Source organism: Electrona antarctica (genome assembly GCF_951216825.1).
Source record: "Electrona antarctica genome assembly, chromosome: 10".
In the NCBI taxonomy this organism is placed as follows: domain Eukaryota; kingdom Metazoa; phylum Chordata; class Actinopteri; order Myctophiformes; family Myctophidae; genus Electrona; species Electrona antarctica.
This window is the reverse complement of record NC_136791.1, coordinates 31,830,990-31,975,168: the sequence shown is the minus strand read 5'-3', so window position 1 is coordinate 31,975,168 and position 144,179 is coordinate 31,830,990. Positions and strand designations below refer to the sequence as shown.

Genomic DNA, 144,179 nt, shown 5'->3' with positions numbered 1-144,179 from the left:
TATGGCCTACTTGTGTGCAACAAGCAAGTAGGCACTCGACAGAGTGCAGTTCTAGTTTTTACTCAGTCTACTTACCACACAAATCATTATGCTGTAATTTCGTTAAGACGGAGGTTAAGTTCAAAATCAGAATCACTTTAATTGTCACTTCCATAACACAGCCTCGGGCATACATGGGGGCAAAACGTTCTCCGCAACTGCAGGTCACATTTAAAAACATCAGACATTAGAAAGAGGAGTTATTTCATGAATGAGTAAGATCATTGTAGAACAGGTTCACTTAAACCCCACTGGATTGGGAAGGGTAAGCTCAATCAGTGGTCGAGTCCCTTAAAAGGACCATAAGCTCTGAAATGCGCCAAAAGTCACCTGACGGCATACCCTCTGCAATATGTTATTGCTATAGCTCAGTATGTCGTCGCTCCCTACGTGTCTCCACTCAATCCATCAAATCATCCTCTATTTCTGCCATGCCAGCCTCCCAGGGAAGATTCGATCCCAATCTGAGGGAGTTTTAGAAGAGACCAAATGATTTATACAACCAATATGTAACTACTGGCGTTTAAATGTGTTGCATTAAGAATGTCAGTTGTTGTAGAACATGTTTGTCTGTGTTGAGATTCAGTCCCGTTGTACTGATGTTTGGGTGATTGTTGCCGCCTTACCCCTGCAGGCCTGCACCATCTGAAGCCTCTGATTGTCCTACGACAAAAATAGCAGATCTACAAGCTCACAACAAGGCGTTGCAAGATCTGCCATTTTTGCCAGATGATTCACACAAGATGTCATCTCTCCATTGTGCAAATTGCAAACAATCTGGAACCATTATGGAACATATACTATATACACCGGTAATTTTTTCTATATAGAGTACAGATGTCCTGACCTCCTCGTTCATCCCCTGGTTCACGGAAGTAATTTTTCTATGGAGAATAACATTGGGTCGTCCTAGAATCGTCTCATAAGAATCATGGTCCAACAAGCAAACTGTCCGAGCGATATTGTCAGGGAGGTAGCTGTGTATCGTTTGCGATAGTCAGTCACTCGTATTTGATATGGTCTGTTTCTGGTGAAATTTGTACTAATTCGGCGTTAACTAACATTAGCGTGTTCTCACCACCAGTTGTTGCTTCATATCCATATGAGTCAAACCCCCGGGATCATTTGATCATTTTTGGAACACAGTTCTTAGTTGACACAATATTAAACGAGTCAAAAAACACCCTAGCCCCCTACTACTGTATTGTGCATTTGAAACTTAAGTACTGCACCCATTTGATGCAGTTGTTGCTATATACAGTATAATTCCACTGCCTTTCCCTCCCCTTTCCTTGCCTGGACCCAATCACATTCAAGCTACTGAGATGAGCAGGTGATCATAATCAATCAAGCCGTGGGCAGCATCAGCCAACGCATCAGCCAACTCACTTGTGTCACTATTGTGGCGTTGAAGACTGTTTCATCCAATCATGTTCCAGCTGTTCTAAGTCTTCAGGAACATCGCAAAGCCCCCCATTTTGCATACTTTATTTTTTCTTCTTTTTGAGTTTTTTGCTGTGTGGCATTTATTTGTATATATAGCTTGATGCTGCCTTCTTGTGGTTTGGTTTCCGGAATCTTGTGTGTGGCCCCTGTGGGCGTTTTACAACACGTCCCGTATGTTACCGAGCCGGATCCCTAACTGGCAGGCTATGTTTCCTTTTCCTCCACTCCTGGAAGCAGCAGAGAGACGTGCCATCGCCAGTAGAGAGCGCTGTGTCCAAGAGCTCCGTCTACACATCCAGGACCTCCACCTGCTACAGTGAGGGGGAGAGCCCTTATCTGCCCCGAGACATGGAAGGCTCCCTGGGCATCGCACGAGAAGAGGTGACCCGTCCACTACCACTTTAACCCATTAAAACCAAAGTTAGGTGCCGGTATGTAACTACGGTTCTATGAATCACAAATGACCGCCAGAGCACTCTTGTCACTCAAGAGTGACAAGATCCCCGTGGTCTCGCAAGAACATTCTGTAGGGACTGAGCCCCTGGTGACCTCCGGAAGATATAGGCTCTTCTGGGTCATCATGGGGTCAAAGTTGACATTGTTGATATAAAATACTCGACTGGCGGTCAGCAGGGATGAAATAGAACCGGGAAAGCATCTGTGTCCTTTTTATTTCATTTATAGTATTATATACTGTATATATATATATAGCACATTGGTTGGCTATTCAAAATAGCACATCTACAAGCTCGAGCTTGTAGATCTGATATTCTTTTAAAGTCGTGAAAATGTATGCAAATCTTTGAATATTATGTCTTTTTAAGCGAACATTTTTAGCTAAAATCTTTGCTGCTGGGGTTCCCTGGAACCCCAGCCCAAGTATTTTGAGATAGGAGTCTGCTGCCAAATTGATATAATTGTGGGGGTCCTTAACATGAAAATGTTGTGAGCAGCACTGATATAGCAACATCAGATTTTCAAAAAACATTTTTTAGAAGATTTGTAAGACTCTTCTAAAGACTAGAATCGACCTCAGGTCTTCCAAATAATGGCCCGGTGCAGGCCAGTGCAAAAATAAATAACCGCAAATAATCGCCCGGTTCCTTTTAAATGCCCGGGGTCCAAATCGATTTTGCGTATTAAATGCCCAGGCTACTATTTGGAAGTATACAATGGGTTAAATACTACAACCACTGTGTTCTGTGTGCTTATGACACAACTTTAATATACCATATAATATGTCCAGGTGAATTAATCACATAAATAACATTTCTGGACTTTTATTTAAGACTATTAATCCTTCACTCTTGCATTGGTTTTCCATTCTCGTCAGATTGTGAGCAAAGAGAAAGAGGTCCTGGAATGGCAGAGGAAGTACGAAGATAGTCGACAGGAAGTTGTGGAGATGAGGTAAGTGAGCTGTACCAGTGTTTTGTACCGGTTCCAGTTAAAGCCTGCCGACCACGCCCGCTTGCCGTTACAATGTTGCGTGCGTGCTTGTTTGGATACACGCACCCTCCCTCATGTGCAGGCGCGTAGCTCATCCAAGCGAGAGCGCCTGTGTCATTCGCTCCCCGTCTGAAACGGCCTTTACACATGTGTGGTAGCTGTGTAGACCATGGAACTATACACGGAATTGATTGTTGTTGTTTGCAATCCTTCTTGGAAAAACTACTAAGAAGGCCTGTGTTAAAATGTTGAAATTGTGGTCATCTGGCATTCATTAAATCAGAAGCCTCCTCCATATTTTCTGTGTCAACGAGCGGGGGTGGGTGAGGGTCCAGCTGGTGTAAATAAGACACAGATTACTTCACTGGACTGATTGGACACAGGATAAGTAGGGGTTAATAAGCTAATCGGGAGACGTGGCTAATCAATCCGCTTAGCTCCCTTCAGCAATCCTGTTGGATCCCTATGTCAGTATATGGTTGGAACCCCAAATAATTGATAGAAGAGATTTTTCAATGGATTCTGTTACCATTGGGTGTGCTAAATAACATACTAATTTTTTACGGAAAACGAACAACTTTTTCAAGATGGCCATCCACGATGGCTGTCGGGAGCTTAAAACGCCTGTTTCATTCCAAAGTTGCAAACCGACCACTAGGGGGCGAGCCAAATTAGTTTGCAATGTTTTTTGAAAACCTTATGACCATAACAGCATGCCAAAATGAAAAGAGCAGTTACCAATTGTTACAATATTTTACATTAATCTCAGTTTATAGGCATTTTAGCTCCCGGCAGCGTCACAGAAACAAATCATAACAATTATGCACTTGGTAACTGCTTTTTGAATTTTGGCATGCTGTTAGGTATTGTCATAAGGGTTTCAAAAACCATTGCAAATTCATTTTGCTCGCCCCCTAGTGGTCGGTTTGCAATGAAACCATAGGTATTTTAAGCTCCCGGCAGCTCCATCGTGGACGGCCGCCATCTTGAAAACGATACCTTTCTAGATCTAATTTGGGGTTTCAACTAATAGTGGTTTCATTGCAAACCGACCACTAGGGGGCGAGCCAAATTAGTTTGCAAGGGTTTTTGAAAACCTTATGACCATACCTAACACCATGCCAAAATTCAAAAAGTAGTTACCAAGTGCATAATTGTTAGGATTTTTTACAGGCATTTTAGCTCATTTTAGCCACCGTGGACGCCATCTTGAAAACTAAGATGTTATTTAGCACACCCAATAGTAACAGAATCCATAGTAAAATCTCTTCAACCATACCTATAAGTGTCTAATATTTGAGTCTGTGTAAACAGACCACTAGGGGGCACTCCCAATACGTTTGCACAGCTTTTTGAAATCATTATACCCATACCTAACACCACGCCAAAATTCAAAAACTAGTCACCAAAAGCCGAATCTTTCCAAGTGCGACCCCAGCTATAGATAAAATGTACGTATGTTTTCACAGTATGCCAAAATCGTATTTATTTTCATCCGTAGGAGAATTGTTGCAGAGTATGAGAAGACGATAGCACAGATGATTGGTGAGTTTAAGATTATAACCAGCTTTACAGAACAATTATCAAAGATAAGTCAAGGTCAAGTCATGGCTTACCTGACCACTGTTGCACTTCAGTGCCCTTTAATTTAGTTAAAACCAATTGATTTTGTCCACCCCCACACTGCTTTATATGTTGTTCACGCTTTTTTCAAATTACAACAATGCATACAGTGTTTGTTTTCCCATGCTACTGATTTAAAAATTCGAATCTACCTGTATGTATTGATTCACTGACACACTGGCATTCAGTCCCCTACCACTTAAACCCTAACCCTATGTGTCACTGGTGAAAATAGCCTATCTACAAGCTCGCAATGTGTCATGCTGTGAACTTGTAGATTGGCTATTTTCGCTATTTGGGAAAATATTAGCCTATAAGATGCCCAAGGACATGCCCAACATAGGGATGCCAGGTTGAAAGTGGTTAATGTTTGATTGATCTGCACTGAATCATGATGCTAACAGAGGAAGAACTGCCCATTTTTCATCACACTTGTCCATTCTCTGTGGCCTCATTGATCAAAACCACCTCAGATCCACTGCATCCAACTCTCACTCACGTCTTCCACCACCACCACCACAGTTCTCCTTCTGACGCTCTCTGATTCCATGCCATGTTTCTCTGGGTTTTGGGCGATTGTCTTAACACTCTGCTGTCTCACCTGTCCTGCCCTCACAGCTTGACTTAACACAGTCCCTTCTTTTCTGTTCTGCTCCCATATTTGCCCCTAACTGTTTGATAACCCTGTCACAGGCATGCCAGGTGAGTAAAGGGGAATGTTCTTTTAGTCGTTTTGTGTCAGCTCCCATCTGTCCATGTGTCTGTTAGAGAGGGGTCACGTCCTTTCATCATGTCTAGTGACATCTGTGTGACTCCATTATTTTGACCTCCATGTCGAGACCTTGTCCTTTTTTCAAGTCAAATGTGTCAAAAGTGTGGGCGGGCGCTCCGGTGGGGCAGGGGTGACGCTCCTTGTGTTGCAACAAGCCATATGTACGTCAGTACTTTTTGTTTTGTGTTTATGGCCTCGTTCACCTCCTGTCATGAAGTGTTGCAGAGCTGAACCCTAAGTCACTTAGGCAGAAGTAGTGACTTAATCAGGTCGGGTCATCTAAGCCTACAATGAGAAAGCAAGAGAAAGGGAGAGCTTGGCAGAGGGTTTTTGTCTTTCAATTCCTAAGGTTCTAGAAGACAGTCCGATGCTAACTCTTTATCTACACGTCTCTATTGTTTTACCATTGTTTGATCTGTTTTGTCTGCATGCTCCATGTGAACCTACTTTCCATGTGAAAGAAGGTTGATGAAGCAACACCCTCATAAAACAAACAATGTAGTTCAGTAGTATACTAACGACACACTAATCCATTCTAATTTAATGATGTGTGTGTGTGTGTGTGTGTGTGTGTGCGTGTGCGTGAGAGAGTAGAGTATCGCTTGTTGTTTTTACGCCATGCCTGTGTAGTAGCCTGTGTCCGTTACCTGCAGCGCATATTTCTAGCATTTTTAGATTCACATAAATGTTGAAATATTCACCGTTTTTGCAGGCACTCAATACAATGCTTTCTAACCAAGAGCCCCAAGTACAGCAGTAGTTCAAAAAAATATTTTTTTATGTATTTTTTGAATCTGTCAACCTATTTGCCAAGATGTTTCTAAACTGTCCACGCCTGTTCAGACTCATCTCGGTGTGGTCACCCCTAAGCCACTCCCTCTATCACACATCATCACAATGTTTCGGTGTGCGTGTGCGCGTGCCCACTGGATGTTTTAACCCATTTTGGACTGAGGTCGACAAAAAAAAGGCTTCAAAATCCTCTGAAAAACCCATGTTTCTGTGTCAGTGGTGCTCAACCTTTTTCATGTCAAGGACCTCCAGAATTATCTCTATTGGGCCACGGACACCCACCTCAAAATATGTTGTTCCAGGGACCCCCCAGAAGCAAATATTTTAGTTAAAAAATGTTCGCTCTGAAATATATATTCAATGATTTCCGTCACATTTTCACGACTTTTCAAAAATAGCAGACCTACAAGCTCGTAGCGCGCCACCGAGTGGCGCGCTACGAGCTAGCGCGCCACTCGGGCTACGAGCTAAAGTAGAACAGAATGCTTAAAACACCAAAAGGGTTTTCCCGCCCAGAATGGGTTAATGGCGTCCAGCCACTTGATGTCACGTGCATGTGTGTGTGTGTGACTCCCGTCAGACGACGAGCAGAGAGAGAAGTCTCTGTCCCACCACACCATCCAACAGCTCATCATAGAGAAGGACCAGGCTCTGTCCGACCTCAACTCAGTGGAGAAGTCCCTGGCGGACCTCTTCCGCCGCTACGAGAAGATGAAGGATGTTCTGGAGGGGTTCCGGAAGGTAAATAATGCAGTATTACCTGTACAGTACAGCCTTGGATAGGGCCCTCCTCCTGGTTGTTTACTTGTTTCTAGAACTGGCCTCATTACCTGGGGTGATGGGGCTTTGGAATGCCCCGCCTGAGCATCTAAGGATATAGCTAAATTAGTCTTCATTAAAATCACGTCTGATTCTCTTATGTCTGTTACATCTGTCTTGTTTCTATTTTAATTTGAAATGTTTTATTTAACATTACTTTATCTTCTCATTTTAATCTTTTAATTTGCTGTTTTATCTTTTATCTATTTTACTACTTTCTTCTTTTTTTTTTGCTCTTTTCGTTTCTTTATTTGACCTTGTTTTGTGAAATACTTGGTTGTTTTGAAAAGCACTTCACAAATAAAGTCCTCTGAGCGCACACACGCACGCACACACACACACACACACACACACACACACACACACCACTCCAATGACATGAACACGCCATTCAGTCAACCTCTCCTTTCTGATGGCTTCCTGTTGTTTTTCCAGAACGAAGAGGTCCTGAAGAAGTGTGCTCAGGAGTATCTGTCCAGGGTCCGCAAGGAGGAGCAGCGCTATCAGGCCCTGAAGATCCACGCCGAGGAAAAGCTAGACAAGTGAGCACTTCACTGTTATGCTGTTCTAATCTGCCCATTTATTTACAAAAAGATTTACAAATATTTTAGGCCGTGATGGTGTCGTAAAGCCTGACTTATTTACTTATATACAATACTAAGTATTGTGCCGAAAATAGCCAATCGACAAGCTCAGTGACACAGCTTAACATGACTTGTCTAAGTTCTACTGGATCTCTTCTCCACTAGTCCCTCCATAATATATTTGTCTAGTTTGTATTTAGTTGACGAAAGTGTCAATACATTTAGTCATATTTTTTGCTCAGTTTTTATTTAGTTTTCAGTGAAAAAGTTGACAAACTTTTTTTTTTGGTCTGCTGACCTCATTATTTCTTTCAAATGAACTCCTGACACGCTGCGGCTGCATGCTTCCAGGGCCAACGCAGACATTGCTCATGTGCGGAGCAAGGCCATGCAGGAGCAGGCCGCCCACCAGGCCAGCCTGAGGAAGGAACAGATGAAAGTGGACTCCTTGGAGCGAACCCTGGAGCAGAAGGTCAGTGGAATGTCTTGTAGTTATTATTGACATACAAGCTTTGGACCGGAAAGTTCTGCACTCGTGGAAGATTGTGTGTGTGTGTGTGTGTGTGTGTGTGTGTGTGTGTGTGTGTGTGTGTGTGTGTGTGTGTGTGTGTGTGTGTGTGTGTGTGTGTGTGTGTGTGTGTGTGTGTGTGTGTGTGTGTGTGTGTGTGTGTGTGTGTGTGTGTGTGTGTGTGTGTGTGCGCGTGTGTGTGTGCGCTGTAGCTTGTCAAGTCAGAACTAGCAAGGAAACATAATGAGGTCAAGACACTGTTCTCTCCCGCAGAACAAAGAAATCGAAGAGCTCACGAAGATCTGCGACGAGCTGATCGCCAAGATGGGGAGGAGTTAGCAGCGCGGCCCCATCCACCATCACGCCAGACCTCACGGAGAGAGGTGGCGGCTGGTGGGGCGCAAGAACCTGGAGGAGGAGGTACCGCTCTTCACTGGACTGTTGGACAACCAGTAAGAACCTGGAGGAGGAGGTACCCCTCTTCACTGGACTGTTGGACAACCAGGGGACAATCTGACCCTGGCAGTTCTCTTTCTCTGCTGACTTTGCCCCCACACAGTTTCCACGGGAAGCGAGGCGTCCACTTTTATCACCCTGTATATTTTGATGTGCTTATGTTTCCTGCGTCAGGGTTCATGGTCTAAACACAAAACACATGAAAAAATGTGTGCACACCATGTTATTGTTTGCGTGTGATTGTGCGAGAGGATGAAGACTAGTGTGATGGTGAGTGTGGGATCATTTTGAATGAATGAGTGAGTGAGTGGGTGTGAGAGAAAGAGTGCATGTAATCGTAAGAGTGAGATGCGCAAATAGCCGATCTGCAAGCTCACGACATGTTGAGTCGTGAGCTTGCAGATCGGTTGTTTTCGTGTGAACGGTGAGAGAATTGTTTGTGGGTTAAATGATCTGATTTGATGATGATGTTGCCATGACGGCCACTGATGGAGAAGACTGTTTACCCACTCCTGTTGTAGTCTTTTATAAATACAAGAGAAAAAGAAGAGTTAACAGATATATTACCTAGATGAATCAATAAACTGTCAACTTGCACCACCAAGGAGCGCACAAAACACAACTAGCTTACTGCATGTGAACGGGGAATGATATATAGTAACTATGTTTGTAAATAGAGAATCCCCAAACTGCACCTGCATTTTTGATACAGTTATTCTGACAGTCGAAACCTGCTTACCCCCCTGTGTAACCTTGTAGATACTATGTGCGTATTTTGTGTCATAGCTTTCTTGATGAAATTGTGGGATTTTATTTTTTTGATATAAAGGAAAACTTATTGTGACTGTAATCAGTTGTGACCGGGGTAATTTAATTTTGGATGGATAAATTATGTCCTTGTCCTGCGATGTTGTTTTTGTCACACTGAAGAGCAGCTCATAGCGCTTTGGCACAGCTACTGTACAGCATCTGCTTACAACGTGCAATAAAAGATGGCAATACAATACACGGCGGTTGTTTACTTTCACTCACGTACCATATCGTCACGCTGGAAACCACAAAAGACGTTCTTGCGCTTTAGTGTTTTGCTCACAATTGTACCACAGCGGGACGTCTGGTCGATGCATTTCAATGAGAATGCGACTTTTTTCCCCCGCCCAGAGCAAAAAAAATCTCATTTCTGTGCACAGCCAGTGTGAACAGCCCGCATTCATTAACTTGTGCGCTTCTTATGCGCGTGCGCAGTCTGCGCATCTTTTGGGTTTCAATCGTTGCTATAATCATGTAAGACGAACTGTATAACCCTGTGAAAGCTAGAGTCGTTGCACTCGCATTAAGACAGGACCTGAGACCGTGTCTGTGTTGGTGTTCCTGTGCAATCAGCTGTGGAGATGGCTCAGGCCATCTTAACAGGGTTTCAAAGCTGATCTATAAGTGGATATCCAGATGGGAGGGAGATTTTCCCTTGGTGTGCCACGTTCAATCAGTTAGGTGATGTGTGTGTGTGTGTGTGTGTGTGTGTGTGTGTGTGTGTGTGTGTGTGTGTGTGTGTGTGTGTGTGTGTGTGTGTGTGTGTGTGTGTGTGTGTGTGTGTGTGTGTGTGTGTGTGTGTGTGTGTGTGTGTGTGTGTGTGTGTGTGCGCGAGAGATCTTTTCTCAACTGTTCAACAATATCCGTTGTTTCCTATGTAATGACCTCCCTAATCAACCAAAAAGTGGAAGAAAAATAATCACAAAATTATTAAATAGTACAAGTATGCAAGTTTTCTTTCTCGACGATATGTCATTGAGGTCTTAAAAGTGTATTGTGCAAGATTAATACTAATAGTAAAATACTATACTGCTAAATAAATCCCCAAATCAAAATGGTACATAAACAAAACACCCTACTGTGTAAATGTTCCGGTGTGCTTGTATAGTCAACAAAGACATAATTAAGCCTATACAGCTAGCTGCATGCTAGTGTCGTGCACCCAAAATAGCTGATCCACAAACTCACACGGTGGCGCGGCGTGGCGTGTTGTGCACTTGCATGTCGGCTATTTTTAGCATGCAACACCGCATGCAAACCAAGTGCGAGTCGAGCCCCGGCCTGCCATGACATAAGAGCCAGGGGTAACGCCAGGATAGGGGAGGGATTTGTTGGGGAGGGGTCAGAGGGCGTGGCAGGGGAGGGGTCAGGGGTGGTTGTCGGGGCAAATGATGAGGATTCTCACTACCTCTCTCTCTCTCTTCGCTGCTCGTTCTGCCCGAGAGAAAACGCCTTCTGGATGTGGAGACCCGGGGCGGCGGTATAAGGGCCCAGTGGAGTAGCTGCTAATCTCCCAGGATATTAAGTCTGTTGTCCGATAGCTCAGATTAAGATCAGCGGGCTTTAGCAGGAAAACGGCCTGCTTTTCCAGAGCCAAGCTTCAAGAAGACCCAAAGAAGGAGCACCGGCCGGCAGCATGAGAGCTGTCCAGTTCTGCCCGCTCGTCCTGTCCTCCCTGGTCCTCCTCGCTGCCCACAGTAAGGACTTTTATCTTCTCTCTTCCCTTCTCCCCTCATCGCTCCCATCATCCCTCCATCCATCCTCGCTCCTTCCGTTATCTGATCTCAGAGACCTTGTGGGTCCCTCCTTGCCACTGGCCTAGCCTGTAGATTTAACCTCTATGCAGGTGATGACCCTTATCTCAGTTGAGGACTTAACCCTTGATCCCTATAGTATATACCTTTCCGTATGATGAATAGCGGAAATACAGTTAAGGCAGTCTATAAGCTCACATGTATAGCAACTGTGAGCTTGTACGTAGATCAGCTATATTTGCTAATAAAGTGTTAAAATTCTTTGGAAATTGTCTAAAATGGGATGCACAGAGTAGGGACGCTTGGTTGAAAGTGGTTAACGCTTCTTTTTTCCTTTGCTTTTTTGTTTTGTTTGTTTGCTTGAAACTCCTTTTTTGGATTTTAAGACCTGATCTCTTATGTCTGGCATAGTGATTAATTATGGGGTAAAAATATAGTTTTTCTTTCCCTCATCCGCCTGTCATCTCCTTCTGTAACTAGCAGGCAATCCCTGCAGTTAATCCCCTAATAGGCCTGGAGGCTAATTCTTCTAGCATGTGTGGAGAGTTGCTGTGAGGCTGGGAGGATGGATTGGGGTCAGATCCAGAGTTTCAGACAGCGGGGGACAGAAAACAGTGTTAGGAAGAGAGAGGAAGAAGGCAGTTCATTGTTGTTGGACACCACAGTCGATGCACTGAAGTATAGGCTTCATTTCAAAAACAGCAGCACAACAGACAGAAGATTAAGTGTCATGTTGATTACTTGCTGGTAAGTGAGTCATCATTGCTGTTTCATCTGAAAAGTAAGTTCGCTAATTTATGCTCTATCGTTCGGCAGTGATGCCCACTGAAAATAGAACTTGTAGATGGGCTATTTTCGGCACGCAGCACGACAAAGCGTAAACTAGAAAAGGTGCTCCTGGCCCAGGCGGTGGCGTAACCGTCTGGGCACCCGACTGGTAATCCAGTCGCAGTGTGCCGCGGGTTCGACTCCCGAGCCCGACACGGCCTTTACTGCATGTCTTCCCCCATCTCTCTCCCGTTTCCTGTCAGCCTACTGTCTGTCCCTTCAAAAACCAATAAAAGGCGTAAGCCGCAAAAAATATCTTAAAAAAAAAAAAAAAAAGGTGCTCCTCAGTCAGAGCACGCATTCCGAACAGAAATGTTCGGAATGCGTCGTCCTCCTGGTGGCGCTAAAACAGGCATGATTTCGGTTCATGATTTGAAGCATTTCTTTGACTCTTTACAGGGGCCAGTTCCCAATTGCAGTAAGTGCTCTTTTAGAGCGGTTTTGAAAGAGTAGGGATTCACACTTCTTTATGACTGTTAGTAGGGAATTCCACATTTTGGTGACATAGCAGGAGAACGAATTAAACCTTTGTTCATGCCAAATCTGGGTTGAGCGTGATTTGTGGAGCTCCCTCTGGTGTTGTGATTTTGAACTTGATTGACGTTTTTGAACAGGTACATGGGTATCAATGAGGTGCAGTGTATCTTGTAGACCAGGCCCATTGCAAGTTGCTGAACTCCACCTGTCTTCTACCTGAACACAGTCTCTGCCGCCTGGCGGAGACAATCAGACTTTGTGGAGTCCAGTTGTAGCAGCTGTCATGTTGGTGGCCTTTCCTTCATCATTTGACTTCACTTGGCTGACTTTGATTTGAAAAGTTCAGTGGCGCTGTCAAGACACTGTAAAGAGTGTACACAGCGGTCCATCTCTCCCTCTGAACAGAACAGCGCCTTTCGCTCTGCTGCCATCCCTGACAGGCTGATGAAAGAAAAGGCTCCCCGGTGATAAAAGGGGTTAGTTTTGCCGGTCAGAACAGGAGATGAGCTCTGGCAGGGGATGTTTGTAGCTGTCAAAGGTTCTTTGCGGGTCATTCTCTGCTTGATCCTCTCCGTAAAGAGTAGGCTACTGAAAGGCTGCTCGTCAATGAGATTCTTTTTTTCTTTTTCTTTAGCTGCGTGGAGATTTTCAAAAGGACCTTTTAAAAGGATATTTCATAGGTCAACAGTAATTCTCAAATAGCGTTTCTCCCCCCAGAGAGGCTTAGAAAGATATTGGAAACTGGGATGGCGGCCAAGGCTGAGAACAGAGCTTGTGACGGCGGGTGGGATGTTGCTAGTTTGACTCTCCGATTGGCTGATGGCCAGGGATGGGGAGGTAACCGTAACAGTAGTAGTCTCCTCTAATTCGTGATTGATGTCGATGTACCTTTGAAAAGTCCACTTCCCCAACCTACTGTATGTCAACAGGTGTGAATGTACAGTACTACTCTATACCTGTAGATGCAAGAAACCTACGTTGTGTGAATACACTGGTCAAAGTTAAATGGGTCCGGTGTTTCATAATAACCACACACACACACACACACACACAGGATCCATCTATTCTATCTATAAATGATAACTAGAGACTTACTTTATCGACTGTGGCCCTGAAAGATGAATGTAATATTTAGCTACCATGTGCTTGTTGAATATGCTATGATGGCTACAGTCAAGGTACAGTGTGTGGTATGAGGTCAAACCCCTCCCTGACCTTAATTCCCATGACAGATGCAGGTCTGTCACAGCACACGTACTCTGTAGGATGTATTCCATTCCAAAGTAGGCTTCCTGTATGCAAATAGTTTTCAATTAGGAAAACGTTGTGGATGTTCCAGGTATTAAAGCTATGTTTTTTTTCCGATACACAGGAAGTCAATGGTATAAAAGGACCACTTTTCAACCTATCTTCATATAGGCTACCTGTAGTCCTGTACTGTAATTGGTCCTCACTAATACCACCGTTTTTATTCCAGCGGATTCGTGTGAAAATCAACCGATAATTCCCAGTAGGTTACTTATCAACAGTGGTGTAAAGTAACACCACCGTAAAAGTACTTTTACTACTGTACTTAAGTACAATTTTGAGGTATTTGTACTTGAGTATTTCCAATTTCCAGTACTTTTACTTCTACACCACTACATCTCAGAGCCAAAATGTGTACTTTTACTCCACTACAATTATGTGAAAACTTAATTAATACTAAAAAACCACTTCAACCCTATACATTTCTTCCATTTGAAAATAGCAGATCTACAAGCTCACAATGCATCGCAACGCGACGCATTGTGAGCTTGTAGATCGGCTATTTTCAATAGATTTTGTACACATTTTGAACTTGTGAAATGGGACCTTCTGCAATATGAATACTTTCACTTTTAGTACTTTAAGTACATTTTGATGCCGATACTTTTACTCAAGTACATTTTGAATTCCGTACGTTTACTTGTAACAAAGTAGTTCTAAATTGCAGTATTTGTACTTTTACTTAAGCAAAACAATTGAGTACTTTTTCCACCACTGCTTATCAAGCCGATCTTATCGACCTACTGCATGTAGTCTGGGAGCCTACTGGCTGCGATTGGCATTGATAAAACGTTAACCGATCTTATCGGTCTATACTGCACATGCTGGGAGCCTACTGAAAACGACAAGCCACCTCTTAGGGGCGACTCACATGGTCGCAAAAGATTGATGTATGCTTGTTGTATGAGATGTATAGCTGATGCAAGCTCGCAATGCATTTCCAATGGGAGTCACATGGTTTGACACAACATTTGTGTTGTATGAGGGGGAGGGGGGCAGTCGAAACACAGCCGAAAGCCATACAACAGCTTGTAGTCCAAAATGTTGTATCAAACCATGTGACTTCCATTGGAAATGCATTGGGGCGGCCATGACACTTACATCTTGCTTACATCTAGCATGCATCAATGTTGTATGCTAGATCGAAAGGTGTGAGTGAGGCCATACCCTCACCTAAACATAACCGCAAGCACGTCGCAGCGCGGTCTCAACCTTAACGCATGCTCGCCAAACCTTAATCCGGTCGTTTTGTTCTACTGCCTACTGAGAAACGACAAGCCTCCTCATACCCTCAACTAAACATAACCGTAAGCACGTAGCAGCGCGGTCCCAACCTTAACGCATGTTCGCCAACCTTCGTTCGTTTTATCATTGCCAATCGCAGCCAGTAGGCTCCCAGACTGCATGCAGTAGGTCGATAAGATCGGCTTGATAAGTAACCTACTGGGAATTATCAGTTGTTAACATTCGAAGCGGGTGTTTTTTTCCAACTCAGTCTGTGTCTCATAGGAGGGCTGTGGGCAGTTCAGGAACCCGTCCACCAGTGACATTGTTGTTTTTGGCAGATTTCTTTTTAAAACAATATATATTTAGATTTGTATTAGCGTGAGAACGATGGCTTCCATTATCGCATTGCAACTTTTCAGGAATAGAAAGCCTGCAGTTTCCATTAGCTTGGATTCTCCATTGATGATGTCACTGGTGGACGGGCTTCTGAACTGCCCACAGCCCTCCTATGAGACACAGACCGAGTAGGAAAGAATTGTGGCATTTTATCATGAACATTAGTGAGGACCAATTATATGAAGATAGGTTGAAAAGTGGTGAGGTGCTCCTTTAATGATTCAGTAATCAGTAGCATAGTATAAGATTTCAGTCAGATAATTAAGCTGCTATCAACAATCTGCTTTAAGAACACTGATTGCACTCTAGGTTTGATCTGAGTATTTGTTACAAATACTGTATTTATTGTGACTGTCCTGGATCTGACTGTTTTCAATAAATATTGAGTCTCGTCAATTAAGAATAAACAAATGAGCCAGGAGGACTCGTATGAATATGAAGCATCAGAAACAGACTGTGTCAAATATGAGTGACTGATTATGGTAAACGATACAGAGCCACCTCCCTGACAATATCGCCGGGACAATTTGTTTATTTTTGGACTACAATTCTTATATGAGACGATGCTAAGATGATCCAATGTTATTCTCCATAGAACAAATACTACTTTCGTGACCAAGTAGCACCAAATCAGTTGGCCTGTTGTAAGACCACTGTACATAAGAACCCAAATACAATGAGAAAGCCTGATTGTTCCAAATTGGGTATTTGTGGGGATAGAAGACTCGAGGGGAGCCCAAAAAACAAAAAAGAAAGGTTGAATTTCATGTTGTAGGACCATTAAAGTACCACATGATCATATTGGCATGGTGTTGTTTCTTCTCCTTCAGGTCAGGCACTGCAGTGCTACACCTGCATGGCCTCCAACAACAAGGATTGCAACCGCCAGGGTTCCAGGAACTGTCCCAGCTTTTCTGATGCCTGTGCTGTGGTGGTGGGCCATGACAGTGAGTCCAACAGTCACACTGTACATCTGCTATGTTCCCAAATTATGTATCTGCAGAACAGAGTCAGACAAAACTGAATGCCATAGGCCTGTAACTCCTACGTGTCATGTGCTTATCAGGGTGGTGGTGCAGGGGGGGTCCCCAGTTCAAATATGATTATTTAGGGGGGTTCACGGTCTGAAATGCTTTGAGAGCGAGTACCTTAGAACGATCCTCATGGAACATGAAAGCCAGTCGAGACTAAAGGCCAGTCCACACCAATGCAACTCCTTGCAACCATTCTGCCCAAATGGCACCAGTCTGCAACTGGTCAGTCCGCACCGCTGCAACTGTCTCTAAAACTGTTTGTTGCAACAAGTTGCGTTGGTTTGGTGTGGACTGGCCTTTACTTACTGTAGCTCTGGGATAGCCTGGCTAATAAGCCAGACTCAAATCACACTATCGTGTGGTATTTGAGTCTGGAGATGCTGTGTATGGATCTTGTTTCCCGGGGGGCGGGTTCAAACATTTTCTCTTTGACGCAATTGGTCAGAGCTACTGTCAGTCAAAGGTCTCAAGCATTGAACGTCACTGTACCAAAGCCCGCCCATATTGCATACCGTGTCCCGATTGGCCACATGTAGGAAATGGGAGTACAATTGAGCCTCTCCAGACCGTAATCCGCCGGCAGGCAATTTTTTTTTTGCCAACGGCTGATTCGGTCTGGCTTATTAGCCAGGCTAGCTCTGGGACACCATGCAATGAACTACCTTGCAACTAACTGAAACTGTTTCCTGGGTCCTAGCTGTGCTGAGTACCACCGCTGTACAGAATATACAAGGTCTGGTCCAAATATAGATTTAAATAGTTCTCACAATGTGTGTGTGTGTGTGTGTGTGTGTGTGTGTGTGTGTGTGTGTGTGTGTGTGTGTGTGTGTGTGTGTGTGTGTGTGTGTGTGTGTGTGTGTGTGTGTGTGTGTGTGTGTGTGTGTGTGTGTGTGTGTGTGTGTGTGTGTGTGTGTGTGTGTGTGTGTGTGTGTGTGTGTGTGTGTCACTCGGACAGCAGGGTTTCCGGCACTTTTCAGTGGAAACTAACAGATTAGTGTATACTGTATGTCTTTCATTCATATCTGTGTGTTTATGCCAGACAGGAAAATCTATCTTCACAAAGTTACTCCAAAATGCAGAGATTCTTAATTCACACATGAATTGAACAGAATTTAATTTGAATGTGTTAATTTGTCCATTTGTAACGTATGTGTACACTTAGTACACTTCCTTAGAGTTAAATAAACATTCAGGATTTCGCAGTGTTAATGCGAAACTTCTTCTTTGGGTCTCCTCCCCCCTCAGGTGGCGTGATGAAGTCGTGTTCCTACAAGTCATTCTGCAGCCAGGCCAACAGCCAGGGCTACAGGTCGCCGGGCGTCCGAGTCAACTGCTGCTACAGTGACAACTGCAACGTGAGCCATGCCTCCGCGCTGCCACGACTCGGCTACCTGCTACTTCTCCCACTTCTGCTGTTACACCTGTTTTCATACTAGCCATGAATCTCCATCCTAGTTACCGTATGCCTGCTTACACCTGGACCCTATAATGTTGCACCCACCCGCCCCAGAAATGTCAGTGGCAAACACCTATATACGTACACAGTACACACACCTGCCTCTGTAATGCCAACATCTTCGCATAACTTCACTTACCGGTGCTTTACTTTTACGCTCCGGCCTGTTGTATCCAAGACTTTGAGGAGTTCCGTAGAGGAGTTTGCGCAGTTGGCTGGAACATTGTGGACACTACTGGACCCATGTCCCATTGGATTTATGCCATTAATATGCAGTAGAGGATTTTGTGACAATAAGCCACAAAGGATTCTATGGACAATACAAGCCCTATTATATTATGTAGTAATGCATGCTATCAGTGTTGCTATGGAAATGTACAGTATGTACATGTACATATGCCGACCAGAAACTGCCTGCTACCTGACCAAACTGCTTGTCTGCCGACCCCGTCTACTCCCTGTTCAGTGTGAAAACCACGTACACAACTCCTGTTATACATTACTTACAAACATACTTGCCTTTCAAGTCAATTAAAGTCATGTCAATTTTGTGTATACTGTATAGCGCCAAATTAGAACAAACATTATGTCATGTACCCGGGGACCTATACTATATTAATTTACACACACCCAACAACTCCCCCATGAGCTAGCGCTTGGCGATGGTGCCAAGGAAAACCTCCACTTTAATGTGAAGAGACCTCGTTTAGAACCAGACTCTAGGTGGGCGGCCATCTGCCTTGCGTGGTTCGTTTGAGAGAGAGAGAGAGAGAGAGAGAGAGAGGGGGAGAGAGAAATACACAGATGCACAGCAACAAGTATAGTAATGGTCTGGAGCCACATCTGCAGCTCTGGGTCCGTAATCACAATCCATGGAAGGCTGTGAGAGGAGAACGTACAAAAAGCGTTGATGGGTCATGAGTGCATGTGGAGAGAGAGTGAGGGAAAGCTCAGTTATGAGTTATGGGAAGTCCTCCAGCAGTCAAAACAAAGGGCTAGTGCCAGGCAAGCATAAGCCTACTCTTCAGCATAGAGAAGGTGTACTACACCTCCTGGAGCAAAACTGGAAAATGGATCCACAGGAAAAGAGCCTGATATTTGAAGACTGGGAGCAGACTGTTCTAGTGGGGTAATTGGGGCGCAATGAGCCCTTGAAGCTGTGATGTTGATTGACCATTAAGGGCGGTGTGAGGAGAAATATTTGAAATTATTTTTTTCTTTTTTTTTCTTATCCAGTGCAGAGAGGCTAATATGGGATCAATATTTCCTGCTGTAGTTCTTGTCAATACATTCACAGCAGCATTCTGGACCAACTGGAGAGTCTTTAGTAACTTATTGATAATAATAATAAGGAATTGCAATATTCCAGGCTGGTGTTAACAAAATGTGTGGACTAGTTCTTCTGCATGTTTTTGAGAGGGGATGTGCCTCATTTTTGCAATGTTGTGTAGGTTTAACAAGTTAAATGTTTGTGATATTATATTTTTGTTTGTGACCGCTTACTGCTGGTCCTTCAATTAAAGGTTCTAGTCTCAGTAATAAGATGCGATGGTCAATGGTATGAAGTGCCGTGCTAGAGTAACAAAACGACTACAGACAGAAGTCATATATATTACATATAGTCCGTGAGCCAGGGGGGTTGGTCTGTACCATCTGGCTGAATAAGGCTCATAGTGATTTTTGTGAAGGTATACATGTCTAGAGTTAGAAAATATGTGATAGCATTGCACCCGTGGTAGCTTTATGAGTGCTATCATGCATTTTATTTTATAACACTAGGCGAAAATGGCATGGATCAATATGAAAAAAAATAGTAATACACCCCCCAAAAATGATAGAAAAGGTTTTTCCAATTGGTTCTGGTACCTCTAGGCATGCTTAAGAATATACTGAAAATATAGGAAAATATATGTTCTGGAAAGGTGTCATTTTCAAGATGGCGTCCAATATGGCTGCCAGGAGCTTAAAATGGCTATAACTAATACTAATTCATCATTATGGCCGATATCGATATCCGATATAATTAATTGCTGTTATGGCCGATAACCAATATTACCAATGTCGATCTCATTCTGTATTGAAAGATTATAATTTTGTCTATTCTGAAAAATACATGTAACAGGGTGTCTGCACTGCAGGCTTAGGCAAGTCACATCTAACTTAAATACCTTTATAATATGGTGAGCTTGTAGATCTCTTCAAACTGTTACTTTGGGCTTGTTTATCTGTAAAGACAGACCGATTCATTAATTTCATTTCATTTTTTTATTTATTCCAAACATGTTAAAATATAAATGAGAAAAGACAAAGGAAATAAACGTCCAAAAATAATAATAATGAGCTTTCATAATCCTTAACTTATGTTTATGTTCGAAAGTCGGGCAGATACTGGCACTGAGGAGGATATTGGAAGGGGTATGGGAGCGCAACCTGTCAGCGGTGATCACATTCATTGACTTCCAAAAGGCTTTCGACACCATCCACCGGGGGAAACTCATGAGTATTCTACGTGCCTACGGAGTTCCAGAAAAGTTGGTCCAGAATCCAGATGATAGAGTCAAGCTACAGCCAGACTCGAGCCAAGGTCCAAGTTCGGCCTCAAGCTCAATACCAAGAAAACAAAGGTAATGACAGAGGACAAAACCATTGCCACTGCAGACGGGACGGTGCTCGAGCGAGTCGAGGACTTCAAGTACCTCGGGGCCTGTACTGCCTCAACTGAAAAGGATCTGAAGGTTCGGCGAGCACTTGCCTGGAAAGCCTTGCACGGGATGAGGAGAGTGTGGAAATCAGACATGGGAGAAGACCTTAAGAGGCGGCTGTTCATAGATACTGTCGAGACATGGACCTCACAGTACAACAGGAAAAATCCCTGGATGGAGTCTACACAAGAATGCTACGAATGGCACTAGGTGTCACATCAGAAATGTGGACCTCTTCTATGGGGACCTACCACGGGTCACGGACAAAGTCAGAGAGAGAAGGATGAGGCTGGCAGGGCACTGCGTCAGGTACCCAGAACTTGAGGCAAGTAAATTGACTATGGGAGCCAAACCCAGGGCAAAGCCAAGGGGGGGAAAGAAGCGTACCACCTATGTAGACGTGCTGCGGCGCGACAGCTTGGCTAACAACACTGCAGAGCTCAATAACCTGATGTTGGATAGGACATTGTGGAGGGCAGCGATCCAGGAATCCCGAGTTGGTGTTGGCTAGACCTCACTCTCGCAGTTACTATGTTCGAAAAAGGAGTAGGGAAAAGTTTATTGAAAAACGTAATCGGTCTGATTAATCAAACCGATGCCGATTAATCTAAAAACAACTCAAATCGTCCGATACCGATGTGTTTGCCGATTAATCTCCCATCACTAGTTAATTATGTATTGCCAAATCCAAAATGGTGTCCATACCACACCCAAAGTGATGTTCTATTGTACTGCATTATGTAAAAACAATACAATTACAAAATGAACAGAATAACTGTCACATAAAATCAATTTCTTATAAGTAGGTCAATCTTATGTGCTAAAGGTCAGGTCAATGTCTGTCTCATAAGCAGGTGTGTCCAAGCATGCAGCAGATACAGTATGGTCACTGGTTGACATGCACAGTATTCACCTTACCATTGATATGCAGCTGTTTGTTGTTGTAACCTACAGCAGGGGTATTCAACTAGATTGAACTGTAGAATGATGGTGTGTGGGGGCCGCACAGCGTGCACGCTTTACTGAAAATGTGGGGGTTCTCAAAATGCATTTGTGCTCAAACACAAAGATGTATACATTTGTGCACAGTAATGAGCAGGATAATATGACTATACAGCTATATGTTACCATAGAATAGATGTAGACCTATTTGACAGTGCATAAACATAATTGCCTTGACATTAACGACCTTCAATGGGACAGTCCTGTGCAACCTCATATCCATGTGCAAAGGCAAGATCAGAGCACAAAATACTTTGCTGGCAGGGAACTTCCCAGACTACCCTGATGTGCTGGGTGAGTTGGGTGTCACAATGTAACAATCTGTTGCTGCTGTTGTACCACGACAGTTGTACTCATATAGAAGTGGAATGTGGCAGACCACCAAGCTCAATTTGAAAGTTCAGGTGATGTCACACAATTTGGATGGGAGATCCACATTTTGCTAAGGGTGACCTGACACCTGATGAGATGTTGAAGCTACAAATGAGAAGTGATGTTGATAATAAAGAGGATATACTTTTGACGATGAGGTAGATCAGGATTTGGGTAAGATATTGCTGCCAATCAGGAGGGCTAGGGGGGATGTGGTGGGTTGATTTTATGTTCCTGATTATGAGTTGAAGCTTACATATATTGAATGTAGTTGCAAAAGATAAATATTATCATATTTTCTTATGCTATTATTACAAATGTATAAGTATAAGTTGTTATAGAAATAGAAATAGTTGTTTCTGTTTCATTGACCAGACCTTTAACATGTGAGATTGACCTGATATAAAGGCCTTTTTTGATTATGCCAATTACCAAAGTTTGGGCAACCAAGCTAAAATTGTCCCCAAATACAAATCAACAACAAAAACGTAATATGAAACAGCATTATTAGGTTTGGTATTGAACAGATAGAAGTGTCAAATGGACTAAAAGGTGATGTAATGGTGGAAGGAAAGTTATCTTATGCATTACTTACACTGTACACTTACACTATATTTAGTTTATTGAATTTCATAAAACATTTGATTAGAATTTATGTTCTAAGATGGTTTTAAATATTTACAGTTATTTACAGAGGGAGCCTTTGTGCTGCATCTTTCATGAAAACAGAAGTACGTCTCATGTAATATATAGTCCCTATATGTTGTCTCTCCTGTAATAGATAACATTTCTAGATGTGCTAATTTTAACAACTTTTCAGAGAAATATATAGTCTGAGCTGTATCCCAACCATTCTTCAAAGATGTATGATCAATAATAGGAGAGAACCATCAGTTTGAAGTAGAATGCTCCATTCGGATTTTGAAAATTGAGTTTTGGCATGTGGTTATAAATGGAGTGATAACACACAGAAAGCTACCACAGATGCAATGCTATCACATTTTTCCTAGCACTAGGGATGTATACCTTCCAAAAAATCACTATGAGACTTATTCACCCCATCGGTACAGATGACCCCAGATTTGGGGTCCTGGCTCACGGCCTAATATACAGAATATCTATGTCTACCACTACAATATGGCACGTCAGACATTTGTATTTATTATATTGGCTTCAGCATCCCTATCTATCACCCACCCAACCAACCCTATCTAAATATCCTACTTGGAAGCTTAACATTGTTTACTTCCCCAACTCACTTTGTTTTACCAGCCATAACCCTCTCATCTGAATGACTATTTCATTAACTTTAACCTAACTCTGCATTCAACAGCTTTGTTGCATGCTATCCTAGATGGCCTCATTCATACTTTCTTTGTCATACGATGAGTAAATGCAATGACGGAGAGAAAAAGCTATCACCAGTAGCAACAAAATATGCAACATTAGTCTACAATGCGAGGTGAGCTACATCATAGGCCACTAGTTACAAACACATGCTTTTCCAAGGTTTCTCATCTGTCAGAGTGAGGGAATAGAGGGTATGCGTGTGACATCATCATACCCGGAAGTTATATGGGAACGCCTACTGAGTGACTACCGTACTTTCTGGCCTTGACAGCCCATACATCCAAAGAAAGGTCCTATCTGATTGCATTAAACGAGGTTAAACTCACTTTGCCACTCGATTTGCCACTCACTTTATGCATGCGCATACCCTCTAAGCAGCAGATGCTACAGTAGCTAAACATGCTACAGTTAAATCCAGAAGCTGGCGTATGTTCGGTACAATTAACCTTTCAGATGTCAGCCATGCATCTGACTGCATTTAATTAAGACCTGACTTAACCCATTAAGACCTGAGGCCGATACTACAAATCCCATCTAAATCATATCCTTTCTCAAACTTTTTTGTGCCGCGGACGCCAAAAATGATATATATTTATACCCCCATCTGAAAATATTTTTCGGAAGAGAAGATTTGTGTTAGAAATGCAATATTATTCAACACTTTTGAGATTTTTCAAAAATAGCAGCTTGTAGATTGGAGATTTTTGAACAGCCAACACTAAAATGTAAGTATTTTCACACACACTCGCGGCACTCCAAATCCATACCCTTTTAGCAGTGGTGGAAAAAGTACTCCAATTATTTACTTAAGTGAAAGTATCAATACTGCAATATAGAAATACAACTTAAGTAAAAGTCCAGTTCACATTCAAAATGTACTTGAGTGAAAGTAGGCCTATAAAGGAAGGTATTGGAATCGAAATGTACTTCTAGTCCAAAAGTAGAAAGTACTCGTTATGCAGAATGTCCTGTTTACAAAATGTACAAAATGTATAAAAATCCTTTGAAAATAGCCGATCTAAAAGCTCATCGTCGCATCGTGACATTGTGAGCTTGATCTGCTATTTTCAAATGGCCGAAATGTATATCGGGCTGAAGTGGGTAATGTATGTTTTGTAATAATAATCTAAATCTACAAAGCAACTATAACTAAAGTTGTCAGTTTGTAAATACATCGAAGATGCGAATATAATCCATTTCTAATGGATGCCTTGGCCTGGAAGAGAGGTCATCAGGTGGTCTCCAACCTTCCCAGAGTGTTTCAACCCTCAACCACTACACTCTCCAGTTGGCGGGTCAGCAGTGATTGGCCAAGTCACTGCTCCTCTCAGTCTCACCCAGGCTTCCAGCTATAGACAAGTCCACAGAGGGGCGCCCCGCGCACAGTCATCACCGAGGCGCAACCAGCACCGGGAGGGAAGGCCACACCGGGTGTGGAGGGAAGGCCACACCCGTCAAATAATTGTAGTGGATTAAAAGTACAATATATTTGCCTCTGAAATGTGGTGGAGTAGAAGTAAAAGTACCGAAAATTTAACATACTCAGGTAAAGTACAAATACCTCAAAACTGTACAGTACCTATAAGTAAATGTACCGAGTTACTTTCCACCAGTGTCTTTTAGGTGCTGGTCAGGTGCGTTTCCATGCAGCACTAAACCCACTGCAGCTGAAGCCATTTAAATACTTACATGGTGGTTAGCTCGAGTTCTTAATGCTCTTCAGTTGAGGGTGGAAGACGTGGCAATGTGTAAGTGTGAGATAGATTGAGATCATGAAAGGAGACATTCTCAAAATGTAAATTAAGGTTGAAAAAACAACCTGTAGGCTACATTATAGGATATAATGAGAGCTAGGGTTCATGCGCATGTGTGTGTGTGTGTGTGTGTGTGTGTGTGTGTGTGTGTGTGTGTGTGTGTGTGTGTGTGTGTGTGTGTGTGTGTGTGTGTGTGTGTGTGTGTGTGTGTGTGTGTGTGTGTGTGTGTGTGTGTGTGTGTGTGTGTGTGTGTGTGTGTGTGTGTGTGTGTGTGTGTGTGTGTGTGTGTGTGTGTGTGTGTGTGTGTGTCTGTGTGTCCACTCCATACCAACATTTCTGTTAACATATTTTCAGGTCTTGTACTTCACATGGTCTCCACTAGAAGGCAGTCCAAGCATACCTTTAGATTTCTTACCAGCATACCGGTAGTCAATCATAGCCTACACGCCCTACAGCACAGGAGAGGTTGGATTCATACTGGCCAACCACAACCATATTATAGACACTGTGCATATGATGCATTATAGACCCAACCTTAAACTGTTCTTTGTCTATATAGAAGTGTCTATTTGTACGTCTCTAAATGTTTTGATGAATTGAACATGGTGGACCCTATTGTAAACAAGTGTAATGCTTAATTGGGTCGTCCACTCACAGTTAACAGCCTTTGTATTGAGTTTGTGCTTGAAATGTACTGTAATTCTGCAAACTGTTAATAAATATTTCAATCAATCAATCAATCACATACACTAGATGCTGAATTTTGTGTTTTAGAATGCTTGTTTATTGTGTGTGTGTGTGTGTGTGTGTGTGTGTGTGTGTGTGTGTGTGTGTGTGTGTGTGTGTGTGTGTGTGTGTGTGTGTGTGTGTGTGTGTGTGTGTGTGTGTGTGTGTGTGTGTACAGCTAATCTCTGGCACTGTTGTTTTCATTTTGGTTTTCTTTCGAACAGAACCTATTCTTTAACGAATAAGATGTATGTGTTTCTCTCTCTCTCTCTCTCTCTCTCTCTGCATTATAAATTATAATTATAATGCATTATAGACACAACCTAAAGTAAAGTGTCACATGGTAGTTATAATAGTTATAGTAGTTATATTATAATATAACTACCATGCTGTTCACTGAGTTTACGATGCATTATGACCAGCACAAATTAAAGTGTTATAAGTTATAATACTTCATAAACCTTCTTATAAGTTGTATAAGTGCATAATTATAAACATTGTTGTAGCCTGGCCCAGCCACCGTGATAGTATAGACTAGAGGAGCGGGTGCCGCCAGGAGCAATGCGCTGGCTCATATTGGTTCACCGCCCGCCCCCTCCGCCCCTCCCCTCCTTGGTAGAAAACAGGCTTTCATTTTTTGAGCCAAATGCGAACAAAACTAAAAGCCTTATACCGAGGCTAGTCTGTCTGTGTCTCTCAATTCAAATCAAAGGAGCTTTATTGGCATGAGAAAACAGCTACATTGCCAAGGAAAAACAAAACAATACTGAATACAATAAAAGTGTAAACAGAGCTGTGTTACATTGCAACTTTGAGGGAAGACTATATCTTAAACTATCAAAATTTTGTTTTTTTTCCCTGCCAGAAATAGTTATACAGTACATCCATATTGGAGAGTTTAGCCTGGTATAAACTTCTCTTTCTCTCTCTGTCTGAATGTCTCCTTCTCCCTCAGCGCCTCTTCCTCTCCCCGCTCCCCCGGCGAGGCCCCACAGGTCTCTCCTTTGACAGGCAGGTGTGAGAGTGTGAACAGTCTGCCCCGGAGAGGGAGAGACACTGACCCCAAACCGTGAGGCTCCACCAGCCCTGCTCTGATGGAGCCTGCGCCGGGCCGCTCACATCCACAGACTGGGCTGGAGGGGGGCAACGTGTCAGCTCTCATCAGCTTTATTTTGGAAGTCTTTCTTTCGCCTTAATTAGGGTGGGGGAGGGGCAGTGTAAGCTTAAAAGAGAGCGGAGAGAGTTAAGGGGAGAGGGGGGCGGGGGCTTAGGTGGGTCAAGGTGATGCTGAGGTGTAGAAAGTTTGTCTTGTTGTGCGCGTAGTTCACTCCAGAATGTTCAACAGTGTTACAGTGGAGTGACGCGGTTGACGACAGACTGTCTGAGGCTATCAGGAGGATTATGCTTTCCTCGAGTTGACTCACAGTACCGTAGCGTTCGTCATTCTGATGGAGGGTTTTAACCACTTCATTAAGCCCACTTTGTCATATACAAAAATGTTCTTCAAAATGTTTTTGAAACCTTGCCCATACCACATACATACAGTAACACATATAAATGAATAGGCTAAATAGTAAATGATAATACATGATAAATAAATACATTGTCAGGGTGTCCAAATGCATCTGGCCCAGCAGCAATGGGGTGTATCTTTTATTATTATTATTATTACCAGCCCTAAAGGGCGAGGTTGCGTGCACGCATCCGCCTGGGTGCCGGCAGACGGCAGACTGCTGGGCGAGCGCTGGCGCTTTGGCATGGGGGGGGGGTCAGATCAACATATGGAATGAATTCTGTACTGGCCATTATGTGGAGCGTGTCTTGAGTGTACAGGGTTTGAGCTGCTGGCCTTCATATATGCAGATCTAGGTGATGATCCAGTCTTCTCCACGTATGGTTATCCAGGGTTAGATGAGGTGTGTCATGATCTTATATGGAGATGGCCATATATGGTGGCGTGCCGTGTCACGAGGCGTGATGTCATGAGGCGTGACCATATACGGAGGTGTGATGTCACGAGGCATGACCATATATGGAGGCGTGACTAACTAACAGACAGACGGTAGATGCAGGTTTTCATAGTAAATGCGACCTACAGTCGCAATTATTAGGGGTCAAGATTGATGGGCGTAGACCCCTTATTGTTTTTGTATACGGATTCCGCCATTTTCTGCAGTTTTGTCATGCAGTTCTCGTCGTTTTCCACCAAATTCAGCATTATGGTAGAGGGTCGTGAGAATCGCTCAAGAACTGAAGCTCACAGTCATTCGTCAAAGGACCTCTAACGTCTCCAATGAGTCAATTATATGATTTGCTCGATCCACTTTTTTTACGTCAAAAAAGCGACGTCAAGGAATTTCGTAGCCTGGTTAACCACTCCCCCTTGAAATCGCTTTTCCATTAATTTGTGTGGAGTCTTGACCCTGTTAATGCGTGGTTGGTTGCGGGAGTACAGCGTTGACAGCCAATCAGCAGAACAAAAAAAACTGACGTCATCTCCAGTCTCCAACCTGATTTTTAAAGAGGACTTTTGTGGCATGACCCTGTCTTATCACTGCTTGCAGCTATATTTATTATTATTATTATTATTACTACTAGTGCGGCTACAGTTGCAAAGCAACCAGAACAAATTATGTTGCTCTCATGTACCCCTATACGCAAGATGTGACAATAAAGAAACCCTCTTGTACATTGATCTGGACAATGACAAGCACCCCCCCCCCCCACACACCCCACACACACACACACACACACACACACACACACACACACACACACACACACACACACACACACACACACTCCATCTGAGCTTAAAATGAAGGTCATCTCCATGGCAACTTTTTTGCTGCTTAAAGTCGGGAGTACATTTAATCCCCTGGCATCTGAAGACATTATTACCACCAATCCTGCTGTCGCTCATCAAAGACATGAAGCTGGCTGCCCTTTAGCAACGCATGGGTGATGTGACAGTGAGGGACTCCGGAAGGCACCTGTCAGCTTCCTCATGTCCAATCCTCCAAAAGGAGGGCCCAATAAAACCTGCCCTGACTGGTTTCACTTTGATGTTGTGTATAAACACTGTACAAATCCTCCTTGTGCATTTGACTGAGTTACACGTTGCTGTCGTGGGTGGAAATCTTTGTACGTACAAAAATAATCAGTGGTCACCCAGCGGTGCTTTTTCACTCTAAACATACATAGGGACATAGGGACACACACAGCCAGGCATTGGAGCGCTGTGCACCGCTTAAAAATGAAATAAGCAAAAAAAGATCACTGTGTTTCTGTACACTGCTGTTAGCCAGGTCGGCTGGGAATAGAATACACTTCAAAAGGATTCATAATCTTTTGCCCCCTTTTGCTCTGCTCTAGTATATCTAAAGGTATTTAAGGACTTTGACGTCTATTATAAAGTTGGTGTTTGAATTGTTATGTTTGCACTTTTGGTACAAGTTGGCTGTGAACTCATTGATGTCTGCATGGGTCAGAGGTACTGTCTCTCCTAGGGAGACTATATAATGTGGCACTTCCGGTGTCTCCAGCAGATAGACAACGCTGATGAAGGCTTGAACGCCGAAACGCATTCGTTGTACTGCTGCTCTGCGGCATACTATGTCAACTGATTAAAAGAATCATTAAAAGTGCCTTAAAACGAGAGTTCCGTGAGTGCTGGTTTTCTCTTTGAGAAATGTTCTTGTAAAGCTCTGCTCTAGTATGCCAGGAGACGTACTATTGTATTAACAGTCACCATGATGGGCAATTTGACAAAGAAAGTCTCGTGTTTACTTCTGATGGTGTAACGCAAACGGCCATATATATAACTGATTTACAAACTTCCGCTATTACATCGTGTGAGATGTGACATGTGAACTATCTGCAAAACTGTTCTGTACGAAAATGCGAACTATATTTTGCTGCACTGTAGGAATGGAAGTTTTGTGTTCATATTGAGTACTATACTAGCAGTAACATTTTTAGGTACTTTTGAGTATTAACATTATTTTATACTTTAAACTTCTACTCCCTGGGGCGCCCGCTGGCCAAGCGGTCCAGGCGCATGCCACATATAGGCTCTGGCCTGGCTGACAGCGCGTCGCGTGTTCGAGTCCCGTTCATGACAACCTTTGCTGCGTGTCTCTCCCCTTCTCTCTCTCTCTCCCTCTTTCCTGTCTATCTACACTTGGTACTATCAATAAAAGCAGAAAAAATAAAAAAATAAAAAATAAACTTCTACTCCATCATAGGCCTACATCACAGAGACAAATATTGTAATTTTACTCCACTACAATTATTTGTCAGTTTTAGTTAGCCTATACAGTTAACTTGTAGATTTAGATTATTATTATAAAACATCTGTTAACCAATTAAGCCCTATATTTGATACTTCTGCTGTTTAAAAAAATACCGGCAGATGATCATTAAGAGCTTATAGATTGCCTATTTGCAAAAAAGAGTTTAGAAAAATGTAGTACTTTTACTTTGGTAGCCTACTATGAGCATATCGGTGGTCATAACTGAACGGGTAAAAACTAAGGCCGCCTGCATGGGAAACAGGCTCTATTCGTGAGCAAGCAGGCCAGACTCTATTAGCTCAATGGTAAAAAAAAAAAAAAGGTTCAAATCCAGGGTAGAAGAGGAAAGTTACACACAGTGCAGCTTTAACCCATTCAAAACATTTGTGTCATTTTAGATTTGAGCTAAAAAGCATTACTTTATACTTTGGCTATTTGAAAATCTATTCTAAAGCTATTCGAAAATCTATTCTTTTAAAGCGAACATCTTTAACTAAATCTTTGCTTCTGGGGATCAGGAGGACCAAAGTATTTGGAGATGGGAGTCGGCGGCCAAATACATATCATTTTGGGGGTCCTAGAGATGGGGTGCCGTGATTTCTCCCCCGCCCCCCCCTAAATGATCTTTAAAGGGATAGTTCACCCCTAAAATGACTTTTTCTATCGATCACTCCATAGGGAACCACTGCTAGTCATCAAATTGGCTTTAATAGAAAAAAAAGGGAAAACAAATTAATTCAAGTCTCCACTTGATAGAAAAAAAGTTATTTATTAGGTGAACTATCACTTTAACATGAAAGCGAAGAGAGAAGAACCATACGTTTTTCTGATCTCTTCTAAATCCAAAGAAATGTTGTAGAATCAGCCGGGGTCATCCCTATGTTCCCCAGGTTCTATGTTCAAGTACTTCAGTGTTTTGTACTATACAATTGTATGTATAAGTACAGAACAAAGAATGTTTGTTTTTGCCATCTTTTTGAAGAGTCTGAGCAATTATGTTTTATTTTATTTTATTCCAGTGTTAATTTTTAGTTGGATAAGACTAGATAGTTTAAGTTCAATGGATTGTTCAAAGACTGAGCTTAAATCAGAATTTGCTACTAAAAGTAACACTAAGACTAAGTTGCTAAAATACTTTTAGTCTTACTAGAATTACAAAAATTACTAGGTTAGGTTTCTGGTTTAGGTTTATTCTAAGTGGGGAACAAAGAACCTTTTTTGCATGGTGGGGAACATAGAACCTGGGGAACATAGAACCTGGGGAACATAGGTACGCTCCCAATCAGCCTCTGGTCTTAAATGGGTTAAGTAAAAGTACTTCTCCCAGGCCAGGACTGTTCATAATGGTTGCCTTCCAAATGGAGACTCCTCTGTGGGGATGATGCCAGCAGAGTGCCAGGCCCCTCCCCCATGGGGACACATGAACTTATGAACCATCAGAGGAATCCATGCAGGCCAACCTCCGCTCATCTAGGACACTGGCTCTCACCCATGGGCCCGGGCACCACCAGGGGTCCCTTAACAGGGTCTGTAACTCTAAGACATTGTACACAATTGGAACCAAATGCACCCAGACTTTGGGTCTGTAACTCTGAGTGTGCACAAATGGAACCTCACAGTACTGCATTTTGGTTCCATTTGCACACTCTTAAATGAACAGGATTTTAAAGTGTAGGGTTCCCAGAGATTAAATATAAAGTAGGCTATCAAATGGGGTTGTCTAATGCAGTGGTTCCCAAACCTTTTAGCCCATGACCCAAAAGAGTTGTGAGCTTGTAGATTGGCTATTTTTAAACATTTGATGTGTAATTTATGGAATTTCTTAGATTTGTCTTTGATTTATTTATGGAATTACTTTGAAAAGATCATTGAATTTGTTTTTAATTCATGATTTGTTTTTTACTTATGAGAATGTTTTTTGATTGAAAAAAAATAAAGGGACCCATGTATTTGACCCACAAATGGGTCCCGACCCATTTGAGGTCTAATGCAATGCATATCAAACCGGGGGTCCCTGAAGCACTTGGTATTTGATTTCGTTTTTAAGTTACAGACCTGTAAAGGGTCCATTTGGACCCCCATGGTAGTCTCCCGACCAGACGCTGAGAACCAGTGATCTAGGACAGCGATGTTCTGCAGAGGTCAGAGTTCAGCGAGGGGCGATCGAGGCGAGGTCTTCTACTAACGCTGACCTGGTTCTGTGCAGGTATTTGGGGGGAGGGGGGGGGGATGAACAATGGGATGAACTTTGGTTTTCGCCCTCGTTAAAAAGACAAGTCTCTCAAGTCAGGCTACCTCTTCCACAATCTTTGAATGTAACTGACAGACAGTGGTTCTCAAAGTTTTAGAATTTAACTCTCAAGAGTTACAGGTCTGCAAGGGTTTGTTTTGAAACCCCCTTAAAGAACCGGAGGGTTCCTGGACCCCACTTTGAGAACCACATCCATCTGCTCCTATCACTTCGAAAGGGTATTCGACCAATCGCGACGCAATTAGGTGTTCATGGAAATGTAGCCTACTTTAGAATATCTTTTTTTAATGTCCATCTATGCGAAGCAGCTACCCAGCTACTGTAGGCTTTGATTCATATGTTTCCCAGCGGGACATATTTACGCGGCCGGCTGTAAAGACGAAACAGCGTTGAAATCATGGGGCGTCCGCTTTATGCATCTACTCATGTTCAGAGCAGTGCTTCGGCGGAAGCATTAAATTGAAGACTGTGGGAGCCAACACGTCTGTCTTGAGAGACTAAAAGATAAGCCACTGCAATACGGCAACTTAATTACATGTCTGTTCAGAGCAGCACTTTGCCTTTACATCATCGATCGGATTGTTATTGCTCCGGAGAAAGACAATATCAGTGACTTGGGCCGCCAAGCCGGCCATGACCGATGGATACAACAACAAACAAACAGCCTAGTTAAAGATCACACAATGCCCAACATCAAATGCTTGTGCCATTGTGGGGCGGAAACAAAAGCACACGGGGGGAATGAGAGCATGTGAGATGATGGCTGTGTTTACAAGCACGCGGGCCCTGGCTGGTCGGCCCGGGTTCATTCAACGGTCACCGGTTCTGAGGTCTCCGGGTCTCGGGTCTTTTTTGAAAAAGATCTGTGAAGCAGAATTAAAGTGATCTACCTCCGGACTCTGGACAGAGACGACCAGGGGCTTTGGCTCTTTGAAACAGCCAAAAGGGGGAGAAGTGGGCTATAGAGAGAGAGAGAGAGAGAGAGGCCTAAGAGGCGAAGCAGAATTGTGTTTAATGAGTGTGTTCCCCGGCCTGAGCCACTTTGAAATGTGTCTAAATGGCCCACCTTCTGTGAGGGCTGTGGGGGTATATGCACCTTCTGTGAGGGCTGTGGGGGTATATGTGAGGGCTGTGGGGGTATATGTGAGGGCTGTGGGGGTATATGTGAGGGCTGTGGGGGTATATGCACCTTCTGTGAGGGCTGTGGGGGTATATGCACCTTCTGTGAGGGCTGTGGGGGTATATGTGAGGGCTGTGGGGGTATATGCACCTTCTGTGAGGGCTGTGGGGGTATATGTGAGGGCTGTGGGGGTATATGTGAGGGCTGTGGGGGTATATGCACCTTCTGTGAGGGCTGTGGGGGTATATGTGAGGGCTGTGGGGGTATATGCACCTTCTGTGAGGGCTGTGGGGGTATATGTGAGGGCTGTGGGGGTATATGCACCTTCTGTGAGGGCTGTGGGGGTATATGTGAGGGCTGTGGGGGTATATGTGAGGGCTGTGGGGGTATATGCACCTTCTGTGAGGGCTGTGGGGGTATATGCACCTTCTGTGAGGGCTGTGGGGGTGTATGTGAGGGCTGTGGGGGTATATGTGAGGGCTGTGGGGGTATATGCACCTTCTGTGAGGGCTGTGGGGGTGTATGTGAGGGCTGTGGGGGTATATGTGAGGGCTGTGGGGGTATATGCACCTTCTGTGAGGGCTGTGGGGGTATATGCACCTTCTGTGAGGGCTGTGGGGGTGTATGCACCTTCTGTGAGGGCTGTGGGGGTATATGCACCTTCTGTGAGGGCTGTGGGGGTGTATGCACCTTCTGTGAGGGCTGTGGGGGTGTATGCACCTTCTGTGAGGGCTGTGGGGGTATATGCACCTTCTGTGAGGGCTGTGGGGGTGTATGCACCTTCTGTGAGGGCTGTGGGGGTGTATGCACCTTCTGTGAGGGCTGTGGGGGTGTATGCACCTTCTGTGAGGGCTGTGGGGGTATATGCACCTTCTGTGAGGGCTGTGGGGGTGTATTCACCTTCTGTGAGGGCTGTGGGGGTGTATGCACCTTCTGTGAGGGCTGTGGGGGTGTATGCACCTTCTGTGAGGGCTGTGGGGGTATATGCACCTTCTGTGAGGGCTGTGGGGGTGTATTCACCTTCTGTGAGGGCTGTGGGGGTGTATGCACCTTCTGTGAGGGCTGTGGGGGTATATGTGAGGGCTGTGGGGGTATATGTGAGGGCTGTGGGGGTGTATGCACCTTCTGTGAGGGCTGTGGGGGTATATGTGAGGGCTGTGGGGGTATATGTGAGGGCTGTGGGGGTATATGTGAGGGCTGTGGGGGTATATGTGACAGCAAATGGTGAACATGGCGACTCTTAAGTCCAGCCCATCCTGAACCTCCTCGTAATGTATAACGTATTAAATTAGAGAAAATGTTATATAAACAGCCTTGGAAAATATATAGCGATATATTCTTTCTTTACCGCTTAAACCCCATAAACTTTGTAAGTTTAGTACTGTACATCAAATAGCAAAAATAGTGATAGACAAGCTAGCTCTTATGACGTGCCCAGAATAGGGATGCTAGGGGTTCATTGTGTTTAAAAACAGTAGGTCATTTGTAAATGAAATAAATAAAATTAAGTCAGAATTTAGAAAATGATGTAATTTACGTCATTTAGTTTCTAAATAAGAGATGATTTCTTATTTTAAGAGATGGTTGGCAACCCTAGTTACTTCCCAGTCACCTCTCAAGATTAGAACCATTTGTGCCATTTATGTAACGGCTGTAGCAGTGCCGGTGGGCTGTCTATTTTTGCTATCCTTCCCCCAGATGAATAGAAAGAGAAGAATTATTGGGAGCGGCTCCAATTAATAGCCTTTTGTACACAATACTAATGTCTAACGACTAACGCTCATGCTGTCTCATCAACCAAGAAGAAGGACCAGTCCAAGTTTTCCAACTCTGAAAATGGCGAATATCTTTTCCCCTTGTGGCAATAAACCAGGGGAAACCGAGCTGTCAGTCCAGGTTCTACAGCCACTAGGTACATAAGGCCCCATTTACACTGGGAGACAAATCTAGCCTGAATCAGATCTGAGCCACATCAAGATTGAAATCCGATTGGTTTAAATGGTCACATGACTCATTTAGACAAATCAGATTCCAATCTGGATGTGGCTCAGATCTGATTCAGGCTGGATTTGGCTGCCAGTGTAAATGGGGCCTAAGTGGCATTGGTCACACCTGGAGCCTATCCACTAATCAACCAACTGAACCCTTTATAACCAGCTAACACCCGTCGCGGTCAGTTGATGCCAGACAGCAAGGAGGCAAGAGTAAGACCTCTCTTGCTTCCAGGAAGAGGCGGGCAACAGTGTTGCCCTAACCTGTATTAAGACCCCAGCCGGGAAGAACCTCAGTTACCATTTTGATCCACCCCCCTTTCGGGGCGGCCGTGGCTCAGGGGGTAGAGTGGCTGGTAGAACAGCCAGATGGGAACCGTGAGGTTCCGAGTTCGATCCCGGGCTCCCCCAGAGTCAGTGTCGAAGTGTCCTTGAGCAAGACTCTGAACCCCAAATTGCTCCTGCAGTTGGTGCCTTGCATTGTTTCCTCCGCCATCAGTGTATGAATGTGTGTGAAATCTGAATCAGTGTAAAGCACTTTTGATAAAAGTGCTATATAAATGTACCATAAACCATTTTTCCATCAACGTTATTTAATAAAGAAAAACAAAGGCAAACTGTCTCAGAGCCTCCTGTTTTATGGTGAAACTTACCTCCGCCACCTCTGGGTTGCCACACCCTGTAGTTTAGGACATTAAAGCCAGATTTCTACTTAGTCACACACATATTGTGCGTTGTTGTCATGTGCGACACCGTCTGGCGTGCAACAGTAAGTCGACTATAATTGAAACATTACCTGCCAAGGAACAGCTGAGGGTATGCCAAGTTCCTCACAAACACCTGTACACGCATGCCAAGTAAACAATCGGCACATCGATGAGGAACCGAAAACAAAGAGTCAGTTAAAGCCTAATTTACAAAGAAATGTTTCCAAAACTCGACAGTTAGGGCTGACAGTTTGTACGAGCTTGGGGGGGGGGGGGGGGGGGGGGGGGGGGGGGGTGTGAGGGGAATAACAAAAGAGGAAAAAAGCAGAGCCTGGAGCCAAAACCAAATCACGCCAGTAACCGGCGCACCCTAGGGAGAGCGGCAGGCTTGTGCCCCCCAACATAGCATATCTTCAAGCTCACGACGTGGCGCGTCGCAAACTTGCAGGTCTGCTATTTTTGACGCGCAACGCTGTCGTACGGCGAAGCATAAATTAGGCTTCAATCAGCCGTACCGTACAAGTGGGATAATTAGTGTTGGAAAGGAATATCAACTGATATAATTGAGCATTCTCCTCTAATGAAGATCCTCAGTGTTGTCACTAGTGAGGCGCTAATTGAAGGGAGACGGGAGAGCGGGGTGGGATGGGGGGGGGGGGGGGGGGAATTGGGGAGGCGAGGACGGAGCAGGATATGATGGTGGAAGTGCTGCTGCCCAAACTGGCAACCAATCAGTGTCTGAGAAGCTGTTCAAGCCCGTCAGTCTCCATAAACTTGTTTTCATGTTATTTCTACCAGTCCCTGTGGGTGTGCAAGCGTGCGTGCGTGCATTGAGTTCCCTCTGAAGACAGGGGAATGGAAAAACAAAGTAGGGTGAGAAAAACTAGTGAGAGTGGTGGTACAGGGGAGAGCGATGTCTAATAAAAGGAATACTTGTGGGGTGTCTGTGAGTGTGTGTGAGTGTGTGTGTGTGTGTGTGTGTGGGGGGGGTATAGAGTTTAGGGGGAGCACAGGTCGTGTTGGGGGTTTTGATTGAGGGAAGCGGAGGGTCGCGGATTTGAGGAAGGGGGGGCTGTGAGGTGGGGGTCACGATGAAATCAGTAGAGGGGGATAATAGGAAAGCTAATTGGTTTTGACAAGTTAGGGGAGGTGGAAGTAATGCAGTCCTTTTAAAGAGGAGAGGAGGGAATATACAGCAAGGCCATGAGATAATCATTGGGTCCATTCAGGAGTGGGGTGAGGGGAACGATCCTATAGCCAGATCCCTCCCACCTCCCTTTTTTCTGTTTAATCTTTCGCCTCAATTTAGTCATCTGCAATTCCCCCAATTGTGTATACTCTATAGTCCTCGTCTACCTTTCTATGTGTCTATGGAGTCGACTCCACCATAATAGATATTTATACAAAAAATAATAATGTGTCCAGCGTAAGGAGGAAGTCAAGTGGAAGTGCGGAAGGCACACTGCACACTTGCCACTCAAGTACTACTGGCCAATCACAGCGCATATTTTCCAAAAGAGCTATTGGCATGAGAAAACAAACGTTTACGTTGCCTCTGATTGGCCTACCGAACGTCCCCTTGCCTCTGATTGGCCTACCGAACGTCCCCTTCCGTGATGCACCAAGCAGAGTAATCTAGTAAGAGAGTGGCGACACTAGCGTCGACTCCAACTGTAACAATGGAATGAGGAAGTGCTCATTCTATCTCAATGGGATAGTTCCAATGTTTGGAACTAAAGCCCATAGGCGCCCGCTTTGCAGCGAGATCAAAGTCTCTTACTAGATTACTCTGGCACCAAGGAAGCTAATTGGCAAGCTTAGACCCGCCCCCACCTACCTCCGATTGGTCTACTCTACTCCGCTCTGTGGCGCATGCGGAAGCTTGGCAAGCTTCTGCTTCCAGCAAAAGCTCGCTGCCATGTTGCCTCCTCTCGAGATACACACACCCCATGCAGAGCCGAAGGAGGCGTCTACCTTTCTACTGTATGTCTATGGACTCGACAGCCCAATTCTTTTCACCTGACAGTGATGAGTTTCACTGAGAGAACTTGACACATGCGTAGGAACACGCTGTGCCTCCCAACCATATCATCCCTCCTCTACTGGCTTCCCATTATTGTACAAGGCTTTGTTTGTTAAATCGAATCCGCAGTTTCCGTGGTGGTGGTCAGGCAGGTATACCCCTGCGTCGCCCGCACGACCCCCCTACATCCCGAGTTAAACTATGCAACACATTGCTGTGCAAAGGTACAAAATATGAAGAGAGAAGCGAAAAATTCCCTTTACAGGATTTAAACTCATACATGGAAGGTGACATTGAGTTTAAATTAAATCGTCTGGGGGACCTTCTATTTACTGAACCTACTAGAAGTATTCATGCGTTGGATGAATCATGCATGGAGCGAGCGGGCTATCCATACCGACACATTATTTTCCAGCTAGACAGACCTCTGAGTCTGACTGACAGGAGCCAGGCCCCCAGACAGACACACTGACTGGCAGGAGCTAGGCCCCCAGACAGACACACTGACTGGCAGGAGCTAGGCCCCCAGACAGACACACTGACTGGCAGGAGCTAGGCCCCCAGACAGACACACTGACTGGCAGGAGCTAGGCCCCCAGACAGACACACTGACTGGCAGGAGCTAGGCCCCCAGACAGACACACTGACTGACAGGAGCTAGGCCCCCAGACAGACACACTGACTGGCAGGAGCTAGGCCCCCAGACAGACACACTGACTGGCAGGAGCTAGGCCCCCAGACAGACACACTGACTGGCAGGAGCTAGGCCCCCAGACAGACACACTGACTGGCAGGAGCTAGGCCCCCAGACAGACACACTGACTGGCAGGAGCTAGGCCCCCAGACAGACACACTGACTGGCAGGAGCTAGGCCCCCAGACAGACACACTGACTGGCAGGAGCTAGGCCCCCAGACAGACACACTGACTGGCAGGAGCTAGGCCCCCAGACAGACACACTGACTGGCAGGAGCTAGGCCCCCAGACAGACACACTGACTGGCAGGAGCCAGGCCCCCAGACAGACACACTGACTGGCAGGAGCTAGGCCCCCAGACAGACACACTGACTGGCAGGAGCCAGGCCCCCAGACAGACACACTGACTGGCAGGAGCTAGGCCCCCAGACAGACACACTGACTGGCAGGAGCTAGGCCCCCAGACAGACACACTGACTGGCAGGAGCTAGGCCCCCAGACAGACACACTGACTGACAGGAGCTAGGCCCCCAGACAGACACACTGACTGGCAGGAGCTAGGCCCCCAGACAGACACACTGACTGGCAGGAGCTAGGCCCCCAGACAGACACACTGACTGGCAGGAGCTAGGCCCCCAGACAGACACACTGACTGGCAGGAGCTAGGCCCCCAGACAGACACACTGACTGGCAGGAGCTAGGCCCCCAGACAGACACACTGACTGGCAGGAGCTAGGCCCCCAGACAGACACACTGACTGACAGGAGCTAGGCCCCCAGACAGACACACTGACTGACAGGAGCCAGGCCCCCAGACAGACACACTGACTGGCAGGAGCTAGGCCCCCAGACAGACACACTGACTGACAGGAGCTAGGCCCCCAGACAGACACACTGACTGACAGGAGCTAGGCCCCCAGACAGACACACTGACTGGCAGGAGCCAGGCCCCCAGACAGACACACTGACTGGCAGGAGCCAGGCCCCCAGACAGACACACTGACTGGCAGGAGCCAGGCCCCCAGACAGACACACTGACTGACAGGAGCCAGGCCCCCAGACAGACACACTGACTGACAGGAGCCAGGCCCCCAGACAGACACACTGACTGACGGATGCAGAGCAACATGTCGAGCTGTTTGACCACAGAGTTCAATGCCGGTGACGGTAAATAAAAAACAGTCAATATAGACAGACTGACTCAGGGCCGTTGGGTTGGCATGAGGTAGCAGTTGTTTCAATTTCACACTAATTTCAAATGAATGTTGTTGGGTAACGGAGCCACAGTCCAGCTTATTGCTGTCGGATGTGCTAGAGCTGACTTAATACGGGGAGTAGGAATAAATCTGAGCCATTATGCTGTCTGCTATCTTTTTTTTCTTTTTTTAAGAATTACGGTTAATTCTCCCCTGCCGACTGGAACAGGAAGCGGGGAGGATATTGTAATTCTCAATTTATGCTCCGTCATATGAATCTACAAGCTCACAACAACGCATCACAGTGCAATGTGCACAGTGAGATGTAGAATAACGCATCACAGTGCAATGTGCACAGTGAGATGTAGAATAACGCATCACAGTGCAATGTGCACAGTGAGATGTAGAGGCATCACAGTGCAATGTGCACAGTGAGATGTAGAATAACGCATCACAGTGCAATGTGCACAGTGAGATGTAGAGGCATCACAGTGCAATGTGCACAGTGAGATGTAGAATAACGCATCACAGTGCAATGTGCACAGTGAGATGTAGAGGCATCACAGTGCAATGTGCACAGTGAGATGTAGAGGCATCACAGTGCAATGTGCACAGTGAGATGTAGAATAACGCATCACAGTGCAATGTGCACAGTGAGATGTAGAGGCATCACAGTGCAATGTGCACAGTGAGATGTAGAATAACGCATCACAGTGCAATGTGCACAGTGAGATGTAGAATAACGCATCACAGTGCAATGTGCACAGTGAGATGTAGAATAACGCATCACAGTGCAATGTGCACAGTGAGATGTAGAATAACGCATCACAGTGCAATGTGCACAGTGAGATGTAGAATAACGCATCACAGTGCAATGTGCACATTGAGATGTAGAATAACGCATCACAGTGCAATGTGCACAGTGAGATGTAGAATAACGCATCACAGTGCAATGTGCACAGTGAGATGTAGAATAACGCATCACAGTGCAATGTGCACAGTGAGATGTAGAATAACGCATCACAGTGCAATGTGCACAGTGAGATGTAGATCGACTATATTTTCAGCACGTGACACTATCATGTATCACAAGTATAAATGGGATTTAAAGCAGGCAGTGGATGATCTTTTTTTGGAGTCCTGCTGGAGGTGTCTGCATACTGTAGAGTAGACAGAGTCCTGCTGGAGGTGTCTGCATACTGTAGAGTAGACAGAGTCCTGCTGGAGGTGTCTGCATACTGTAGAGTAGACAGAGTCCTGCTGGAGGTGTCTGCATACTGTAGAGAGTAGACAGAGTCCTGCTGGAGGTGTCTGCATACTGTAGAGAGTAGACAGAGTCCTGCTGGAGGTGTCTGCATACTGTAGAGAGTAGACAGAGTCCTGCTGGAGGTGTCTGCATACTGTAGAGTAGACAGAGTCCTGCTGGAGGTGTCTGCATACTGTAAAGTAGACAGAGTCCTGCTGGAGGTGTCTGCATACTGTAGAGTAGACAGAGTCCTGCTGGAGGTGTCTGCATACTGTAAAGTAGACAGAGTCCTGCTGGAGGTGTCTGCATACTGTAAAGTAGACAGAGTCCTGCTGGAGGTGTCTGCATACTGTAAAGTAGACAGAGTCCTGCTGGAGGTGTCTGCATACTGTAGAGTAGACAGAGTCCTGCTGGAGGTGTCTGCATACTGTAGAGTAGACAGAGTCCTGCTGGAGGTGTCTGCATACTGTAAAGTAGACAGAGTCCTGCTGGAGGTGTCTGCATACTGTAGAGTAGACAGAGTCCTGCTGGAGGTGTCTGCATACTGTAGAGTAGACAGAGTCCTGCTGGAGGTGTCTGCATACTGTAGAGTAGACAGAGTCCTGCTGGAGGTGTCTGCATACTGTAGAGTAGACAGAGTCCTGCTGGAGGTGTCTGCATACTGTAGAGTAGACAGAGTCCTGCTGGAGGTGTCTGCATACTGTAAAGTAGACAGAGTCCTGCTGGAGGTGTCTGCATACTGTAAAGTAGACAGAGTCCTGCTGGAGGTGTCTGCATACTGTAAAGTAGACAGAGTCCTGCTGGAGGTGTCTGCATACTGTAGAGTAGACAGAGTCCTGCTGGAGGTGTCTGCATACTGTAGAGTAGACAGAGTCCTGCTGGAGGTGTCTGCATACTGTAAAGTAGACAGAGTCCTGCTGGAGGTGTCTGCATACTGTAGAGTAGACAGAGTCCTGCTGGAGGTGTCTGCATACTGTAGAGTAGACAGAGTCCTGCTGGAGGTGTCTGCATACTGTAGAGTAGACAGAGTCCTGCTGGAGGTGTCTGCATACTGTAGAGAGTAGACAGAGTCCTGCTGGAGGTGTCTGCATACTGTAGAGAGTAGACAGAGTCCTGCTGGAGGTGTCTGCATACTGTAGAGTAGACAGAGTCCTGCTGGAGGTGTCTGCATACTGTAGAGTAGACAGAGTCCTGCTGGAGGTGTCTGCATACTGTAGAGAGTAGACAGCGACAGAGGGAAACGGAAGAGATAAAGTCATACAGTAATATTCCTACCATGTGTTCACTGACACATGCATACATGGCTGATAAAGCAAGCATGCGCACGTGCACACACGCACACACACTTTGTGCAGCTCCTGGTGTCTGATTCAGAATGCAATTTGCTGCAGCTGTCAAGGGTATATGCGCGCACACACACACGCACACGCACACGCACACGCTCTCTTATTCCTTCTCTCTCAGCATTTCAGATAAGTCTAATATCACAGACAGCACCTATGCTTATCAGTATGTACTGTAGCTCTCCACATCATTGCGCTGTCTCTGCCCCGGCTGTCAGCCAGGCTGACTTATTTTAATATAATAACTTATATCGTCCTGATGCTGCTTGCTACAATGTAAATACCAGACCGACAGAATAATATGGTGGCCTAGAGTGCAAAACACAAGGAAATTGAACCAAAACACAGTTTGGGGAAATAGAATAATTTGAGCTTTTACACTTTGAATCATTGTATCATAATAAGGAAGTGGGAAATGTTCTTGAAAGCAAAAACAGTGTGTATATGTGCATTCCTGATTAAACTGCCCAGCAAGCCAAATGACGTCATGATGGCATGATGACGTCCTCCGGTGATATTCAGGTCTAGGACAGATCACAGTTCATATGGGGATGATCTTTATGTCATTTCCAGGTCGTCTTCACCAGTTGAAATAATCTACCTTATTCTGGGCCAGATCAACTTAAGTCATATCATAACTACTACTAGAATCGTTCGGACTCTCTCTGATTCATCCAGGGACGTCCATCTTAGTGGGCAGAATTTATGTTGGTTGAAATCAGGTCATATTCTGGGCCAGATCTGATGGTCTTGGTTGGACTTGATCTGGCCCCAATCCAGAAGCTGGGTGTGTCATTGTGTTAAGCTACATTTAAAAAGCTTAACACACCAACTGGAAATCATTTGCAACAAAGATATGTGGTAAAATGTGTTACATACTATTCTGTATGTCTGATTTGAGCGAATGTATGTAAACATTACCAATCCAAGGCGTAACATAAACCTGATTCCAGACGACATTGTTAAGAATGCACAGGGACTAAGCCAGGACTATATATATCTTTATAAAGATACCGTACACAATGTTATATCATGTCAGTATCATTCTCAGTATCTTGTCAGTATCATGTCTGTATCATGTCTGTATCATGTCAGTATCATGGTCAGTATCATCTCAGTATCATCATGGTCAGTATCATCTCAGTATCATGTCAGTATCATGTCAGTATCATCTCAGTATCATCTCAGTATCATGTCTGTATCATTTCTGTATCATGTCAGTATCATGGTCAGTATCATCTCAGTATCATCTCAGTATCATGTCAGTATCATCTCAGTATCATGGTCAGTATCATTCATGACAGTATCATGGTCAGTATCATCTCAGTATCATGCAGTATCATCTCAGTATCATGACAGTATCATGGTCAGTATCATGGTCATTAGCATGGTCAGTATCATGTCACTATAATTCAAAACAAAACATACTGAACACAGACAATATTAACAAATAAATGTGTGAATGGGTTAAATTAAGCCTTCTTACTGCACAGTACGTACATTACACAGCAAAATCCTTTGTGTTCACTGTGATATATTGTATAAATGGAACCAAATGGACCAGTGTAAAGGAGGACTCACAGCACTTGACTAAAGTGCTGAACTATGCTGAACAGGTTACTATACTGTATATCCAAGTATACCCCATAAGGCTGGGCTAGAAACGATATGCAGTATTGTGTGTCAAATAAATGTAACGTACCCAACATTGTTTCTGTTGTCATTAACTAGTGAAATATTGAGAAAAAAATGTATGCTCAGGTAAGATTTACAGTGTCATGGGATCTCTGTTGGCCCCAAATTATGCAAATTTATGTATTGGCAAATTTGAAACTGATTTAATTTTTAATAACAATCCTTACTCTAAGGACATCGAATGTAAGCATACTGGAGATGTATTGATTATATCACAAACTTGCAGGAGTTCCAGAAATATATGACTCGCAAAGAGACATTTTCTTTTGAGTTATGATGAAAATGTATTTATTTTTTGAATGTTTTAGTCAAGAAAGAGGGCAATGTACGTGCTCACCGAAGATGTAGAAAGGAATACCTTTCTATGATTTTGTAGCTATAATGTCTATATATTTTTAAGGGTTAGATGTATGTGAGTCCGATGAGGACATTTAGATTTTTATGATAATATACAAATATACACTATATATTAAACTGTATTGTATGTATATTTTTTTCTTTAAAACCTTTAAACATTCGTTTTCATGGTGATATACTGATTAACAGCAACTGAAAACACACACGGCCCATCCACCATGTTATGTGGTCAGATGGGTGGGCCGTGAACGCTATTGAGATTTTCAAGTGGGACCTGATCCCTGTACAATGTACATGATCTACCTAAATGTATTAACAAAGTAGAGGCTCTACAAGTTCACCAAATACTTGCCCCAGAATAGAATGGTATGAGATGTGATAATTAACGCATGTGACTCAGACAAAGTGCTTTGAAAACAAAGCTAGGCCTACTTGATATCATCACTTCTTTCCAACTGCTGTTCATTATTCATATTTTTGTCTATAGGTACCACATGACCAGATCTGGTGGCATTTATTTCCAGTCAGTCACGAGACTTGACATTCCTTGTAAAGGTCTTTTCTCCACATAGCTTTGACCCGTGTCACGTCCAGTGAAGTCCCACACACCACAGGCACTGGGATGCATGCGCCCCTGATTGCTGTGTGCATGTATGTATGCAGGTGCATCTAAAAAAAAATCAATATCGTGGAAAAGTTCATTTTCTTCCGTAATATAATTCAAAAGTAATTCAAAAATCACACCCGTGTGAACTGAGTGGTGCAGTGACGTCACACACTAACCATAGCAACCATGCTCACCTGTACGTGGCCCCACGTACAGGTACACACATACATAGACACATAGACACATATGTGTCTACCGTATGTGTCTATATGGAAAATATGGAAAAGGAAATCTGTATATTCTTAAAGCTTGTCAACATACGGAAGCACACAGTGCTGTAAAATATCCTATGTTTGTGTTGACTTTACAATTGATAAAACACAGTGATGATTTGGGTCCATGTTATCTGGATGGTGTTGTTCCACTGTCTGTGAAAACTTCACACTGGAGTCAACACAGCCAACTATACCAGGATATTTTAGAGCACTTTGTGCTTCAGTATGTTGACAAGCTTTATGGAGATGCTGATATTCCTTTTACTATTACTATTACTATTACTAGTAATTGGTGTACTGACCATGGTATTACTGTGCTTAATTCACCAGCCAACTGGCCTGACTTGAACCCCACAGATAATCTATTTTTTATTGTCACGAGGAAGGTGTGAGACACTAGATTCAACAATACAAATTAGTTTAAAACTGCTAACAAATCTGGGCTTCCATAACACCTCAACAGTGCCACAGGCTAATCACCTCCATGCCATGCCCCATTGATGAAATAATTTATTTAAAAGTAGCCCAGACCACGTATTGAGTGCATAAATTAACATACTTTTCAGATTGTCGACATTTCTGTATTATAAATGCTTTTTTAGTGGTCTCATAAAATATTCTAATATTTTGAGATAGGATTTTTTTTTATTTCATGAGCTGTATATGCCATAATCATAAAGATTAAAACAAAAAGGTTTTAAATATTTCACTTTATGCGCAATTAATCTAGAATAGAATCTGAATATTATGGAACAAAATGAACTTTTCCACGATATTCAAATGTTTTGAGATGCACCCATGTATATGCGACTATGCGTGCATGTGCACATGTGTCTGTGGTTCATGTTTTCAAAGCAAAAACGGTGTTCTATTGTAACTGTAGACTACACTGTATAGTATATACTTATACAATGTAGTCAATAAAGCCCCTTTGAATTGAACTGACTTGATTTGAATTGTACATGATATTTTTGAACCGGGCAGTCAGTCGAGTCCATGCTTAAAATCCCTGATCCCACCGCGAGACCATTGTCCGTGTTTTCCATGTGACCCCCATCTCCCCGCGCATTAGTGCAGTCCACTGCAAAGTAGCTGCAAGAATCAGCACGCGGTCAACTGTGGCAGGGTAAAAAAAAAAAAGAACAAAAAAAAAAGAGAAGTAGAGGGAGGCAAATATTTAAGGCCTTGCTCCCTCTGTCAGCTTTCACCTCCTGTCCCTCCTTGTTCTGGGTTTGTCAGCTCCTAATCCTGGCGGCTCCAACGCGGACCAGTCACAGGTTTTGACAGCAAGCTGTAATGACCTAAGCTGTGCCCTGTGGGGGGTGAGGGGGCTGTGTGTGTGTGTGTGTAGGGGGGTGAAACGAAAAGGAAGGGAAAGAGAGGGAGTCTTTAACCACATTAACCCTGGTGTCCCTGTTTTGGGCAAGTACGTCTTTAAACCTTTTGTTTTTCTGTTCTGTTCAGATTTTTTTTGTAAATGTTGCCTTTTATTTTATTTAAGACAATAGCAGATCTATACGCTCTCAATGTGTTGTGTTGGTTGGTTATTTTCGAACTATCAACGTATAAATCAGGGTTTAAGTGGTTAATAAAGGAGTTACTTGGCATTATAATGCGCTTCAGGTGCAGTTTCACATCTAGTCCTCCAGGGGCAATGCACCTTCACAATCTGTTTGAAGTTGGGACTGCCAGACAGCACAAGTTCGGAATTCTTATTGCTTCCCAGTGTTTCCCAAACACTGGCTGGTGACCAGTGTGGGTCCCTTTAGCTTTTGTTTCCTACGTTTTGTTTTTAATTATTATTTCAAAACATGTACCTGAAGGGGCTTTGGAATAGCGGCGGTGGTATTACATACTGTATAAGACACACTCGGAATGGAAAATAGACGGGGAAATGGAATTAGTACTGTTTTGAATAATGCTATACTGATGTTTGTTTGTGTGCAACACTCTTGAAAACAAAAACAAATTGAATTGTGGGTTTGAGCTGACAGGCCCTATATCGGCGCAGGCACACACGTCACGAAGATGCCAAAAGCCGCGAGCGGCAGGCGTCTCTTTTGGGTTTTTAGACAGCTGGTGGATGGAAATGAAGCTCCACCCACGCTGCCACGCAGCAGAATGCCGCGGGGGCAAGCTTTTCCGGGAATCTGGCCGACGCGGCATTCTGCCGCGTGGGTGGAGCTTAATTTCCATCCACCAGCTGTCTAAAAACCAGGAAGAGACGCCTGCTATGAGCGGCTTTTGGCCGCGCATGGAAGCCCAAGTGTGCTTACACCCAGTGTCAATCAATGAAGTCACCTTAATTAAAGTGGCAGATACTTTTATTATATTTTTTTAGGGCATGTCATGTGGTCTACCTTTTGGACACCCCTGATCTACAAGCTCGACAATGGAGCGCGAACCGCCACATTGCAAGCTTGTAGATCTGCCATTTTCACTCATTTGGGTCCCGGAGACTAGAGACATCGAATTTAGGATAGGATAAAAGGATGAAGTGAAGATTTATAATTTCATTACATTAGGAACCAGCAACATATTTTTATTTTTATTATATTTTTAGGGCATGTCATGTGGTCTACCTGCACAGCCTTTGTGATCTACTGGTAGATCACAATCTACCTTTTGGACACTCCTGATCTACAAGCTCGACAATGGAGCGCGAACTGCCACATTGCAAGCTTGTAGATCTGCCATTTTCACTCATCCCGGAGAGACATCGAATTTCTCTTTTGTTTGGGAACCACTGATCTAGAACAGCATGCTATGTTTTTTTTTCCTCACAAAAAAAGATTCCAGAAGGCTGCCGTGGACCTTTAACGTGTTATGTGATGATGTTCAGTTACTTGTTCTGAACCAAACGATTCATCGCAACTCCTGTATCCTGACGCAAGTTGATATGTCTATGTGTGGTCCAGCCCTATGGAATATATGGAATGCACATGCTAATAAAAAGTATTTAAAATATTGCTTTGATGCTCATATTATCCTAGTATTATTAGGCCTATATTATTAGCATATATAGGCCTATGCATTCCAGAATCCATACATTCCATAGGGCTAGACCATATGGACATACATCATCAACTTAATTAAAATGGAACAGTTCCATTGTTAAGCCTGGGTCTCGCTACTCTTTTATTGAGAGCTTTTAGTGATTGGATAGGACCACTACTGGTTCCCAAGAGGCTTTGCATGAAGCTAAAAAGCACAATATCTCCCCTACCCACCCCTCGTATTGGTCAGCAGTGGAAATTACAGCACTCACACATTGTTGTATGTTCTTGGGGTTTGTGTCACGGCACAACCGCGTGTAAATTGTCAAATGTCTGTCTCACAGAACACGTTTTTGGCTTTAGCTTACAAACTTTAAATGCTACTTAAGGTATGCCTAAATACCACAGAAATCTGTAATAGGATAAAATGATGAAGTGAAGATTTGTGTCCAAATGTCAAGGTGACCTCATATCCGTCCCATTCTCGTGTATGCGAGGCATTTCATTACATTAGGAACCAGCAACACCCACGTGAACTCCAGGGAGAACTGATTAGAATCTGTCGGTCAAAGGTCAAGGTCATGCAGTGACCTCACAAACAACGTGTCATATTTGTCAATACAGACATGACTTGCATTTTGACCCCAAAAAGCACATACTGGAACACCTTTTATTAAATATCTCCAAAGTCCTCACTGCTGTAGGCTACCTGTATTCCCTTTTAATTTAATTGATTAAAACTAAAGATGAAAAAGAGAAGTAGGCCTAGAACTATAAGGCAAATTTTAAATACAGTGCAAGCTAAATAAATCACCTCTGACATGTATTGATTAGAGAAAAGTGAAAAGAAATTAAACATATTGTTTGACATGCTGAATGAGTTTCACTGTCCTCAAATTGAAACAAATGTGCTATAAAGAAGAATGCACATTTGACATTCATTTAAAACAATGAATTGAATACGCTTAACTATAGCCTACTCCAGTAAGGGGGAATGTGGGATTCCATTCATCTGACCATGAACATGTTATAATAAAGATGACTATGCCATAGGTTTTAGTGATATCATACCATGTTCAGTTAGTCTAAAAGTGAATAGATATAATATTTCACTGGAAGAAGAGTAATCGAACCCAAACACTCACATGCACAAAAATAAAAATCACAATACTAATTAGTAACTGCTAACTGCTCCTAAATGTTTTTCTTCTGTTTCACCAGTGGGTTTTATGTACAGTGCAAGATACTGTGGAAAAACTCAAAACATCATGGATTACATGCCCCATGTTGAGAGCCATCTTTTTAAGTATCCATAAACCATAATCATGAAATATCTACATTCACATTCTGCATTTGCATAATAATCACACACATAACCCACATGCAATGAAAATCTACAGACAAACACAATTATATAAGTCTAAGTGACCTACCATGTGCCTTCTGCCCAGAATATTCAGGAGTTCTTACATTATGTTTTTATCTTATGTTTCTGATTTAATCGAAACTCTTTTTGACTCCTTGGCTTTCACCTCTGAAAATCTGTTCTGATTACCTGCACCTTATAGCTCATACAGGTGAACTCAATGTTGCCGTGATTAGTGTGACAGACTGACAATGTCACGTAAAACCTGCCATAATGAACTGAGCAGTAGATGGCACTATATTACCCAAAATAAAAATATATTCACAATTATTACATTTTCAGAAGAATAAGCAATAAAATAAAATGCAACAAAATGCTACTAATAATAATTTATTTCACTTTGTTTATTATAAACTAAAACAACTGGGGCCATCATCCAAAAAGGCAATATGTCAGATACTGTGAAGAAGGTTATTGGTAGACACTCCCTAATATAAGCAGCTTCTCGCGGCGCCGCCTCTCGCACACACACACACACACACACACACACACACACCCGATGGAAGTTGAGTTGTGCTATGTCCATGTTGTCTGGAGACACAAGACTCGTCGTGACAAACAAACTGCATTTCTGCGTCAAGCGGATATGAAATAGCTGGGCCCATGTAAGTAAAGTATCTAAGTAGCCTACGAACTGAGTTCTACAGTAGGCCTACAACTTACTGCCGCTGCAATTAGGCCTACTCACTGAGGTAGCCTACACAGGAAGGCACATAATTATTATGTGTGTAGTGTAGAGGCTATGCAAGTCGACGTTTATATGGAACACAGATATAAGCCATTCTAGGTCCTTTAGTATCCTAGCCTATCCTAAAATAAATAAAATACACAATGTTTTGTTGGGGTGTTACACCACCAAATATCCTGTAGGCAGTAGGCCTATAGAAACGTCATACTAAATGCTTACTATTACCATATCAGATGTGGTAGGCTACCTATAGCCATTTTATAATGTGTGCATGTTTAAAAATGCAACCAGAGTGAAGACAAAATAAACATATGTTTACTATTTGTGATGAATGAAAGCATGAATTACTTTTTCAAGGTCAGGACAACCCTTGTCAGCCTGCCCTAAATGTATCCATATCTATTGTACTCTTCTTATTGCTTAATCTAGCAGGCATTATCATTTTCTGTGCAGTTCTACCATTAGGCCTGTGGCAGTAATTATTCAACTTTTTATAGTAATACAAATATAAAAATACCTTATTCATGTCAAATATTATATTTTATGAAAAATCTTAAGGGTGCGCTCAAATACACTTAGAATTGCAACATCGACCATTGACAGCCCATATTAACTGTAGGCCTACATCCAAACAGAATCCTATCTGATTGTACAAATTCCAACACTTCACCTGCACAGCATTTCTTGACATAAAGTAGCTTATGACTACATGGACTGGATTCTTATGAAACAAACACTTTGCAGATAGAGGATAATTCAAGCAAATGAAGGGCAAAGTACTTATTCCACAATAAGAAAGTGGAAATGTGAGTACTTTGTCCTCCATTTAATTTAAATTTTATATGTGCTACCTTTTTTGGGATTTTTTCAATTCCTACTTTTTGATGTATGCTGGAGGAGTTTGGGAACACTGAAAACCATTGCTGATGTGCAACCTCTTTTTCTCATTTAGGATAATTCAAGCTGTTCATACAGCTGCAATGTTGATGAGTTTAACATTGTCTAATACAATCAGGACTTTTCTGTTTGGATGTATTGGTCGGTGTTGCAACTCTAGTGTATGTTGTGACAAGATACAGTATAATATATAGGCTATATATGTATGTGTTGTGACTATTTGCGTATAGTGAGTTGTTGTGACAGGGTCCATTATGTGACTCTAGTTCTTTCTTTCTTTCAGACCACACAATATGGTGTTCCTCCCAACCTACTCCGTCCGGACACTATGATCCATGTACAATCTCCACGGAAGCCCTGGTCTTTCGCTGCTGCGGAATACTGTGCCCCAGCCTGGTGTAGAAGCCCACATGCCAAAAACCCTCTCCGGATCATAACTGGTTATAATAATAATAATAATAATAATAATAACTTTATTTATATAGCACATTAGTTAAGGTCACAAAGTGCTGCACAGCAAATCTACACACTAAAACAAAGCAAGGGAAACAAAACACAATTAAAATGGATACAATACAATTACAATTAAAAAGAGAAAATCATCAACAAAAACAGACAATTGATACTGTACAACAGTATATTGTACTGTAATTCAACAGACAAACGGGACAGGAGGGCGAATGCTTTTCTGAACAATTATGTTTTAAGATGAGATTTAAATGGTGAAATAGTATCCACTTGACGGATGCTCTTGGGAAGGGCATTCCAAATTTTGGGGGGCATGGACAGATAATCTCCCTTGTTTACGTGGTGGAGACTGCTCTTCCTGGGGTCCAGGCAAAAAATGTCGCAATACAAATCATAAAATGCAGTACACTACAGCCTAACACAGGCCTAACCCAGCATGTACAATGTTAGTGAACAAAAACACAAACTTAAGAAGAAGGCCTGCCACGTCAAAGGTCCTGCCATGCCAGCAATGGACCCTGCTGAACCGACCGCATAGTGTGTGAGTGAGAAGATGGCAGCTAAGGAGAATGGGGCTATTTCGACACTGCCATTGACACTGGGAGCTCGCACCAGGGAAGGAAAGTACAGGCGAGCTAGCCAGATGTATGGAGGGCCGACGTGACTGGAGATGCAGCTGTAGGGCTCATCCGAGGATGAACTACAGATCTCTCTATCCATGGGTTCCAATGTTTGACCTGCATGGCCATCACTTATACAATAGAAGTACAAGACGGCTCAAGGTAGGAATCCTTTTTTTTTTTTTTTTTTGCTGCAGCTTGTGTTGAATGCTGTGTGTAACTATATTAATATGATTCAAGCTTTTGTACTATTGCTGTCATTTTGGGACCCAATTACTGGGTGTCCTATATTATCCTATAATAATAGTGAGTTTGCTATGTCCTTAAAGTTCATGATGACTGGCTTGGTGGCAATACCTCTGTCTGTGGCCATTAATTAAGAGGTGGGAACTTTGTTTCTTATTTCTTTGCTGTGTCATGTATTGACCAATGTTTCAGTGAAACAAGTGGGGTAAATTGAGTTTTTCAAACCTGTTGCTGTCATAGCTATATAAAATGGTTGCTGTGTTGACTGTGTTGTTGCGTTGTTTGCAGTGCGTATTAACGGTGACATGATGTCACTGGGAAATCCTTGGCAGTGCAGCATAGGCACATATCATTTTGGCCATTGCTAAAAATGCACGTTCACACCAACCCGGACCAAAGGAGTAAGCGGACCATGGTCCAAACAGTCCTGGTGTGTGAACACGCCCTTAGTAACATTAGAGTCCATAAGTGAAAGATGGACCGTAGCAGCCAGACATCCAGATCACATAAGCAGTGTTAGGAATGGTTGCATCCACATTTTTGGAAACTAAGCTTGTGTATTCTCTCCATCATGATGGATTTGCTCCATCTTAGCAATGGACATCATCTCGTTGAACCATCTCTTGAAACATGGAGAAGTTAGAGACTTCCAGTTTAACAGTATTAATTGCAGTTGTGTAAAGTAGCTAAGTACATTTTCTCATGTACTGTACTGAAGCATACAACTTTGAAGTATTTTTTAATACAATTTACAATTTACAATTTAGGCATTTAGCAGACGCTCTTAATCCAGAGCGACTTACATTAGGCAAGAACAAAAGTATGGGAATACATCACATATATAAAATGCATTTATCAAGAAACATGCGTAAGCTAAGAACGTAACTAGAACATATCTATATAATGACACTATACATATTAAATATACATATATACTATACTATGCTATACATATGTACTATGATGTGCTATGACTACATACAATGCAATTATTGTGCTGTCTACATGACATGCTATAAGTCTGTTTCAAATGCTATCTAAGTCTAAAAAGTGCTATCTAAGGTGGTAGGATAAGTGCTATGGGCCATGATGGAGTCTGAAAAGGTGGGTCTTCAGACTACGGCGGAAGATTGGGAGTGATGCTGCAGTTCTGATTGCAACGGGGAGTGCATTCCACAGTTTTGGGGCCAGAAGGGAGAAGAGTTTGGGACGTGTGGAGCGTTGTCCCGGCGTTTTTAGTGAGGGTACTTCCAGCTTTCCTGCGTTGGCTGATCTGAGTGCGCGGGAGGGTTTGTAGGGTTCAATCATGCTTGCAAGATATGGGGGAGCCATACCTTTGGTTGCTTTGAATGCCAGCATCAGAGTTTTGTATTCTGTGCGGGCAGCGACTGGGAGCCAGTGCAGGGAGCGGAGCAGGGGGGAGACATGTGAGAATTTTGGCTGGTTGAAGACCAGACGAGCTGCGGCGTTTTGGATCAGTTGGAGAGGCTTAAGTGCACATGCCGGTAGGCCAGTAAGGAGCGAATTACAATAGTCAAGTTTTGACAAGACTGTTGTCTGGATTAGGAGCTGGGCTGATTCCTGGGTGAGGAACGGTCTAATTCGTCGTATGTTATAGAGTGTGAACCTACAGGATCGAGTGACAGCTGTGATGTGAGTTTTAAACGAGAGCTGACTGTCCAGGACAACACCAAGGTTCCTGGCTGTTGGGACAGACGTTACCAGGGCGTTGTCTACGGAAATAGTTAGCTCCCGCATAGGGCAGGACTTAGCTGGGAAGAAGAGAAGCTCAGTCTTGTCTGGGTTCAGCTTGAGGTGGTTGGAGGACATCCACTGTGAGATGTCAGCCAGGCATGCAGTGATGCGCTCTTCCACCTGAGTGGCAGAGGGGGGGAAGGATAGATGTGGTGGTGCAACCACTTCATTCTTAAGGAGCTTTGTGTGTCTGTGGGTGGGTGGCTGGCTGGCTGGCTGGGTCTGTCCGAGCACGAAAATACCCCCCCCCCCCCCCCCACACACACACACACACATTAACTGTATATATGATGATTTTGGGTGTGATAGTACAGTTCAGTGACAGTACAGTACAGTAGAGCCACCCCTGGGGACCCCCACACAGTAACTCTGTCATTTCTCGACCGTTTCGGACGCGGGGCGTTTAAGACGAATCCGCAGAGCTCTGCCCTGGGCACAACCATAAACTGCAGTGTCAATCACCACTTGACACCGCAGTTATGGTTGCCGCTCGGCGGATTCGTCTACACTATACATTTTGGCCATTTGAAAATAGCCGATCTACATAAAGCTCACAATGCGTCGCATCAGCTTGTAGATCTGCTATTTTCAAATGATTTTATGAGGAAGGAACGGCAATGTCCGTCCCTGGCTGTGTCCCTGCTGTGTCCCTATGTTTAGGGTACCAACAGGGGGCGCTGTTGCACCACTCACTTCAGACTGGTCTGATTTTTTTATGTGTAGTGAAATGGCTTTTTGGGCATTTTATTTTGAAGTTTCAGCCTCAGATGGCAGGATCTTAGTTTCTTAGGTCATATGATGACCACGGATATGGTCTAAAAGTGTGAATAACGTATTTTTCATTCAATCAACAGCCTTAATGAAGGTCCCCCCAGGAGCACTTTTCAGAGCCTCAGACCCAGTACCGTGAAGTCCAGTTTCCTTGAAGGGCCCCTGGTCCGTGGCCCCACCGGCCCAATGGTTAATTTGGCCCTGGACACACAGTAAAGTTTGTCGGGATCGGGACTCGAACCCGCAACACACTGTCATGCTGGTATTACCAGCCAAGGTGCCTGGACCGCTAAGCCGGCCCAGGCCGGGGTTCACATCAACACAGCACTAGCATTTATTGACATATTATGATATTATTCACGCCAGCATTTTCCCCAGTTCAGCTCTTATTTTGAAAAAACACATTTCCAGACTTCCGGTAGAACAGATAGAATGGGTGTTCATGGTGACGACGATCCAAGATGGCGCGACCCAGTGTTATGACAACAACAGCTAGCAATCCTATGCTAACGGGAGTAGCATTATGACTCGATCAATCGAAAGCGCTATAAAAGCGCAATTGCCATTGATCTACGGCAATGGCGTTGAGGGTAGCATTGATTAATTGGCTTTAATTGACGTACATTAATGGCAATGGCGCGGTAAGTGTTAATGGCTGTTGGTAGGGCGTTCCACATTTTGGTGGCATAAGAGTGAAATGAATTTAGTCCCTTGTTTGAGCCGAATCTGGCTTGCACATGGTTTGTTGAACTCCCTCTGGTGTTGTGGGTTAACATTGAGGAAGTATTTAGACAGGTATATGGATGTGTATCGAATCTTGTAGACCAGTCACCACTCCCAGACCCATTGCAAGATGCTGTACTCTGTCGTCAACCCTAAGCAATTCCAGCCTGTCAAAATGTGCAGGGGTGAGGTGGGATCGGGGTCCGGAGTGAGTCCAAGTAGTAGCCCATGACCAGTTTTTGATTTGCATAATGAGTACTTGCTACTTTAGGAACTTTAAGTACATTATGAATTCCGGACTTCTACTTGTGACAGAGTATATCTTCATTGCAGTATTGATACTTTTACTTAAGTAAAGAATGTGTGTACTGGTACTTTTTCCACCACGGAATAATTGGTATGCAACCTACCTTAAGCGTCTGTCGTCATGATTGGGATTTGAACCCACGACACGCTGCCACGAGGGGAAATTTGTCTTGGGCAAAAGTGCAGTAGGGCCTAGTACTGTACATCAACGTTTTAAAACACAGACAGACAATACACAATAGCAGCATTATACAAGGTATATAGCATCACAAGAGTATCACAACAGTGCACATTTGCAATCAGAGAAGGTATAGCAGCTTATAGGTCCTCGGAAGGTTACGCCAGCCGTCCGCGGGCCAACTACATTTTCTTATTTTTTTTCGATTTTAGCTTTGGTTGGTTATTTCATTAGTTCTAGTTAACTATAATATTATGAACCTTGCTCCACATCAGCCCACTGCAGTGTCTGCGTTCACATCATAAAGAGCCAGTCCCTTGGGGACACCACCCAGCCCAGTCCCTATATTAGATAGTGAATCTTTGCCCCCCCCCCCCCCCCCCCCCCCCCCCCCACCCCTATACCAATCAAGCAGATAAATGAAGGTTTAATTAAGAAACACTCCTCACTGGGGTTATAAAGGTTGTGTGTGTGCGTGCGTGCGTGCGTGCGGCACTTGAATGCTGCACCTATGGAATAAACCCCAATAAAGGCATATTTATTAAGTACTCATCTTTGGCCTGAGGCTATAGTGAACATCAAATACAACAATGTGCACTCATAATGGAAAGAAGAAAATCCATTAAAACTGAACTACATTAAAAAGAATATATATATATATATATATATATACATACACACACATGGTTTGTTGATATATATATATATATATATATATATATATATATAATATTATAATTTTTTCAATTACATTGTGTTTTATCATCTCTGCAAAATGCATCTTAACACGAGGTACTGGCATTCTAGTAATTGGTGTGGAATTAATTTTGAGAGCAATTTGGTTTATAAACAAATTTACATTATTGCACAAAGTTAATCAGAGTGTCTCAGGACAGGACAGGACAGGACAGGAGGGACGCTGAGGTTTCGGGTGGAAACCTTGTATGTCCAAAACTGTTATTTTCTGGAAATGAGGAAAAGAGAACCTGTGTTCCATTCATGGTTCCAGTCACATTTCATTGCTTTATAAAACACACAGATGGACTACTTTAAAACCATTTTTTTTTAATAGAAAAAAATTGCAGATATACACACTCTACCCAGGGGTGCCCACACATTTTTGATGTGAGAGCTACTTTCAAAATGACCAGCTCAACAAGATCTACCCACCGGAAAACAAAATTATACCATTGCTGAAAAAAGTTTGTACCTACCTGAGGGGGCTTTGGAATATAGCGGAGCTGTCGTTACATATAAGACAAATGCACTTGGAATGGGAAATAGAGGGGGAAGAAATGGAATAAGTAGTTTTTTTGTATTTCATTTGTAATGCTACCAACGTTTTTGTGCACAGCAACACTCTTTAAGACTGTCCAATACATACTTAGATGGGGACGGGGGTGAAATTATCCCCGTCAAAAAACACTTGACAAATTGGGGAGGCACTGGGGAGGACACTGGGGAGGTACTGGGGGGACACTGGGCAGACAGAATTGGGACAGAGATGTTTTGTTTTGTTTGTTTTGAAAAAGTTGTGCTCCTCACTTTGGGGGCTGCCTCTGTACAAATAAACTTCTCGAAATGTACAGAAAGGAAGCGTGACAGGCTTGAGCGTTACAGGCTTCCTGCACGTTTGCATAGTAACTGCGACTTGCGGTCGCAATAATATTTTAACTCAACTCAAATGTAATGAAAAACGGTCTAAAACACGTCCGTTTAAAAACGAGAGCCAGAACCAAGCAAAAGTAGCCTATTTAAAGTAGCACTTCACACATTTCCAACATTATGTTCATAATCACAATCGTGATCTTGCTTTGTATGAGACGACACAAGATTTCTGTCTACTCACTGTCTCAGAGGTGGGCTGTGAATAGTTCAGAAACCTGTCGGAAAGCAAGCTAACCAGGGAGAGAAGGGCACTTGTTCCCATCACCTTTGAATCCCCATCCATGATGTCAACTGGTAGGTAGGTTTCTGAGATAGAGTGAGTAGACAGAAATGGTGTCATCTTATAATGAGCACAAGTGAGGCCCAATTATATTATGAACATAAGGTTGTAATTGGGTGAGGCGCAACGCAACCCCAAAACACCCAGAAGATCCTTCAGTGTCATCACTTCCAGGGTCGTGAGAGGAAAATAAATGTGCAGGCTGTCAGACATAAGCCACAAATAGTCTACAGACATGAGACATGCTATATGGCTGACACCGTGACAAAATCTGTTGACATTTCCTAACCCCAATAGTCAGGTTCCTTATACTTTGATTTAAACTTTTGTCAGAGTTGCAAAACTATATTTTTTTTGGAAAGGGTATTGTGTAAGGTATCATAAAATCAATGTTGCCATTTGCCCGGATATCTGGCGGCCATATTGGAATTTACAACATTTTACTTTGTCATTAATATACCTTAGAGCTGTTGTGTGGAAATAATAAAAAGTCCCCCCATTCTGTGTTTCCTAGAACTGTAAGTATGAAAAAAATCATTAACATGGTGAAACACATCAAGATGTGATTCACCATGTTAATGATTTTTTTCAGACCTCCAGTTCTAGGAAACACAGAATCCCCTGCAAAATGGGTACTTCAAACACTTGGATGGCATGCTGAAACCAACGACCACAGAGGTCCTCCCAGCCCAAAGGCCATCTTTGAGATGGTCCAAATTCCAATGCAAGTGTAAATCTGACTGTTCTTCTGGCAGATGATCCTGCAAAGCTAAGGACTTAGCCTGTACTGACATGTGTCAGTTTTAAAGTTAAGCTTCTAAAACGGTTAGTCTTAATACTTGGCTGAAGCAATCGTTTGAAAATGAAAACTTTGAACAAGCATAATCTCTGCTGGTCTTCTTTTTCTCAACTTCAGTGATTTATGTTTCTATGGCTTATTGTGTCTATTGCATATAGTTTTTTGAGTGGTGCCTAACCGCTGAATCCGGCTGAGTGTCTGTCTGTCTGTCTGTCTGTCTGTCTGCCTGCCTGCCTGCCTGCCTGCCTGCCTGTCTGTCTGTCTGTCTGTCTGTCTGTCTGTCGTACAAGCAGCTGCAATACAGCATGGTGACCTAAAGTGCCACTGTAGAGCAGCCTAAAAGGGCCATTCACACTGAGCAATATAACTGCAGCCAGCCAGCGGTGTTGTTGAGAAGCCTGCACCGCTCAGTTCACACACGTGTGATTGTTCTTATTGCTTGGCCCCGTCTTATCGCTGCCTGCAGCTATATTTGGATTTTGTTTTTGTTTTTTTACTTTTGAAATAATAATAAGGAAACTAGGTCGTCTACATTGCATGAGCTGTGTTTAACCAGCAGCTAAAACAAATAGTGATTTACTCGCAACTTGGTCCAACATTGGGTCCCACCCGAGACTAACCGACTGTTTGGGAACCAGTAGGCTGCAGTAGCCTACTAGAGCCTTTCTACTAACGGCAGGTTCTGAGAACATTGTGTTCTGTGATTACAAGGGCTGTTGAGTGGCATCCCATTGAGAAGACCTTCTGATATTACTGACTACAGCTCCAGATAGAAGAGGTTATAAGGTTTGGCTGTTTTCTTGCAGTGTCTCTTCAGAATACGGCAGCTTGTTGCTCGTGGCTGTGAGACGCTGATCCCTTACGGGTCTGACTTTGTTTCCAAGGTGAGAACATTTTATCTCTGCATCATCACGCAGCGTGTGCTCAGTCCTTTGGCTACTGGAAGATTCACATGGAATGTTTATTTTTACCCTCTCTCCCTTGTTTCTCTGCATGTTGCTCTGTCTCCAGTCTCTCTCTCTCTCTCTCTCTCTCTCTCTCTCTCTCTCTCTCTCTCTCTCTCTCTCTCTCTCTCTCTCTCTCTCTCTCTCTCTCACCAGTCTTTTCAACAATGTATTTATTTTCCTTTTTTACACACAAATGACAATACAAATATACAAAAAAACAACAATGAACATTACAAGACAATTACTGATATAAAGAAAGCAAAACAACAATAACCCAAAAAAACAACAACAACAGCACTACTCCTTCAGCTCCATCCATTAAATGTGACAAATTATTGTTCTTTATGTTGATTGATTGATTGAAGAATTTATTAACAGTTTGCAGAATTACAGTACATTTCAAGCACAAACTCAATACAAAGGCTGTTAACTGTGAGTGGACGACCCAATTAAGCATTACACTTGTTTCCAATAGGGTCCACCATGTTCAAATCATCAAAACATTTAGAGACGTACAAATAGACACTTCTATAGACAGAACAGGAATTCATCATAAAGGAGGTAAAAAGGGAAAAGAAATATATACAGTGAGGGGAAAAAGGGGGGGGGCGGTGGGGGGGGATTCAGATTTTACGGGGGCCAGTTTCGAATTGCAGCCATCCGTAGGTGCCCTTTGAGAGCGGTTTTGAAGGAGTCAAGGGATTCGCATGTCTTAATGACAGTTGGTAGGGCGTTCCACATTTTGGTGGCATAGGAGCGAAAATAATTTAGTCCCTTGTTTGTGCCGAATCTGGGTTGTACATGGTTCGTTGCACTCCCTCTGGTGTTGTGGGTGTGGACTTCGTTAACATTAAGGAAGTATCTAGACAGGTACATGGGTATCTTGGTGGTGTATCGAATCTTGTGGACCAGACCCATTGCAAGATGCTGTACTCTGTCGTCGACCCTAAGCCATTCCAGCCTGTCGAAGTGGGCAGGGGTGAGGTGGGTTCGGGGGGCTAGGTCAAGTAGGAGCCTGACCAGTTTGTTTTGGGAAGTCTGGAGCCTGGTTTTAAGGGCCTTTGAGGTGCTGTGGTACCAGGAAGTGCATGCATAGTCAAAGAAACCCTGTACAAGGGCTCCTGTTAAGGTCTTCAAGGTGTTTTTGTTGACCAGTGAGGAGATCCTGTAGAGGAATCTTGTTCTATGGTTGACTTTTTTTACGTTGGTGGCCATTTTATCACCGGAAAGATTAGCCTCCAGGATGGAACCTAGGTAGGTAATTTCATCTTTATGTATCTTATAAAACGGCCCCACACCTCCTGAAACATTTCTTGTTTGTCCTTAATGTATGCAATCTTTTCCAAAGGTAAACATAAAGACAACACCATTTAGTTTTAGTCCCATTTTAGTCATCTGAAATTGTTTAGTCTTAGTCGACTATATCCATTATTTTTAGTCAACAAAATGAACACTGACGGGAACGAACGCACGCACACATTTTGCATGGATCTCAGCAGAGCAGAGGTGATGGACCACCATGGAGTGTCACACTTGGAGTTTATGGCCCTGCTTGTTTTTAAGTGGCCTTTTCGGATGCACTACTGAGCCATTAGGATGCACTTTCCCCATAAACCTGCATCATTTGGACTAGAGAGCTGAAATACAGAGCTGTGTGCCTGTGCCCTAAAAGACCACAGGTCACCGGTACAACCCAAAGTAGGTGTAGGTGTGTGTGTGTGTGTGTGTGTGTGTGTGTGTGTGTGTGTGTGTGTGTGTGTGTGTGTGTGTGTGTGTGTGTGTGTGTGTGTGTGTGTGTGTGTGTGTGTGTGTGTGTGTGTGTGTGTGTGTGTGTGTGTGTGTGTGTGTGTGTGTGTGTGTGTGTGTGTGTGTGTGTGTGTGTGTGTGTGCTCTCTCATGTTTGCACGCACACGTTTGTGCACACGCGTGAACCATGTGTTTATGCATTTGTGTAGAAGTAGTTCACCCCTCTGCAAGTCCGCGAGCGTGTGTGCGGCAAGAACAGAGGGTGGAACGCGTTGGCCCTGGCCAGCCTGTTGCCTGCGGTGGCTATGGTCCTCCATGTGTGCATGTGTGGCAAGCCTGTCTCGCGGCCCTTCAGGTCCCCGCGTCCGTCCGTCGTCTCCACTCCACCGGGGGCCCCAGAGAGACGTTAGGGTCTTGGTGACCCACCTCCATCCCGCTGTCCCTCCATCCACAGCCACGCTACACATAGCACACCACCACCACCAGCGCTCGGGGCCATGACTGACTTTCTCCGCATGTTGGCAGCGATGTAGCGCGCCAGCGCTTAGACAAGCTCTCTCCTCCTATCCTCTCCCCTCCGTCCCCTCAGAGAGAGAGAGAGGGAGGTAGAGGGAGAGAAAGAGAGAGATGAAGAGAGCGGCCAGGGTTGACCGATTTAACAGCTGCTGGGTAATGCACTTAGAAAGTCATTTGTTAAAATCTAATTGATCGCTCCATTTCCACCTCCGCACTCGGCATGGCAGCTCTATTCGCTGTGTGAGCTGCCGCTGAACGCCCGGCAGATGCTGGCTGTCCTGCGGAAAGAGGGGATGGAGGGTGGAGTGGGGGACTGAGGTGGGGTGGCTGGGTGAGTAAAGGGATGTGGGACGGTGTATTGCTTATACTCCGTCGAGTATAGTGCTTGTAGATTGGCCAAGTATAAATCATGCAGGCATTACAGTATGTGAGCCGTGAAGCTTCTTCGTGACATCCAAAAGCCTGGTGTTTGTATTCATCTCTTTTTTTTGTAGCATCCTGCAGTATTGAAGCCAAATCAAGCATCAAGGTTTTTCTTATCACATCACACAAACAGTGGACAAAAAATGAAAAACACAATATATGAGAAGATCAATTAATAGCCTGGTTCCAGACGAATTCATCGCCACTTCGGCCGTGAAGTCCTCCCACAATTGAGGGGGTCCTGTGTTATTATGCATTGCAAAGACAGATGAGGGCTGGCTATATGCGAGGCTACCTGCACCATTTGAGCTTGCCTTGCCTCTGTTCCCTGACAGACCAAGAGGGCTGTTCTTTCTGATTCCCTTCCACATCTTCTCTAGTCCTGTTATTTTGCGTTTCCCTCTGTTCCTTGACATTGAGAGGACCTTTTAGCCTCCCCCCGCAGGGACCCAGAGATGTGGCCTCGTTGTCCCTCTGCAACCCCCTGTCACACAGACACCTCCTCCCCCTGTTTCATTTTCACCTCTCTGCCAAGACGAGACCTTCTTTTTTCCCCCTCTCGTCGTCTGGGGCTTTACCTGGAGATGCAGCGAACAGCTGAGCTCTCACTTCTTTTACCAACGCGTGCCATCGGCAGTCACCTCTGCCCGCCCAGCAGCCCCCACCCCACAAGCCCCGGGCAGCAGCCCCCACCCCACTGCCCCGGGCAGTGGTGGAAAATAACCATTACCAAATATACACATGCACTCAAGTACTGTACTGTACTGTACTTTTACTTCTATTCCACTGCATCTCAAAGGGAAAAGTTACAATTACTAGAAAGCTTTAGTTACTTCACTTTTTTTAGATTTAGATTAGATTTTTTATACATTTTATACATTTGAAGACTTGTGAAATCCGACCTTCTGCATAAGGAGTACTTTTACTATGGTACTTTAAGTATATTTTGAATACCGGACTTGTACTTGTAACATGCTATTTCTACAATATAGGGTATAGCCTACTTTTACTTTTATAAGTACAATATGTGAGCACTTCTTCCATCACTGGCCCCGGGGGGACTTATGGCCTGGCTAACCCAAAGCTTGCCTAGTGATGTGACACAGAACCGAGACAGTCCAGCCGTGCCTGTGGTCTGCTGCGCACCCCAGAGGACCCTTAAAACGCAATCATTTCACATCAAAGCAATCAGCCAGCGGGCCTCGGGCACAATTCTCACCCGCTGAGCTGTGAGACGGCGGAATGCTGCCCGCGCGGACACAATCACACAACCCCACTCCCACTCGTCACACCTCCCCACGCGCCTGTCAGCCGCGACTGCAGTCAACACTACAGTATGTGCACACCCACGTATTATCATCATCATCATCACCACCGGTGCCTTTGCATTGCACATCGCCTGGCATTGGCGCTCACAAAGAGCATTCTCCATGCATGGACTTTATGGCAGTGGTCCGGGCACCACCAGTGGTCCTTGAAGGGGTTCCGGGTGGTCTCCAGCTAAATGATGGAGAGTTTGTTAAATTTTACACTCTCAAGAGTTAAATTATTGTTAAACATCTGCATTACTTAATTTACAAGAAGGCTACACAATTAGAGAAAGAAGAATTTATATTTTTGTTCAACGTTTGCCTGTTATCTCTCCAACAAACAACATATTCTAAATCTTGGGTCCAAGAGGCCAAATCCCATAAAATGGTGGTCCAAATGCTCAAATGCAGAATAATTGATATAAAAAGGGTTTAAAAACACTACATTAGACTAGAGAGCAAGTAGGCTAATTACAAAAGCTCTCTGGGTAGCCTGGCTGTTCCTGGACATGGCTGCCGCTCCACGCAGAGAGCAGGGGAGCGATCTGTCAGCCTCCGTCTGTCTTTTGGAGCCTTCTGGGGAGCTCCATGAGGAGGCCGTGTAAGTAAACACACATAGACTGATGGGTCTGATCAGCCAAAATGGGTCAAACAAAAGGGGGGGTCAAACCAGAGGGACCCACACGCAGCATGATGGACCTGACAGCTCTGTGTGGCCGCTGCTGGGACTCGGTTAGAACAACAAACACAATATACCAGTGGAAGACCAAACTGTGGCTTTCAGCTCCGGGGAATCGTTGTTCACTATGTGCATCTTGTTAACACGTGGCAATCGACATCCCCAACTAGTCTCTGCAGCGGGGACGGAAATGTGACAGAATAACTGCTTAAGAGACTGAAGTCTCTAAGCAGTGATTGTCTACTAAGGGCCGATTTATATTTATATATTTTGCCGCTGTAGTGCCGAAATTATTTCGGCTCGTCAGAAATTTTCTGTAGCACCGAAGAGCAGACTGTACCCGCCCCCCCCGAACCTCAAGTGACGTCACATTGTATGCTCTACAGAGCCGAACCGACTTTTATTCGGCTCTAAAATAGTATGAATCACGCCTTAATTTAAAGGACCTCCAATTTGACACGCATTAGGTCACAGACGTCATTTTGATAAGATTATCTTATATATCTGGGACCCCCCGATTAAAGATACTGTTATTAAAGACATGATTTTGTCCGATATTATGTCATTTCGTCCACAATTTGTTTACTGTCTATACTGCAAGTATAGAGATAATAGGGCATAACATTGGGCATGGTTTTCTGGTTCCACTGACAAATCTCCAATTCACTTTTAATTTAATCTCATCAATTATTTTAAGCCTAGAATCAAGCCATCCATGATTCTGTGGAGAAATAGATGGCTTGATTCAAAATGATTCTTTTGACTGTAGATTTAGTCCTATGATATTTAGTCGACTAAAACTAGACTGAAACTAAAACATTCCAGATAACTAAAACATGTCTAAAAGACTAAAAACTAAATTAAATGTTATTCAAAAGACTAACTAAAACTAAATCAAGGTTTGCTGTTAAAATGAACACTGATGGTAATGCGCCACTGAAGAGGACTTGAGGTGGTGGAGCCTTCGACGCCACCGCCACATCGCTCCCTGTCATTAACCCATGTCAGTGTCTGCTTCACACGCAGCACTGTCCCACTGGCTGGGTTTTAGTTTACTTAAGTTAAAGTATCAATATGACTATAATGGAGAAATAAATAAAATGCCTGTATTCAAAGTTTAAAAGTAGCAAAATAAAAATCTTTGGAAAATAGCAAATTTACAAGCAATCTACCTTTTATAAAATAGGTTTTAAGTGGTTAATGTATGTTTTGTATTGAGTACTTTGAGTAAAATGTACAATATTTGCCTCTGAGGTGTAGTCAAGTAGAAGTAAAAGTATGGAAAGTTGCACTTAAGTACAGTACTTGAACTTGGTTACTTACTTCCGCCAGTGCCTGCCACCATCGCATGTATGCACGCACACACGCCCACAAGCATATTTGTGATTATACTTTGTACAGTAAACATTGTAGATCAAGCTATTTTCGGTACGCATCACTGACACACAACTAAGTTGGTATAAATCAGCCTTTTGAAACCATGCTGCTTTAATTTCCCCTCCCTCTCTCTCGCTCTCTCTCTCTCTCCATATACTCCCCCTCCCCTCCTCTGACCAAGTACCATTAGCAGCCGTACAGAAATCTTTACTTCATTTCAGTGATTGACAGCCAAGGTTATGCACCCCCCCCCCCCCACCTTCATTTGCATATCCTACCGTTTGCTCAATACCTTGCCGCTAATGGTGGGCGATTCCCAGTCTGCCGCTTCCTGAATTAGCAATGCTTCAGTCTGGGAGTCGGGGGGGTTCTGCTAATCAGAGGGGGAGAGGAGGGGAGAGGGAGGCGCCTCAAATTACATCCTTCAGAGTCAACAGGAGGTAGCACATGAAAGCGGCGACGTCCCGCCGCTTTTCCTCGGAGCCGAGGAAGCCGGTGGATCGACAGTGACAGCACCCCGCTTACCTCGGAGACACCGCCAGAGCATCTCCAATTAAAAGCCTCCCATGATTTCCTCTATTAATAATAAATGCCTCTGAGCTTCGGTGGAGATGTGATTGGTACATGTCTGAAAGGCTTTTTAAGGTCCAGTGTGTGTGTGTGTGCATGCACACGTGTGTGTGTGTTTCATGTGTAATGTTTGTGTCTGGTCTGCATGTTGTGCGCACGCCTCTCCCTTTGAGCATCCATGTACCATACGTGTCATGTGTGTGGTGTTTGGTTTCCTGTGGTCTGTGCCTCCTGTCTGAGGCGGCGCTCACCTCGCGATCAGAGGGACTAAAAAGCCGAGGTCGACCCCCTCGAAACTGAAGACGCCACATTGGATGGATTTCAGCTGGAAATCCGAAGAGGTGCCTCTCTCTCTCTCTCTCTCTCTCTCTCTCCCCCCGCTGAGGTGGATGCCAGGAAGCCAGAGACACTTTTCCCGGAAAAAAGAATGTGTTGCTGCAAACACCACGGTCTGTCCTCGTGACCTCTCTGCAAAACATTGATCATCAGGGCTGTAGAACACCTGGAGAGGCTATAGATGTCTCTAGAGCCATGGTTGTGCCGTTATTCTAACATCATTAGACATGAAAAACAAACCACCTCAGTCTTACATGAAGAGGGAATCTTAGGCAGAGAGAGTGGAAACGATGAGTGCAAAGACGAGCACATTTCAATGCAATTTGCGAGAACAAAGTGGGCCTATACATGTGGATAGAGCTAGTGACATGGTAACAGAGCGAGCATGATATATAGTGGTGTGGGCATGACTTCAATGAGATGAGTCCACCTGGTCCTACTGCCTCTCGGGGTTGGTTACACGACAGTCCGACAGGCATTAGTCCGACAACACCGTCACTCCCGACATGCGTGGCCGGATAAAACTCACCCGTGGCTCCCGACATGTGGCTCCCGACCTCTCGTGCTTTATTTACTGTTTCCCTTGAAATGCTGGAGATCTTTCCTATGTTTCTTTTTTTTTTTTTTTCAAATAGGTTTTTATTGAGAACAGATTATAAATTGTTGTAGATTAAACATTGTGATATGAATTACATTTTTCTTTTATAGAAAACAAAAAATGAATTTTTTTTTCTTATGTTTCAAATCAAGCCAATACTGTGCTTTTATACCCTACTAGATTTAGGGTTTGGGTTTTGGGTAAGGGTGTTGGAGGACTAATGCTTGGCACACCAAACACCTGCACCCCTGCCTCTCACCTATAGTATTGTTTTCCCCCTGGTCCCAGGCGACGGGGAGGGGAAATAGCTTTTACATCTTCACCCAGCTGATGGATACGCAGATGGCTATGATGAGTGCACAGGGTGGGGAGTGGCGTAGGCTGCGAGCGGGGAGTAAAGTGTCTCTTCTCTGGGTCAAAACTGCTACCTTTCCGATGCCTCTCTACGGAGGATTTTCCCCACCGACATACACCATGAGTACACAAACACAAAGAGTTGCTCTAAATGACCATTACACGTGTGCAACTCGGAGTGTACAGATGGAACCAAATGGACCCATTTCTACAGTTATTATATGGGCGTCCTTGAAAATAAAGTGTTTGAGAACCACTGTCCTAGTTGACTCCTAGTGTTGGGGTCTGATGACCCCTGGAGTCTCTACCCACTCAGCCACGGCCTCTGATGACCCCTGGAGTCGCTACCCACTCAGCTACGGCCTCCCCGACAGAAAACAGTCGTGGAGACACCTGACCTCATGGCTGCCGCCTGCGAGACAGCAGGTTGATCTTGTGTTTACTTTGATGCTTTGACTGCTTTGGTCTCACTCACGCACGCGCGCGCGCGCGCGCGCGCGCGTGCGTGAGTGCGCGCGCACACACACACACACACACACACACACACACACACACACACACACACACACACACACACACACACACACACACACACACATCATTAGCATTGCATTTAATTTGAGTTCCCCTATCACTGCAGCACAGCCCCTTTAAATAGACTGTCCGCTATGGCTCTCATCCTGCAGATTCCAGTGATTCCAGCGACGCTTCCATCAACAACATGCATGATGAGGAGTGTCACTTATCAACACACATTATCCTGTCCTGGCAGCTGATTTATACGGCCGGAAATGTACTTTACTTCTGCAGACTTCATGGAAAATAAATGATTAGGGGATGCTCCGTTGAAGCCGCCATGCCGTCCACATTTTTCAAATATTTAAAGAAAAAAGAATCACCGGGGGAAATGGCAGATCTATAATCTCACATCACTTAATTGGTGTAGGGTTAGGGTGTAAGGAATATCAGACATTCGTGACTATGTCGCGTCGCGTCAGTGCATGGAGAGACCACTGTCCTGTGCTGTTCAGTGCTACAGGAGGTGATACATGGAGAGACCACTGTCCTGTGCTGTTCAGTGCTACATGAGGTGATACATGGAGAGGTTACGACCTTGGACAACGTTCTACTCAGACCCTACGGTCACTGTTGTTCTGATGGCCCGCCTCCTCCCTTTTGACTGCATGTCTGTCCAACATGTCACCTTTCTCTGTAATGATTTTGTGCCGCATTTTTACGATTTTTCAAAAATAGCAGACCTACAAGCTCGTAGCGCGCCACTCGGTGGCGTGCTATGAGCTTGTAGATCTGCTATTTTTCAATAGCTAAAGTATAACAATGCTTAGTTAAAACACCAAAAGCGGTTCCCGTCCAGAATGGGTTAATTACTGTTTCCCTTGATATGCTGGAGATCTTTCCTACGTTTCAAATCAAGCCAATACTGTGCTTTTATACTCCTGTGTTAAGTACTTTGTTGCTAAGACTGCTAAAAAAAGATAAAGATTGCGTCCAATAATAGCATTGCTTCAATATGGATCTCATAGTTCATGATGACAGTCGTTTATTACATCAGCGTTGTGATGTAAGGCTGGCTTCTCAATATTAGACCGTGAGCCAGGGGGGTTGGTCGGTACCATCGGGCCGACTAAGGCTCATAGTGATTTTTGTGAAGGTATACATGTCTAGAGTTAGAAAATATGTGATAGCATTGCACCAGTGGTAGCTTTATCAGTGCTATCATGCGTTTTATTTTATAACACTAGGCGAAAATTACATGGTCAATATGAAAAACATATAGTAATACACAGCCAAAAAAAATTATAGAAAAGGTTTTTCCAATTGGTTCTGGTACCTCTAGGCATGCTTAAGAATATACTGAAAATCTAGGAATATATACATATGTTCCGGAAAGGCGCCATTTTCGAGATGAAATCCAATATGGCTGCCAGGAGCTTAAAAGGGCTATATAAAACTAGTACTAATTAATCATTATTTGGGGTTTTAGGGCTAAAGGAATGTGGCTGAATCAGTGAAAGTGAAATTATCATCAGGTAATTATGTATTGCCAAATCCAAGATGGTGTCCATACCAAACCCAAAGTGATGTTCTATTGTTGAATAGAGGAAAGAAGCACTGTCGTGGTCCTTGTAATGATGATGATGATGGATACTGCATTTGGTCATGATGAGGCAGGCATCATTATGTCCCTGATGCAGGGTGATACGCATGCTCAGTGAATAAACTGATGTGCTTGTCTTGTTGGTGTATTGGGGTGTATCGGGTGGACCTATAGTATAAAGTACAGAGCATTAGAATGGGACAGTCCTGTGCAACCTCATATACAAGTGGAATGTGGCAGACCACCAAGCTCAACTTGAAAGTTCATTTGGCTGATGTCACACAATTTGGATGGGACATCCACATTTTGCTAAGGGTGATCTGACACCTGATGAAATGTTCAAGCTACAAATGAGAAATGTTGATGAAGAGGATTTTAACGATGAGGTAGACCAGGATTTGGGAAAGATAATGCTGCCAGTCAGGAGGGCTAGGGCCATGTGGTGGGTTGATTTTATGATCCTGATTATGAGTTGAAGCTTACAGATATTGAATGTAGTTGCAAAAGATAAATATTATCATAGTGTGTTAAGGCTCATTCATAGTCTGGATTTCCAGTGGTGGGGTGACCACCGCTCCGGTGGTGAGGTGACCACCGGAGCTGAAATAATGTTGAGCGGTGGTGAGTAAAAACAGAGAGAAGGGCTGGGGCGGTGGCGGTGGTTTGCTCTTCACCGCGGCTTGTGACATTATGTTGTAGTTTGGTGGTCACCTCACCACCGAAAATCCAGACTATGAATGAGCCTTTATACTATTATTACAAATACCAGTTCTTGTGATGTTTTTGACAGTTTTTTTTAAGTGAATCATGAACGCTCATCAAGTTGTTTCTATTTGTTGTTCTCCCATAGGTCAAATTTAGCCTTGACCTGACCTCAACATGTGAAATTGACCTGATATTTAAAAAAATAGCTTCAGGAATGCATCTTACTTATACAACAGAAAAGTGGCATTAACCCTTTCGGGAGCGTTCCTCCGTTAACATCCTCGGTGTTATACACACCGACACTCTACACTCTTTGCGCAGTGAAATCCTTACAAAAAAAACACTGCAACTCGCTTACAGTACAGTACAGTACAGTACAGTACAGTACAGTACAGTACAGTACAGTACAGTACAGTACAGTACAGTACAGTACAGTACAGTACCGTACAGTAGAGTACAGATGAGCACAGTACTGTACAGTACATTACAGTACAGTACAGTAGAGTACCATACCGTACAGTACAGTACAGTACAGTACAGTACAGTACAGTACAGAGGAGCACAGTACAGTACAGTAGAGTACCATACCGTAGAGTACAGTACAGTACAGTACAGTACAGAGGAGCACAGTACAGTACAGTAGAGCAGTACAGTAGAGTACAGTACAGTGAGTACAGTACAGTACAGAAGAGTACAGCATGAGTATGCCCCCCTTGGCGACGCGTGCAAGCTAGGATGAGCTGGCCGAAGGCCCGTGAAATTCTAGTTCTATACATACAGTATGAAAATGCAATGAGCTGCTCGCTGCTCAGTGGCCTTTTTGGATTATGAAAATTGCCAGTTTGGGCAACCAAGCTAAAATTGTTCTATGTCCCCAAATACAAATCAAAACAAACAAAAAACAACATTATTAGGTTTAGTATTGAACAGATAGAAGACTAAAAGGTAATATTAAGGTACTGTATTGTATTGGTGAACGGAAAGTTATCTTATGCATTACTTACACTGTACACTTGCACTATATTTAGGTTATTGAATTTCATAAAACATTTCCTTAGAATTTAGTTTATTGAATTTCATAAAACATTTCCTTAGAATTTGTTAGGAACCTTTGTGCTACATCTTTCATGAAAACAGAAGTACGTCTCATGTTGTCTCTCCTGTAATAGATAATTACAATATTTCTAGATATGCTAATTATAACAACTTTTCAGAGAAATATATTGTCTGAGCTGTATCCCAACCATTCTTCAAAGATAAATGATCAATAATGAGAGAGAACCATCAGTTTGAAGTAGAATACTTCATTCGGATTTTGAAAATTGTGTTTTGGCATGTGGTTATAAACGGAGTGATAACACACAGAAAGCTACCACCACTGCAATGCTATCACATATTTTCTAATTCTAGACATGTATACCTTCCCAAAAATCACTATGAGGCTTAGTCGGCCCAATGGTACCGATGACCCCAGATTTGGGGTCCTGGCTCACGGCCTATATATCAAAATATGTATTATCGCAATATCAACATAACCTTAGATATCACAAGACTGCAATAAATGGTACATCCCTTCACACGTACATGTATCCACACTGTATTCGCATATCAATACATTATCACTTGAAGAAGTGCTACTGATTATTTAACATTGTTTTCAGGTTTCTATAAAGAATGTTTTGTTTAGGTTAGAAGGTGTTTTAAGGGGAGCAGTGAGAAACTGTATTGTTAAGTTGGTGTTATATTATTCATCGTCAATAGCAGCTGTAGCCAGGTGCAATGTTTTCAGTAAATCCATGTTGTTGGATTAGGAGTATAATCCATTTCTTTCTTTTTTTCAGTGTGCATACAGTGTAGGCTATCCAGTATCCATTGTCTTGGTTCTGTTAGCAACAAATCTAAGGCAGAAAGACTTTCAAACTGAATACTTCTATACTGCATATCGCATTTTCCTAATATCGCACAGCCCTACTATGACGTCAATCATCTATGACATCATCAGTACTATGATGCCATGTCATCGATGAGCCACGTCCACTCCATATTTGGGCATGTTTCTAGACCAAGTTGTCCTCCATTGACTGCCGGTATAACATGTGGCCTGCTGGCAGTGTGCCCAAGATATTTGCTGCTGATCGGTCCAGTTGCTGTTAAAAAAATCACACCCGTGTGAACTGAGTGGTGTAATATAGCCTGTCTGACATAATGAAATCATGTCTGACGTAATGAAATCACACCCGGGTGAACAGGGTGAACATAGCAACCATGCTCATTTTTTCTGCACAAACAAAGCCAGTTGTAGGACGTAATGAAATCACACCCGGGTGAACAGGGTGAACATAGCAACCATGCTCATTTTTTCTGCACAAAAAAGCCAGTTGTAGGAGTGGTTTACACCACTCAAAAAATACAATACAGGCAAGCAGAAGACTGAAAGGATCGCTAGGTGAAGGTGTGGTTGCTTTTGGTATTAATACCAACGTTGTTTTGTCACACATAATCTTGGGTGTCAGATTTGATCTATGTTAACAGGAAAAGGTGTGACGTGCGCGCGTGCGTGTGTGTTATTTGGTCCAACGGCTATTATTTGTTGCTGTTGCTAGTGCATGTACAGCTCTGGTTTTCAATGTCTGGCCTGGGGACCCCCCAGGGGTCCTTGAGGGGGTAGTCTCGGTACCCAGGCTTTTATTTTCGTTCGCATTCGGCTCACAAAATGAAAGCCTGAGGGAACAGTGCACATTTCCTGGTCTAGGAGTGGGAGGGAACTACAGTGCAGAGGGGCGTCGCTCGAAATATGGTGACTTCAGTTTTCTCCACTGTTTTCTACCAGGGAGGTGCGGAGGGGGGCAGGGGCGGTTGCTCAGTTCGGTGAACCAATAATATCCAGCGTAAGCTCCATGCGCTACCCGCCCCACTAGACCAAAAAACACGCTGGCTGGGCCAGGCTATTGAGGGGGTTCCAGGGGGTAGCAAAATGATACAAAATGATAGTATAGCTGTGTTCCATATAGCCTTATAGTCCGGTAGCCGACAGGCTTCTTTTGTTTAACACTCCCATCGCCCAGGACGAAGTACTTTGTCCTTTCTATTAGTAATGCCCGACGCCCAGGACGAAGTATTGTCCAAAAGACGATGTGTGTACAAAATAATGGAACCAAATGGACCCTAATAGGCCCATTTGTTTGTACAGTACACTCACAGATAGATTAACACTGAGGATTTGATTGTGTACATTGAGGTCCCAGAAGAAATACATTTTTGTGTTTTTTTTTCTTCATATATGCACGCCCTACATCATCACACAAGTATCAGATCTACAAGCTCGAAACGCAGCGCAAATTGAGTTTGACAATCTGCTACTTTTGCTGTTTTTTTATTTATTTATTTTTTATACTGAATACTGAGTTTTGTACATAATATGAGGTTTCCATATCGTCTGTCGGGCAGAAACCTTGTATCTCCATATTTCAACTTTTTGGTTTTGTCCATCACGTAATGCCCTACTTCGCCGTACAAGAGTGTCAAGAAAAACTAGTGAAAACAGCCAATCTGCAACAAGCTCACAATGGGTCGCAATGTGACACTGTTAGCTGACATTTTTAAATGTTTTTAATATGTATAATACAAAAAGTAATGGTTTTGGACATACAAGGTTTCCACCCGACAGCAAAACTGGGGCTCCTTGATATTTAAAATGTTGAGAATCACTGCTGTACTCTAGCATGTACCATGGACTACCATTTATTTTATTCTTTCTTTTTTGTAAAGTTGAGAAATAATGAAAGTGACATTTTTGACATGACCCGAACAGACTTCATACGTATAATCTTAGTTTGAGGCAGCATTATTCATTAATGTCACACCTCAAAATGTTCTATTTCAATAGTGACAAATGACCTGCTCTAACTGTCAACGGTTTACTAATTGAGCCCTATTTAAGTCATTAGCTGGGAAAGTGAGCTTGAAGTCTCCACGGTTCTGAATGAGTTAGCCTAGACACACACACACACACACACACACACACACACACACACACACACACACACACACAGAGAGAGAGAAGAGAGAACGTAAAATGAATTCACATTGATATTGGCACTATCAAGCATGATCTAAAAATAGCTGTATATGTATGTGCACTAGTGTTGGGCAATATTTCTCAAGAGAGTAATATGTTACTTATTACATATTACTCCTTAAAAAAGTAATAATATTATATTACTTATTACTTGGAATCAAGAGTAATATATATTATATTTCATATTATATTATACATCATACAACATCACAATCTGTTTAGTCAGCTTCTTTTAGAGCTGAATTCAATTGTAAAAAAATAAAGCAGCAATCTCTCTTGACCTTTTTCATGAAAACGGTAGTCAACAAATACGTAATAAGTAATATAATATGGCATAATATTACTGTTTTGGTAGAGTAATGCTTTAGGGGCGACTCACACGGTCGCAACAGATTGATGTATGCTTGTTGTATACAAAGGGTGTGATACATCTTGCATTTCCAATGGGAGTCATATGGTTTGACACTTTGTGTTGTATGAGGGGGAGGGGCGCAGTCGAAACACAGCTGAAAGCCATACAACAGCTTGTAGTCCAAAATGTTGTATCAAACCATGTGACTTCCATTGGAAATGCATTGGGGCAGCCATGACACTTACAACATTCATACAACAAGCATGCATCAATGTTGTAAAGGTGTGAGTGAGGCCCTAGGACCTACTTGTTACTGGGTAAAATAATAATATTACAGTAATATATTACTAGTAACTTGTTACTGCCCAACTGTGTGTGTGTGTGTGTGTGTGTGTGTGTGTGTGTGTGTGGGGGTGGGGGTGGGGGTGTGCGCGTGCGTGCGTGCGATATGTAGGAAATGGGGAACCAGTTTTCCCTGTGTGTGTGGATATTTGTATAGCTGTAAGTGCATGTGAGACTGTAAAATGTGTCCCTGTGCATATACATTTCATAGACAAATGGTGAATCAGGTTTGTAACGGTACTGAACTTTTAAATTAACCTTTAATAATGCATGGTATTCTTATAGCTTAATTGTCAAACTACCAAACGTCCAATGGGGCATCCTTATTTATTTTCCATTTTATTGCGAGAAAGTTGTAGTTTTCAGTTTAGAGTTTATTGTGCTCAAAATACAGGTTAACGAACACTACAAACAAATAAAAGGCAGTAATCACTGGCACAAGAACCCTAGAGGGTGCTTGACATTCTCTTCCAATATGTCAGCTTTATTTGACTCGATAAGCCTCAGTAATCTGGTTTTCTGCAAGCCACACTGGATTCATTAATTTGATTTCATTTCTTAATTAACTGCTTTTAGAGTCTTTGTCCTCGTATAGCACATATGGTAAAATGTCCATAAGCAAACTGAACTTCAACCTCTTTGCCTTATAAGGATATTTCTGAATAAATAATAATTAAATATCTATACAACCTTAGTAAAGTGATAACTTTATGCTTAAGATTTATCTATATTCTGGAAATCACCTATGCTCTAAAGACGGAACATTACTTACTAATGTAAGTAATGCACTTGGACAGACTAGATAGATAGATAGATAGATCTATCGATCTACTCTTGACTGTAAATCAGATAAATACAGAAATGAATGAATGATGCTAGTTTGAGGAGACCTGAATCTGGGGCGATAATATCTAACATTATGTGTCGTCTCTGTGGGTGGCTGTACATGTGTGGAGATTATTCTCATCTACAGTAGATGAGATGACTTTATCTAGCATTTGAGCCCAGAGGCATGCCAAAGCAACCACAGCATAGCGTTTAGGACAACATCTGACAGTATGATGATTACTTTCTGTACCGATACCAATTTTAAGATGAGATAAACCTACAGTGCATATTGATCCCGGGGGGATGGGGGTGTCCGGTGTCATAGAAGCAACAGCAGTAAGAGTCAAAAATAGGACACATAGTTATGAGGAAGAGTCCACGTCTCCAAGATAATAATAAAATAATACAACATTGTAAATAAACCAGTTAAGCATCTGCACTGGGTCTCAAAGAGATTTGGTGTAGAGGGAAAACAGAGGAGGCCTAGTATCGATCCTTGGGGGGACACTGGTAAATTATATTAAGTGTTTTAAGTGGTTAAGCTCTAGGTTTGAGCAGTGCCACTGGAGATCACCTGCACACACACTCCTCTAGAGACAGAAAAACCCATATCATTTATTATATGACTCATCGGTGTTGTCAGTGGCGGTGCAACATGGCACACTCCAGAGATCTGAAGAACTCTGTGCCCAGGAGGAAAGCCGCAGTGAATTGGGTATAACATCATGTCATATAACACAAGTGTCCAGTTTGGTGGCCCTCGTTAAATGAAGAATGGTTCCTCTCCGCACGGAGCCCTTTGTCTCTTCTGTGTCTGCTGGACAGCAGCGTGACATGACCTTTAGTGCCGGCCCAGAATAAGAAGACAAGAGCAGAGCAGAGGACTTATAAGAAATGGCACATCTGCAGCTGACCTTTAAACTGAACCTCATATTGCATTATGATCCTTTGATCACTGGGATTATTCACAAACTGGCACCATATTTATTGGATCACTCTCTGACCCTCCCCTCTGTGTGTAACGTTCATGAAAAGCCAAGAACAACTCAAACGTACATTACTGTTGTGATGAAATTACACTGTATAGTAGGGGATATTATTGTCGGAATCGTTACGCGGCGGATAAAAGCATGAAATTTGGCACACATGTCCCTTGGGTCATCCTAAAACATCTCAGAAGGGGTGCCGAAAAAAATCCTAAACAGGAAGTGAGTAATGGACAAAATTCAAAATGGCCACCTACAGTGTTGTCGATTGGCTCAAAAGACGCCAAAAGAATCTCCAAAAAGCATACAATTTGGCACACATGTCCCTTGGGTCATTCTAAGACATCCTAGAAGGGGTGCCCAAAGTAATCTGAAACAGGAAGTGAGTTATTTACTAAATTGAAAATGGCTACAGTGTTGTCGATTTACTCAAAAGACAACTATAAAGAATCGCATAAAAGCATGACATTTGGCACACATGTCCCTTGGGTCATTCTAAGACATCCTAGAAGGGGTGCCCAAAATAATTTGAAACAGGAAGTGAATTATTGACAACATTGAAAATGGCCATATACAGTTGCAAAAGACACCTAAAGAATCACATAAAAGCATGACATGCAAATGTCAATTGGGTGATCTTAGCATCCTACAAGGGGTGCCCAAAATGTTTTAAACAGGAAGTGAGTTTTTGGCTAAATTCAAAATAACCACCTAAAGCATGTGATACAAAAGAAAATGTTTGGTTAATCCTTTTGAAGTGCTTAGGCAGGAATCAAACAGTTTTGCAGTAATTTAAATATGCACCTGTGTTCATTTATGGCAAGACAACTGACATTGAAAATGTCAATGATCTCTAAGGAAGGACCTGTTTGCTCAAAAATGTCTCTCAATGGAACATATTCCTCCCACACAGGCTGCACTTCAAAATTGAGCAGTTTACCAATCTGATTTTTTGTCCAGAAGCTGTACCTATGCTGGTCCTATGCAAGCTCTACCATCTCCTGAAAAATAGTTTGTAGAGAATTCCTCAAGTGTTGCTGCAAAGCTGAGCCCCTCTGTTTGAGAAAGTGTAGTTGCTGGGATGCTGGGTTACCTTGCACAGCATTATATCATTGTGCCGGTAATTGTGAAATGGCACACAGTTACTAGAAGAAAATAAATAAGAAGATAGAGTCCAAAGTAGAGTGCAAAATAAATAAGATGCAGAGAGTAAAATAACAATATGCAGAGTAAGATAAGATGCTGAGTAAAATAAACAAGGATATGCAGAGTTAGATGAATACAGATTCAAAGTAAGTAAAGTAAAGGAAATAAATATGATGATGTAGTCACTGTAGTGTAAATGTAAACATAATATGCTAGGTTATACATTATGCAGTTGTCAACAGTTTAAACATCCATTTAGAATTTCTTCTAAATGGATTTTATTTTCTTCACATTTTTCTAATGTATCACCTTTAGCAATAATAGGTATGCACAGGTGCGTAGGCCTCATAGACTCATATACCCAGCAAATACAGTGTGCGGGTGTACCTTATTGCTTGTATGAGTGTAAAATAACAATATTCAGAGTAAGCTAAGATGCTGAGTAAAATAAATAAAGATATGCAGTTAGATGAATAAAGAAGATTCAAAGAGTAAAGTAAAGAAAGAAAATATGATGAGGTAGTGTAAATGTAAACATAATATGCCAGGTTATGCAGACGGCAGTTGTCAACAGTTATACAGCCATTTAGAATGTCTTCATCATGGTCCCTTCCTAAAAAGTTCAATAAAACAAACAAACAAATAATCCCTTTTAGGAAGGAGCACAATATGCTTTTATGACGTCTCTTCTTTTGCATCAACTGCTTTAGGCGGTTATTTTGAAATTAGCTTCCCTTGTAGGATGACCCAAGGGACATTTGTGCCAGATTCCATGCTTTTATGAGATTCTTTAGGTGTCTTTTTCATCATCTGCGGTCATTTTAAAATTTAGTCAATAACCCACTTGCTGTTTCAGATTATGCTTTTTGGAGATTCTTTTGGTGTCTTTTGAGTCAACTGTCAACAGTTTTGGTGGCCATTTTGAATTTTGTCCATAACTCACTTCCTGTTAAAGATTTTTTTGGGCACCCCTTCTAGGATGATTTAGGATAACCCTAGGGACATCTGTACCAAATTTGCTTGTATCGATTGTATCGATTGTCATGCGTGTATCCATTGTATCGTGTAACGATTTGGCTATTTTTTGATGATAGGAGTTGTGCCCCAATAGAGGGCTTGATCTCTGGTCATATGAAGATTTTTACAATATATTATCTATTGGTAATCATTCATAGGGTCTTTTAAAAGTTTTTAAAAACAATTGTGTATTTTTAGCATTGACAATATATCACTCAGAAAGGGATTCATGTGGAAGGTCATCTCATTCCGAGTGGTTTTTAAGTACATTTTTGTTATATCACCTTTAGGAATAATAGGTAATTTCTGGCAGCCATTTTGGATTTTTCCCTAAAAAAAGCCTTTAATGTGTCTAAAATTTGTGGCACCCCTTCTGAGATGGTGAGATACACCCTAAAGAGTGCGTGTACCAAATTTGGTGCTTTTATCCACCGCGTAACGATTTGGCCATTTATTGCCGATAATATCCCCTACTAGTAGGCCAACCTACAAACAAACAAATGTTTTTAATGTTTTATTGAAGGACAGCGCATCCTTCCAACGGAACAATGTAGCTTATGTTGATACCGGTATGCTGTTTTCAAAGTGTTTTCATTCTAAACACAGCCAGAGTTTTCATGTAAATAAAGGCATGCAGGCCTCATCAGAGCTGTTCAAGCCTTCCCTAAAATACCCTGGCCAATGTCTCTTCTACCGCCTGGCTCCCAAACTGTGGAATAAACTCCCTCTTGGAATCAGAAATGCAGACTCACTCCCAATGTTCTGCTGCAGTCTGAAGACTGCTAAATGAGCAACACATATTGTAGACAATACAAGGTTTGCAGCCTCGGCCCTTATATGTTCACATCATGACGGCACAGAGGCTGACATTCTTTAGCAGTAACAGGCACAAATAAAAGCAAATGACTCCTGTCAATGTGATAAAGGAGATGTGTTTAAAAACAAATAAGTTGGATGGCATTTGCAATGACTTTCATGGCAATAACTGTGACTTTCATACAAGTGAAATCAGCTAACTTCAGACTCATTTTGAAGAAAAAGACACTATCACTGTTTCGCTTTAAAGATTCAGCATGTACAACTCATCTAAATCATCATAATCAACATAAAATGTGAGCGTAGCCATTACAGATTTTAACCACTTTAACTGTCTTTATTTTGGGCATGTCATTATCATGAATCATATGATACAACATGTTGGTTAAAACGTTCAAGTTTAAAACGCGAACAATGTCTAGACTTATTTCCATTCTGGTCCACTCACACACAACAAGATGCCAACCAGCTGCTGGCTATAATATATAAGCTATAATAATATAATTATAAGCTATATTAAATAAAACAATTTACATAACAAAACATAATGTGATGTTTTGTGGTGTTAATGTTAATTAAGAGTTAAAAGTATGCAGAAAGTTAACGTTTCCAAGCAATGCCAACTTCAGCTTGTTAATTTATTAACGGTCATCACATCTAATTGCTAGAATTAAAAATGTAGTGAAGATAGAGCAGGAATCGCATCTTTAATGCTATATCTGGGCCATACCCACACCCAGACACACTAAGGTTCTGTGAGTCATGAAGCATCATGATGTTCTTAAGTGATATTAGCGTCTCTGTCGCAAGTTAGCGTCTCTGTCGCATGGAAACCTCGTAGCCATCACACATTTTAACCACTTAACCCGTCCTTATTTTGGACATTATTATACATTTTTTGTGATTTTCTTTGGTTAAAAATAAGTGTTCAAAAGCTCTATAATGTGGTGGTACTCATTGCTATATAGAGTGTTTGTTTAGTAACAGGAGTCTCCATGTCCCTCCAGCTTTTTATTAAACAGAAAATGCAGGTTTTCAGGTCGGGACACCAATTTTATCCAATCAGGATGGAGAACGCAGTCAGGATACAGATTAAACATGTGGAACACTATACAAATGAAGCAGATAAATGGGTACTCTCTCCTGATTGAAATGTCACCTACTGTATCTGAAAATGTATTTTCTGTTCTTTAAAGAGCTGGAGAGACAGGGAGAATAAACACTCTAGCAATGATTACTATCAGAATATAGTGATTTAACCTTTTCCCTTCTACAAGCTCATAGCACGGCCGCGATATGAGCTTGTAGGTCTGCTAATTTTGAAAGATTGTGAAAATGTGGCGCAAATCTTTGAATATATATTCTTTCAGAGCGAACGTTTTTAACTCAAATCTTTGCTTCTGTGGGGTCCCTGGAACTACATATTTTCAGATGGGGGGTCGGCGGCCGAATTCATATAATTCTAGGGGTCCTTGACATGAAACAGTTTGAGAACGACTGACATAGAAACATAGGGTTTTTCAGAAAACTGTCATGATTTAGAAGACATGTGTAGAATCGTCCTCAGGTCTAAATGGGTTAACAAAACGCTTTTTGTTTTAACGAAAAAATATCACTTTCCCTATACCGTTAAGTGGTTAAAGTATAGACCTCACTGTGCTGCAGCCAGACATTCAGGAGCGTTTTCAGAGGCAACAACAAATCTTAATTCAGTTTTATATCTGTGGTCATGATGAGGACCCCGGGAGGTCACAGAGGTAACCCCGTTCAGAGCAGGGGCCACCTTAATCCTCCCCAACAGCCTGCTATACCACCGTCCACGCTATCAACGCCAATGCAGCCGAAAATCAAAGTCAGGCCCAGTCAGGTGTTCATAAGCACCGCCTTGAGCGACGCCAGGCAGCTGGAGGTGGAATTCTTTGATTAGAGCCCTTCACTCTCAACCATAACCTATATCCTGTCCCAATCATCGTCGTCCCATATGGGTGATGTAATTGCCTCAGTGATTTAAAGCCCCCGACCGGACCCCGGCTCCATTCTCGGCGTGCATCTCGGAGATAAAGCATGAAAAGATTGTGGCAGTTAATCTGTTCACGGACCTCTTCCCTCGCACTGTGGAGATCCAACGACCCGTCAGCAATTCCAGATTATACTAATGTGAGAATTTCTCCCCCATCTGCCATAATTACCATGTTACGGAGGGGTGTTTTAAATTACATTCGTAATAATGACTGTGTCCAATGGGAGTCGCCAGGCCCTTCCACCTGTGTTTGTGTGCTGTGCGCTCGCGTGCGTGTGTGTGTGTGTGCGCGCGTGTGTGCCGTCCCTTAGATATTATGCACAGACGTTTCGGGATGGGAGGCACAAAACTATATTTCACAGGACAATTTTGACATGCTCTCCTGCCTTTTGAATTTGACAGACAGTGGTGCACCGGCGTTCTAGGAGAACCACAAATCAATCCACTATCCTGTTGTTTTCAAGGAGAGAGCAATGCTCGCCCTGATATGACTTGCAGAAAACCTGCTCAGTGCTCACTCTGGAAATGATTTCTGACTGAAATGTACCGTGTGACTTGAAGGGGCTGAGCTGCCTGAGCAAAGGACATATTCTGTTAACTGAATAATGTGAAGTGCCTTTCACACCTTCCTTCCTTAGTTTAACCCATTAAAACCCACTAACCATTCTTTTATAAAATATAAAAAGAATATAAAAATAGCAGATGATGCGTATTAAAATGTCGAATATACATTACATTTTTAACTCAAAAGGGCCACCCTGGAACAAAATATTTTGAGATGGGCCAAATATATACCCATCATTTTTGGGGTTCCTTAACTTTCTTGACGTAAAAAGGTTTGAGCACCACACTGATATATAGAAACATCCGTTTTTCAGAAAACAGTTTAGAAGACATTCTACAAATGTTGTAGAATCGGCTTCAGGTAATAAATGGGTTATTAATTACAAATGTGGGGAGAAAATCTCTGTCATTCTTCTCGATACGGATTTACGCTTCAGTGGTGTCTCCTCATGAATCGTGGTGTCCCATTCTGTCGCATGCTGACAAAAGCCTACAAGCGTTGCATCCACGGCTGTGTTGTGAGTTTTCTGATCTTCTATTTTCGCTGCGACACACCGTTGCAGGACAGCGCATAAATCAAGCCTTCTTATAAGATACCTGTGATTACCCCCAACCCCCCCCCTCCCCCCCAAATGATTTCCATGTGCTCCGTCCCTGTTTAATTGTGGGCCCGGCCAGGAAAGGGCCCAGTGCTCGTTAACATTGCTATGCTCTGATCTGGATACAAATTACAGCCACACAAAAGCAATGAATTTCAATCACCTCTCCTGTCTACGCTTGTAGATTGGCTCTGCGTCAAACTGTCGTTAGGGGCCCGTCCGCACATTTCACAGGATGTGAGTGTTAAGCGGAGGGGACATCATTCATGCGCTCTTTGTTAATCAATCATTAAATAAAGAATGAAGTCAAACAAGGGAAAAAATATATACAGAGATTCCTGGAGGGGTAGTTTTTTGGCTTGAATTAAATGGACCATGAAAGCATGTCACTATGTGTGTGTGGGGTACACATATAGTATACATGATTGTCTACTATATTGTAGTGAAGACCAGCCATGCAATAAAGACATAAAGAAGTAAAAAAATATATCTTGAGCATCTCAGTGGCCTTCTGGGGGTCGCCAAATTATTTTGGGGGGTCCCCAAATTATTAAAAATAAAAATATTGCAACTGAATGGCTGGGAAATGGAAATTAAGAGTTTGCATAGTACATGCATAAACATTCCTTTATGATTGTATCTGGTTTCAGTATTCATTTATGATAAATATCATCGCGAGGATCGCAAGACATGGCCAAAGCATTTCCGGGGGTCCCCAGCCAAAAACACACATCCAATGCCTCCCTGCTTGGCACTCAGCATCAAGGGTTGGATTGGGGGGTTAGATCAACTACAAATGATTCCCGCGCACGGCTGTGGCTCACTGCTCAATAAGAGATCGGTCAAATGCGGAAAACACATTTCGCATACAGCAATGTACGTGACATAGTAGACTTGAACCCTATTCTGGGCATGTCATAATTGGCAGACGTTGTGCATAGACCTCTTATCAGAAGACGTCACCCTGATAAGAAGCAGTATGCTTGCGCAGGCTGGCACCACATGAACCCTACACAAAGCTACACAACATTTGTATCTTTGTAGCTGAAGTTGAAACTAGTTCAACTTTTTTGTGGCTTTGTAGCTTTTGCAGCAGCTACAAAGCAATGAATGGTAGCTTGTACCTTTGTATCTGCCAACGTTATTGGGCATCGTTTGGGAATTGATTACATGAAACAGTCACCTGTGCGTCTCAATCTTTGTAAACAAATAATTGGCCTATTGCACTGCGTTGTGACCAATAGACCCCTGGGCGACCCTGGCAAATGGTCAACGTAGTATAGGGTTTTAGAGGTTAAGGGTCACACCGCACGAGCTCGCCTCAGTTTTGTGTGTGTGTGTGTGTGTGGGTGTGTGTGGGTGTGTTTTCATCCTGTGTTTGTGTGCCCGCCACGAACCCTAGTATACAGTTACTGTGAAAATGCAATTGTGTCAAATAAGACATTGGCTAGCGGCCAACTTCATTAGACGGTTCTCCGCGGCGTTCGTTGGGGCAGGCTGAGGCATGACCGTGACGTTGCCTCATGGAAAACACTCGCAGCATTTGAAATGACAGCGGCCAGTTATACGCAGTTGGCAGTTTGATCAGCCATGGCAATGCAATGTAATACATCCTGACCGTCAAATGGAACCACTCAACCTGGCGTCCCTATTTTGGGCTTGGTGAAAAAGCTGATCTACAAGCTCACAAGGCTTGTACATTGGATATTATTGACATCACATGATGAAGTGATGAACTAAAACCGTTAACTCTGAGAGAGTATAGGAATGGACCTTTTATGCTTTCAATTATTATTCAAGGTTCAAGGAGTTTTGTTGTCATTCCATACAAGTACAGAACGAAGTTTGATTACCCAGGTCCTGGTCAGGCATAAAAGAAGTAAAATACAGTACGTCTAAAAACACTAAATATAATTAAAACCTATAGTGCAAAAAAAGCAGTTGCACAACCCACTGATATTGCACGTGCCCATAAGAAGCAGCAGCAGCACTAAAAACAGCATTAAAAGAAACCGTTCATGTGTCACGGCTCAAGTTCATAATGCAGAGTTCATGTGTCCTCAGCAGATCACTGGTGCAAAAGGTCACAGTTCAGGGTCTAGAGTTCATGATACTCACAGCTACAGGGAAGAAGCTATTTTTCTTCCTGGTGGTGCTGACCTTAAGGGCCGATTCATACTCCTATTTTACCACTGTTTCGGCGCTGTAGTGCCGAAATGATTTCGGCTCGTCAGAAATTTTCAGTAGCACCGAAGAGCCGACTTTGGGACGGTACCCGCCCCCCCCGAACCTCAAATGACGTCACATTGTAGGCTCTATAGAGCCGAACCGACTTTTATTCGGCTCTAAAATAGGAGTATGAATCGCGCCTAATACTGCGCAGCCTCCTGCCCTACAATTAGCCACATGAACTGAGCTTGTTGATCGGCTGTTTGATTAAGACGGGTGTAGACGAAAAAAACAGAAGAAAACAGTCAAAGTACTTTGTAACTCAAGTCTAAAACCAAGACGTTTAAGTGATTAAATTGACAATCTGGTGTCACAGTGTTGACAGCCTTGTTGATGAAGGGAGGCCATCGAACGAATCCTACAAGAATGATGTTTTGCCAGGCTATAGATGTAGATACCAGACCGCTGGCAGTGCATGGCATCTTCACCTCCCATCATAATAAACACAAATCCTCAGCTTATCTCCTATACCACTGGCGGGGTATATGTACTGTATGTACATCACTTACAGTAAATCTCAGGCACCATTTATCAACCTGCCTGCGTGCGTGCGTGTGTGCGTGCGTGCGTGCGTGCGTGCGTGCGTGCGTGTGTGTGTGTGCGCGCGCGCGCGCGCGCGCGCGCGCGCGCCGCCCGCCCTCACAGCGCCTGCAGTGCGTGGCTGTATGACAATTCGTGCAGCAGCTTCTGTGCTGTGTTGTTTATGGTCACCCCCCACACCTGTGGGATTGCGCTGAAGGCGACAGAATAAAGCCGCCTTTAAGCTCTTAATATATCTTCCTCTGTCCACAGGTCTGTCTGGAAAGCCCCCCCACACCCCCCCTGTGGCACAGTGCAGTAAAGCTAGGGTGAAATCTCTGCCTTGACTGTTAATGACACCGCCTGGATCAATCTCCTCTGGAACTTACATCTCTGTCAACCTTTCTCTCTCTCTCTCCCTCTCTCTGCACTCTCGTTCTTTGTATCTCTGTCCCAAATCACGCATCTTTCACTCACGCTGCTTCTGTGTTTTTCTGGCCCTGACTCTCTGTGTGTGTGTGTGTGTGTGTGTGTGTGTGTGTGTGTGTGTGTGTGTGTGTGTGTGTGTGTGTGTGTGTGTGTGTGTGTGTGTGTGTGTGTGTGTGTGTGTGTGTGTGTGTGTGTGTGTGTGTGTGTGTGTGTGTGTGTGTGTGTGTGTGTGTGCGATATTCTGCATCTCGATGGACTGTGCCCACATCATGGCGAGGAGAGGTGCTCTCCCGTTGAGCTGCAACGTCCTCTTTACAGTTCTCTTACAATTACACGCGGTCCATCTCCAGACAAATCGAATGGGTCGGCTTGTCTCCGCGGCTCTGTATGCAGTTCTGCCCGATCGATGCGGCATCACAGTTAATACCCTCCTCTTGTTTTCTTTTTTTATCTTCCCGTGGAGCGGCGCAGCGTTCGTCCGTCCGTCCGGACGAACGGACAACGCCCATCGACGTCGGCGGCGGCTTCTGCTCTCCTCAGATCAGAGGCTCGCCCTCGCCCGGAGGGAGGTATCTGGTCGATGGTGGCCCGCTCAAAGTGATCAGGGTCATCAGCCACGAGATCAATGGGTGCTGCTCGTCCCCCATCCTGACGGCGCTTGTCAGAGTTTTCCTGTACGTCTTAATGGAAAACACACTGAACGGGTCAATAAATCTAAGAATCAATGGCGGTGGGAGGGGAGGGCGGGGTGAGGGAGGGACAGGATACAATCCCTGGCTGAAAGTGACGTCCCGCTGGGGCTTAGAGATCAGGTTCTGTGCCTGGAAAGTCCTCCATGTGCACACTGACGCTGACTGTCACATAATACAAGGCTCGCACCTTTTTTTTCTATATAAATATTGCTATATTATATACTATAGGATATTATAGATGTTTTGAATGCGGGATAAGTGCGGTGCGTCCCAGTTAGCTGCTCCAGTGAAATACTTTGGGAAAAGGGAAATAATCTGTTAGTTAGTAACTGTTAGTTAGTTATCGGGGCCGATCACATCATTTTCATTTTCATTCATTTTCCTTGTATCAATATTATTAATATTATATGCATATCATGATATTAAACTGGATATTGTATACTATTGTGAACTGGCATAAGTGTTCTATAAAAATCGGATCGGGAAGAATCTGTATCGGCAGATACTCAAAATCAAATGATTGGAATTGGATCTGGAGAAAAAAAAACATGATCGGGACATCCCTAGTCGCAGCTGTAATAAATAAAATTAATTATAAAATATCAAACATTATTAAGAGAATTAAAAGTTATGCACCAAGTTAATGTTTTCAAGAAATATACCGAACTTCAACTGGTTAATTAATTAAAGATAATCTCAACTTTTTTTGCTAGAATATTTTGTTTTACTGTATATAAGTTAGAGCAGGTGTCATGTAGGTTTAATGTTGGCTATATCTGGACCATACCTTGTGACAGGCCAACACACAGACACACTAATGCGTTCCATTAGGTTCTGTGAGTCATGCAGCATCGTGATGCTCTTACATGATACCAAGTTATCGCGTGGAAACCTCATGTGAAACTGTTTGTGGATCTGCGACGTTGATGAGGCTTTTGTGTGACGCTGTAGTATGATCAAGATGTAGCGATGTTATAATCCAGATAGAGGTGGTGGAAACCTGGGCGCCCGCTGGCCTAGTGGTCCAGGCGCATGCCACATATAGGCTCTGGCCTGACAGCGCGTTCCATGGACAGGTGGAAACCTGTCCATGGAACTGCAGCAGGTTCAAGACAGCAGGTTCAAGACTAAATATATTGACGATTTCGTCAACGAATAAAAACTACCGGTAGACTAAAATGTTTGGAATGGACAAGGGATCCAGTATAAGTCAAATGACTTATACTGGAGTCATTTGACTTATGACAGCAATATTTGCTGTCAAAGTCAACACTGGAGACCTCCAGAAGAGATGATTTGTAAATGATGATTTGTATTGTGTAAAAAGAAAAAAGAGTATTTAACATTTTCCAAACATTTACTATATTCAAAATAGCAGCTGTACAAGCTCACATCATGGCACGAAGACCCATGTGCTGTGAGCTGCTTTGTGAGAATGCAATGCAATGTTTGAAAGATTTTGACAGTGGAATTGTAAAGTACTGTACTGTAGCTTATAAATATATTGAACCAATAAAATGTGTTAACAATTAACTTATGACTACATAATAACTATCTCGATCCTGTGATCTATTGTACACTGATCCTTTTTTCAATTTCCTGAAAAGTGATAGTTGTGGACATAATCTTTCCACCCAATAGCGATGATATACAGTCCAGGCATTTTAGTTGTTCTGCATCCGATGTCTTTAGAGATTTAGAGCATAAAGTGGCTGTTTGTGTATAGTGTGTGTGGGTGTGCACATTTTAATTTACTGTGTATGTGTGTCAAATAGAGCTAGAGTCTACATGCACTCATTTCGTCAAATCTCAGTGTCATGTCCTGTCTCATAGTGCACAACAAAATAATGTAATTGTTATATATTATGTTATTACAAAGACAATATGAAATTATGGCCGCCACGCCGCCCTACACAGCAACACCGAATAAAAAGCATGATTTAAACCAGTAATAATATCCAAGCAGTTGTGCATAAAATCAATGATTTAGACTGTTTTGTGTTTTTCAGTGTCTGGGATTGTACAGTATTCATAATTCACAGAAACACAGTTTTTCAAGATAACATAATAACAAAGTGATTGACAGCTGGTGCTGATGAATTGCTCCTTCCGTCACCTCTGACACGGCAGTCTGTATGTTAATGAGCTCTTGGAAAATGATACGTCAACAGACATGTTTAAATGTGTTAATTATTCATCATCATCAGTTGAACATGTAATGAAACGTACTGCGGGTCACTTGAATGGTGATTTTACATTTACTGCACTGGCATTTTTGTTTGGAAAGCAGATTACAACGTGGGGTGAACGGGGGTCCAGCTGTAAATGTAAGATTGTTTGCTTTTTAAACGCTTTAACTCCTGTCTACTTTTTTAAGGTCAACTAATTTTATGGTATAGTGCAATAATAGAATATCGTCTGTCGGGTGGAAACCTCATGTCCAAAACTGTTGACGGAGCCCTGCCTGAAGCTCATAAACCCAGTATCTCTCCTAGACAGTCAAGCAAAGATTCCCTCTTGGATGAGTGGTAATATATAATAATAATAATCCTACTATAAATGCGCCACGTCTCTGTGTGTGTGTGTCTGTGTGTGTGTACGGTTGTAATGCACGTAACTCGAGAACCGTTTGCCCCACCAACTTCAAATTCGACACATGCGTTCCGCACCCCCGCAGGAAGTGCAGTGCCCGGTATCGAGTCGGTCGGACCCACGGTTCTCCAGAACCACCACAAAAGGCTCTGGTCAGGCTCTGCCAGTGGGCCTAATCAGCCTAAAGCCCCTCACCTGTACAACTTCCAGCCTCTGCCTCAGCCAATTGATTGCCATGGCAACAGTATGGGCACAAAAGGGACACAGACAGATAGTTAAAACGGGTGCTATGACAAGTTGACAACGGGTATTATTAGGTTCCCAAGTTGCATCGTTCTCAAGTAGGCCGGTGGCCGATGGGCACGTACAAGTCTAGTAATAATAATAACCTTTATTTATATAGCAGATTCCATGCCATGAATGCTGCGCAAATGCTTTACAGAGCAATAAAGAAAAAAGAAAAGCAAAAACATAAAATAATATTCAAATAATATCGAACATAAATCGACATTAAAATATGTGAGTACATGTTCAACACTAAAAGAGAGAGTGAAGAAATAGGCCTTGAGCTGTGCTTTAAAGAGGTCTACTGGAGCTGCATGTCTAAGGTGTAGTGGAAGAATATTTAAGTTGTCGGCCTGTAGAAGCAGAAAGCTGCTTCACCGTGTTTTTTATATGCCATTTTAGGCACTTCGAGCAGGTCAAGGTGGCGGTTAGGGACATATCTAGGCAGGCAGTCATAGAGGTAGGATGGTGCAATACCATTGAGAGCTTCATAAACAAGTAAAATAAACTTAGTTGTAGTCTGTCAGTCTTGGCAGAAGAAAGTGCAAGTGCATTGCAGAAATCAAGTCGAGAGAAAACAAAAGCGTGGAACAATGTTTTTGCATCGTCTAATGACAGATAGGCTCTAATTCGTGCAATGTTTCTAAAATGAAAGAAGGCAATCTTGTTAGCATGATTAATGTGTGTATTGAAATTCAATTCAGAATCAATGCTAACCCCCAGGTCCCTTACTTTCCACAGTCAGGATGTTTGGTTTTTCCCCATGCAATTAACCTGTGTCCGGGTAGCTTAGTCAGTAGAGATCTCGCCTTTGGACCACAAGTTCATGGGTTTGATTCTCATGGGCACCGCCAACTCAGTGTATGAGTAGTCGTGCGGGAAGTACTGGGAGCTGATGCTTGGTGGGCGCACCACCTCCAATCCATCTCCTAGCGCATGGTTACGGGGACAGACTCCCGCGTGTTACCGGCTGATACCGACAATAAGCCACTCCCGACCTACTTCTTAGAATCCTATATGTGTTTTACAGTTGCAATTACCTCTCGCCGTTGCACATAAAAACATAAGGACTGTAGCTTTAAATCCACCCACCTATTGGGTTATAGAGAGAGAGAGATGTGAACATCAATTTGAGTTAAAACGTTTCTATTTTCTATGCAGCTTAACATCTTGCTAAAACCTTTGTCAAGAAGTATTGGTCATGGTCACAAGCAGCTGCAGATAAATTAAATCTCCATGTGGCCTGACAGCTCAATAGATGTTTGTCTCCACGAGGAGGACACTAACTGACTAAAGTATACATGAGTCCACACAGCCCACACTGCTTAGCAGAACCATAGCAACGTAATCCCTGCAATCACTGTCATTTATGCCAATTTACGCCCCATGTTAGCAGAAGTCTAACAAATCAACACAGTTGTGTGTGTGTGTGTGTGTGTGTGTGTGTGCGTGTGTGCGTGCGTGCGTGCACGCGCGCGCGCACTTATGGATTACTGTATGTGTGCGGAAATGCAAAATACATGCCCCTATTTATCATGTGCGCGGTTAGTCGCCTTCCTTCCACATGAATGTGTACTGTGTGTGTGTGTGTGTGTGTTTCATGTTTCTCATGCGTGTGTGGTCAGTTGCCTTCCTTCCGCATGTAGCCTACTGTAAGTGTGTTTGTGCGTGCGTGCGTGTCTGCGTGCACACCAGTGCGCACAAACAGTATAATGCGTGTGTATTTCTCTTATACGTGTGTGGTCAGCGGTGTGCGTTCTCAGTGTCAGTCGTGTAGTCACTCTGGCTACAGGGATCTCATGGCTGCGGTGCGTTTACCGGCATCATGCCCGCTCCCCTCCCCTCCCTCCCCAGCCACCTCTTTAATTACCCTGGCCTATTGATCCTCCCCGGGACACGGCGCTCCAAGCTGCACCGAGTTAATGACTGATTATTCCCCTCCTCCCCTGGGGAGCGGGCAGGGGAGCAGGCAGCCGGGCATGCATGGGGGACAGTAGTGGTGGAACAAGTAGGCCTAGGCCCATACTCTCCGATACTACAATGTAGAAATATACTCGGCTGCAAGTAACAAAATAAGTCCTGTGTTTTTCAGTTACTCAAAGTATTGACGTCAAAATATACTTACCAAAGTGAATTTACGGTTACACACATTTTTCAAAAGTACCGGTATTTAAATGACAAAAGAAAAGAACGGCTATATCTACAAGGTTTGTATGTCTGCTGTTTCCGAATAACCTAAGTATATAAAATAGGGCTGAAGTGGTTAATATATTGTTTGGTATTAATTATCAAAAGTAAATATAGTAACTGATGCGGTCAAATAATTGTAGTGGAGTAAAAAAAAGGATGATATTTGTCTCTGAGAAGTACAGGAAATTGGAAATGATCCGGTAAAGTAAAAAAAAACAAAAAAAAAACTCCCAATTGTACTCAAGTTCAGTACTTGAGTACATTGAGTATTTAGTTTCTTTCCGCCACTGCCAGTTAATGACAGATTATTGCCATCCTCCCCTGGGGAGAAGGCAGGCAGCCGGCATGGGGACGGCTGGAACCCCAGAGCGTGGGGCCCTGCTTTGGAGTTTTATTCACGCTCCCTCCACCTGCAGCTCACCTGATAGCAGACCTGGGTCAAACTGTAGCCCTATTTGTGATTAATACTTTGTTTGTTTATTTCCCCCCCCTACCGGTTTAAAGTCTCAGGCGGGTGGAACTCGGCTCACAGAGAGAGGCGAGATTGTTTTTGTTGTTTTGTTTTTTTCCCGGGCAGCAGCAAAGGGTCCGTTGGAGGTTGCACTGACTCGCGTGGCACAGTAATGACTATACGTTCCACTCGTGTGGTAGTAACCTCGCGTCACCAGACTTTCCACCTCGGAGGAAAGCCTGGTATTCGTTCCAAACTGGCCTGTGTGATCCGGTCTATAGGCCACGGATACTGGGGAAAAAAAAGCTGTGGTTCAGTTCCGGTGTGCTGGTTCCATTTCTGTGTTTGCTGCTAAGCCAGTAATAATCCATCACTAGCCTATTCCTCACTGTTTGATGATGAATCGAGTAACTACTACTTTAGTCTCACCAGTTGCTACGAGTTGGAATAGAAGATGAATATACCAAACAAACTATTCATATAAGTTTATATAAACTACGCCAGGAACCTGAAAATGGTATTGATCCCAGGCTATCTATCTGGTAGTAAAAGCAGCAAAGAAAGTGAAAATGACTTCCTGATTAGACTTGGGTATGTCAGACTAGAGCTACTGTGGCAAGGATCTAATATAAGATAAACCCACCTGGCTTCGGTTTACATTCCATTCCATTCATCTATGTCTGCATGAATTCACTGAATACATTATAGCAAGTAGTATAAAACCGATACAAGTTGACCTGAAAGTAGATCATTTCCAATACGGTATAACTGATATTAGGGCAGCCGTAGCTGAGTGGGAGGCCGTTTGGGAATCTGAAGGTTTCCGGTTCGACCTAGCCTTGTTTCCCTGCGTTCCGTGAATTTGTTTTGTGACAAAACAAATTTGTTTTGTGACAATAAAAAGTAAATACTCCCACTATTCTATTCTTGTTGTCTTATTTTACTTCACCTTATTCTTATCGTCATCACTGGGTGACGTTCGCCATTCTCGTGCACGTTTTTTATGTCCCTCAGAGAGAGAGAGTGCAGAGATGAATAATTCACAACGGGAATGGGGAAGTGCGGAAAGTGCGATGGGAAGACACAGGAGGTGAAGATGACAAGCCATGAAGTGCGAAGATGAAGAGTGGGATTGACAGAGCCGGAGGTGTCGGGCGAGAAGTTTCCAATGAGGCACTTATACCGTGTGATTGATTGTGATTGATGTTCCTGATAATCAGCTCCCGCGGCTTTGATACCCTGACACCTCCATATTGCCTTCCTGCCTCCGCCACACACACACACACGCACACGCACACGCACACGCGGCCACAAAGGCCGATAATACACTCGGACTGCATCTTCAAAAACACAAGGCGCTCATGCAGTACAAATTAATTCTGGCCAACTACCCTCGTGCCTGATGTGTACTTGGTTGCACACAGGAATAGCTGATCTACAAGCTCACAACGTGTCGCACCGCAACACACCGTGAGCTTTTAGATCGGCCATTTCCTATGCGCCACGGCGCCCAAAGAAGTATAAAATAGGCTTCGCCGTTCAGCACATGGAGCCCTCTCTGCCTCACAACTGTCATCCATTTACTGCTCTTGATGAGCCATATCACCCAAATCGTCTCCTAAAATGAGAATACAGCAGAGCGATAAACGAGGCGGATTAGAGAATCCCTGGTTCTTTTTCCTTTTTAATGAGAGCTGATGACGGGCCCTACGGGGCTTTTACTGTCGCTCTGGAAGCGGGACGGGAGGGTGAGACGCGAGGAGCTGATTGGAGGTGATGGCCTACAGCAGCGCTTCTCAAACTTTACAGAGCCCACTTGAAAATGTGTAGCCTGGTAAACTCTCCTGGTCACGGAATTCCCTTTTTTTCTCCATTCAGCAGACTGAATGAAAACGGAAAGTCAAGTCAAGTAAATTTTATTTATATAGCACATTTAAAAACAACAGCAGTTGACCCAAAGTGCTTTCCAGAACAGGTAGACCGTAGTCTATCACAGTGCAATAATAAAACATGTAATACAATCGAAAGAAAACAGGCCAAAACAAACAAAATAACAACAAAAACAAAACAATGAACAACAATAAACACTAAAAACTTCACACTGTATTAAAAGCCAGACTAAAAAGGTGTGTTTTCAGGTTAGATTTAAAAATCTCCAGGGTGGGGCTAACCTTGATGTGGGTTGGAAGATTGTTCCAAAGTATGGGACCAGCTACAGAGAAAGCCCGATCACCTTTGGTTTTTAGATTTGAGGGGGGGACTGCAAGGAGTTTGAGAGTGGAGGATCTGAGTGTGCTGGTGGTAGGGGGAGCTGTTAATAGTTCAGAGATGTAGGAAGGGGCAAGGCCGTTTAGGGATTTAAATACAAAGAGGAGTGATTTGAATTGAATGCGGAATTTGACAGGTAACCAGTGTAGTTTTGCCAAAGCAGGGGTGATATGATGAGAAAAAGTGATTTCTGCGACCGGGAGGGTTTACCAGGCTAACCCATCTGACCACAGCATGTTTATTTTAATTATCAATGAATCGATTGTGTTGTGGCATACCTTGGATCAATGGAACTAAGATTAAAGCAACTATATGTACTTGAATTTTAATGCTTTAACTATTTAGCCGTAGGCCTATCTAGATAGGAAGAAAATAAACTAATAATAAAATAAAAACTTTATTTATATAGCACCTTTCATGTCATAAAATGCAACGCAAAGTGCTTTACAGGGCAGAATAAGATACAAACACAAACGTAAAATAACAGTTAAAGGAGCATTCAGTGATTTGGGTGATTTGGAAAAAACCCCGGTCCACCCCGGTAACAAGATGTGCACATGCACACGCTCTACAGTGGGGGAAGTACAACAGACTAACAGCACGTGCACCAAGGCCCGCCCCACTCGATCATGATTGGAGGAAGGCCCCTCTCATCCTGATTGGATGAAGGCTTTGCCACCCAAAGCCCAAACCGAAACTAGGGTTTTTTGACCCCAGGGGCTCACTGGGGACAGGGAGGAACTCCTTAAATGGTCAGCACACTTTATAGTAGGGAGGAGTATCGAAAAAATAAGAAAAAATACGTGATATTTGAATTAAGTGAAATCACTGAATATACCTTTAAGCAAGCAAAAACACAGTAGCCTTAAGACAATAAAAAACAAAAAGCGCTGCTCTGCTCTAGGCTAATTTATCAATTTTCTTCATATATTTTTATTAAAATCTTTTCTAGTTATTTGGGGGGCACTTGCAATAACCTTGCAGCCCACCAGTGGTCCCCGGCCCACAGGTTGAGAATCTGAATGACCTACTCCTATACTGTATCAACAAACACCTGAGATAAGGGAGCTTTGTGCGATTAATTAGTCCAATATCTTTTTTTCTTCTTTCAGACTTTTTTATGTTTCATGAATATATACATCCACACAAAGCGCCAATATTATGTGGGGATCAAGCAACACATTTGTTATTCATAACGAGATTCTCACCACAAATAATAGACTCATTTTGATGCGAAATAGGCAGGCGATCTTCGTATAATTTATTTGTGACCTTAATAAGGTAGTGCATTGAAAATCTGTTAATTTTGGAGGATCACTGCCATACCATGAAGTATAAATGACGCCTGACAGACAGCTTACCTTTCTATCTTTCTATCTATCACCCTATCTGACTCTCTCGCTCACCGCCTTTCCCTCCCTCCATCCCTCACTTTCTTAGGCTCTCTCTTCTCTCTGAGGCATATATAGTACAAGCTTTCCCTATTCAGCAAACTTCAGTTTTTGTTTGTTTGTTTTTTGTTTTTTTTCTGATTTTCCTCGGCTGGAACACCTTTGGGGAAATAAGGCAAGGTTTATGAGCAGTGATCTTTACCCATCTCTCCTCTGGGACCTTTGCGTGGGTCGGAAATATGAAGGGATGAGTGATGAATATTGAGATCAGGAGGGAGAAAGTGACATGCAGAGAGAGAGAGAGGCTGACATTATCCATGATTCAGAACCACTGTGGTAACAGAACCTGCACTCATCAAGGACCTCACCTTTTAATTAATCTCACATATTATTAAATGTCATGCTTGATTACATACAAACCCCTCTATGATTATGTCAGTACCGTCACAGTTGTGTGACCCCCTTCCACCTCCCACGGCAGAAAAACGGCCGTTCCCCGTTCCGCTTTTCTCACATGACAATCGGCGATATACAAGGTCAAGATCTACAAGCATATGATGTATGATGTACGATGTACTGTATATTGCATATATCATGCAACGCGGAGTGACAGTGAAGGAGAGAGGGGAACCAGTACAGTATGCAGAGTAGTGAAGGGCTATGTAGTACAGTGTACAGGGTTATGCTCCTGCTGAGCCAGACCAAATACTATTTGAATGTTCATTTGCTGACTTCACATGACTCTGCCCTCGTTTCTTTGCACCTCCACTGGTGTGTGTGTGTGTGTGTGTGTGTGTGTGTGTGTGTGTGTGTGTGTGTGTGTGTGTGTGTGTGTGTGTGTGTGTGTGTGTGTGTGTGTGTGTGTGTGTGTGTGTGTGTGTGTGTGTGTGTGTGTGTGTGTGTGTGTGTGTGTGTGTGTGTGTGTGTGTGTGTGTGTGTGTGTGTGTGTGTGTGTGTGTGTGTGTGCGCGTGCGCACGTGCGTGCGCGCGCAACACAACTGAAGCAGCACCGAGCCGCACCGAGCAGCACCGACAAAAAAGGGGAACATTTTGCAAACGCATGCATATGATTAATGTTCTGCTGCACGTCATCCATCCCTGCCACCCACCAACGTATGCTATACATTACCCAGAAAACCCTGCATGGGCTTCTCAACAAAGATAGCAGAACATACAGTATGGGAAATCTATCTTGAAGTCGTACTCTTGACAGGACGGTATTACAGTAGAGAAATTAACCAACTTCCATGATGGCTTTTGTGTGGAAGAATCGCCATTTGTCATTTGAGAAGTTCAATTATTTATATCGTTCACAAGCACGACTAAAGGCCGACCGTCCTTTTGGACAACAGTCCTTTGGACAGTCATGTTAATGATGTGATAAGCGAGGCACTGAACAGTCTAATTAGTCTGCATTGTTGATTACTAGATACTGCTGTGTTCCTACAGCTTGTTTGCTCCCAGGACTGTGTACTCGTAATTAGTGTTAGGTATTCCTAATCATCATTAGTCACAAACGATAATGAACGACTAATAACTGGCCCTATGCATTTCTCTTCTCCTCTACTCTCTCTTGTCTCTTCCATCGTACACCATAAAATCATGTGTTCATTTTTTGTTTGGTTAATTTCTTTTTTTAAGCTAACCCATGAAAATGGCAACTAAATCATTATCTGTTTACTTGGATGTCTCCAGGTTTGACACAGTCAGAAAGGGTGTGATGTCACAAGCCAGATGCGAATCAAAGCCTCCTAAAGGTGTGCATTGATCGGTGCGTTTTTTATTTTGGTTTCACTTATAAACACAGTTGTTTATATAGTTGTTAACTATGGAATCATGCGCTTTTTTCTGTCCGTTAAAATCCCCATTCATTGTGCCCAGGACTTCACTATGACATCATCAGGGATGATAGGAAATCAGGGATAATAGTAAATGCGACCTGCTGTCACAATTAAGCCCATATATGGAGATTCCTGATGTCATCAATGTTAGTGTATGGATATATGTCAGAATCTGTTGTGACATTCCATATGTTGATCCTTCCCCATCCATCCTTCCTCTTCGATGTCTCCCTTTTGACTGATACCTGTCCATTTAAACTCTAGATGGGCCTGCCCCAAAGTTATTTCAGTGCATCCGCGCCCGGAGCTGGCCTGTTATGGCATTCCATATGTTGATCTGACCTCATCAAACCCTGTACACTCAAGACATGCTCCATAGGTCGCTTCTAGCCCTCAGGTGTCTTATTGCTATAGAGTGCCGAAGTCCTGACGTCACTTGCTCATCCCCTGGTTCACAGAAGTTTCTCTATGGAGAATCACATTATGTCATCGTGGAATCGTCTCATATAAGAATTGTGGTACAAAAATATATACAAACTGTCTCTGTGATATTGTCGGGGAGGTGTCTCTGTATCATTTACGACAGTCAGTCACTCATATTTGATACAATGATGATCTGTTTCCGCCGGGATGATTTGTTTATTTTTCAAACACAGTTCTTATATGAGGTGATCTAAGATCTCCCCTATGGAGATTATAATACAAATAGAAATGTGCACAAACCCTGGGAACAGCCGTCAGACTTTGGTGCTCTATTGTGTTCCATTGTACAGCACCTTGTAAGATTGTTTCGAAAGGTGCTTTATAAATAAAATGTACTTACTTACTTTCTTACTTATACTTAAAGTACAACATATGCTTTGAACTGCTTGAACCCTATATACGGGCTGTTTGGTGTCCCCCAGGCCTCTATACTATAGAGGAAGGCCGAAGAACACCTGGCGCAGGGACCTTGAGACTGACAGTGTGGACTGACATGGAAACAGCTGGAAAAGAAGGCCCAGGATCAGGACTCTGGCGGACTGTAGTCAACGGCTCCATGAAAAGGAGCGATAGGCATAAGTAAAGTAAGTAAGTAAGGCCTCTATAGGTCCCGTCCTTTTTTCCCTCTACACTCTTTGCTGAAAACAGCCCTCACGGTGCATTGCGAGCTTGCAGATCGGCGATTTCTGCCGAATGTTCACCACAGAATAGGATTCACATTAAAACAGCGGCAGCGATATGTTAATTTCCATCAGATATCCGTCTATACACATGCTCGATTTACTGACTATCTGTCACAAAGAATATAATTATCATAATGATAATTATACATTTTTTGCGCTTCTCTCTCTTATCTTCCATGCTGCCTGTGACCCTCTCTCTCTCTCTCTCTCTCTCTCTCTCTCTCGCTGTCTAGCTCTCTCCCTCTCGTTGCACAGTGATTCACGATGACCCATGGGGGTAGTGGTACAGACAGTGTGCTCAGATGGATGGGGTTTTAATGATGTTGTGCGTCTGCTGCCAGTGGAGTGATGTTGTGCTTGTCAGCGTGTGCGGACGACCCCGCTAAGGCTAACTAGACTGGCCTGGGCGAACGGAATATGTCACCGCTCGCAGGATAGCTGTCAAGCCCAGACATGTGAGGCTATGTAGTACACCTCATTATACCGTATATATTCAATGTTGAATTGATTTTAAAAAATAAATAAAAATAAGAGAGACATAGATTGTACAGTAAGTTGTAGTTGTGTACCGCACGGCGGCTGTTTATTCAGTAAAAACAATAGTGCTGGTATACCCCCCAAAGAGGTAATGTGTGTGTACGTTATACCAGTTTGCAGGGCACATGATTTATGATAGTGAATTCTTGTTTGTGCTCTCTATGCAGCGCAGGTGGGCTTTGTTTGTGCCGCTACGCTCCCTTAGCCTCGTCACTTGGAAACTCGGTCCTATACCATATTCTTCACTTCAAGAGTACCTATATATGAAAAGTGTACGTCATTTCACAGTGGTTTCAGTTTCTGCCAGCATGTGTGTGATGCTAATCGTTCTCTGAAATTGTCATGGTGTCTAAGTGGTTACGCAACAACAACTGGTATACCTGGTAAAACAAGAATGACTCTGCCATAACTGCCAGGTGCACAAAGCTCTCGTTTATGAACATACAGTATAATCAGTTTGTGTGCAGTCTCTGCCTCAGCTCATGGCTTCACGTTCAGAGTATGGGTTTTATCATAATAAAAGGATAGAGGGAGGACCGGAGGGATAGAGGGAGGACCCCCCCCGCTATTCATTTCAGTGGAAGTTGCTCAGTGGTGTTTTGAAGCACCCGGAAGAACGCTGTACTTCCGCATTTTTGAGGGGCACTAGGGTACGTATGCCCCCCCCATCCCATCTCCTTCTGTTCTGATTCTTAATGCTCTTTCCATACTACAGTACATTCTCCCACTTAGTAACACACATTTTGGTTGCTGGCCTCACGCGGCAGCCAAGAAAATGTTTGCCACTAGCTGGAAGCCACACACATTCAGCCAATGGGTTTTCTGGATACTGTTTATTTGGAACTCACTACAGCCTGTATATCCAAGCTGCTGCCAAGGTAGCCTCGGAAACCCAGACGTTTTTATTTCCAGGGAGAAAAGAAGTCTGGGTCCGAGTCCACTTCAATTCGGCATAGAGTAGTGCAAACATCTCTCACTCTCTGCTGATTTCTGATCGTCTGCACCTTTGTTAAATTGACAGTACACACGCACACATGTACACACACACACTCCTCTCTCTCTCTGTCGCTCTAAGTAATTAGTCTCATGTCACGCAGCTGCGCATAGTTTCTCCCGGCGGATTCTGCCGGGAGCTGCCTATGCCATAAAAAGCATAGGTGAGTTCCAGGCTACTGCCAAGGAGGCTAATGCTAATTCATGGCTCTCCATCTCTGTTGATCTTAAGCACATGAACCCTAGCGACCGATCCTATTCTGGGCATGTCATAATACAGTATAGATTGCGATTGGCGTTGACACTAAGGGTTGCCCACCTGCCCCCATGGCACTCACTGGTAAATAAAACTTCCGGCCAGGTTTCAGGTTGCCCGACCAGGCAAGTGCTCGTTTGAGAGGGGACACACTCATCTATAAACGCAACACGAGATATCGGTCTAAACACCTGAACGTGGCCAGAGTGCTCCGTCTTCCGGTCTGTGGAATGTAAAATAATAGCACCGTTTACCTATAATGTGCCGTCATATTCATATGACATATTCATAGCTACCGTATGTAGTAAAATTACATTTTACCTATATCGTTCTTATAATGGACGATTTACTTTTCAGGCAAGTAGAACATGACCTGTACTTGCCCGTTGGGCAAGTGCCTCTGAGACCTTAGTGTCAACCTCCAGTGCTTGTTATTTTTCCTAATGGCCAAAAATAGCAGATCTACAAGTTCACAGCGCCTCGTGCTGCAATTTTTGTCAAAGAGGTTTGGCGTAAAGGAAAATACTAAGTACAGAATGATAGGTCAATTTTTACTAAGGATTTCGAATTTCTGTAAATGGTTAAATGTCTGAAATGAACACAAATCAATTTACAATTTAGGCATTTAGCAGATGCTCTTAATCCAGACTTCCAGTACGCAAGAACAAAACATGGTAATACATCAAATACGTAAAAAATAGTCATCAAGAATCATACGTATAAGCTAAGAAGAACCTAACAGTGGAATATCTATAATTCAAACAGTGGAAGATTGGGAGTGAGTCTGCAGTTCTGATTGCAATGGGAAGTGCATTCCATAGTTTTGGAGCCAGAAGGGCGTGTGGAGCGTTGTCCCTGTGTTTTTAGTTAATGTACTTCCAGTTCCAGCTTCCCTGCGTTGGCTGATCTGTGCGAGCGGGAGGGTTTGTAGGGTCCAATCAGAATTGCAAGATATGGGGGTGCCATACCTTTGGCAATGGTTTCTTACTTTCTTTGACGGCCAGCATCAGTGTTTTGTACTGTGCGGACAGCGACTGGGAGCCAAGTTTTCATTTTTATTCCTACTGTGTGTGTGTGTGTGCGTGTGTGTGCGTGCACACGTGCGGGCGTGCGTGCGTTCGTGTTTTTTGTGTGTGATACAGCTGCGCCCTCTGGTGGCGGGCGGGTGGTGTTACAGCGTGACACACTCACTCACAGACATGTTCTGCTGGGTTACATAGTAAAGGCTCACTGGCGTTCGCAATAATAATATGTAGTGGGGTCCCTGCTTAGGGGTCCTTGGCCTGAAAAGAAATTGAAGACCCCTGCTGTAGGGGCTGTGGGCTTACAGGCAGACAAAGTGTGCCCACCAGTGGTGGAAAAAGTACTCCAATTTGACTTAAGTAAAAGTTGAAATACTGTAATATAGACATACTCTGTTACAAGTAAAAGTCCGGAATTCAAAATGTAAGAGTAAAACTACAAAAGTATTGGCCTCAAAATGTACTTAAAGTGCCAAAAGCAAAAGTACTCATTGTGCAGAATCTTATGTCAAGTTTTAAAATGTCTACAAAGATTTTGAAAATATAAGATCTACAGTAAAAGTACTGGAAATTGGAAATATTCAAGTAAAGTACAAATACCTCAAAATTGTACTTAAGTACAGTACTTAAGTAAATGTACTTCTAGTTACTTTCCACCACTGGTCATTTATTTACTAAGGTTCCCCATAGAGACAGCCAGCACCACGTCGCCTATTCCAAACTCTAATGATGACACATGTTGCCCCTTGATTGGCCAAGAGGAGGCCGAGGTGAGCCTGCCAAGGTCCATGATGGGGTGGCGTGGGGCTGCCTTGTGATGTCAGGAGTGGGCATAATTAGACTATTGGGAGTCATGGTGATAATACGCACATACTCAGAATGGGCTGGATTGGTGGTCGCACGGGGAGAGCACTTTAATTGAGATGTAAAAGACTGGTTTCCAAGGACACCACACAGGAAAGGCCATGCCAACTCCTCCTGAGCGACAAATGCTTGCTCCGTGCAAAAAAGAAAAACACTAAACAGCGACGCTTGGCCCCCGTCGTGTTCTCACTCTGTATTTAGAAGTCATTGTTTAGGAGTGACAGTGTAATTAATTCTTTACGGATGCAGACAAGACTAAGGACGAACGTAACAAGGCGGAGAGGGGAATTAATGAAATAACAATACACGATGATGATGACTCATCCCAAACTATTTGAATGACAACATTTCCCTGTCGTGTGTAACCAAACGAGTGTTGCCAATTGTGCATGGCGAAGACCATCAGCCCTGCGTGAGATTTGACTCAGAAAGTCGTAAATACAGCACGTGGTGCAGGGTGAAGTGACATGAGGGAGTGTCACACTGTGTGTGTGTGTGTGTGTGTGTGTGTGTGTGTGTGTGTGTGTGTGTGTGTGTGTGCGTGTGTGCGTGCGTGCGTGCGTGCGTGTGTGCGTGTGTGCGTGCGTGCGTGCGCGCGTGGTGGAGAGGACAACAGAGCAGTGGGGAGGATCAGGGAATAATTTGTTGCGTCAACACTTCTTCAGTTAAAAATACGCTCTTGAGAGCATCCATTGTTAGGAGTTAACCACTTAACCACTCAAATCCTATAATGAATCCCCCAGGGGAATATACTACACCCCCCCAACCCTGTCCGCCATTCCCCCTATACACTAAATATCTGCAATATTGACAATCTACAAGCTCACATGTCGCTTTGGGATGCGTTGGGAGCTTGTAAACATGCAATTTTCGCCAAATATTGGCCACAGAATAGGTACACTATGCCAGGGGTAGGCAACCTTAGGCACCAGTGTATGTACACTATGCCAGGGGTAGGCAACCTTAGGCACCAGTGTATGTACACTATGCCAGGGGTAGGCAACCTTAGGCACCAGTGTATGTACACTATGCCAGGGGTAGGCAACCTTAGACACCAGTGTATGTACACTATGCCAGGGGTAGGCAACCTTAGGCACCAGTGGCAACATTGGCACAAAGGAGGGTGATCACTGGCACACTGGCAAGTGTGTGAGAGAGCATTTGTGGTTTTAAATAAACTATTTAAAAAAATGCAGTCAAATAAATGAAGTCCCTCACATGTGTGTGTAAATTACATTCTACATTCATTAAAACTGAACTCTGTTATTGCCCTGACTCTAATGATCATTATAACAACGTGAAAGAAAATATTTAAAAAGAAGGAATAACTTTATATTTGCGGACAAGCAAAATATGTTGGAATTGTTCATGTGGTGTCATTAAAATTAATTAATGTTGATATGGCACACTGACAATCTTCTAGACAATAAAAACATGGCACTTCATTTAAAAAAGGTTGCAGACCCCTGCACTATGCTACGCCCTGGCTATATCATGGGGGTCCCTATAGGGGCTCCTCAGTCAGAGTTACTACAGGGGGGGCACCAAATCCTGTGTGATGAGGGGGGACACTTGCCAAAAATAGCAGATATACAGAGCCAAAGGTCAAGTTTATTGTATTGAGGTTTTAAGTGGTTAAATGTATGAAAATACACATTATCATGAATCCAACATAATGTTGAATTTCTCCCAATAATATTGGGGGGAAATAAATAAATAAATAAATAAATAAATAAATATATATATCCGTAACACTGATAATGCTAAAAATGCTTGAAAAATGTTATACACTGTATAACACTTTATACTGTATAATATATTATACATTATAAAATGGGAGTCCCGCCTGCTTCATCAGTCTCTCAGCTAAGGTTGGCCTGAAAAATGAAGAACCCCATGGCTTGTATACTGTGTCGTATGACGAATAGCAATAGCTAATGCATCGATAAAATAGCAGCTATTTAAAAAGATATATATTTATATTAGCCTAATGGGAAAAAAGGATTGTCTTTAATGTCATGCTAAAAGTAGAGCTGCCAAGGTTAATGTGGTTAAATACTCTTGATTTGTGTTTCATGTTCCTCTTCCTCCCACACACACACATGGCTGTGGACCGTGACAATAAGCCATGACGTGACCACAGCATGCATGAAACCTGATCGCACTCGGTACAGGTATTAGCCATCAATCGCCGAAACAGGATATTCAGCAGGATGTTTTGAACATCTTTCATGCAAACGACATCCAACTTAAGTGATTTTGCAAATACTAATGGCAAACATTTGCTTGCAAAGCTACAGATGTTTGCATTTGCCTTTGGGATGGATGAAAGTAGAGTCAATGTCATTGTTGTAATTGTTATTTCCATATTTTGTATTTCGATGCGAGAGTTGTCTTCATTTGACTGGCTGCTAATCATGGATTTCCATGCTTGGGCACAGTTTTTGGTACCCAGTGCCTGATGTTACTTAATGCCTGGAACAAATGTTATTTCTCGTCCGACGTATACCATCTGCTTCCAGAGTATGGGTATTAAATCTGCAATCCAGGAACCTATTTTAATGGATAAAATGTTATTGTAATCAATTTGTATGGTAGATTATGTTAGGCCATTAAAACCTGATAAGCACCCGTGTAATTTTAGATTTTTGCGTTGGCTGTTAAAAAATCAGACCCGTCTGAAGTGAGTGGTGCAAAAAAACTCAGCTTCCCATCATGCACCTGTGCACAGTGTGAAGCTCAACAGCGCCACTTTGTCACCTGTTGGTACCCTAAACATACATACAGACCGACAGACAGACAGACAGACATGGGGAGGGACGGACATAGCTGGGCAGCTGCTGCACCCTATGGTTGCACCACTCAAAAAAGAACAGATATATTCCAGGCGTGCTCGTACATCTGTTTTCGAAACATTTTGGGAAAATCTTGAAAGTGTTTTTAAAACCAAAACGTTGAATCATTTTGAATTCCGAAAAAGTAAAAATAAATAAAAATGAAGGCAGTTGCAGACTGGTTGTTGAGTAGTACTGCCTGAAGCTCACCATTACTGCATGCCCCCCTTGGCGGGCATTCCCTTTTGGATGAGTGGTAGATGTTTGGTTTCCCATGTGGTTAGAATCCTGGGTGTTACATTTCCTCTCTCCGTCGGGAAAGAACATAAACCTTACGGATTGGAGCTTTTAAACTATTCACAGTAATAGAATGGCACAGCCTAATAAAAAGTGCAGACATTGAGACCAAATTACAGTATATACCATTTCCCCCTCACTAACTGTCTATCAAGGTTAATAAATGGATGAACGTTACCTTTCTGAAACTAAATGAGGACAAAACCAAAAAATCCTCCTACTTGGTGCCCCGGAAAACAAAAGGGTCATGGTTCTAAAAGGCCTCGGGAACCTAACTCCCTTGATTTAGTCAGAGATTACAAGTCTCATCTTCTCAGATATCAGTTTTTTAACCCCACATGACCATGGGGATGAAGACAGCCTTCTTACATCTCAGAAACATGGCTGAGGTGCGGTCATGTTTATTTCAGCGAGATGCTCAAAAAAGTCTTCCTTCATGATTTTATTTAGTTTCGACTTGACTACTGCTATGCACTATAGTATGTCCTGGGCTGCCCAAGATGTCTACAGAGAGGCTCCATCTAATTCAGTATTCTGCTGCTAGGCTATTGACAAAAACTAGGAGCATAACACCCCATCTTGGCGGCTCTGCACTGGCTCCCTGCATCATTTACAATGAATGGACTTTAACGTCTTTTTTCTAGTGTTCAAAACACTAAATTGGGGTGGATTTTAATTTATTTTTATTAATTATGCCCCTAATCTATGGAATATATTACCTCAAGAAATCAGGGAAGCAAGATCACTAAATATAGTTAAACTTAAACTTAGCTTTTAATTAGCCTCTTATGAAGTGTTTTCATTGTATTGAAAACTATGTTTTTGTTTTTTTGTTTTCTCATTTGCATTGTACTGTACGTTTGGTCCATTTTCTTTGTTTATCACTGTTTGGTCCATTTTCTTTGTTTATCACTGTTTGGTCCATTTTCTTTGTTTATCACTGTATCGAAGAGCATCTTTTTTACATGAAAGGTATGTGTAAAAACGCATGCATGACAATGTTCAGAGAGACATGCAAAGTGATCAAAATCCCTCTGGTATTTTCTATAGATTCTGTCTCTTTTTCTCACGCACCATCCCTGATGCCCCAATAGACGTACGCTGTGAGAGCCCACACTCACAGTTACCATGGCTTCTCGCTGAGCGACTTCTGGTTCAGCGCTTTGTTGTCCCATCGATTGAACCGAGGCCGTCGATAGCCTTCAAATACAGCTACCTGTCTGAAGAGGGGCTGTGAAGCGTGAACACAAATAACCTCCAAAGAATCCCTCTCAACGCCACACTTCCCCAAGTGCCCGGACCCTGGACGCCCTGCTATTATTTCCAGCCTTTTGCCTCGGGCGACTCCTCTCTTTTCCGAGGTGAGAGGGCTCCTGTCGGCACAGCCGCCAAGACACCTCGCAAAGTCAAGGTACCAATGTTTCCCCAGTAGCCGGCTCAAGGTCACCCGGACAACAATATAAAATGAGTCCCCCTCCCCCCGCCATCCCCCACCTCCCCCTTCCCCCGGGACGGAAGCCCTTCCGACACCAGCGCTCACGAGCTCCATTTTGTCACCGGTGCTCTTTCACTTCTCTGCTCCACTTCTCCCCCCACGGGGGAGCGGGGGGGTTGACTAGATGGATTTTTCAGTGCACTCCGGTGGGATGCGGCTGAGCAGAGGAGCTGGCCCCAGCAGAGGGGAGGGGGGGAGGGGATGATGCTGGGGGGGGGGGGGGGGGGGGGTGCTGAGGTAGGTAGTGTCGTGTGAAGCTTGAAGGAGAGTGGGAGCGACATGGCTGCGGAGGCCGTCCCGGTCTCTGAGGTTTGGGCTAATGGCCCCCTCTGGCCCCACCTGCTGCAGGTGGTCCCAATGTGACATCGCGTGGCCAGGGGGACGGCACGGAACTTCACACTCAACCACATTTGGCCTGTGTCTTTGTTCAAAGACTCTCAATGATATTACCAAAAAAACAACGTGCAAATGGGAATTCAGCGGTGGGGCAGGGGGAGCGGCTACACAATAGAGGAAGAAGGGGTGATATAAAAGCCAACCTTGAGTGCGGAGGTGTGCGGTAGCAGCATATGGTGTTTGAGTGCTCTCATTACAGGCCTTTTCTCTCTCGCACTCCCCACGCCCGCACAAGGACCGTTCGATTTACAACACACTTCCCAAATCACAAAAGAGCCTTGCTTTTTTGTGTGAGTGTGGTTGGCAAACGGGAGCATTTACCTCCTTCAATGGCCTGACGATGTCGGCCGCAGTCGCTCATTGGAGCCTGGTCACACTGATGCTGCCGTGTGGGATGCAGGATGAAATGAAATAGATAAGCAGCAGCTCACACTTAACCAAATCTCATGAAACAAAACAGTCAGAGGCATGTCTCAGGCTTTGCCTTTTACCCGGGCCAATTCGAGACATCTGAGGACCTGTAATGCATTCGCCTGGCAGGCAGTGTTTATCTCAGTGTGGCAGGCCAGCGCTCAAGACAGAGAAATCGAGTCTCCAACTGCTTACCACCAACGCCCGTCTGCCTCTCACCTCACAGGACTCTATACACATCAAGGTAGTGCAAAAGGCCGAATAACTCTTAGGATTCCCAACAGACAAAGATTGTACTTTAATCTGGTGAAGATGTAATCGGCGTCGTGGCCTGGAACTGATAGGCGCTCCCCACACCTGCGGCACCACTGGGGCCAGACCACAAGAAAAGAGGTGGTCATCCCTATAGTATGTTCCAAATATGTGCCGGTACGGTATGCTAGCATCATATTGTGATGTAAATTTCATCATCAGTCCACAGACACAGACATCTGGATGCCTCTCAGATTTTCTTCTGCTTCATGTGCAGAGGTGCTAAAAGTACTCAAATAAAAGTATCAATACTGCAATGTAGAAATACTCTGTTACAAGTAAAAGTCCAGAATTCCAGTGTGTGTGTGTGTGTGTGTGTGGCGCCACCAACTTGTTTCATAAACAGAAGAACTAAATACTTGGGATTGGGATTATAAATTTAGGATATGGACTCTGGGAACATCCAGTATACGACCGTGGGAATACAGGACACTGGAAACATAGATATGCTCCCGAAAAGAGAAGGCTTTCAACTGTAGCTGGGGGGTTTTGAAGTCACTTTGTGTGAATCTTAGGAGACAGAAAAAAATGGCATTAAATGTTCTCAGAAGAGGGTGTGCATTCACTACACGCGGAGAGGGGGATGTGAAGTTTTGCCTGAGGATATGGGAGATGGGATAATATGACCTGCGTTTACTCCATACACGCCAGCAGGCTCTGAGCCAAGCCTCCCCCGGTGGCGCCCTGGGGGCTGGATACATGTTGGCTTCTGTGGGTTGTGCGGATAGAATTATCCCCGGAGATATTCCATAATGAATGATTTGTCACAATATCTGCCTATTGACCTCATCTATGTCAAACATTCTGCACTTTTAAGTGTGTGTGTCTGGGCGGCTGCTCTGTGGCAATGGAGTGCACAAATTGGCTGATGTGCTTTCCCCGGAAATCGCAGGCATCACCTCGATTCACATGCATTCGCAGGGGCTCAGCCTCAGTTGGCGAGCCCGTTTCCTTTCGCAGTCGTATCCGTTTAGCGTTAACAAGCGCGAGAGAACACATCCCCTCCTGCCGTTTTAGGCTGCGAGCTCCGCAAACAGATTCGACATAATGGTTTGCTGTCGGTTTCTGCCTGTCTTACTGATGTGGTTGTTGTTGTTTTTCACCGTGGCTACTCGGAGGCGAGCCATCTAGGGGCATTCAATTGGAAAGTAGAGAAAAAAAGAAAAGAAAGCTAAGCAAGAGAAATATTCATGAAGATTATACTGTAAATACGTATATATTATGTACAATTTGATTTCAATTCAAATTCATTCAGAGGCTGTGGCTATTTGGGGGGGGAAGATTGGGAACCCCCTGTCATATACGTCATACATAACTGACATATTGATTCACTTGACATCGGAGATTCACTGTGTGTGTGTGTGTGTGTGTGTGTGTGTGTGTGTGTGTGTGTGTGTGTGTGTGTGTGTGTTATCTTGACCTTCAACTGTCCTGCGGTGGTCATTGTTTCACTGTGGGCAGGAATTAGCTGGACTTTTTCCTGGATTGTGCAGTTCTAATGAGGGCTATCAGCACTTTGGCACTGCTTACTGGCAGCATGCATAGAAATGGATGGGGATCAGGGACGGCTCAACAGAACTGCTGCCCCACAGTCCCGGTCCAGGAAAATGCTGCCCGTAAACCAGATCGGGTTGCGATGCACCCGTTATTAGATTTATTGCAAAAGCACCTCTGGGACTCTCATCAGTGAAGTTAGTTTTTCAGTTTTTTTAAGAGAGGCCACAATGTGTGGGGTTCTCAATGTGGGGTCAGTGGACCCCCAGGGGTCCTTGATGCGGTTCTGGGTGGTCCCCAGCTAAATGATAGATGGTCCTAATTCAGAGAGTCAATTGGAATCAAATGGACCCCCCCCCTTACTTACTCCTTGTAGATTTGACAGTATATATTGGGCTCCCAGAATCATATCAAATTAGTTCCCTGAAATGAAAAAATCACACCCGTGTGAAGTGAGTGGTGCAACTCCGTGTGGGGGTGGGGGGGCGGCCCGATTCCGGCGAGCCGCCCCACGTCCGAAACTGTTGAGAAATGACAGGGTTGCGCACAGGTGGTGAAAAACAACCATGCTGTTTTCGTGCTCAGACGCACCCAGCCACCCACCCACCCACACCCACACTCCGTAAGGGAGTGGTTGCACCACTCAAAAACGTTGTGAGTCGATGCTCTAGGCTATACAGTTGAATATTCATTTCATGTTTTCTTTAAATCCATGTACAGTATAATATAGAGATAATGTTACTAATAGTTTCCTATGGTTTGGGAGACCACATCACGTTTGCAAGAGACATGGCTTTGAAAGGGACACTTAGGAATTGTATGAGGGCAGGAATCCAGCACTCGTCCACAGAAAAAGACAGAGAGAGAGAGATTAGACCCGAGGGAGATGTTTGGAGGGGTGGTATATAGACTAATTATCTTGTCACGTGTCATAAAAAGAGGCCCAGGAAGGCCAGTGTCATGGGGCCTCTCTCTCTCTCGGTGTGTGTGTGCGTGCATGCGTGCATGCATGCGTGTGTGTGTGCCTACTCCCCTGGCTCTGCCCTCGGCCACGGACGCAGCACCAGTCTCCCCTCCTGCGCATAACGAGTCAGGCTGCAGTCACAACCTCGCGGGGATGTATTGATTGTCTCCCCCACACCTCCACTGAGAGGTCTCATTCTGTCTGTCACACTCCTACACACACTAGGCTCAGGCCAACGCACGGACACACACTCCGACGACGTCATGCCGCTTGACACCTTGCTCAACACTGCTCTCTATTAAAGGGAGAATCAGTGGCATTAATGACCATTAACGACACTTCATGCTGTCATTGAGGGATTGTTTTCCAAACCCACACTCTATTGGCTCTTTTCCATTACGAATGGGAACCGGCAGCACCTTCCGTAAGCTGAAATAAATAAAAGAACCCGTTCTGGACATTTATGTGATGTTCTGTTGTGTTTGTTTCCATGATAACCAGAACAAACTGAAGGAGGAGGTATAGTACATCATAATACATTATTGCTCATGTACGTAACATAGTATGGAAAGATTTCAATGGAAGTATTTCCACAGTATCCGATATTTATATTTTTATAGAACACTTATGCCATATCACAATAGTACAATATCCAAAATCACAGACAGTATCCAGTCTAATATCATGATATGGATATAATGTTGATACTATAGGATGTCCCGATCAGTGTGGTCAACCTTTTATGAACAGCTTCACAGTAGGGTATGTTCCATATATACAACAAAATGTAGTTTAAAAAGGTGCAATTTGAGGCTATGTTCCATATATACAACAAAATGTAGTTTAGAAATGTGCAATTTGAGCATAATAGTGCGAGAAGTGGGCGAGGGGGTTGGGGGGCTGGGGCTAGTGTTTTCCTTTGCCCTGTTTCGATGTGGTTCTTATATCAGTTTGTTCATGTATCTGATCGGGGAAATAAACTTTTTTGCAGTCAATTTCCAGTGGCTTTGAGACTGCGAAAACGTTTTCCATGCGGAAGCATCTCAAACAGTCTGCAGTTGGGATGGCTTGGGTCCTTCATAATTCCACGAGCTTTGCTGACACAACGTTCGTCATACAGGGCTTCGATGGGGGGGAGATCATATCCGCTGATGCGTTCGGCTGTCCGCACAACCCTCTGCATTGCTTTGCGGTTGAGGTCGGTGCAGCTGCCATACCAGGCAGTGAAGCAGCCAGTCAGGATGCTCTCTGTAGTGCCTCTGTAGTAGAGACCGACCGATAATCGGTACACCGATATATCGGCGGCCGATATGACCATATATGGGCGTATCGTATCCGTGAAAATGTCACCGATGGGCCGCCTTCTAGAAAAGGAGGAGCAGCCACGCATATCCTTCTGGGACAGAAACTTGCGCTAAATACTGTTATTCATGACGGCAGCAGCTGCTGCAACCTCTGCTAGCTACTGTGCTAACTATGCTAAAGCAAAAAAAACATCCATGCGCAAAACAAGGGTTGCCACATTTCGTGGATGTGAGAGAGAAACAAGCAACCAGGTCTATATACAAATGTTAATAGGCCAGTTCAAAGTCAGTAAATCAGAAATGGTCCGAAAATTAAAATAATCAACTATAGTGCTGACTGTCAAGTCTGGGGTAGCCTATACTCCAAGAGCATACAAATGGAACCAAATGGACCCTGATTTTCAGAGTTAAATTAACACTGATGATGGTGTACTCCCAGAGAGCAAAATGGTATCAAATGGGGGTCTAATGCATTTGAAACTGGGAGTTCTTGGTATTATATTGTCTGCATATCTTATCAACTTGGGGTCTGTTACATATACTGAAAGTGGGATAGGCTACTAGTGTGTAAGTAAACGGTGTATATGCTATAGGCCCCTCTAATTTATCTGCTACAGTATTTATTTACTCTTTGAGTGAAAAGTAAAAAAATATTATAAGCCTTGAAAAGTCATTGGTTTAAGAAAGCAAGGCTGTCTGTACTACGGTCACTTTGACTGTACCTTTGCATAATCATATCGGTGCTAAAATCTTTCCACAATCCAAAAAAAAAGGCCTGTTTTTATTCCAGTTAAAAAAAAATCAGTATATCTGTTGCATATCGGTTATCAGTGATTGTTACCCTCTATCGTATCGGTTATCGTATCGGTCACAAAATTCCATATCGGTCGGTCTCTACTCTGTAGAAAGCTTTTAGGACTTTGGGGTCCATGCCAGCATTCTTGAGTCTTTTCAGGAAGTAGTTGTGCTTTCTTCACCACCCGCTCCGTCTGTACTGCCCAGGTGAGATCCTCAGGGATGTGCACCCCCAGGAATTTGAACACTCTGACCCTTTCCACTGCAGCACCCCCAATCTGGATGGGACAGTGGTCTCTGGGAGGCCTCCTGTAGTCGAAGATCAGCTCTTTTAGTCTTGTAGCCAGCCCATATAGCCCCATTGTGAACCCGGACATGTTGAGTACACCAAGGTTTTATGTTAGAAATGTTTAGTATGGATCCCCAGCATGTAGAAACTGCCGGATGCTAACTTGCATATGTTGAGCAATTTTCATAATTGGCATAATATGTGACCATACCAATTTTACAACCTATAGAAGGCAAAATATTCAAAATATCATCATGTAAAGCTTTATGTAGCATGTGACATGTCAAACTAGGGGGTTTTCATGATGCTGAATCCATTCCAAGCATTAGTTTTGCAAAAAAAACACTTGGGCTAAAAACGGCCAATGCCGTCATCACAAATTGATGATGTCAGCACATTCGGGCAAGTGGGCATGGCCGTTTTAAGCCCAATGAGTGTTTTTTTGCAACTATTGCTTGGAATGGATTCAGCATCATGAAAACCCCCTAGTTTGACACATCACATGCTAGATAAAGCATGATGACATTTTGAATATTTTGCCTTCTATAGGTTGTTAATGGTCTGGTCACATATTATGCCAATTATGAAAATTGCTCAACATATGCAAGTTAGCATCTGGCAGTTTGTACATGCTGGGGACCCATACTAAACATTTCTAACATAAAACGTTGGTGTACTCAACATGTCCGGGTTCACTTTTTGGCTACTAGGCTATTTTGTTTTGTCGACGTTGAGAGCCAGGTTGTTCTCCTGGCACCATTGTGCCAGGTTCTCCACTTCTCCACTTAGGCTGTTTCATCACAAAGATGCAAAACGATATTATACTATATAATGTATATGATTTACTTTTATACCACTTATTGGTTTCTCCAGATCGAGTAAATTGCAGATCACCGATCGAGAGCAGTTGGAGTGAATATCGGCCGATTGCCGATCGGTGGCCGATCGATCGGGGAACCTCTAGACATGATATAGGGAACATCTGCTCAACAAAACATACTTATAAGGTTGAAGTGGATAAGAATGGCCGTGTTGCTCTGGCATCCGGTTGCAGTGTTGTCACCTCAGCTTGGGTCAATTCAGAGCTGTATAGTGTATGGAAACAAATCCAAGAAGCTGTTGAAATGTGTGGCACGGCACAGCTCTCAGCTAGTTTTCGTAGTGGAAAAGAGGTGTATGTCCTGCATGACTTTGTGACTCTCTCTCTCCTCTCTGGTGCAGAATCCTTGTCAACACCGGCTGGGAGGTTGTAAAACACTGTGGCTTTACGGGTCTCTCCACCACTCTGAGCGAAACGCAAAATATCCCCCCATTAACCCATTAAGACCCGAGGTCGATTCTAAACAATGTCTTTAAGTCAGTTTTCTGAAACGTACATATCAGTGCCGTGGTGACTGACTTGACATTTTCATGTCAAATTATATGTATTTGGCCACCCACCTCAAAATACTGTTGTTTCAGGGACCCCCAGAAGCCAGAAGACTCGCGTTAAAAATGTTCACGTTAAATGTTAAAAATTAGCACATAGCATATAGATAGAATGGCCGACTTATAAAATAATGGTTAGTCGTTAAAATCCTAAATGCCACTGATGCTTTCCCGGTTTTAATGCGTTAAAGATCAAAGATGAAGATGAAGTTTACCGTCCATTTTCTCACAGCCTCATTTCATTGGTCATGGGTCTGTGCATGCAGAGGGGGGCTGCAACCTGGCTGCTACTGATGACAACTGAATCACTGAGCAATGGCATTTTGTTTTTAATCACATCCTCCTGTGGGGGACATTGAACTTTCATTATAGATTTGTGCCGGTAAAAGTGTAACACTCTCCAAATTAAGCTTTCAGAGCATGTGACAACCTCATCATTCCGGAGCCCGTTAACGCCGAGCGCAGAATCAGATTGAAAAACACGCACTTCACTTCTTGACTGATGTATGCTAATGTGTGTGACATCTGATTTGCATTCCTCTAATGTAAAATGACTAAATGATGTATGGGATGGAATCAACACCTTTCCCCCGACCACTATGCTGAGGTGTAATATACAGATGTACGCGCAGATCCAGACATGCACGCGGGGGAAAGGTGTTAATTGACCAACTTCCTTGGCAATTATTGCTAGATGACCTCGTAACCAAACTGTGATTCAAGATTCAAGATTATCGTGCTTCAGAGCCTTTGGAGTTTCAGACGGCATGTTTTAAACTGTTTAGACATCGCTTTCCACAGTCCATGGGGGGGCCTGGTTTGCAATCAGGCACAAAAAAAAGCAAGCAATAATCGTAAGCTAGAAACTAATGAAAATTTAAAATGGATATGGTCGTTTTTACATGGCATAGTATTTGCATTTTATTATACACTTCTAATTACAGAAGCCCAGGGACTGAAAAGATTATTTGTATGCAGTCAAATAAGCCTACAGGACTCCCAAAAAGTCACATCCGGATTTCTATGCACAACAATTCCTCGACTGTGAAAGTGATCATTGTGTTTTTCACAGGTGTGCGTAAATGTCTAAACAACGGCGCGATAAAAGTGAATGAGATACGACTCAATCCACAAATGAATCTGATGGCACCGTCGTTAAACTTTTCAAAGTAATTCACTCCCAGGGTTCAGGGTGGAAAATTACTCACATGTTTTACTTAAGTAAAAGTACCAATACTTGCAATGTAGAAGTATACTCTGTTACAAGTAAAAGTTCAGAATTCAAAATGCATGCGCTTGAATAAAAGTATTGCATCAAAATGTACTTAAAGTAGGCTACAAAGGTAGAAAGTTCGTTATGCAAAATGTCACAATGTAACAATGTAATATTTCATGTTTTCAAATGAGTTAAAAATCTTTTGAAAATAGCAGATCTACAATTACACAATGTGTCGCGATGCATTGTGAGCTTGTAGATCTGCTATTTTCAAATGGCCAAAACAGCTTCCCTGTGTAACCCGCTATTCACACGTTTCATTCTATTGTCTTTCCCCTGCGTAACATACCCGCTATTTGTTTTATGTTTCATTCGCTGTTATTTGATTACCTAAAAGAAATGCTGGCTTTGTCGCGGACATGGTGACGAGGCAGACGTGTTAAGGCTCATACATAGTCTGGATTTTTGGTGGTGGGGTGACCACCGAACTACAACATGACGTCATGAGCTGCGGTGAAGAGCAAACCACCGCCACCGCTCCAGCCCTTCTCTCTGTTTTTACTCACCACCGCTCAACGTTATTTCAGCTCCGGTGGTCACCTCACCACCGAAAATCCAGACTATGAATAGGCCTTTATGATGACGTAACCGGAAATCAACCTATCCACTGGCTTGCAAGGGTTTCTGGAAAAAGGAGTTCAATGCAAGTATGAACGGGGTTTTACACTTGGATCCATCCGCCGTTACTGTTTGTTGTTCTTCCGCATCACGATGGCGCGGCAACAAACAATGGGACTATATTCAGGGGGATTTTCATGGATCAAAGGTGCAAATACTTCAGCGTATGCTCCAAAAGTATAATTAAGCAATATCGGCAGTGATCGTGGCTTGTTATATTAGGCTATAACACACGGAGTGGAGTGGAGTAGAAGTAAAAGTACTGAAAATGTGACATTGATACTCAAGGAAAGTACAATTAATAGGCTACCTCAAAATTGTACTTAAGTACAGTATTTAAGTAAATGTAATTAGTTACTTTACACCACTGCAGAGAGGCGGAGGTTGGGGTTGTGCTTTGTGAGATAAAGATAGCACTATCTGAATGGTGGTGGGGGGCCCCATGTTGCACTGTGTTTGTCCAGGAGATTATTACCCCCCCTATACACACATACAACATCCCCCCCCCCCCACACACACACACACACACACACACACACACACACACGCCACAAACTCCCGAGGGATAAACACAGCCTCTGACAGCGTTCTAATAATATTTCACTTTTATCAGGGACCACAAACGTGCACTTTGTGCGCGTTCGCCGCCTTCCAAGGCAGGCGCAACTCATACCACAAACGAAGACAAACATCAAGTGGTGCAATAAATTGGAAATTCTTTTCTCCCCCCGTATCTAAATCCTTTGAATTCTCCAGGTCCCCAAAGTAATTAGAGTCTCAGGCGAGAGGGGCTCGGAGGGGTGCCCAGAGTCCCCCTCCACAAATAGAGGGAGTGCCCTATGCCTGCCCATAAGAAAATGATGTCCCAGCCTTTCTCCATCAATTACCCCTTCGCAACTCACACGCATGCTGCACGGCACACACACACACACACACACACTGCTGCAACAAAACACACACTACACGCGTGCCCGCCGGGCATTCACTGTCCGACCCGATGTGCACCCAAAATATGTGTATGCGAGTGTCTCTTGTGTATAGTTCACACATTTCAGACACCCAGGTATATGTGTTGTTGCTTGCATGGCTGAGCATGGGGCCGGTTGTGATAAGCTGTATATGCTGTGAGCTCACGGCCAGCGATCAATCCCGACACCCGGGGCTGACAACAGGCCAAGCCGGGATGTCCGCGCAGTGTGGCTGCGAGTTATCTCTCAGGTGGGTGTTTTACAGGAGGCTAATGGCCTGTGTTCTGCTGGCCCTAGGCCACCCCGCTCTGTCTATCTGGAATGGGTTAATAGCACCGAAGGCCGGGTCAGGACTTCCATTACGGGCCGGCGCCTTATCAAACTCTGACCAGTCACCTGTCAATCACTTGGCATACCTGTCATCTGTCCAACCGAGCGCTCAATTAGGAATGACAGTTGTGAGTGCTGGTAGGCTATATCTGAAATTCGCAGTCAGTGATTTCTCACTTGGGTAAATGACATAGTTTGCGGTGATTCAAGACAGCGGGCGTGATGATATAAGTATATTTTTTTTCCTGTTGAAACATATTTGGCCAAACCTGTCTAAGTTGCGTCCTTCGAAACTCTATACTACTTGTGCAAGGACGTGCTGTGATTGGCCGAAAGGCAATTCCGCATTGGCCTCAGAAGCGGGGCCTGGTTATAAGCAGCACAACCACTATAGAGTTTTGAATGTCGCGTGCCGAAAATAGGCTGTTCCCAGCTCCCTGTGTCCATGGGTGTTGGGTGAAATCAGCCCTCAGCTATATCGGACGAGGCTTCACTCCCCATCTCCTCCCCTTACTGGGCAGGGCTTTCTTACCCCTCCCCTACTGGGCAGGGTTTTTCCTTTTTTTTCCCATGAGTTGGGCGTTGTTATAATCTAGTAGACTCTGGAAAAGTATTCCAGCAGCCAGTTCGTATAGCATGGCTCGTTATAGGCAATAGACTTTAAATCCATACCTCCTGGGTTCGAATCCTGCTCACATTATTATCTTTGTGTTTTTTAAGATATGTTTTGGTCTTTTTTGCCTTTATTGATAGATTTACAGTAGGTAGACGGGAAACGGGGAGAGAGATGGGGGGAAGACACAGGGTAAAGTGCGACACACTGTCATGCTGGATTACCAGCCAAGGTGCCTGGACCGCTAAGCCGGCCCAGGCCCAACTTTTTGTTTTTGCTGAGTTTTTGCACAAATCACTCGTTGCTCCGGACATGCTTTGGTCCGACGTGTGTTGCATCGTGCTTGCGGTTAGGTTTAGAGTTTGGGGTTAGGGTTAGTAATGTCCGACATACAGTACATGTTCACCCGTGGCTTTGTGTGGGGCCACTCAAAGTGACTATGGGTTGAGCTTGCTGGATGCATGGTCCAACCATTTGTATTTCTGACAGATATAGCTATAAGGGCTGAAAACACCCGTGTGCACGTCCATGTGTTCTTCTCTGCTCCTCCGTCGCCACCACTGCTCTCCTTGCTGAACCCGACCACTTCACCCCTCTTCTCCGCCCTTTGTTTCTCCATGGATCCCTCTGCTCCGACCTCATTGTCACTTCCTTTTAGTCTCTTGTAGCCCCTCGTCTCTCCCATTATCCCAGGCTCCTTCTGTTTCTCCCAGGACCAAAAGCATATAGTACTTCCCTTTTTTCTCCTCGGCCTCTTTCATCCCTCCTCAAATCTCTATGCCAAACCCTCTCTGCTTTGCTCTCCATCTTTTTATGTTGTATACATTCTCCTCTCAACCCCCTTGCCCCCCATGATTCCGTCCCCAACACTTCTTTTTTTTCCTTTTTTCTAATTCTCCCTGTCAATGGACTGATTTCTTTTCATCCAGGACCGCAGCAGATTAACAGATATTGTATCATGGCCAGGACAGGCAAAGCCCCCCTCTCTGTCCCTGACATCTAATTAATGGTAATCCTTTAATCTGCTGCTTGTAGTGCAGACCCCTTGGTCGCTGTCCCATTTGCAGCAACAGAGGCGAGTCAGAGATAGAGATAGACGAGGGGAAAAGGAGAGAGGGTTTCGCCTACTCAGCAAGTCGAAACCGTCGGGTAGCGATTTGGACAAAAGACGCGCGCCACAATGAAAGCCTTAATGTCTTTTTCATTTCTAGGGATTATACATATTTCACTCGGGATATCTCTTCGACCGGTGGTTGGCACGGTTGCTGTTGTGTGAGGGTTGGTTGGTGGGGGGGGGGACGTATTACAACGCATTATGATTGGCGACACTGATATTTAAATGTGCAAAGCATGCGGCGCGCGCGCGCACAAAACTCAGCAACGCGCATGCTGAGCTTAATCTCCCGCAACAGTGGGCTTTGCCTGCGGTGACATATGTATTTACACCATCATCCAGCCCACATTGTACACGTAGGGGTAATTAACAATACGGGGATGCAAGAAGCGAATCCCTCCCATTTTAATTAAGTTAATTAATAGATATAAATAATCACCTTCAGGCCGTCTTCATTTGTAAAGCAATAAAACCGAGTATAAAAAAGCCCATCTTGGTTCTGTCATAAACAGCATGCAGCCTCTTTCTTTCTGCTGGTTCCAGTCCAGATGGTGTTTGGGTGGGGGGGGGGGGGGGGCTGGGGTGCGTCACCTGAACCCATTTGTAACATCGCCTTAATGCCGCAATAACTTCCGAAAGAAGGTGCAGCAATCCCCCCCCACCCCTACAGTACACGTAAACACGTGACAAACTTAAATATAGCCAGACGGCGATGAGTAATCGTCTGCAGAAAAATTGCACGGCATTCCAAATTAAATAAATAATGCCCACGCCATCTGCATTGTATTATTCATTTGCTAAGCAGACACAGCAGGTCCTTTCCAGGACACGATGTGGTTTAGAGTTCCTGCCGTTCGCCTCTTTATCAGCCAAAGTTAGGCTACATGAATCAATTAACAACGCGCAGAGTTAATGATCACCGGGAGAACAGCTCCTGGTATAGTCATGCGCCGGGATTTTCTTTTTACGTGCACAACCGCAAAGGTGGTGGACCGCGTCCAAGGGCAAACACCACGAGGACAATAGAACCTTCTCCATGCAAGCTGCATCACACACACGCACACACATGCACGCTCACACGCATGCACGAGTGCCCGCACACACATACATTAGGCTACATACATACACGAACACAGGCACGCACCCGTACACACACATATACACACACGCACGCACACAAATGAACACGGCAACAGAGAGGGTGCATGCAGCTCCGCGCGGACGGTGCCGGTGATTAATGCATTAAGCACGGGGGCCGCAGTAAGGTGTCTGTGTCTTAATCACTCTGGCTGTGCGTTTCATTAGCTCCTGATGGCAACTGATGAATGGACTTGCCCTGGGTGTCCCCGTGTCGTCTCTGCCTGGCACGGCGGCCCCCGCCAAAAAGGGCCGCCTGTTTCCGAGGTGTTGATGGAACCCACGCAGGCAGCTATAGCCCCACCGAGAGGCCTGCCTGCCTGCTGATCGGCAGGTGTGTGTCTATCGGGGTGTGAGGGATCGGACGGCCATGATGAGAAACAGCCTGCTCATGAATTCATTAACCCACATTTGAAGGATAATTCCGGCGCCGGTCGCCCAGCCATATGGGCACTGATTGCTGGATGTCTTCCACACCGTAGGGATTTAGAGCAAGGCCAGGGAACTGTGTAATAATAACGTACGCAGATGGTTACTGGTGTTGCTTCAGTTCTTACGACTGTTCTTAGCCCTCCCCCCAAACCTCCCCCACCCCCCACCACCCCACCCCCCGCCAACCTCCTCCCAACCGCTCATCTGGGAACATTGAACTCGTGTTACACCCACGTTGACGAGGTGCCGGGCTCTGCTGTATTTGCATAGCATACGAGACACTGGTTTTTCAAATGAGCCACTTAAGCCTTATATATATATACTTCACCGTACGCTGAAGAGCGAAAATAGTAGATCCTCCTTGTAGATCTGCGTTTGTTTTGCTTTATTTTATTTATTTTTTTACATTTCTGCATAATTACATGCCCAAAGTAATGTAGGGGTTGCCAGGTTGAAGGTGGTTATAAACAAGGTGCTCAGATTCCCCACAGTTCAGTTCTGAATGCATGCACTAGTGTAAGAGCAGTATAAAAAGATAACATCATTGCTGTTCTACTTGAGGCGCACAGCGGGTAAGGAATAAGGATAATAGTTGTCAGAGGCGAGTTTGCCATATTTGTCACATTTAATTCCGCTCGAGGAGGCTAGATCCTGGTATAATTTCCCCTCTACTCTGTGCCTGAGAGCACAGTAAACACTGCTCCTGAGGCTGTGTAGAAGCTGTGTCAGCGAAAATACTTATGGACCCGAGAGCAAAAAACTCCACCAGAAGAGACTGGTCCAGTTCAATGACTGGCCGGTATAAAAAACAAAATGGGACAGAAAGAGACGACATTCCCATTAGTTGTACCTGTAGCATTCATCAACATTAAACAGAAAACAAAAGCACTTGTCAGGCTATTCCCCTTATGGTTGTGGATGCTATTGCAGGGATTGCTGATGATGCTGGCAGAGTGCACCTGCTGGCACTTTGGCACTGGCACGTGCGTAGCAGAGTTTGCCATCACTCTCCTCCTCCTCGCTGTCCCAAACGCCTCCTGATGCGCAGCGCAGCCAGAGGCAGGACAGAGCAGCCAGCTGGAGGTACAGTAGGCAGCGATGCATCGGTGAATGTATCTCTGGTGGGACACTATTATGCTTTAAAGTCGCACGTCGCTCAACACCTACAGGTCACACATTGATAAGCAAGCATCTAGGCTCATTCCTATGTTAATACGCGCTGGTGTGACACTCGGCAGCCTTTGTAAACTACTAGAAGTTTGGTGTTGGTCTTACACAAAAAACTTGGCTTCCCATCATGCACCTGTAACATGCGTTGCACTGCCAATCGGACGATGTCCACTTTCTTTTTCAGCGCTGTCTTTAAACACAATTTTCTCGGAATCTATAGGCTGCATCCGCGGTGATTGAACAGAACACTGACGTTCTGGGCTCTTTTATGATGTTATGCTGCGTCGCGGTTACAATATTAACGCTTCTGAGTGAAGACAAATAAACTTGATCGGCCAGCTGGGGGGTGACTGGTGTCCACAGAAATGTGTGCTCGCTCAGAGAAGAATGTGTCCACAAATGTGCGCTCAACTGAACTAAAATGTATATATAGATGTGAACTTAAGGGTTGCTCTCTGGGCGGACAACGTGGTACTGCATGCAATGACCAATGCAACACTGACAGCAGGATAGGCTTTCTGTGCCCAGAAGACATTGCAACGTATTCCAAACAAGGGCAACCATAGAAATGTGCATATAGTTGAGCCGTGTGTGGTTCATCATCACCGACATAGATCTTTGACCTTTGACCTCCAAATGTAACCATATATAGCAGATATGAGTTATATATATATAACATATATAGATCTGATGAAGTTTCGTCCTGTTCGATTGTTGACAATGATGCCGTGTATAGAGTCATTGTGGACAGAGTGACATGTGTACCTGCAGACAGCGTCATTACAACAGTTGTACAATGCTTCATGCCATGCTCATCTAATTAACTGAATCTACTCTATCTCCAGCCTCTTCGCAGTGTTTATCAAATATAGGGACCGCGGGCCATTCTGCTTCCCGGTTTTATGGACCCATTTTGGGTCCCATTTTTAAGGACCCGTTTTTGTAAATAATCGTTTTTTTTAGTCCATTTCTGTTTTGGATATGATGTTACTCTTTTTTCTTTATTTTGCTGAATGCAGCGTATTTGGTTGAGTGAGTACATTTCACCCAGGTGAAGGAGGGTCCGGGCTCTGTCCTCTATCGTCTTTCCTGTGTCAGTAAAACCTACTTGGGTAGGCCTACATTAACCTCTTACACATTTCGGCGCCAATTCTGTCCTCAAATTCTGAGCACGGAAATATCTGCCACTTATATACTGTATCCCTGTGGCACACCCGTTATGCGATGCTCAGCCAATCAGGGCAGAATAGCGTACGCCAACCAACGGCCAATCACAGCACCAATTTTGGCTTTTTTTGGGCGCCAATTCCGTCCTCAATTTTTGAGGACATTACTAAAAGTATTAGTTCAGATTAAAATATTTTTTGTTCAAAGAAAATATAATGAAAATAGCCGAGCGATGACATGTGAGCTTGTAGATGTAAAATGAAAGATTTGTAAATGGGGCTTAAGTGATTCATAATGAGTCTCTCTTTGTGTACGTTTGGGTCCCATGGGGAGAAACCTAATGTCTCTTTAGGGTCTCGAGCTGAAGACTTTTGGGAACCTCTGTGCACTGGAGGAATATATCAGAGTCAGACCCCCAGTGTGACTACCTCGTCTCTGTAGGCCCAGAACAAAGACAACACTGTGGCCGTCAAGGTGAAACCTCTGCATTATGTTTATCCAAACATATTAACCTGACAGATGTTAATTGTGTGGTCTCACCTTCCAATGAATATTAAAAAAACACCAAGCCAGGATACGCCACTTCCTGTAAAATGCATTTTTATAGTGCCTTTAGAATGTGTATTACATTCACCCATTCGCAGTGGAGGAAACCATGCAAGGCACCAACCTGCTCATCGGGAGCAGGTGTTTAGCTCAAGGACACTTTGCTACTAACCCAGGCGGTGGCGGGGATCGAACCGGGAACCTTCTGATTCCCAAGCGTCTGCTCTACCTCCTGAGCCGCGAGCATGGAATCTTGTTCGCGTTTGAGGAAGGATGTGCTGTGATTGGCCAGTAGCCACTTTGAGTGTCAGTCGGGAGAAACGCTCTACTACTCTGTGCCTCTCGGGTTGCAACCAAGCCCCCAGTAAGGCTATCCAACGTTGAAGCTGCCACTACCTACTGGCAAAATGTGGAATTGCAGCACTTTAATGGAGGTGGACGGACGTTCATGACGTCACATGCGTAAGCCCGGACCTCAAAATTGAGGTCCGGGGCTAGGCTAGGCTAAACTTCCGCTCGCTCGAGCCATTGAGTTATAATTATACTTCCGGCAGTCTTCCGGGTGCGTCAAAACGCCACTGAGCAACTTCCACTGAAATGAATATCGGGGGGGCGGGGCTAACGCTCCGGTTCGGTCTCTATCCTTTATAGCTCTATGGTTGCAACTTAAACGGGGCTGAGTCGGCTAAGCGAACTTCGCAACGTTCGACATGGCAACTTGCGTGCTCTCTCTTGGTGTCTCTCGTGGCTCAAGTTGGCTTGAGACGGCACCCCTCCGCCGCGGTCTAAAACTGTACTCCTCTACTACTAGTAGGAGGAGGGGGACGTGACCGTTTACTCAAACCTAAAGCTTCCATGCTTGCTCCTGAGCCACTGCCACCATATCTGAAAGTAGCCTACAGTAAAGCTTAAGCCTACAGCACTTTCAGCATTGAAAGAATTCTAAGTTAACACTCAAATGTGTTCCAAGTTTTGAGATAAACGAGCTTGTATCTCACAATGCAAGCATACAATATGAAGGCGCTCTGCTTCTGACTGTGGACTATCCATTCATGTTGCTTACTAGGGCAAACAGCTCTGTGTGAGAGACTGTGATCTGACTTTCAACTAATGGCCATGGAGGAGACCATCGCTGCACCTTTACTGTATCTACCGGGTGCAAGAAGATTGATATGAGAGGTAACCACTAAACAATGAGTTTGCTGTGTGTGTGTGTGTGTGTGTGTGTGTGTGTGTGTGTGTGTGTGTGTGTGTGTGTGTGTGTGTGTGTGTGTGTGTGTGTGTGTGTGTGTGTGTGTGTGTGTGTGTGTGTGTGTGTGTGTGTGTGTGTGTGTGTGTGTGTGTGTGTGTGTGTGTGTGTGTGTGTGTGTGTGTGTGTGTGTGTGCGAGATGGAGAAAAACACAGAAGGAGAGACAGTGTGGCAGAGAGGAAGAGACAGAGAAGTATTATGGAAAGTTAGAATGCGATACATGAGACCATGAAAACAGGGTGTGGGGGTGGGAGGTGTGAAGGGAGGCGCTGATATAAATGTAGAATGCAGCAGTCGACCCCTCCACCCTCCTCCTCCGCCCCGGTGTTGTTTCATCTCGCTGTTTCTACCCGTGTTTTTCACGTTTTCCCCTGATCTCTTAGCCCCAACACATCACTCCTCTCCATCTCTCTCTCTCTCTCTGCCCTCCCCTTCTATACATGCACTCTGCCTCCCAGAGTCTCACCATTCCCCAGTGTTGCCTCACACCTAGGCCGTGTAGAACAGACTAAAAATAATATGTGTTTGGACCTGACCGTCCCAAACGGCAAATTTATGGAGAACAAAGGAGATGGCGGCGCAGCTCAAATAACTCAGGGAGAGATGATGCTACCGGTGGGTCTCCGTTTGCCCCAGCCGAAGAACATAATTACTGGATTATTGATTTACAGCACAGAATGAATGGAACATAAGTAGGGTTAAGCTCATTAATCCCACTCTCCCGCCTCTTTATGAACATGGGCTCGTTATCAGTGATTATTCTAATGGCCTGTTATGATGGAAGACTTTACTGTACACAGGCAGCAGCAACACACACGGAATGGGACAGCAGAGGACGGAGAGAGCGTAATGGGAGGCAGGTCTGTCTGAGGCTATAAGAGCAGAGACGGCTACTAAAATGATCCTGTGCAAAATAAGAGCCCCCAAAATACAGAAAGCGGAACAGTTGACATTCTGGTGACATTTGGCTTGTCAGTGGCATTTTACAAGACGTATGGGCAGGTACCACGACGCACATTGCTTCTGGCTTGAGTTACTGAGACCAGCGTCGCCAAACATTGCATCTGCCGACATACTGTAATCACTCTGCCCCACTCACCAGCCCACGCACATGCTGCACACACACACACACACACACACACGCGCGCACACGCGCGCCTACTCATTATTAACACACACCCAAATCACTTATCTTCCTAATAACAGTGCGGTAGGATAATTGGAGCTTCATTATTTGTGCAGGTCATACTAGGAATTTTTACTTCAGTGTGATAGACTGTAATAGCAAGGTTCAATTACAGTTTAGTTTTAATTAGTTTTTGAGCTGCACTTGCGATGAGTTTATTTATAGGCTGTCTTGGTTGATTTAAAAATATATATATTAGTGTTCGTTTTTTATTGTAAGAATATAAAATGTGTTAACATTATGCTGATATTATATTGATCTTACCTACTCCACACTGTTGTTCAGTGGGGCAGTGAGCAATGTTGTTGGCAGTCTGATGTACTGTACTGTACTGTACTGTACTGTACTGTACTGTACTGTACTGTACTGTACTGTTTTTGCGATGCGTTGTGTGAGCTTGTAGAACAGCAATTTTTGGCAAAGTGATTTGGTGGAGACTCAGGTCCAACTTGTCCCCATTTCTTTTCCCGCGGACCGCTCACCTCCAGCGGTTCTTGTATTTTTTTTTTTTTACTGAGGATAAGGTTAGAAATAAAGTTAGGTTTTTGCACCCTTTTACTGAGGTTACGTTTAGGAATAAGATTAGGTTTTGGCATAGCTTAGTTTACCAAGGTTACGTTTAGGAATACAGGTCCGTTGGTGTCCGTTCCGTGGTTGGCGGGTTTTTCCCCGGGCGAGCGTGTTTTGGGGTGAGTGTTCCGGTATTCAGGCCATGAAGGTTGAAGTGGTTAACTACAGTATAATAACCTTGCTATGCAGAGAGGCATGCGTCTGCATGCTCTATTCTAAACGAGGTCAGAGAAAACTTGAATTCACAGGTCAGACCCCCGTATCTCCACCCAATTCCAGCCCTTGTCTTCCCCACTCTCCCTTCGTCCCTCTCTTCCTCGCGTTCGTTCCTCTCCTGGCCCTCTCTCCATCCATCAGGGAGTGCTCCAGTGGAGCGCGGCGGGCCCGAGGATTGTCCTCATAAATTGTGTGTGCGTCGGGGTGCAGAGGGGGCTAAGTGAGCAGTAAATAACAAAAGGGGTCTTGCCGCCATCCGCGCGCGCCATCGCCGCGTTTCCGGCCACGCAAGATTACCCAGGATGCCCCTGGAGGGGCGTCCGCTTCCTCTTGTGTGATGAATGGAGAAGAGGAGGGTGTCGCGCGCGCCTCTCTCCACCGCCCAGAGTCTGACAGAGAAAAGGTGAGGCCCGGGCACCCGGCCGATTTAAATTGATGAGCGTCTTCATTTCTCGGAGAAGAAAAAAGGAGCTGTTTGTCTGCCTCCCTCTGTAATAACAGATCGCTCACCAGATATCTTTAACTGCCTCCATTCTTCATTGTCACACCTCTTTCTCCGCGTCCCCCGCTCTCTTTCTCCTACTCCCATGTGCCCCTTTCGATTTCTCCCCCTCCCCTATTCTCTGTCTCTCTATTGACTGTGCATCCATAACTGCCACTGGACAAATACTTTTCTGCTTCTCCTGCGATGTGTTCACTCTCACTTCTGCTTACCGTATAATGGTCAATTTAATCTTGGAGCTAAAATGGCCACCACGATGCTTGATTTATACCGCGTCATTTGCAAAACATGCCGCAGAGTGGCACATTGTGAACTTGTAGATCTGATATTGGTGCGCGGCACCAACACGCAACTAGCTATAAATCACCATTTGGAAAACCACAGATATTTATAAATCACAGTTTCAAAGTGGTAGCGTTCGTTGGCTACCACTTTTCTTATGTACCGAACCTCCTCTATCCTCCTCCATCCACCATCTTTTAGTAAAGGTGATGTTTGTCCTTTTTATAGCTGTTATTCGCTATTTCTTATCCCATGCCAGGTAATAACACCTCGCTCAGGCGCATTTGTAACTGCCAACCGTCTCATTATTGCCGAACGCACCTTATTCTTTCTTTTCTTTTTTTCAGCTCTTTTGCCTGCTATTCGGTCTCCCTCCACGCGTTTGCATTCTGTACCCTTCACCTTCGTTCTCAATCTCAGTCCATCTCCATCTGTCATGGTCACCGCCTAATCTCTTTTTTCTCTCTCTCCGCACCTGCCTTTCTGATCCTTCTGTCTCTCACATTGAGGATTCACACCTCCCTGAAGCCTGATTTATACTTTGTCGTAAATAGCCGATGTACACGATCTGCTATTTAAAAGCAGTCAAAGTTGCTACTGCTATTTTAAAGCAGGTAATGTCAACTTGGAACTTCTATATTTTAAAGCAGCTGGAGCAGGCAGCTATAGCACGGTAACCAGATGACAATGATTGTAGTTGCCCTGATCCATGGGTTGAAGCTCCAAGCTCTGATCCATGGGTTGCAGCTCCTGATCCATGGGTTGCAGCTCCTGATCAATGGGTCGCAGCTCCAAGCCCTGATCCATGGGTTGCAGCTCCTGATCAATGGGTCGCAGCTCCAAGCCCTGATCCATGGGTTGCAGCTCCTGATCCATGGGTTGCAGCTCCTGATCAATGGGTCGCAGCTCCAAGCCCTGATCCATGGGTTGCAGCTCCAAGCCCTGATCCATGGGTTGCAGCTCCAAGCTCTGAGGAAGCCCAGGGAAAAACTTAATTTCTACAACATACGATTAAACGTCTTGCATTAGTGGTGCTCCCTATATGAATTAAAATTTTGAGGTGTATGAATTCAAATTCAGGGTTGACTTGACATTGCGTTCATGATATATTGGGGCCCTCTTTTTTTACAGACTTTAAATGGCGAGGAATCTAGTCAGGCATAAATGAGTGTAGCGTAGACAGTATGTGGAGAGGCGGCAAACAAGGAATTCAGGGAAAAACACATTTTCAGTATGATTTAATTTTCAACGTCCAAAGTCCAACATGGGCTGTTATAATGCCACCATGAGGTCCGATTTGACCTTAAATATTTGGGTATCTGTCTGAGTTCCTTGACCTACTGGCAGCAGGCACAAGAGATGCACGTTGGTGTAGTGGTTTTCGGGATTTTAGCCACAGAGACACAGATACACACACACAGGGACAAATCAAATGCAATATCCCCGCACCCAGCCTTGCAGCCTGGCAGAGGGAAATAACAGCACATGCTTTTGTTTTCAGCATGTCGTCAGTAACAGAGATTGAGATCGTCTGGGTCTTTTTAGTATGCACTGCAGCTGTGATGCGGACACTCAACAGCTGATTGGCATGTCGCTGACGTATGAGAAAAAGATGGGAGCATTATGGGAATGTGATGAGATAGTCAGGTTTGACACTTCAGTGGCGCCGTCATGCTATAATGTGACTGTATCTCTTATCTGTGTGTGTGTGTCTCTCCAGCCTTGGGGAGGTTTCCTTCGGTTTCGAACGGTGACAGCCACACGAACGACGGTGAATTGGTTTAAAAAGTAATGTGCAGTGTGTTTGCAGAGATGCTCTCAAAATAGCCCCCTTTTGACCGTGGAAAAAAAATGACCTGCTTTGTGACATCACATCAAACAACATGGCAGTTTGGCAGTTTAATATTCCCTCGCTCACTGGAATGAAAACATGTAAATCTTGTAGAACATGACTCTTATCTCAAGTTTAATCAGGTCCATTCCTGACTTTAGCATGCATCCAAGGCATCAAGCAGCAATTAGTTCAATTAAAATTACACCTTTTAAAACAGTAAAATCTTACCTTGTGTTACAGTACCAGCACAAGGGGTCAAGTCATGCTGAATCAGACAGTTGCAGTGGATTCCGAACACAGCTGCTGCTGGAGTCCTTACTGATACCAAGAAATTGGATCACATCACTCCTTTCTGCAAAATAACTCATTTCAAAATGCTGTTGGTTTATAAAGCATTGGATGGTTTAGGGCCAAAACACCACGAACCATCCTGGCGTCTCAGGTCGTCTGGGACAGGTCAGCTTTGTGAACCCAGAGTCAGAACAGTAAAACATAAAGAAGCACAGTTCAGTTTGTATGCACCACATATTGTACTCTACTGTATCTGGAGCAAGCTAACTCCCAGAATACTGCAGGTCAGCTTCAACTCCCAGTTCTTTTCATTCAAAGCTGAAGACCTTTCTGTTTGCCACTACAGTACAAGCTACCTTTTTTAAATGATTTCTTCTGCATTGTAATTTTATTCTCTTTTTAATTGTATTCAAATGTCCTGTGTTTCTTTTGGTATTTGCTCGGTGTCTTAATGTCTTATAATACAAATTTTGGTAAAAGCACTTTGATCTGCATTGTTGTTGTTGATCTGAATGTTGCCATATTGCTTCCCACATGCACTATGAGGCTCAGTGAAATCACACTGGTGGGATGGCGGTGGGAGAGGTTGTTTCCTATCTGTGTCCCGATGACAAAGGATAAAATATCTATAGATTTCTGTATGGGCGGTATACAGATCGCATATGGATCAATAAAGTATTTAATAGTTTGACGTGTAACCTTTTTAAGATTATGGATTTGTGCAGTGTGATCTGCGTGAGGGCTCAATTTGGAGCGTATTGACTGTGGTGTTGTTGTGATATGGGGGAGCGAGGGCCTCGGGCTCCGGGCGGACGCACATAAACAGCGCCACATCTATAGACCCTCCTTGACCTTCCGTCTGCAAAGACACCGCTCACCCACTGATGACCACCGGAAATGGCAGATCTACAAGCTCACAACACATCACCCCCGACACGGTGGAGTCAGATGGCCGCCCACCCTAGAGTCGGGTTCTGCCTGACGTTTCTTCCGAAAGGGGAGTTTTTCGTTACCATTGTCGCAGTATTGCTTGCTCTGGGTGGATCTTTGTTGGTTTGTAAAGTGTCTTGAGACAACTTGTTGTGATTTGACACTTTAATAAAATTGAATTGAATTGAATCACATCCGCAACACGGATGAGCTTGTAGATCGTGTATTTTCGGCCTGCGATACCCTTGTATGATGGAGATATACATCAGGCTTAACACGGCAGCGCAATCCACACAACCAGCAACAACCATGACCTTTTTCTTTCTTTGTTTTCCATTATAATCTGCTGGTGAGTCGTGATTATTTACCCAACAAAATTAAATCAGATTACATCCGCGGCGGCCTCGACTCGACCGCATGCATATAGACATGATGAGAGACAAGACAAAGAGAGGAGCGGTCCGGGACAGACCGGATGAGGCTGAGATGAGCATTATCATATCTCTTCACCTGTCCTGGCCTCCATCTATAGTGTCTCAGTGCTATACTCCTCTCCCTGTCTCTCCCTCTGCTGACTTGGGCATCGGTACAAAGGTATTCTGCCTCCCTAGGCTAGAGGTGACCCCCCAGACCCTATTAACGGCGTACACACTCGCTCACCAGCCAAAACACACTCCCCAAATGAACTGCCTCTCCCCCCTCGGCCACACGCGCTGCCCACCGTTGGGTGAATTAGATTGCAGGCTTTTTAATACAGCCCTTAATGGTTTATAAATTGCGCGTAATGATTCCTCCTTTCCTCGCTCTGCCCTGCTTTTTTTCTTTTTATGGCCCCTCGGCTTTGGAGGGAGTGGGCGGGATTGAATACATGGCGGTGGAGAGGTGAGGTGAAAACTGGACCTGGCGGGCTCGCTGCCAGCCCTTCTTTCTAACGCTTGCTCTGACTGTGGAGGAGAGAAGGCTCTCTCTCGGGCCTGACGCTGCCTGGACACAGACGCTATCTTGGCCGTGTAGCACATCGCAAGCTGGGACTCGCTGATACTGCATGAAGGAATGCACACGGCAGAAGTATATAAGAACCATCCCAAGAGTTTGTTGGACAGCGCTGAGAGAGAGGGGGGGTAGAAACCACATCTTACACTGAGAAAAGGAATATATATACCTGTAGTGTACACACACACACACACACACACACACACACACACACAGAGAGAGAGCCCGCGAGAGAGAGAGAGAGAGAGAGAGAGAGATACTATAGATTGATTGGGGGAGCAAACGAGCAGCATGCAGAGACCACAAAAGAAGCTGCAGGATGAAGTCTATATGACTTAATGAAAAAATAACACATCATCATTTTTCCACCACGGTCGAGATCATGGATTTCACAATGCCACGCCAGACTTTCCGGTCCTTCATTGCCATCCCCAGTTCCTGCTTACTGATGCATGTGTCCCTATAGCGATGACATCAGGGAATGACAGTTTTCTACCTCTGGTCTGCTTTGAAGCAGGACTCCAGAGAAGAAGGGACGATATAACCTCATTGTCAGCTCTGTAGCAGTGGCCGGCAAACTGTGTTCTTCTGGATCGGACTAGTGAAGAAACACGGGGAAGGTTGCCATATATTAGATGGGTCGATGGGTGGCTCTTCCAAGAGGGATTTTGCGCTCATTAGAAGGCGGGTGAAAGTGTCCATGTCTCGAAGCCATATAGTAGAATCGGCTCAACGGTCGTCCTAAATATTTTTTTCTTACTGAACATCTTTAATAAATGACACTCCCACACAACCAAATCACCTCTGGTCATCGATGTTGTCTCATAAAATGTCTTTCTGAGAAAAAGACTCGCTCCAACCTATCAATGTCCTTAATGTGAGTATCTATAAACCGGACCACAGATTAACTACTACAGACCTTTACAGGAAACCTACAGATCATAATAACCTGCTGAGAATATACAGCTTCCATCCTGACTATATTAAAACAAGCTATCCCGGTCGGTCAATTCCAGCGCCTGAAACGGCTGTGAGACAATTACAGGACCATATTATTCAAATATTCAGCAAGCAGATATATTATGAAATCCATATTCATGGAAAGAGGCCACTCTGATTCACAATGTTTGCTTCATGCGTACTTTGTTAATGTTAGATCCCCCCCCCCCCCCATCCCCCCCCCTCCCTGATCTCCCTCTCCTCGTCTCTGTCCTTTTTCTTCTTCTCTCTTACTGAAAACTATAACAAAAACAACGAAATGATGGAGCTTGCATTGCAAGAAAACGATTTTCACCCACCCGATAAAGTTGATTCTTCTCCATTCTTCTCGAATGGGAAAATGCATTGGAATCAATGCCAATCCAAAAAAATAACACTTTTCAATGTAATGTGGCTGGATAATACAGTATATCGATATATATATATCAATATCATGATATTAGACAATATCGTAAAATCATTATGGCATGCATGTTGTCCTTTCCTTTTAGGTAATTTATAATAAGTTATATTATGGTATTATTGTCACAAAAGCGATATTGAGGTATTCAGTAAAAATATTTTGATGTTTTATTTTGGCCACGTCACCCAGCCCTACTTCTTAGTAATTTGATTTAAAATACTGATATACTTCATCTCTGGTGGACTTAAGATGGGATTTTTTTTGCTTTAAAAATGATAAACCGGAGAGGACTAAATTGAAAAGATAATGACTGTACTCCAGATCTAACACCATCCTGCCCCCTCCACCAGATGGGAACAATAAGAGAGCACTCATTGCACATGGTGCAATAACGCCATGAGTGAATGGGATGCTGTTTTCCTGAACAGGCCAACGCTACACCGCTCTATTGTTGCTGTCACCTTGTGGTTCTCAACCTTTTCAGGCTACGACCCCCCCCCCCCCCCCCCCCCTCATATTTGAACTGGGGAACCCCAACAATAATCATATTTGCATTGGGGATTGATGCCCTACCGTGATGTACAAGATATGTATGTCTTATAAATATTGAACTAATTAGAAGTATTAACAAGAGCTTGTGACTAAATAGTTGTTGTCAGGTGGCATTTGAGTCAGTGCTGGTGCAAGAAGACGCCGAGGGTATTCTCACAGTTTGTTATTTAAAAAAATAAAAATAATCCTGAGACACCAAGCACTGTTGAAAAAGAGGCACTCGCTATATATGTTGCTTGCGTTGCAACATTTTGAAGTAAACTTTGGTTCTAGTCCTCTGCCTATCCGCTGTATACACTATACAGATCACAACCTGTTACAAATTCCCAGATGCGCAATAACAACGAACGCCTTATGCAGTGGTCCTTGTTGCTACAGGACTTCTATCTAGATATTCAGCCCAAGCGAGGGAGGGACAACATTATGGCCGATGCTCTGTCTCGGGCTCATCAGTAGGCTGCCAAGGGAGCAATCCTAGAAATTGTGCGCGCGCGTCGTTGACTCATGGTGTGAGTGGATGATTGCAGGAGGAGGGGTGCCAGGAGCAGATGCAGCCTCTCCGAATTGGTGCCCAATGGACGACTCCGACTTTAAAAGGCTGTCAGTGAGTTAACATGTCATTGTTCCGACTTCCCAGTAGAGTGACAAATTACTAACCTTAGTCTTAACCGGCCATGTGCAACCCAGTCTTAACCGGCCACGCCTCAGTCTTAACCGGCCACGCCTCAGTCTTAACCGGCCATGTAGGTCGCTACCCTAACCTCAGTCTTAACCGGCCACGTTATTTTAAAGCCCTAAAATAAAAGCAAATGCACAAAATTAAAGTCCTTAGTTTGTGTCTGTGGGTTTTATAAATATGTAACTAATTAGAAGTATTAACAGGAGCTTGTGAGTTGGGACAAAATAGCCTCGGGACTGCAGGCGTTTTGTTCAAAGAGGACAAAAAGGGCCTGGGCGAGCCGAGCAGGAAAAGTGGCATATACCGATATAGGAGTGGGAGTGAACCTTGTATTTCGCTAAACGAATAAGAGTGCAGAGGGGTGTTGCTCCAAGTTTGGTGACGTCAGTGTTCTCCGCTGCGTTCTGCTGGGGAGGGGAGAGGAGGAGGAGGGGAGTGGGGGGAGGGGAGGCGGGCTCATAGGTTGGTGAACCAATAGGAAGACGGTGTCGGTTTCCATCGAGGGTAGCTACTGGGACGTAAGTCGGGACTTGATCAACCCGAGTGCATCCAGTTGCATCCTTGCAATGTTTTTTAGTTCTGATGAATTGAACATGGTGGACCCTATTGTAAACAAGTGTAATGATTTATGGTGTCGTCCACAGTTAACAGTCTTTGTATTGAGTTGTGCTTGAAATGTGCTGTAATTCTCCAAACTGTTAATAAATTCTTCAATCAATCAATCCCCCAGCCTATCCCTGTGTTGATTGTCAGTTGTGTCTAGTTAGTCTTTGTCTATTTATATGCCCTCGTGTTTTCAGTTCCTTTTTTGTCCGTAGATGTAAAGCCAATGCAACTCCTTGCAACTAAAGGAGTTGTGCATGGGAGGAGGTTTGGGCTTAAGTCACAGTGTTATTTAGCTCTTTATTGTATAGTCCTAGTGTTATTTATTGCTCCTAGTTTTCCTAGTTTCCTTGTGTTCCTGTGTTGGTTCCTATGATCCTGTTTTTGGTTAATAATGCACTCGACCTGCCTTGTGTCTGCCTCGTCCTCTGCCTTTCTTCTGCACTTGGGTCCAACACCTGCCTGTCTTGAACCATGACATATCCACCTTTTTCATATAGCCCATAAGTCTTTGCGTTTGTGTGTGCATAAGTTCCTCTTTCTCTTGCTGTGTTGCCAGTTTTGCAAGAGAAACAAGTAGCCAGGTCTATGAAAACAAGCACAAATGAAAATAGCTGATCTACAAGCTCAGAGAGACACATTGTGAGGTTGTACATCTGTTATTTAAAAACACATTGAGAATAAATCGAAATATTTTGAATCTTTTTTTAAACATTTTAATAAAAAAGGCATAAAATATTTTCAGATGGATGTCTGTGGACAATTTCATATTTATCTGGGGTTCCTTGATGTGAAGAAATGTGGGAACCACTGGTTTAAACAACATTAGGAAGCAAGCCCAAATAAGCAACTACTGTACACTTTAGAATCAAGCCCAAAAAAACCATCAACCAGCAACTACCAATAATTTATTTGCAAGTGACTTTACAGAAAAAACAAGTCAAAGGTTGCTTATAATAAGCAGACATGGCAACACTGCCTGAAGGAAGCAAGGCACACACACAGGAGGTGGATAGGGGGTGCATACTATTACAGTATGAGAATGTCTCTTAAGGTGTTTTTTTAATATGAAAACGTTGTCAGGACATTATCTTACAGTACAGGGATCTGACATCAATCCCAGAACCAACCTGAAGGAATGTGTTTGGTGTCTTATCCATTAGAAATTCAGATAACACTGTGCTTTCTCACTGGAATCCAAATCAGAATCACATCTCATTAGCTAGGTTTGCACATACAATGCATTTGATTGGGTGGGCCAATCACTTAAAGTTAACCTCTATACTTTATTGACTGAGGTCCCCCAGGGGTCTATAAATGGTAAATGGTGCATTTATATAGCACCTTTATCCAAGGCAAGCGCCTTGGATAAAGGTGCTATATAAATGCACCATCTATTACATGGATTGTGCATTACATTCACCCATTCACGCACACATTCATACACCGATTGCAGCGGAAGCCATGCAAGGTACCAACCAGCACATCGGGAGCAATTTGGGGTTCAGTGTCTTGCCCAAGGACACTTTGACATGTAGCCAGGAGGAGCCGGGATTCGAACCGCCGACCCATGGATCATTGGACGACCTGCTCTACCTCTTGAGCCACAGCCGCCGATACTTGGTTCCCTCCTTTTCCCTCTTATTCTAGAGTATAAGAATGCTAGGGTTCATGTGGTTAAAAGTCAGGGAATCGCTATATTTACATAAAACATAATCATACATAAAGATAGATAATGATACATTGGAGAGTTCAAGTATTGGAGTGTCTCCTCAGTGGCTCAATTAGCAAAAAAAAGGGGGGAAAAGTCTGAATCCCCTCTTGTCCTGGTGAGGGCCAGTGGGTCTCTCTGGTATGCCCTGTCACTCACACAGTTATTTCAGTGACCTTTTTATTCACTTTCGCATTTTCTTTTCAGTTCCATTCCATGGTTTTCTTTTGCGGCATTTGAAAGGTCACAGTGTTATTGATATCACAAGGATTCCACAAGAATGATGACATGAGTTATAAAATCAATGGACTTGAGGAGGTGGAGGAAAAAAAGCATAAAGTTAAGAAAGGACAACAACAATAAATAAACACAATATTGTAGTTGGGTCTCAGAACACATTTATCTGCATGCTATACAGAAAGAACAACTGTCTGCAGGCCACTGACCATGAATGTCCGAATGTCAGAGATGCATTATTCAAATAGACAAGCGCATTGTAAATTCATCCGACTTCTCCCTTTCTTCCATGGTCATGGCACTGTGCCTCCTATACTGCCCGCCCCGGACACTAATAATTACAGCTGCGTGGGAGGTTTTCAATTTCTGTTACAACGCAATATGAACAGTGGCCGGCACGAGCCCAGCGCATTATTCGATAGTTTGGTGGCGGTAATTAAGTAACATTAATTGACCCAAAAACGTCTGAGCGGGAAGCGTTTTGTCCGAGAGTGTGGCGGTGTGTGAATCCCAGTGTGTTTTTGGTGTGCTCGGTGACCACCTCATCTCATCTCTGTACTCTGTTGACGCACAGCACTTCCATTATTGAAAAGGTGACTTTGCACAGAGACATCCCCTCTCCCTCCTCCCCTCTCCCGCCACCACGGAGGGATGGAAATACCCCAGCGTGAACCGCATTAAAGTCACCCAAAATACCACATTTTGTCTGTGTGAGCAAGCTTCTGATTGCCCATTGGACAGCGGGACAGAGAGGACAAAAAAAAGAAACCCAGGAATCGTTTACATTGTGTTTTACAGTACAAAGCCCCCAGCCGCCACGGATATGCTCAGCTGGACGCCCTGCCATACGGCCGTTCTCATATAGTATTATGTGCTATTGATAACAGCGTTGTTCAGTTGCTATGGACCGGAGGCACCATAGGTAGTGACAGGAAAAAAAACCCTGTTAGCCAGCTACCCTCCACTGAGAGCAGGTGGAGAAGCAATGTTCTGTAACTGCCCCGTGCTGCGCTTTAAAGAACGGATCAAACACTTTACTTTGTCAAAGAGGGACACTGCTCCCTGCCCCAGTTTCTCCCCACTCTTTGAGGTCTCTGAAATTCCTTGCACTGGATCCACACCTTTGCTGAGACCGGGTTATAGAGCTCTATAGAGACGACGATTTGTCTATATAAATATCTTTTGTTTAAATACCCAGGTCGGATGACTATTGCGGGAAGGAGACATTTTACGGCAGCCAGTCTTATTTTGTTGCAGGGACTAAATCTTACGGTGGCATGCACTGTAGAGAAGGAAATGAGCAGAATGGAGGGTAGAGAAAGATAGCAAGCGAGAGCTTATATATGCCAATAGAGGATGTGGTTTCCTGAGGGCAGACAGAGTGGGGAAAGGTTAAGGAAAACAAGAGGTAAACACGCATGCATGCGCACGCACGCACGCACGCACGCACGCACGCACGCACGCACGCACGCACGCACGCACTCACACTCACACAGAGGTGGAAGAAAATGCTGATCCATTGTGCCTGTCTGGGTAGGCAGAAACAGAACATTGATTCTGCGAGAGCCACAAAATGAAAAATCCATGGGGGTGAGGAGCTCTCTGGCCCTGCGGCAGGGAGAGGGGCACAAGTGGTCAGGCTCTAGTATCACCCGGCCGAGGCACAACTTGACACCGGTTCTGGGCCACCACCCACTGGATGCCATGCAGCGGGGTGGTGGTGCCAGATCAGTTGGATGAGGGCCAAAACCACCTTAACCAGCCAGCAAGAGCTCATGCAGGGGAAAAAAAATGGGACATGAAAGGCGAATGTTACCGGCACTAAGTTCGCTGTTTCTGTATGTTAACTTGGCATTGAACTACTATTACTATTACTACTACTACAACTCAATACTGCTCAGCTATATAAAACCTTACGCTAACATGATTTCACAGAGAATCTTGTTGTTTTGTGTTAACCACATTGAAGTTGGCGTCCCGTAATGTATTTCTGAGTGGTGCAACCACTCCCTTACGGAGCTATGTGTGTGGGTAGCTGGCTGGGAGCCTGGGTGGGTCTGAGCACGAAAACAGCATGGCTGTTTTTCACCACCTGTGCTTAACCTAACACACACACAAACACACACGCACATATTAACTGTATATATGATGATTTCGGGTGTGCCAGTATAGTGACAGTACAGTACAGTAGAGGGTACAGTAGAGGGACCCCCACATGGTAACTCTGTCATTTCCCAACCGTTTCGGACGTGGGGCGGCTCGCTGGAATCTGCCCCGTTCCTGGGGGTCTGGATGTCCCCCCCCCCCCCCCCCCCCCCCCCCGAGGACTCCCCAGGGACCCCCGGAGACCCCCACATGGTAACTCTCATTTCTCTACTGTTTGGCTTAAGTGGTTAAAATGCCACGCCTTTTAGTGTGGCATTTTAATTCCACTTTAATCCCACACTTTGGACCTGGACTATTGTGACAACCCCCCTCACCCCCCTCACCCCCCCACCCCACACACACACACACACACCAAGAAAATCCTAGAGAACGTGGCGTATTATAGATCAACAATCAGAATACATTCATGTCACTCCCTCCAAACTGCAGAGAGGAGATAAAGTGCAACCAAAGCCTGGGGATTCTATCTACTACGTTCCATTTGAACTCCCTCCGCTCGCCAGGGGAGGAGATTCTGTGTGTGTGTGTGTGTGTGTGTGTGTGTGTGTGTGTGTGTGTGTGTGTGTGTGTGTGTGTGTGTGTGTGTGTGTGTGTGTGTGTGTGTGTGTGTGTGTGTGTGTGTGTGTGTGTGTGTGTGTGTGTGTGTGTGTGTTGGGAGGGCTTTTTTTTCTCATTACCCCCTTCTGACAGTACACGCACACACACACCACAGAGGCACTAATCTGCACCTCTGATATGCTAATCTCTCCTGGCCTTCCAGACGACCAGAGTCCCACCTAAATGCAGAGAGAGGGAAGTCATTAAAGCATGCCCTGCAGGGGCCGGCCCGCACCGGGGCCTATGGCCGTGTGGCACAATGCTCCATGTTTGTGTATGTTTGTATTGCAATATACTTGTGAGGACCAAAATGTCCCCACAAGTGTATAGTAGATAGTATAGTTAGTATAGTATAGGTAAAAAAATATAAAAGAAAGTTGAGTCAGGTTTACAATTAGAAAAGATTCATGTTGGGGTTAGGATTATAGACATTTAGATCCCAACTTAAAACATTGTGGAATTTTTCGGCTTATGGTTAAAAATGGCAATAATAACTGCATACTATACTAGATATATATATAGTACAGTAACGCGTGTGTGCGCATGCAAGAGTGTGTGCACGTGTGTGTGTGTGTGTGCGTGCCCAAGAGTGTGTGTGTGGCAGAGTGGCGCTGGCGGTGGTGGGTCCCTAGAGAGAGGGAGGGATACCAGGGGAGTCACTGGCTCGCTGCTGGAGCTCCCCTGGGGTGGTGCTGCTTCCCAGCAGGACAGGATAACCATCAGACTCTCTCTGTGTGTGTGTGTGTGTGTGTGTGTGTGTGTGTGTGTGTGTGTGTGTGTGTGTGTGTGTGTGTGTGTGTGTGTGTGTGTGTGTGTGTGTGTGGGGATTAAACGTGGCAGTTTTCATTCTGCTTAGACCTGTGCACCTGTCACAATCTGTCATTCACCCAAGCTCTTCATCAAGGTGTACTGAACCTGCCAACAGCGAGTGTATATTAAGTGCGTGTGCGCATGCGTGCACATGTTTGTTATCTGTCATTTTGCATCTTTTGGTACAGATATCTATATTTTCTAAACGGATATGGGTGCACAGGTGATGCTCTTACGCAGCAGTTAGAAATGAAGTCCTCCTTGATCCATCAGACTGTTTATTTTTCCCGTTATCGTGGCGTAAGAAGCAGTAGTGTCTGAATGACGAATCTGGAATTATGATTCCAATTGATGGTGGGTTTGTGGCAGTTCAATTGCTGTGGCTTCAAAACCCTCAGAAAAACATATCCAGTGGCCGTGTGTGTGTGTGTGTGTGTGTGTGTGTGTGTGTGTGTGTGTGTGTGTGTGTGTGTGTGTGTGTGTGTGTGTGTGTGTGTGTGTGTGTGTGTGTGTGTGTGTGTGTGTGTGTGTGTGTGTGTGTGTGTGTGTGTGTGTGTGTGTGTGCGTGCGTGCGTACATGTGTGCGAGTTTGTGTTTGCCTATATCCATGTAAACAAGAGAGAGCAAATGGTGATGTTGTTTGCAGTATTTTTCTGCTTGCGACTTGAAAACCTGCCGATTAGCATACTTTTGAACACTTATTTCCAACGTTACAGAGGGAGAAAGAGAGAGAGAGAGAGATATAGGGCGGACAATATTTCTCCGCCTGAAGCACCTTAACTCATCATATATGTCTCCCATCAAAAAGCTATGAGCTGTTTAATAGTTTGAATATAACCTCTTCATTTGTCACAGGCAATAATCACATTGTTACCCAGCTTTAATAGAGGTGTGCAAAATCATAGAGGGGAATCATATTAATGGCTCCCCCTTTTCATGTCCTTTTCTGTCTCTCTGTCTCTCTCTCTCTCTCTCTCTCTGTGTGTGTGTGTGTGAATGTGTCACTATACTTGTGAGGGCCAAATGTCGAAACAAATATAGTAGAATTTGAGATCAAGACATTGTGACGACAATTTGTGTTCACAATAGAAATGGTTGGTTCATGGTTTAAAAAAAAATATTTGGGGAGTTAGGCTTAATAGGTTTACTATCAGGAAGATGTTCACGTTGGGTTTAGGATTACTATCAGGAAGATGTTCACGTTGGGTTTAGGATTACTATCAGGAAGATGTTCACGTTGGGTTTAGGATTAAGCATTTAGAGGTAGGAGTTGCGGTTTCACGCCTGGCTTATACTGGGTTGTTGCGTGCTGCGTGCTGCTGTCACACTCAGAAAACAGCAGATCTATAACAATCGATCACAACGCATCGTGCTGTGACACATTGTGAGCTGTTTACAACTCCATGGCTTGTATTAAAAATTACAATAGGGTAAAAAATGGCATTTGTAAGATTGCTGTCCTAAAATTGGAATGTGAAATGTATTGCAATAAAAACGTATGCGTGCATAACTGCGTGCATGTGTTTGCGTGCAATGTGCGTGCGTGAGTTTGTGAGTGCGCGAGTGTGCGTGCATGTGTGCAGGTGTGTGGGTGGGTTTATATATCTGTGAAACCGTACTCCTAATTAAAGGAAGATGTCAGATGAGATACTAGTACTATCCCACACTGTATTTTAAGGATATTCTCACAGTATGCAAATATGCTGTGTTTCTACAAATCAGCAGATTACTGTAGCAGTTAAATTTGTGATTAAGCTGGCGCTCTGGCGCTGAAATATCACCCCTAACGTGCGCTAGAAGAACATTCAAAAGTGAGAAAGAAAAATAAGCAAATGAATGAGTAAATATCAAATACAAGGAAATGTTTGGAAGAAAGTACTTCGATACATCCTATGGGAGGAAGGAGCTAACGGGGGCCGATCGTTACATTTATGTCCCCCCTGCATATACATCTACTGCATAACTGCACTGGTCGGAAATAAATATGAGCAATCATCTACAGTAAGCACTGCAATAAAGACACCATAAAGAGCTGCAAATAATGGCAGCAGAGAGAGAGAGAGGAATGAGAGACAAGCAGCCAAATGATACAAAGAGAGACCATGCAGTCTACATTCTTCACTTCCTCTTCAGCCCCTCTATCTAAAGTGTATGAGGAAGGTCAGGGGGAAAAATGAGAAGAATATAAAAAGGTCGCGGTATTTCGGCAATTCGAGTAAAGCCTCAGAGAGGGAAGAGACGTACAATAACAGACAGACAGCGGCAGTCAGAGAGGGTCCACAGACACACGTGAATGAACGGTGGTGGTGGGGGGGGGGGGGAGTTAAAGAGAAGAGCTTGTGTCCTCAGCTCTCTCAGCCCTGCGGCGCGGGGTCACCTCAGAGACTGGAGAACTGAATTACCCAGCAGCCCCGGCTGCTCGCAGGATCAGGCGGACAAGGGGAGAGGACGAGAGGAGTTAATGAAGGGAAGAGACAGTTCAGGTCCCCGGAGGGCCTCCGGGGGGCCCAACTGGCCCCG

General features: G+C 44.0%; 2 protein-coding genes and 1 long non-coding RNA gene across 3 annotated transcripts in view; all 3 read left to right on the top strand.

Moving 5' to 3' along the window:
• The window catches only part of tacc2 (transforming, acidic coiled-coil containing protein 2), an 80,034-nt gene extending 70,540 nt beyond the window's left edge, over nucleotides 1-9,494 (top strand). The window contains exons 20-26 of the mRNA XM_079512061.1: nucleotides 1,720-1,866; nucleotides 2,819-2,895; nucleotides 4,436-4,479; nucleotides 6,702-6,862; nucleotides 7,376-7,482; nucleotides 7,876-7,996; nucleotides 8,306-9,494. Coding sequence (XP_079368187.1) covers nucleotides 1,720-1,866; nucleotides 2,819-2,895; nucleotides 4,436-4,479; nucleotides 6,702-6,862; nucleotides 7,376-7,482; nucleotides 7,876-7,996; nucleotides 8,306-8,371 — 723 coding nt within the window. The 3' untranslated portion in view covers nucleotides 8,372-9,494. The remainder of the gene's footprint in view (nucleotides 1-1,719; nucleotides 1,867-2,818; nucleotides 2,896-4,435; nucleotides 4,480-6,701; nucleotides 6,863-7,375; nucleotides 7,483-7,875; nucleotides 7,997-8,305) is intronic.
• Nucleotides 9,495-10,934: 1,440 nt separating this feature from the next.
• On the top strand, nucleotides 10,935-19,295 carry ly6pge (lymphocyte antigen 6 family member pge; the record flags this gene model as incomplete). The annotated part of the gene is made up of 3 exons (XM_079512367.1): nucleotides 10,935-10,995; nucleotides 16,119-16,235; nucleotides 17,568-19,295. 3 exons carry the CDS (start codon nucleotides 10,935-10,937, stop codon nucleotides 17,756-17,758), a joined length of 369 nt encoding a protein of 122 aa, XP_079368493.1. The 3' UTR covers nucleotides 17,759-19,295.
• A 31,090-nt stretch (nucleotides 19,296-50,385) lies between these two features.
• On the top strand, nucleotides 50,386-131,469 carry LOC306931026. The gene is made up of 4 exons (XR_013790954.1): nucleotides 50,386-50,511; nucleotides 51,775-52,741; nucleotides 99,526-99,687; nucleotides 130,929-131,469. It is a non-coding gene; the product is annotated as an uncharacterized lncRNA (long non-coding RNA).
• The last annotated feature ends 12,710 nt before the right edge of the window (nucleotides 131,470-144,179 follow it).